We start from the raw sequence: 144,179 nt of genomic DNA, 5'->3' as shown, positions 1-144,179 counted from the left end.
TGAGTGAGTGAAAGTAAAAAAAATGATTTTTGTTAAGGAAAAGTCTAGGGGCCAGCAACTTTGTTAAATTTTGACTAGCATGTAATCAGCAAAGAAAAGTGAGCTATTGAATGAAATTTTACACCAATCTCACACAATTAAAATCATCTTAATAGCTATTTAATAGTTACAAATCACAAAAATTGCCGTCCCTAACATTCCTCTTTTGTTAATATTAGATAAAGTTAGTTAGTGAAAAAAATCTAACTGATCACTCAATCATATTCATTTTGGTGATAAATATCAAAGATAATTATATTTGATGAATTTATTTTCTATAATATAGAAACAGATATTTTTATTTCAATTAATTTAATTAATTAATTTATATTTTATAATATTATGAGTTGAAACGAATTTTTTTTCATTAAAAACCAGTCAAAGTTATGAGATAATAAAAATTGCTATATTATTTGAATAAATTCAAATTTCAGTGTTAATGAAAATTACGAATAGCTACCCCTGGCCCTAACAGCTAACAGGTACCACTACCAGTGAACAGTAGAGAAGTTTAGGGTTTTCAGAGTGGATTGGAAAGAAAGTATAATCCATTAATGCTAGCTAAGAGAAATCGTGAATGAAAGAGATAGGTACCGGAAAAGAGAGACTTGGACAAGGTTGCCGGGCCACCACATATGAGCTGGCTCCACCACATACTTCCTCAGCAACCCTGCCCACCCGTATCCTAACACCTGAGTAGTGATGATCAGCAGCCATGCAACCAAGAACGAGATCGACCTTCCGTAGAACGCCTTGATGATGTTCACGATCCCCACCGCATACGGCGACCCCGACCCGAAGGCGGTGCCGGCGTTCGCAAATATGGTAATCAGCACGTGCTCCTTCATGTTGAAAGGTCCCGGATTCAACGAGAATTTCTTTGACCCTATCCCGAACTTCGTGGTGGGGAGGACTCTGGCCATGAATCGCCCTATCGGCAGTGTGGCCACCTGCACCGTGATCTGCGTAATGACGAGAGGCTCCGCCCTGTAGGCGAAGAACTGGTTCAGGAAGGAGAGGAGGCAGCAAGAGATAAGCCCCAGGAACCACATACGGAAGGTCCAAACTGGCTGGGTTGGGTCGTCCATGTTGGATACAGTGAGTCTCACTTCCTCAATTGGAGATACTTCTTCTTCATCTTGTTTCAGTTCCTCGTCTGATTTCGCCATCTCTGGGTCTGCGTTGACGTTCTTCATGGTCTCCGCTGCCATAATGTGCGTTCACTCCTTCTGATTTGAACTGCGTTGAAGGAGTGTATACTAGAGATAAGATGTATACTCAGTCAGTTACATATATTTATTGGAACAATCCCGAAAGATGAGAGATGCCAGTAATGTTCTACTAAGTAGGATGATATTTAATTAATTCAAAATTTGAATTTTAAAATTATAATTAAAAATTTATTTGATTTTGATCTCGCTGAGATAAAAACAGTTCAATCAAATTGCTATGATTCTTTTACCAACAAAAGAAAAGATAGCTGGTCACTTAAATATTTTACCTATTTGGATCTATCATAATTATCTATTATCTATATATAGTTATATACCATTCAATTATGTTATGTGTATATAAATAATTAATTATATATTGAAATATAAAATATATATTAAAAATAAATTAAATAATATATATTTATAATTAAATAATAATTAATTTTTTTGTGTATATAATATTTTTTGTATAATTAATATTATTCTCACAACAAACATGTTTGGATTAAACTATTTCTAAAACCAATTAATAAAAGGAAGTTAACTTTTTTAAATAGTATAAAAAATAAAAGATATGAAAATAAATCTAGATCATTAGATTAAGGGAGTGGATACCAGCTAAGAATTCGACCATTCTCAAAATAAATTCAAGACCATATACTTGGGTGGATCAATAACTCATATGAGAGTGAGGTATTAAAAGCATTCATAAGTGATGAATTTGAGGAGTTATTATGTCTAGGTTTAAAAAATTATTCGCGTGACATAAAAAATGATCAGAAACAAATTATACGGACTATTTTTTAAAAAACATGAAGAATTCGACGGTTTTTTTTATAAAGTCTAGGACAGTAACTTTATTTTGGCCAGTATATAATTAGTAAAATAAAAGTGAATAATTTCATATCAGTTGAATATAGGAGGAATAGGAGGCTTTCAACTGGGAACCAATGACAAAAGTTTAGAAAGGTGCAAGAAGAAACAGAAAATCAAACAGTTAGCAAGAAGGACAGAGGTGAGGGATTCTATTGAACCAATCATTGGAATAAAAATGAGCTCTGAGCAAAGAGAAAATGAGACAGACCATGAAGGAACTGGTTATGCAATTGAGGTTTCTGAAGGGTTACAGGGTGCCATCCCAAAAGCGGCACTCCAAGGGCCATGAAGATGCTCATGTGGAATTGTCGGAGTTTGGAGAAACCCCTGACAATTCACAACATCAAAGGGATTAAGAATTTCCATTCTCCAAAGGTGTTGTTTTTGTGTGAAACTAAACAACAACCCTCTTATGTTGAAAGGCAGTTGAGAAATTGTGGTTATCAGGAAATCTTCACTGTGAATCCTAATGGAACGGCTAGTGGACTAGCGCTTGCATGGAAAGAGGGTGTAAAGGTGGAAGTGGTAAAAGCTGAGGAGTTTTTCATCCTTTTTTCCATAGAGGATCAAGAAAGACAGCTGATTTGGGAAGTCTTTACAGTACATTTACACAGCTCTGATCACATTCACAATAACCAATATGAGGTGCTGCTAAATCTTATGGAGAATAGGGGAGAATGGCACTTAATAATTGGTGATTTCAATGCAATTTTGTCTAATCAAGAAAAACAGGGAGGAAGGAAGAAATCAGCTCAATCAATCCAATCTTTTCAAGACTTTATCAACAGAGGACAATTGATAGATATGAGTTTTAATGGTGATAAGTTTACCTGGTGGAATCGAAGTTGTCAAGATAGTGCTATTCGAGAAAGACTAGACCGAGGACTCCTATCTCCTAAACTAAGAGAGGAGTATCCTTGGCCAATGTTACTCACTTAGAAGACACAGGATCAGACCACAGACCGCTCCTGATGTGCACTAATCAGACAACACATAAGGGCAAGAGGCGCTTCAGATTTCAAGAGAGATGGTGTGGAATGGCAGAGGTTGATAAAATTGTATCTGAGGCATGGCTGACTTCTTTTCCAGGTTCATCAATGTATCAACTGTTTCAGAAATTAAAGAAGTGTAGACATGAACTGGTTAAATGGCAATCAGCTGGAACAAGTAACTCTAAAAAGAAGATAGACGAGCTGAAAGCACTATTATCAGTGGCCAAGACAGACCCAACAGCAGCAGACAAAGAACAGATTCTATTATTAGAAGATGAACTAGCTGCCGCCCACATTAGTGAGGAACGCTACTGGAAAGAAAAATCAAGAGTGAGCTGGCTAAAATGGGGAGATCAAAATACCAAGTTTTTTCATGCAAAAAATCAGTCCAGAAATAGAAGAAACAAGATATGAAAATTAGAGGATAAAGAGGGAAATTGGTGTACCACACCCGAGGCAATTGGCTACAGGGCACAGAGGTTTTTTGTTGATCTATTTGAAAGCAATAATCCAGAAGATCCCTCTCAATTTTTCACCAAACTTAGACTCAAAGTTTCTTTTGAAATGAATAGGAGTCTAACTAAACCAGTCTCAGATGATGAAATTAAAAGGGCTACATTTTCCATTAATGTAGAAGCCGCCCCAGGAGACGACGGATTCACCGCAAAATTTTATCAGTTCTATTAGGGCAGGATTAGAGGGGATGTATGAAAGGCTGTGAGAAGTTTTTTTAGTGGCAGCAATATTCTAAAGGGATTTAACTACACCCAAATTTGTTTGATACCTAAAGTGACTCAAGCTACTTCTATGAATCAAATTCGACCAATCAGTCTCAGCACAGTCTTCTACAAAATTATCTCGAAAGTTCTAGTTCATCGACTTCAACCTTTTATGAGTATGTTAATAAGCGACAATCAAAGTGCTTTTATTCGGGGAAGACTCATTAGCGACAACATTCTTGTGGCTCATGAATGCATGCATTTTCTAAAGAATAAAACCCATGGGGGAAACGACATGGCGATAAAGGTTGATATGAGTAAGGCATATGATAGGGTGGAATGGAGTTTTGTGTGGTTTATTACGAAGAAGTTGGATTTTTGCTCAAAGTGGATTGAATGGATGAAGGCTTGTGTCTCTACTATATCATATTCTGTTATTGTAGATGGTACACCAACTGTTTTTTTCAAATCAAGTAGGGGTCTCAGACAAGGAGACCCCCTCTCACCATATCTATTTCTTTTCTGCGCAGAGGGTCTATCATATCTGCTCCACAAAGGAGAACAGAATAACCTCTTTCAAGGACTGGGATTGAACAGTAGATGTTCGACTATTCATCATCTCCTATTTGCCGGCGATTCACTCTTATTTTGTAAAGCTACCCAATACAACTGCTCTAATCTATCACGAATTCTCCAACTATATGGTAGACTAAGTGGACAACAAATTAATTTCTCCAAGTCTGCTGTGTTTTTCAGCAAAAACACCCCTTTACCCATCAGAACTGAACTAGCGGCATCTTTGGAAGTCCCAAATATTGGGACGCAGGATAAATATTTGGGGCTATCCTCCATAGTACACAGATCCAAAAAAGAAACATTTACTTTTATAAAAGAAAAGGTGGCGAAGAAGCTCTCGCATTGGAAGAAATCATTTCTATCTGCTAGTGGAAGGGAGGTGTTGATCAAAGCAGTGAGTTCAGCTATACCAATTATACTCTGGGCTGTTTCAAACTCCCAGATACCCTCTTGGATGAACTGCACCGAATGATGATGCAATTTTGGTGGGGACAGAAACAGAATGACAAGAAGATGCAATGGATCAGTTGGGACACTATGACCAGAGAAAAGAATTTCGGGGCTATGGAGTTTAAGGACCTAAAGGCATTCAATCTAGCTATGTTAGCTAAACAAGGATGGAGGCTGATGACTAAACCACATTCTTTTTTCTACAAAATCTTCAGGAATAAGTACTTCAGATACAGTTCTTATCTAGAAGCCAAACCAGAAAATCGACCATCCTGGACTTGGCAGAGTCTTTTGGAAGGAAGGAAAATTCTGGAGAAAGGAGTTAAGTGCAAAGTTTCAATTCAGGGATCTGTCAGAATAGAGAAGACCCATGGTTTGGGGACCAACCACCATTTCGCATTGCAGTTAATGAATGCAGAGATGAATCGCTTACTTGGGTTAGACAGCTAATCACACCCGAGGGAGAATGGAATCAACAACTCCTTATGGAAGCCTTCCCACTAGACACAGCTCAGCAAATTCAACAAATTCCTATTACAGAAGAGGAAGACTCGATTATATGGTGCAATAACAACTCAGGGGAGTACTCGGTAAAATCTGGGTATAGTATAACATACCAATTCTTTCACCCTCCAGTGAATTCACTCCATCCCCGATATGCAGACTCAGAAATGTGGAAGACCTTATGGAAAATGAGAGTAACACCAAAGGTCAAATTATTTGCTTGGAGATTAGTTCATGAAGGCATTGCAGTTAAAGCAAAATTGAACGAGAAATTACCACATGTTAGCAGCCTTTGTCCCCGCTGTCAATCGGCGCCGGAGACACCGATGCATGACATTATCTTCTGTCCAGAAGTTTTTCAAATTTGGAACCGCTCCCCAGTAGCTAGCACTATTTCCCGCGATCCTAACAAATATTTCATCGTAACAATGTTTAATTTAATAATTGTTATTAAAATTTTAGTTGTACTTGTTACAAAATAAATAATTACAATATATAAATATAAAATGAATTGACCGATTTAAAAATAAGACAATCTAATAACATTGAAAGCCATTTAATTTAAAAACGTAATTTAAAAAATAAATCCTTCGCATACTTACATAATTATGAATTTATAACATGATAAATACTTCCCAAAAAGTTATTCTAATACTTGACTTTTAAAACTGAATTATTTATTTAAATAGTTTAATTTTTATCTAACCTAATATAATAAAGTATGTTTAAACCTTATTATTATTATTATTATTATTATTATTATTATTATTATTATTATTATTATTATTATTATTATTATTATTATTCGAATTGGTTTAATTCAAATTACATACACATAATTCGAATCAGATAGATTCGAACTCCCCATCAATAATTCGAATCGTTTTGATTCGAACTTCACCTTACATGATTCGAATAAGTGTGATTCGAACTATTCACACTGTAAACTCCCTCGCTAATTTGAACAGGTTGATTTGAATTATTCACACTGCAAACTCCCTCACTAATTCAAACAGGGTTGATTCGAATTACTAAGCTTTTTAGTTCGAATTCCTTTGATTCGAATTATATAGAGACATGCTTTTGGTTGATCCATGTCTCATTTTTTCGTTTGACTTAATCACGTAAATTCTGATGCAAACTGGTTTAATACTGCTATTTATCCTAAATCGAAGCTACCCATTTCGATTTGTCTTTATTCCTATAAATTCGAATCAAACTAATTCGATATAGTACTAGAGAAGCTAAATTGAATTTGCATAGATTTATGTTTAAAGACATATACATAACGTTTTTTGATTTGGGATTATTGTGTAATATTAGTGACTCCTTGGTTTATTAAAATTTTTTACCCTAAAAATTATTATATCGAAATCATCAATTTTTATATACTATTAAAAATTTGTATCCAACGTTCTCAGTTTCTTTCAAACTAAATTCTTACATATTTATCAATGAGAGTTTTTTTTTTTTAATTTTAGCCAAAAACTCCACACGATAAACGTACATAGTACGTAAAAATGTAGGATACGCATTTAAACGAAACCGTCCTTATTATCTCTTATACTTGTATTTAGATAAATACTATAGCAAAGATATATTTACTACTAATCATTGAATTTATAAGAAGAATAAGAGAATAAAAAAAAGAAATTGGTGTGTTGTTTAAGTGAATGATCTACTTATGTAGCATCAATTTTTTTACCGTCACAATTCCATTTACCTAATAAAAGAAATTATCCATAACACATCTTATTATAATACACATATTTTATTTATATTACAAATAAGATAAATAATAAAAATAATATGAAAGTAGCATATCATAATAAATACATTGTATTATTATATAAAAATGTATTATACATAAATATATTAAAATTAAACTCATCGAAATACATATTGAACAAGTGAGCAGTCATATATTTTGAGATGGTGTTACTTATTAAAAAAAAAGCAAAAGTTTTTCTTTATAAACCCTATATTTATTTAGAATTTGTAGTCCATATTTATATTTGTACATTAAAAATTAAAAATAACTACTAAAATCAGTTATTACTATATATATATATATTGTTTAATTTATTTTTAATGTATATTTATATTCTAACATATATTTTATATCAATGACTAATTTTAATAGTTAATTTTAGTATATACCTAACATGGTTAATTTTAATAGTTTATATTCTAAGCGTTGATTCACCACTTAGCTAGAATTTCTGTTAGAAAATTATAATTTCCTAATCTATTTACGGGCAATACATATAATTGATCATAATCATATTAGCAATTTTATATTATAAGACTTATATAAGTGATCTCATTTATTGTTATAAATACTAATAAAATAAGTCATTATTACTTTTGATTTGAAATTAAATGAGAATAAAATTATAGATACTATTTTATTTAGATTTTAGGGTTTAATGGGTGTCACACTCAAATATAAATAGTGATTTCAGAATTTTGGTCCCCAACACATCAACGCTGCCTTCGTACTTATTTTCTCATCAAAGGAGTTGTGATTTAGTCCTATTAGGGATACAGAAGGCTTTGGTTGAGGAAGAACAAAGAACCAAACTCTTTCAATCATGCTCACGAATTAAGGTACGCTTCTGCTACAACTAAAAAATTACTTATTACAAACGATTTATAGATAGATTTGGTCTTTAATTTATTACAGACAGATTTTTGGTTATTGACGAATTTTGTCCCTCTATAGAAGTCTCGTCAGAAATTATTTACCGACAGAATTTTTCGTCGGTAATTTACCAACAGATTTTTTCCGTTACCGACAAATTTTTTCTCTGTAATCGTCCCCTCCATTTCACTAAAAATGTCAGATTTTCCGTTGGTAATTTATCGACAATTTTTTTTCTCGGTAATCATCCCCTCCATTTCGCTTAAAACGTCAGATTTTCTAGCAAATTTTTCGTATGTAACTAGCGTCAAATTTTCTGTTGGTAATTGGTGCCTGGAAAAGCATTCACAACTTTTAATACATATGGATTTTTCATCTGTAAATCCATCAATAAGGTAAAACATAATTTTTTTAGATTTTTCATTGCAAAATGAATATTTTTAAGTTTGTTTTCTAAATGTACTCTATCAAACACACTGCGAATTGAAAAAAAGAAAGTCAAAAATCACATAAATAAACATAATATTTATTACATCATACCTATAAAATTGGGTGTTATTTTTCAACATCATTGGCCAATATCTCATTCTGTCTCAATAAAAAAATACCATAAAAAAAGATGACCATCCCAATGTTACATGGATCTCCTTCATTAACTAATGTAACAAATTACACTTAGCACTTAAAGATGGGATAATCTAGAATATTAATGGATAACCATTAAAATTTTCCAAATATGGGTGAGAATTCATAACTCCAAGGATAGCATGACGATTAGGTTGACTTTCAACATCCCAAATGAGGATCTGAAATTCGGCCAATTAAAAACATACCATGAACCAAGAAATAAAACCAGCTCTGAAGAATATGCACAAAAGCAAAAGGTAAAGTTCTCACGTCAGGGTTGTCTGTATGAGTAGCCACTATCTCAAAGTTCTGCGACAATTCCGTAATTCTATTCATCTATAAAATGCATCATAGATCAGATCAACCCCCACTATCTCATCATTATCAACATAATCAAGTTCAAGTCAAAATATAACAATGACCATAACTAAAGAAAATCAAGGCAAAAAGAAAAGCCGGACAAAATTGCATAAGCTTGTAACTTCTTGTAGAAAATAAAGGATCCACTTTTGAATTTCTATCGATATGAAAGGTGAATATGTACCTCTCATGGATGTATAATGGTCTTGTACTTCTTGACGAATTGAGAGCATACCTCTTCATTAAACTAGTACCAAAAGGCATTCCCAAATGCTTAATTGAATTTCAAACGCCAAAGTAAAACCATTCAAAGATAATAAGCTAGATATCACATTCACATAAGATTAATAAACTTGTGAAATGTGCTCTGCAGTTGCAACCTAGGCTTAATAAAGCTCACAATTTGCAATGACCAGTGTATTTGTAACACTTCCATCAATCTACCAACATACAAAAAAAAACACTGAGTCGTTTCTTCTTTTCTTTCAGCACAGAAGAACATAGACACATTACAGTTATTATGAAATACACATCAAGATCGTCAAATGCCCATTACTTAGAAAAGGTATAATTTCTCTTACAACATTAATTTCCTTTCAGCAGCACACAACAACATGCACAAGAAGCACATTAAACAAACACTGAATAGGGGGACTTACCTTGGCTTCTTTGATAATCTTGGTGTGTTGTTCATCCTTGGGCTTGGGCTTGGGCTTTTGGCCCCTTGATGGTCTTTGGTGTGTTATTTTTCAACATTTGAAAGTAGGTGTCTATTGAAGTATCGATATCTAATAAGCGGTAAGAGCAAACAAAACTATAAAATTGGGTTTTAAAATTCATTGAGGAAAGAGTCATTACAGTGAAGTGAGCATTGAGGAACTTGGAAATGAGGGGATATAGCCATTGAAGTTGTTGTGGCTAAGGTTCCTGCACATACACCAATGGAATGAGTCCCAAAATACAAACATATGCTAGCAACTTAACAAAGGCTTATTATAAGGAAGCAATACATTATTTGCAAGTTAGTCAACTCTATGACACTGGATGGAAGTGGTCCTTTCAGATTACTTAAGGAAAGATCCTTGCAAAACTAACAATAATATACATCTCATACGGTTATCAAATCATTAAAAAGTCACAGTTCAGTGCATGTAATTCTTGCTCTCAGTTTGATGAACTTAGCAACATATTTTCAAGAAGAATAAAAGGACTTACAACTTAGTGATAACAGGTGCACCATTAGAAAAATCACATGATATTCCTTGCCATACATGGTAAAAAAAATTCTAATTTTATGAAAGAAATTAGACACCACCATTTAGTTCTAGTACAGGGATATATAAATCAGTTTTGAATGCATCACTTCAACTCAGGACTTCAAACAGTTGGAGAGAAGCAATTGAATCACTGCTGATCCAAAAGCTCATCTTAATTCTTAATAGATTAAATCAGAGAGCAAAAACAAAGGTATAATAAACAATTTATCTCCAAACTTAAATCAGAGAGCAAAATTGAAGATATAATAAGGAACCACCTTGGTGAGACCCCTGTTTATAGAGCTGCTGCAGCTGCACTCAGCAAGACCAAGTTGCTTCAACACTTTGTTCCTTGAACACTTTGCTAGCAACAATGCCTTCCAAATTTGTAAGAAAAGTACTGGATTAGATACGTGAGCATTAGTTATATATGGAATTTGTTATCAAAATAGTAGTGTGTTAATAACTAAAGCTTTTGATGTTTTAAACTTAATAATCCAAGATGTATATTGTACTGGATGTCTCCGATACGGGTGGAGAGATAGATCGGGAACTTGCGAGTCGAGGCGGATGCCGGATTATTTGACTGGAGCAATGGGGGTGGTACCTATAAAGACACTCCGACGCTCAAGTCAGAATGGATCTGAGAGGTATAAGGTGTGTAGAGTGAATGACATACCTGAGGGGGCCTAGGCTCCCCTTTATATAGGTGATGGTAATTATCTTATCTTATCTTATCTGGTTAAGATAAGGGAGATATTTGAATTTGATTGTTGGTTAGAAGCTCTAGTGGGCTGGTTCCGGGCCTTCTAGAAGGGTGAAGCAGTTTGGATCCGGGTAAACGGGTTTGGAGACTGTTCCAGGTGTGGAAGTCGTGGGCCAAATCCATAACAGTTGCTCCCGGAGCGAGAGAGTGAGGGTGCTCAGTCTCATCGCTAGAGGAACCTTTTCCTCGCCGTTGTGGTTTGGCAAGGAGATCGTTGTTTGGTTTTTCCGATCGCGGTCGGGGATTCAGGGAGTTCCTGGCCATTTCATGGTCAGGCGACGAGCGCGTTGTTTGGGCATCTCATCACATGCCGGGTTTGATGACCGTTTCGAGGAAGGGCCTGGAGATCGGGTCTGGAACAGTTGCCCCCAGAGCATGAGAGCATGCTTGCTTGGTCTCAATGCTAAGTTGTTTGGAGAGTCCGATTCTCTGTAGTTCGGGAGACTGTGAAGGGCCTGGAAAGGGCGTGACGTCATCCTGCACCGATTGGCAGGATGTTGGTCAGTCCGGCTTTCCGCGAGTTGGAAGACCATCAGCTCATGCTTGTTGTTTTGGGCCGTTATTGTGAACTTATTTTAGGCCTCTTGATGGGCCAATTTCAATACTTTATTTATTTAGCTTATTTAGATTTCCGTTTTGTTTGCCTCGCGGTGATCGATCCCCGAGCCGTCATTTTTTGTTGTTTGGATATTCATTTTGCTGGCCTCTGGGTGATCGATTTCCGGGTAGCCGTTTACCTATTTGGATATCTATTTTATTATTTGGATATCCGTTTTGTTGGCCTCGGGGTAATCGATTTCCATGTAGCCGTTTACTTATTTGAATATCCGTTTTGTTATTTGGATATCCGTTTTATTGGCTTCGAGTTGATCGATTCCCGGGTAGCCGTTTACTTATTTGGATATCTGTTTTATTATTTGGATATCCGTTTTGTGGGCCTCGGGGTGATCGATTCCCAGGTAGCTGTTTACCTATTTGGATATCCGTTTTATTGGCTTCGGGGTGATTGATTCCCGGATAGCTGCTTATTTATTTGGATATCCGTTTTATTATTTGGATATCCATTTTGTTATTTGGATATCCGTTTTATTGGCTTCAAGGTGATCGATTCCCAGATAGCCGTTTACTTATTTGGATATCTGTTTTATTATTTGGATATTCATTTTGTTGGCTTCGGGGTGATCGATTCCCGGGTAGCCGTTTACTTATTTGGATATCCGTTTTATTATTTGGATATCCATTTTGTTATTTGGATATCCGTTTTATTGGCTTCGAGGTGATTGATTCCCGGGTATCCGTTTACTTATTTGGATATCCATTTTATTATTTAGATATCCATTTTGTGGGTCTCGGAGTGATCGATTCTCGGGTAGCAGTTTACCTATTTGGATATCAGTTTTATTATTTAGATATCCGTTTTGTTGGCTTCGGGGTGATCAATTTCCGGGTATCCGTTTACTTATTTGGATGTGGAGAGATAGATCGGGAACTTGCGAGTCGAGGCGGATGCCGGATTATTTGACTGGAGCAATGGGGGTGGTACCTACAAAGACACTCCGACGCTCAAGTCAGAATGGATCTGAGAGGTATAAGGTGTGTAGAGTGAATGACATACTTGAGGGGGCCTAGGCTCCCCTTTATATAGGTGATGGTAATTATCTTATCTTATCTTATCTGGTTAAGATAAGGGAGATATTTGAATTTGATTGTTGGTTAGAAGCTCCAGTTGTAACACCCTACCATACAACGTCTTATGCTTAAGTCATAATTCAGAGATGGCAAGGTATTACGACCTCTAAAACAAAAATTTAGTACGTATAGTAGTATGAATAATTGATTATAACTAGGAGCCTTGTAGAAAGAGGGGTAAACAAAAACCGTAACTCGAAAACGCAACACTCCGATCGATAACGTAACGAACAGGGATAAGCTAACGCGAGATTATATATATACAAAAGAGTGTCAAAAACAGGAATATCAAGACTCAAAACCCGGATGCGAAGATAACCGGTCCGAGCATAGCAATATATACATATAATAAAATAAGAAAACCCCAAAGGAAACCCAAAGGGACACAAATACAGAAACCTAATCTCCAAAAACCTCCTATAAGAGGAGTCATCACAGTTTGTATTATTTAATGGAGATAAAAGTATCTAATCAAGATATATAAACCAAAACAGAGTCCCGAGAACAAGGATCTTCGCTAATCCAGAAGTCTCCAGCATGCCTCAACGAGAAGCCTCGCGTCCTGCATCTGAAAACCACAAAATCCGCATGGGTGAGAACCAGAGGTCCCCAGCATGGTAACAGCTTCCACATATATAATACATAATAATAGAGGAAAGCCGAAGGCAATCCTAGAACTTCCTCCAGATAATATCAAAGCTTATAAACAAGCTAAACCATAAGTGGCAACTGACTAAAGATCCTTCAGTCTAACTAATACTTCCCTTTCCAATTCCTTCAGACCTCCCAACCACCAGCAGGAGTATAATATAGCAAACACAGTTATATCAGACAAGAGATTTACAAATAGAAACAGATAAGGCATTTAGACAATTAGCAAGTAATATGCAGTCAAATAGGCAATCTCAAACAATTCATGTAGTATGCTTATGATGCATGCCTGTCCCTAGTGGCTGATGATATCATCTGTCGGTTATAGAGCCAACCCGACAAGTCCTGGTAGCTAACCTTGGACTGTCCCTCTGTCGCGCATCCCCAACTCGAGTTATACTCATCATAAACTTGATCATAATCATGATCCATATCCATCACCCTCACTGGTGAATATTTACGGGGGCGAGCTCATCCGGGCCTTTCACAGTGCCCGGCCACACTTACGACATTGGGTTAACAGAGCTTCGAGTCTCAACCTGGAGCACGTGGTGGCTAGCCACTGCTACTACCCAGGGAAACCCTCATCTCCGATGGTGGAAGTGAAAACATTCACAATTCATTCAACAGTATATATGCATTTATACTTGGCCATAATCATGGCTCCGCCGTAACACGGCAATAATCTAGCCATCCGGCTCACGGTTAAATCCATAACCAGCTATTTCATTAACAATTACGGCCTTTTGGCCCATGGCACAACAAGCACATCCACCGCCATTCTCCGCATCTCACATAATCATCTTTGATCCTCATTGATCATCCATTTTCCCTTGCTTCACTCGCAAGTTACCACATTCACTAGCCCTTTTCCTCATGCTAGGCATGTTATAATGATTCAAGACATAAGTGGTGAGATCGGAGGCTTAGAAGTATGAAATTTGGCTTTTAGAACTCAAACATCAACTTTGGGATGAAAACAGGGCCATGCGTACGCGCACTCCACGCGCACGCGTGGATGGCCTTAAAAACTTCTCGACGCGCAAGCGTCATACGCGCGAACGCGCGGATTAAAAATTAGCCAAACGACGCGCAAGCGTCAGCCACGCGTACGCGTGGGTACTCTTGCGCCCCAGGCACAAAACTGGCACAACTCTGGCATAACTCTCTGGAAAATGGCTGGGCATTGGGTGCAGCACATTCGGCGCGTCCGCGCACATCGCGCACACGCGTGGATGGCGCTTTCTAGAAGAACGGCGCGTACGCGCCAAGTGCGCCTACGCGCGAGGGGTCATTCTGCTAAAAAATTTTCTAAGTTAAAAGCTGCAGAATTCACAAATTCAAACCCCAATCTTCTGACGGTCATAACTCTCTCATTTTAAATCATTTTTCACCCGTTCTTCGAACGACATGGACATCCCGGATCCAATTTTATTTCTAAACTGATTTGGCACAAATCAGAGATCCGTAGTCCAAGTTATCTCCCATCAAAGTATGCCCAAAAACTATGTTTTCATACAAAACCACAAAGTGCCATTTTCAAAACAAGCCACTTTCAACTCTTTTCAAAATCAATCAAAACATGCCAATTTCAACCCTTCTCTTTGAAAGCATTCAAAATGTACCAAAATCAACAACAAACCATCCTCAACTCACACATTGACATTTTACCAAAATTCCCAAAATCACATCCAACCATTTTAACACTTCTCAATCAAATGGCTAAAGGATAAACACAATATCATGTCATACATCCTTCCTCATCCCAATTTCCAATAATTCCATTTCCAATCAACCATCATTATACATAATCATCATCATACTCACCATCAACATAGTACCACCCATCAATTCAACCTCAATCGTTCATCAAGCATATATCACAACATGCATTTTCTCATATATCACACAATCAAGGCATCAATATTCATAATCACATATATGATCACATCATATATCTCAATCATTCAACAACATCATCAATTCAATGCCTATCTTAGGGTCTCTAGCCTAAGTATTTCCTACCACATTACATATTAGATACGGGAAACCGAAACCATACCTTAGCCGATTTCCCAAGCTCAACCGGAGCACTTCCAAACCACTTTTTCTCAAGCTCTCAAGGTCTCAACACCTCCAAGAACAGATTTTTATCACACAAAGCCCTCTCCCAAGCTTTCCAAAATCACCAATCAAGCTCCAATATCACATATACACAACCTAAGCCACAATCATCATACCAAAACACAAGAGCTCAACACCCACAACCACAAGTTCAACATTCTCACTAGGGTTTGAGATATCTTACCTTACTCAAGGTCCAAGGAGACAAGATTAATCTTCTCCTTCAAGAGAGTTGGGTCCTATAACATCAAAGAGCCCAAAATCTCAACATTTTTGCTCATGAAACACGAAATCAAGGCTGGAATTTCGAAGAGCAAAACGTGGCTTACCTCAAGATTGATGGTATGTGTTTTGTAGAGCTCTTCGCAATGAACGCGTGGCCACAAACGAAGCGGCAATCGGAGCTCTAGATCAAAAGTTATGGTGGTTTGAAGATCAAGTGAGAGAAAGAAGTTGAGAGAGTGTTCTTCCCTTCCTCTCCACCATTTCAGCGTGTTTGAGTGTGTTGTGAGGAGAGAGAGTGCTGAAAACTAGGGTTTTGGTTTAGTTTAGTTGGGCCAAGGGCCCACTTTGGATCCGGTTGGACCGGTTTGGCCCGTTCGGTCCAATCTTGGTCCGTTTTCTATAAAATTGGTACCAAAATTCTCGTCCCAGTCTCCTCTATCATATTAAGCCATAAAAATAACATTTTTGGCTTTTCTAGAATAAATTCTCATTTTATGGGTTAATTAGCCGTTAATTAACCGGGTCTTACATTCTACCCACCTAATTGGGAATTTTGCCCACAAAATTCAAATTCAATTACCTGAGAATAAGTGCGGATAATCCGTTTGCATCTCCGACTCAAGTTCCCAAGTGTGTTCCTCAACACCGCCTCGACTCCAAGCCACTTTGACTAATGAAACCTCTTTTCCATGCAACCGTTTGATACTAGTATCATCAATTCTGACTGGAGCCACTGGAAGCGTCAAATCTTCCCTTAACTGAACCGATTCAGGTTCTAATACATGGCTAGCATCAGGAGTGTACTTCCGAAGCTGCGACACGTGAAACACGTCGTGCAGGTTCGAAAGATGAGGTGGTAGAGCCATCCGATACGCCACCGGTCCAATCCTCTCCAGGATCTGAAATGGACCAATGTATCGAGGATTCAACTTCTTTGCTTTAATCGCTCTACCTATTCCTATGGTCGGAGTAACCTTAAGGAAAACATGATCTCCTTCCTCAAATTCCAAGGGCTTCCGCCTCTGATCGGCGTAACTCTTCTGGTGACTCTGCGCCGTAAGCATCCTATCTCGGATTTTCTTAACTTGTTCAGTGGTCTCAGCTATCATTTCCGGTCCCAACAAGCCTTTCTCTCTAGCTTCATACCAACATAGCGGAGATTGACATTTCCTCCCATACAATGCCTCATACGGAGCCATTCCGATGCTTGCATGGTAACTATTATTGTATGCAAACTCTACTAACGGCATATACCGATCCCAACTCACCGGTTAGTCCAAAACACAAGCTCTCAACATATCCTCTAGGGTTTGGATCGTCCTCTCGGATTGACCATCTGTTTGAGGATGGTAAGCTGTACCCAAGCTTAATCGGGTTCCAAAAGCTTTCTGAAATGCACCCCAGAACCTCGAAGTGAAACGAGGATCTCTATCAGAGATTATAGTAGCAGGTACACCATGAAGTCTCACAATCTCCTTTATGTATAACCGTGCTAGCTCCTCAAGGGTGTAAGTCATCCGAATGGGCAAAAAGTGAGCTGACTTCGTCAGTCGGTCCACAATCACCCAGATAGCATCAAAACCAGTCCTAGTCCTTGGCAATCTCGACACAAAGTCCATTGCAATACTTTCCCACTTCCATTGCGGAACCTCTAAAGGTTGCAACATCCCAGAAGGTCTTTGATGTTCAATCTTTACCTTTTGACAAGTTAAGCACTTTGAAACATATTCTGCCACATCATTCTTCATACCCGGCCACCAAAACATCGCCTTTAAATCATGGTACATCTTAGTACTCCCCGAGTGAATGGAGAATCCGCTTTTGTGTGCCTCCTTTAAGATATCTTGCCTCAAAGTGCCAACATCTGGCACAATGATCCTACCCTTGAATCTCCATAACCCATCTTTTTCTTCCGACACTCTCCACTGTTTTCCTTGCTCGATAGCCGGTAACACCTTCCATAACGCTTCATCATTTTCATGAGCCTTTAGGAGTTCGGACTTAAAGTCACTCGAGATTTCTAATCGGCTCAAACACAAGGTTCCAGATACTTCTCGAACACCAATTTTTAGACTCTCGAATCCCTTGAGCAACTTCTCCTCTTGAAGCATCATCCAAGCCGTATATAACGACTTCTGACTTAACGCATCCGCCACTACATTTGCCTTTCCCAGATGGTAATTCAACTCAAAGTCGTAGTCCTTCAATAATTCCATCCACCTCCTTTGCCTCATATTAAGCTCTTTCTGATCAAAGAGATATTTCAAGCTCTTATGATCGGAGAAGACTTGGAACTTAACCCCATAGAGATAATGCCTCCACACCTTCAAGGCAAACACAACCGCACCGAGTTCCAAATCGTGCGTAGGGTAACTAACTTCGTGAGGTCTCAACTGTTGTGAGGCATACGCCACCACATTATGATGCTGCATTAGCACGCATCCTAGACCCTTTAATGAGGCATCACATTACACCTCAAAAGGCTCGTTCGGCTCAGGTAACACTAACACAGGTGCAGTGGTCAACTTTTTCTTCAATGCCTGAAAGCTCTCCTTGCACTCAGGAGTCTAAACAAATGGAGTGTCTTTGCGGGTTAACTTTGTCAACGGTAAAGCTAATTGCGAAAAGCCTTTGATGAACCTTCGGTAATAGCCAGCTAAACCCAGAAAACTCCTTATCTCAGTTACTATGGTTGGTTGCTTCCAATCCATCACAGCTTCTACCTTAGTTGGATCTACGGCTATTCCCTTCTTACTCACCACGTGACCCAAAAACTTCACCTCACTCTTCCAAAACTCACACTTAGACAGTTTTGCATAGAGTTTCTTCTCCTTTAGAATTTGCAACACGGTCCTCAAGTGTTCTGCATGCTCTTCTTCAGTCTTGGAGTAAATCAGTATGTCGTCAATAAAGACAACAACGAATTTATCCAGAAACAGACGGAATACTCTATTCATGTAATCCATAAACACTGCAGGAGCGTTCGTCAACCCAAAAGACATTACAGTGTACTCGTAATGACCATAACGAGTCCTAAAAGTGGTCTTAGGGATGTCCTCACCCCTCACCCTTATCTGGTGATAACCGGATCGCAAATCGATCTTAGAGAAAACCCCAGCTCCTTGTAACTGATCCATGAGATCATCAATTCTCGGCAATGGGTACTTATTCTTTATGGTGACCTTGTTCAGCTGCCTGTAATCCACACAGAGCCGCATACTTCCATCTTTCTTCTTTACCAGTAACACTGGAGCACCCCACGGGGAAACACTCGGTCGGATAAAATTCTTACCCAACAATTCCTCTAACTGAGACTTTAGCTCGGCCATCTCTAATGGTGACATTCTATAAGGAGCACTTGAGATTGGTCCCGCCCCAGGCACCAACTCAATAGCAAACTTGACCTCTCGGTTAGGTTAAAATTCCTCAATATCATCGGGAAACACTTCCGGAAACTCACACACTACCGGGATCTGATCCAACCTCTGATCATCACCCGAAACACCAGCGGTTAACAACAGGATACCCTGACATTCGATTCCCGAATAGTTCACCATCATCGAATTCAAGTAATAATTATTCACCACTACCGGCCCTTCTGTATCTTCCGGCATAAAGTACACCGACTTTGTAGAGTAATCAAGCAGGACATGATTCTCAGATAACCAGTCCAATCCCAAGATAAGATCAAGACTAATCATCGGTAAGCAGATTAAATTATGGACAAAATCACGCTGCTTGAACCTAAACAAAACTTTCGGGCATCCTAGCCTAGTTACCATGGCTTCATGGGTAGCATTATACACTTTTAAGTCATAACCTAAGGTTACGATCTTCAATCCTAACTCATGGGCTTTCTCAAATGCAATGAATGAATGCGATGCTCCCGAATCAAATAAAGCATTTAAAGTTTGACCAGCCATTTCACAGTTACCTCGAATGAGTGTCTCGGATCCCTCTGCACCCTCAGCTGAGGTGGTGAACACCCGACCAGTTTGTTGTGCTTTCCTAGCACCTTGCTTCTGCCGCTCCGGACAACTTGCGGCTTTATGCCCCGCCTTTCCACAATTGTAGCACAAACCCCATCCGGCCTTGCATGGTACACCCGGATGGTGACTTCCACACCTAGTACAAGCTTGATCATTTTGAGGCTGCTTCCCAAACCTTTTCCCTTGGGAGTTGTTATTGTTGGGCCTCCTAAAAGAACCTCCCCTCTTGAAAGGCAGACCTCTAGGTGCAAAACTCTTCCCTCGGTTCTGTGGAAACGATCCTTTGTGACTTCCCTTCTTAGCGGCTGCCCTCTTCACACACTCTTCGGCAACCCCACACTTGTTCACCAACACAACGAAAGTTCTGATCTCCATTGGTCTCTGAGCTCCATTTCTATCGTTGCCATGGTTGTTCATCTGTTGACCAAGAGCCTCAGCAGTGGCTTGCATAGCAGCAGCCATGTTCTCCAACGCAGTCATAAAGTTCACCGGGTCATTAGTGTTAGTATCCGGCACACGAGTATTAGTACGACCTCTCTCACGGCCTCTACCGCATCCACAAGGCGCCATCTGGTTCCTATACACACCAAACAATCGATATTAAGTTGATCAGTCTCAATATCGGAAGTTTAGTGCTTCAAAGTCCCAAATGCATGCTCATGAACGTTCATGCCAACTATATCAAGTAGATATACTAACAGCACATAACACACATACAGAGAATGCACAGAAGCATAGTCAGTCCATTCCTCAGGCTCTACAGGAACGAACTGCTCTGATACCATAATGTAACACCCTACCATACAACGTCTTATGCTTAAGTCATAATTCAGAGATGACAAGGTATTACGACCTCTAAAACAAAAATTTAGTACGTATAGTAGTATGAATAATTGATTATAACTAGGAGCCTTGTAGAAAGAGGGGTAAACAAAAACCGTAACTCAAAAACGCAACACTCCGATCGATAACGTAACGAACAGGGATAAGCTAACGCCCGCGCACATCACGCGCACGCATGGATGGCGCTTTCTGGAAGAACCGCGCGTACGTGCCAAGTGTGCCTACGCGCGAGGGGTCATTCTGCTAAAAAATTTTCTAAGTTAAAAGCTGCAGAATTCACAGATTCAAACCCCAATCTTTCGACGGTCATAACTCTCTCATTTTAAATCATTTTTCACCCGTTCTTCGAACGGCATGGACATCCCGGATCCAATTTCATTTCTAAACCGACTTGGCACAAATCAGAGATCCGTAGTCCAAGTTATGTCCCGTCAAAGTATGCCCAAAAACCATATTTTCATACAAAACCACAAAGTGCCATTTTCAAAACAAGCCACTTTCAACTCTTTTCAAAATCAATCAAAACATGCCAATTTCAACCCTTCTCTTTGAAAGCATTCAAAATGTACCAAAATCAACAACAAGCCATCCTCAACTCACACATTGACATTTTACCAAAATTTCCAAAATCACATCCAACCATTTTAACACTTCTCAATCAAATGGCTAAAGGACAAACACAATATCATGTCATACATCCTTCCTCATCCCAATTTCCAATAATTCCATTTCCAATCAACCATCATTATACATAATCATCATCATACTCACCATCAACATAGTACCACCCATCAATTCAACCTCAATCGTTCATCAAGCATATATCACAACATGCATTTTCTCATATATCACACAATCAAGGCATCAATATTCATAATCACATATATGATCACATCATATATCTCAATCATTCAACAACATCATCAATTCAATGCCTATCTTAGGGCCTCTAGCCTAAGTATTTCCTACCACATTACATATTAGATACGGGAAACCGAAACCATACCTTAGCCGATTTCCCAAGCTCAACCGGAGCACTTCCAAACCACTTTTCCTCGAGCTCTCAAGGTCTCAACACCTCCAAGAACAGATTTTTATCACACAAAGCCCTCTCCCAAGCTTTCCAAAATCACCAATCAAGCTCCAATATCACATATACACAACCTAAGCCACAATCATCATACCAAAACACAAGAGCTCAACACCCACAACCATAAGTTCAACATTCTCACTAGGGTTTGAGATATCTTACCTTACTCAAGGTCCAAGGAGACAAGATTAATCTTCTCCTTCAAGAGAGTTGGGTCCTATAACATCAAAGAGCCCAAAATCTCAACATTTTTGCTCATAAAACACGAAATCAAGGCTGGAATTTCGAAGAGCAAAACCTGGCTTACCTCAAGATTGATGGTATGGGTTTTGTAGAGCTCTTCGCGGTGAACGCGTGACATGTTTTTGGAGCTTCTACTGGCCTACCCTCTATAGAGATTCCCGAGAGTTTGTACGTAACTGTGATAGTTTCCAGAGAGCTGGTAATCTGCTCATGGTTATGCCATACCTCAACAAGGAATCTTAGAGATAGAGTTGTTTGATGTATGGGGTATTGACTTCATGGGGCCTTTCCCACCATCATACTCAAACACTTATATTCTGGTTGCAGTCGACTATGTATCTAAATGGGTAGAAGCCATTGCCACACCCACTAATGATACTAAGACAGTGCTGAAGTTCCTCCAGAAACATATCTTCAGCAGGTTTGGTGTCCCTAGAGTACTAATCAGTGATGGGGGCACTCACTTCTGCAACAAACAGCTTTACTCTGCCATAGTCCGGTATGGAATTAGCCACAAAGTGGCAACCCCATATCATCCACAAAAAAATGGGCAAGCTGAAGTCTCTAACAGAGAACTAAAAAAATCCTGGAACGGACTGTAAGAACCCGTAGAAAGGATTGGGCAAGAAGCTTGGATGATGCTCTGTGAGCTTACAGAACAGCATTCAATACTCCTATAGGGACCTCTCCATACCAGCTTGTGTATGGTAAGGCCTGTCATCTGTCTATGGAACTGGAATACAAAGCCTACTGGGCAACCAGATTCCTAAACTTTGATGCCAAATTAGCTGGAGAAAAAAGATTGCTCCAGCTGAATGAGCTAGAGGAATCCAGACTCACTGCTTTCGAAAATGCCAAGCTTTACAAAGAGAAAGCAAAAAGGTGGCATGACAGAAAGCTGTCATCTAGAGTCTTTGAACCAGGACAGAAGGTTCTACTGTTTAACTCTAGGCTCAGGCTATTCCCCGGAAAACTGAAATCCCGGTGGAGGAGACCATATGTGATTACAAGTGTATCACCATATGGCTATGTGGAGCTTCAAGACATTGATTCTAATAAGAAGTTCATTGTTAATGGACAGAGAATCAATCATTATCTTGAAGGCAATGTTGAGCAAGAATGCTCAAGGCTGAGGCTAGAATAAAAAGCTCAGCAAGGTCCAGCTAAAGACAATAAAGAAGCGCTTGCTAGGAGGCAACCCAGCCATTAGCAAAACTCTTTCTGTTATTTTATTTTATTATATTCTTTATTTTATTTATTTTTAAAGCATTTAAGTTCAATATTAACAAGGTAAAGAATCAATTGCATAAATTCACATGGCTACAAAAGGATTCCGAGCACACAACAGGAAAAAGGAGCTCACTGGCAAGAAAACGCCAGTAAGAGGCACAATTGGGCGTTAAACGCCCAAAAGGAGCATCTACTGGGCGTTTAACGCCAGTAGAGATAGCCATCTGGGCGAAACGCCAGAAAGAAGCAGCTTCTGGGCGTTTAACGCCAGATTTACATCATCCTGGGCGTTCAGAAAAACGCCCAGTGACAAAGGAGTTTCTGGCGTTAAACGCCCAGACCAAGCACCAATTGGGCACTAAACGCCCAAAACATGCAGCAGTTGGGTGTTTAACGCCAGGATTGTGGGGAGTAGGCAATTTCGTTTTCAATTCAAATTTTTTCCATTTTTTATGTTTCAATTCATGATTTCTTGCACAAACATGTTACAAATCCTAATTTTTCAAATCCTTTTTCAAAAGATATCAAATGTATCTTAATTCATAAACCCTTTTTTTTATCATCTTCAAATTATTTTCAAATCCTTTTCAAACCAAATCTATCTCTTTTCCTTCTACAATCTTTTCAACTCATCAATATCTTTTTCAAATCTTCACAACATCTTTTTCAAAACAAAGCTATCTTTTTCAAATATCTTCCATATTATTCATATCTTTTAAATTTTAAAGTGCATCCTTTTCCTATCATACTTTTCTTTTACAAATCATATCATTTATCATATCTTCTTCAAAATTTTCGAAAACTCACCCCCTTCCCTTTAAATCCTAGTTCGGCCTCCCCCCTACCTCCACAATTCGGACTTGGCTCTCCTCATATCCCTCTCCTTTCTTTTCTTTTGCTTGAGGATAAGCAAACCTCTAAGTTTTGTGTGTTTATCCGTGATCACTAAGCCAATACCCACGAAGATCATGGCTCCTAAGGGAAAATAAACCAACTCAAGAGGCAAGAAAGAGAATATTCCAAAACCACTTTGGAATCAAGGGAAGTTCTTAACCAAAGAACATTCAGACCATTACTACAAAATAATGGGTCTAAGGTCAGTGATCCCGGAAGCTAAATTCGATATGAAAGAAGACGAATATCTGGAGATCCAAGAGCAAATTCGAAACAGGAGCTGGGAAGTCCTAGCTAATCCTGAAACAAAGGTGGAAAGAAACATGGTTCAGGAATTCTATGTAAATATGTGGCAGATGGACAGGCAGAGAATAGCGGGAACCGCATTCTATTACTATAGAACTCTGGTCAGAGGGAAGATTGTTCACACCCACCTTGACAAAATAAGGGAGATCTTCAAGCTGCCTCAACTGCAAGATGACCCAGACTCCTTTAATAGGAGAATGATGAGATCAAACCTGAACTTGGACAAGATCCTAGAGGACATATGTCTTCCTGGAGCTAAATGGACAACCAACACAAAGGGTGCCCCGAACCAACTCAAAAGAGGAGATCTCAAAGCAGTCGCCAGAGGCTGGCTGGACCTTATTGGGTGCTCTATATTGCCCACTAGCAACTGCTCTGAGGTCACCATCAGAAGAGCAGTGATGATTCATTGCATTATGCTGGAAAAAGAAGTGGAAGTTCATCAGCTGATTGCTTGTGAGCTTTACAAGATTGCAAACAAGAACTCCAAAGATGCTAGATTGGCTTATCCAAGCTTGGTCTCTGTGTCATGTAAAGATGCTGGGATAAAAATGGGAGTAGATGAGTACATCCCAGTTGAGCTACCAATCACCAAAAAGTCTATGAAAGGACAACAAGTGCAGGACGAACTGATCAAGAGGAGAGCACAGGAGTTCCTCCCGGAAATCCCTCAAATTGAATGAATTTTATAAATGTTAAAATTGTTTTGAATGAATGCCTAAACAGTGCATGTTTTTTATATTGAATTTTATGAACGTTAAAATTGTTGGCTCCTGAAAGAATGATGAACAAGAGAAATGTTATTGATGATCTGAAAAATCATGAAATTGATTCTTGAAGCAAGAAAAAGCAGCAAAAAAAAAAGAAGAAGAAGGAGCAGTAGAAAAAGCCAGTAGCCCTTAAAACCAAAAGGCAAGGGTAAAAAGGATCCAAGGCTTTGAGCATTAATGGATAGGAAATCCTGGCCTAAGCGGCTAAACTAAACTGTAACTAACCATGTGCTTGTGGCGTGAAGGTAGGGCTGTCAAATGGGCCAACCCAGCCCATTTAAGCCCAGACCGATTAGCCCACGGGTTAAACGGGCTAGCCCATTTAAACCCACTTTGTTTGCGGGCCTAAATTTTATAGCCCGGACCGTTTATGGCCAGCCCAACGGGTTAAATGGGCTGGCCCGTTTATCTGTTGAAATTTTTTTTTTGAAATTTTTTTGAAAAAAAAGCTAAAAAAATCCAATTTTGAGGAGAAAAATTGGTGTACATATTTGGACAAAAAAAAATCCTGTTTGGCACAAATAAAATTAAAGTTCTAGTAAACAATTAAATACATTTAATTTTAGTAACTATTATATTCTAAATTTGTTGTTTTAACTCAAAACAGAACCACATTCACATCCAATTAGTGATTCTATATTTCTAATTCTAATATTTCTAATTAAAGGGGTATTTGTAATTCCCCTCATATAGTTAATAGACTATTATAAACCAACATAGCAACATCATAATTCTACCAAAAAGCCACACAAAGGTAAAAAGAAAGTATTTAACAGATTACATGGCATGCAAATATTTTACAAAAGCAGCAAGCAATGTAATCCCCAAAATCTTTTATCCCATCCACCAATTTAGTCAACACCTGCAATAGAAAGAAAAATAAATTATCAAATAAAAGTTAGTGACTTAGTGGCAGAAAAAGAATTTTCATAGAATTGAATTAAAAAATGCATGGTTTGAAACAATTAGACAATACTAATAAAATACCAGGCATCATATTAATTGAATCCACTTTATCTTTATAATGTTCTTTGTCACTTTCATTTTGACACTCAAATTCAGCATCTACAATTTAAAGTTAGTTAGTAGAAAACTAAATAAATACAATATGCAAGTCATTCATTATTTATTGCCAATAGAAGTTAACAAAATAAATTTAAAAAGTGAATTACCATCATCTTCAAATCCATGTATCCAATTACGAGCACAAATAAGAGCTTGCACATTCTTATCCAAAATAGAATTTCTATATTTATTTAGGACATGTGCACCAATAGAAAAGGCTGACTCTGAAGCTACCGTAGTTATTGGAATACTAAGCACATCACAAGCCATGGAAGCTAAATCAGAAAAGCGATGGGCTTGAGACCTCCAATATTGCAAGACATCTATTTTAGAGTTCATATCAAGAGTTGACTCTTCCAAATAGATATCTAACGAAGACTTTCTTTGTGAAGCATTAGTTTGAAAATTTATATTTCTCAACTCCTACAATATTCAAAAAAAATAATAAAACAATTAAAAAAAGTAACATATTGACATAAACATATAAAAGAAAATTATATTAACATAATGCACAACAGAGATAAAACTTACATCAGGCACATCAAATGAAAGTGAATCATCTTCTCTAGAAGTTGGAATTCTTATTTGACCACCAGAAGCATTAGAAGAGGCATTATGTGACAAAGTTTCTGAATATGCTTCAAACAACAAATACAGCTTTTTCTTGATGATGGTCAATTTCTCATTAGCAGTACATGGATCCACTTTATTCAAACAATATTCCAAAACATGAAATTTCATTCGAGGATCAAGAATAGCCCCTAGAGAGAGAATTATGGAATAATCGCTCCAATACTTATCAAATTTGGCTTTCATTGGTTGCACCATTTTTCTTATGACCTCATCCTCACTAATGGAGAATTCTTTCAGCAAACATTCAATCCTCCAAATTTGCATAAAATATAAATTTGAAGTAGGATAAGATTGACCAGACATCAAGGTAGTAATTTTATAAAATGGATTTAGAAATTTACAGATTTCTCTTCCTCTTTTCCACTCTTCTTCCGACGGACAATCTCTGAAATTGTTATCCTTCAAAGAGAGTCTAACAAAACCACGCTCACATCTCAAAGCACTCTCCAACATCAAGAAAGTAGAATTCCATCTAGTAGGCACATCTAAGTTCACTCTAATGTCAGAAATTTCAAGTGACTTAAGAACATCTCTAAATTGGATAGCCCGTGCCTCCGATGCTCTCACATACTTGATACTCTCTCTGATATTATGAAAAGTAGAACTAGCAACCTTCAACCCATCTTGAACTATCAAGTTTAAGATATGAGCACAACACCTCACATGAAAAAAGTCCCCATTACACAATAACCCATCACTTAAAAGGAGGTTTCGCTTGAGTAAAGTTTGCATGCTATCATTAGATGAAGCATTGTCTAAGGTTATTGAAAATATTTTCTTCTCTATTCCCCATTCAGATAACAACTCAAGTACTTTATTTGCTAATTGATGTCCCGTATGTGGAGGGGGCAAGTGAGAAAATGAGAGTATCTTAGAATTTAATTTCCATCGTGAATCAACATAATGGGCAGTCAAAGTCATATAACCCTCTGTTGTGCATGAAGTCCAAAGATCAGTAGTTAAACATATCCTACTTCGAAGTTTCCCTAACTGACATTTTAATTTTTCTTTTTCAGCAATATAAAATTTAAAAATATCAGCTACAGCAGTGTTTCGAGAAAACATCTTAGCATCAGGATTCAAGTACTTAAAAACATCCCTAATTCTTCTATACTCAAAAAATGAGAAAGGCAAATCATGTTCTATGATTGCTATTGCAATTTTTTCATGAAAAACCATAGGATCAACTTGTCTAGCCCTTAACCTCCCAGCTTCATCAAGCATCATTTTTCCCAAATCATGAAATTTGGGAAGTTCACGACACACAGGAATATGCCGTCTCAATGTAGAGGTACCATGAGTACTATCCCCACCTTTGTATTCTTTTCCACACCCTTTACATTTGCACCTTGTTTTTCCATCTTCCCCAACTATTTTTATAAAGCTATCCCAGACATTAGATGTAGTTAACCGTTTTCTCTTTTTAGCATTTGACTCATCAATAGCAGCAGGTGGAATACTTACAAGAGGTGTCGCTTGAGTTACTTCGGGCGAGACTTTGTCGTCAACAAGATCATCAAAGTCATCATCAGAGTCTGAGTCTGAGTCCAAAAAAATTTGTTCTACCTCAGCATTTGGATCAACAATATCTCTTGCATAGTCATCCATAACTCCAAATTAAATCACTAACAAAAAATAAAAACACAGAATCAGATTAATCATTATTATAACCCAAAATAACCCAGAACAAAACAGAATACATAAATAAATAAATAATTGATGTTAGTGTCGTACTATTCATCTAAATGTTGAGAACCTAAGATTTGTGAGAAAAGAAATAACATGCATATTTTATTATTAAGACAAGAACTGAAGAAAGTAATCTTACAATAGTTGGTTGAAAATTGATGAGTGTGATGACTGAAGGCTATGAAAACTAACGAAGAGTAGAAGCTGACTGAAGAATGGATGAGGTAATGAAAACTGAAGGGCTAACGGTGATGAGAGCCTCGCAAGGCTTTAATGGTGGGGATGCTCATCGATGACACCGACAAAGAAGTTACTGCCGCCGAAGAAGGATGAACACATGCATAAAAAATAAATTTGTGAAGCTGTGGTGCTGTGCAGAAGAATTAGGGATTTATGCTACTTTAGTGTGCTTTCTCTTTTTCCTTTGAACGTTTGCTCACTTGCTGTGTACAAGAAACGGAGATTGAAGAATTAGGGATTTACTGATTTAGTATTAGGGCATATGGTGATATGGATTATTGGATTATGGGCTGATGGGTATATAGGCATGGGCTATGGTTACTCTTGGGTGATTTTTCTTTTTCCTTTCATCCTTTGTACGTTACAATTTCTAGTGAGTGTTGAGAGTTTTTTTTATTTTGTACTCTTAGTCTTATATTGTATATGGGTTGGGTTATATTTTGGGTTGGGTTCAAGGGTTTTTTTATCTTCATAATATTGGACTATTGGTCTTTTTGTTATTTTTGTACGGGTCGGGTAATTTTTTTTTTTCAATGATGCTTGGCCAAAATCTGAAATTTTGGTTAAAAAAAAAACTAAATTTTATGCGGGCCCCCATTTAGCCCGCGGGCTAGCCCATTTAACCCGCAATTTTTTTCGGGTTAATCGGGCTCAAACCGTTTACCCGAAATTTAAATGGGCCTAAATTAGAGGCAAAAGCCCGCCCATTTAAACGGGTAAACGGGCCAGCCCGTTTGACGGCCCTACGTGAAGGTGTCAAGTGAAAACTTGAGACTGAGCGGTTAAAGTCGAGGTCCAAAGCAAAAACAGAGTGTGCTTAAGAACTCTGGATACCTCTAATTGGGGACTTTAGCAAAGCTAAGTCACAATCTAAAAAGGTTCACCCAGTTATATGTCTGTGGCATTTATGTATCCGGTGGTAATACCGGAAAACAAAGTGCTTAGGGCCACGATCAAGACTCATAAAGTAGCTGTGTTCAAGAATCAACATACTAAACTAGGAGAATTAATAATACTATCTGAATTCTGAGTTCCTATGGACGCCAATCATTCCGAATTTCAAAGGATAAAGTGAGATGCCAAAACTGTTTGGAAACAAAAAGCTACTAGTCCCGCTCATCTAATTAGAATCTGAGCTTCACTTAAAACTCTGAGATATTATTGCTTCTCGATTTATTTTTATCCTATTTTATTTGTCTAGTTGCTTGGGGATAAGCAACAGTTTAAGTTTGGTGTTGTGATGAGCGGATATTTTATACGCTTTTTGGGGGTAATTTCATGTAGTTTTTAGCATGTTTTTAGTTAGTTTTTAGTATATTTTTATTAGTTTCTAGGCAAAATTCATATTTCTGTACTTTATTATGAGTTTGTGTACTTTTCTATGATTTCAGGTATTTTCTGGCTGAAATTGAGGGAGCTGAGCAAAAATCTGATTCAGGCTAAAAAATGACTGCAGATGCTGTTGGATTCTAATCTCCCTGCACTCGAAATGGATTTTCTGGAGCTACAGGAGTCCAAATGGCGCGATCTCAATTGCGTTGAAACGTAGACATCCAGGGCTTTCCAGCAATATATAATAGTCCATACTTTGCTCAAAGATAAATGACGTAAACTGGCGTTCAACGCCAGTTCCATGTTGCATTCTGGCGTTAAACGCCAGAAACAGGTTACAAGTTGGAGTTAAACGCCAGAAACAGGTTACAACCTGGCGTTTAACTCTAGAAACAACCTAGGCACGTGTAAAGCTCAAGTCTCAGCCCCAGCACACACCAACTGGGCCCCAGAAGTAGATTTCTGCACTATCTATCTTAGTTTACTCATTTTCTGTAAACCTAGGTTACTAGTTTAGTATTTAAACAACTTTTAGAGATTTATTTTGTATCTCATGACAATTTTAGATCTGAACTTTGTACTCTTTGACGGCATGAGTCTCTAAACTCCATTGTTGGGGGTGAGGAGCTCTGCTGTGTCTTGATGAATTAATGCAATTATTTCTGTTTTCTATTCAAACACGCTTATTTCTATCTAAGATGTTCATTCGCACTTCAATATGATGAATGTGATGATCCATGACACTCATCACCATTCTCAACCTATGAACGTGTGCCTGACAACCACCTCCGTTCTACCTTCGATTGAATGAGTATCTCTTGGATTCCTTAATCAGAATCTTCGTGGTATAAGCTAGAATCCATTGGCAGCATTCTTGAGAATCCAGAAAGTCTAAACCTTGTCTGTGGTATTCCGAGTAGGATTCAGGGATTGAATGACTATGATGAGCTTCAAACTCACAAGGGTTGGGCGTAGTGACAGACGCAAAAGGATCAATAGATCCTATTCCAGCATGAGTGAGAACCGACAGATGATTAGCCATGCGGTGACAGCGCACCTGGACCATTTTCACTGAGAGGACAGATGGTAGCCATTGACAACGGTGATCCACCAACACACAGCTTGCCATAGGAGGAACCTTGCATGCGTGAAGAAGAAGACAGGGGAAAGCAGAGATTCAGAAGACAAAGCATCTCCAAAACTCCAACATATTCTCCATTACTACATAACAAGTATTTAATTCATGCTCTTTTATTTTTCGCAATCCAAACTGATAATTATAATTGATATCCTGACTAAGAATTACAAGATAACCATAGATTGCTTCAAGCCAACAATCTCCGTGGGATTCGACCCTTACTCACGTAAGGTATTACTTGGACGACCCAGTGCACTTGCTGGTTAGTGGTACGAGTTGTGAAAAGTGTGATTTACAATTCGTACACCAGTGATTAAGTCCTTAGGGGTGTTTCAACACCTAGCACCTTAAACCAACTGGTTCAAGAGTGTTGGCTGAAAGCCTACCCTAAAGAGTTGTCTCAACACAGAGCACTTAGCCTAAGAAAGCAATAAGCTCTAAAGAAAAAGAAAAAGCAAAAACAAAGCCAAAATAAGGATCAATGAACAAAGGTCTCATAGAAGGCAATAGAGTGAGTGTTCAAGAGTATGTTATAGCATAGAAACTAGCAAGAACATGAACCTAAGTTGCTATGCATGAAACCCCATGAACCAAGGATTTGAATTCTCTGAATAAGGACTTGCATCTCTTGTATTTGCATTCATTCTTATTATATTCTATTACTTGCTTGAGGACAAACAAGATCTAAGTTTCAAGTTATGATGTCAGGGCATCTTGGCTAGTTTTACTAGCCATTTTTTGTATGTTTTAGGTAGTTTCATGCATTTTCTTAGGCAATAAGCAAGTAATTGGTTGAATATGTGATAACAAGTCATCTTAGCTAGTTTCACAAGCTTTTTTCATTGGTTTTTACTTGGTTTTCATGCATTTTTAGGCAATAAGTAAGTGTTTGAGTGAGAATTTCATGCTTGTCTTGATTCAATCAAACATTGTTAATTTTTTTCATTTTCATTAGATTTCTTGCAAGATTTAGTTGATAATATGAATGATGCAAGATTTGATGATTATGCCAAGGCTTTGATGTATTTGTTTGGTTGATGACAGGTGAAAAGATGAAGGAAAAGAAGCAGAAAGCACAAAATAAGCTCAAAAGAAGAATTCTGGACATAATTTGAAGTTTGAACACGCTTTGGAACCTTAGGCCATGCTTTTAAAAGCGTGGCCCATGATTTAAACAAAGAGAGTGCTCTTGGTGCGAGAACGCTACGTTCTCTTGCGATGTGCACGCGTCCAAGATGCTTACACGTCGGGCAAGGATTTTTGAAGACCCACGCGTACGCGTGCATGAGGCGTACGCGTGGATGTGATTAGTGCTCATTTGCAAAGAGAGCGCTATGTTGTCTGAGTAAGCGCCTTCGAGCAAGTTTCGAATTTGGGATTGAAGATTTGGTATCGACGCGCACACGTACATGATGCCCACGCATCGATGGAGCATCTCTGAAGAACCACGCATACGCATGGTTGACGCGTACGCATGGAAGTGGCATGTTTGAAGGGCCACGCAGGTAGCGTTGTTTGCAAGAGCACTACGCTCATTTGGAGAGCGCTACGAGGGACACGCAAGCGTATAGCACGCGTACGCGTGGATGGGCCAAAAAGCAAAATGACGCGCGAGCATATGGGACGCGTACGCGTGGGTGTAAAAACGCTCCGTTCTCCAAATGAATGCTACTCTCTCCTAGAAGTGCATTTCTGCTCAATTAATTTCATTTTGAGCCCATTTGAACTACAGCAAGCAACGCCCACTCAGATCACTCAAGCAAATGCACAAGGAGCTTCTAGAATAGGATTTTCATTTAATTGTAATTTGTTTTGAATTTCATTTCAATTTGTAATTTCGGCAAGCCTATATAAAGGCATCAGTTTCATTTCATTTGAAGGCTTCCACGGACAGTAGGCTGCATTAGTAGTAGGCAGCAGTAGGAGTAGGAGTAGGAGTAGAATATTAGAAGGCTCTCTGATACACTTTTTCCTTTTCTGCATTTTCATATTTCAGCTATATTGAATTCAGTTCACTTTTATTGCAATTTTAATTTCCTGCATCTCTACTCTTCTGCAATTTTCATTTCTGCCAATTTTACCTTTTTGTTCCTATTTCTTTCAAATTACTTTCATGCAATTTTAATCTTCTGCAATTGTTCTGAGTTCTGATTTACTACTTCATTTAATTTTTCAGCACACAATTCCCTTTACTTTTGCTACAATTTATGTTTATTGCTCTTTAAGTTTCTGCCAATTTACCTTCTGCACTTTATACCTTCTGCAATTTACATTCTGTCAATACAATTTCATCCAATTCACCACTGTTAGCTTAATTAGACTAATCACCCCACTAAAGTTGCTTGATCCATCAATCCCTGTGGGATCAACCTCACTTCTGTGAGTTTTACTACTTGATGCAACCCAGTACACTTGCCGGTGAGTTTGTGTGGAATCGATTTTCCCTCATCAAGTTTTTGGCGCTGCTGCCGGGGATTGATTTAAATTGACAATGATTAAGTAGGTAATAAGTCTAGATTAAGCATTTTCCTTATTTTTGTTCTTTTAATTTTCTGTTTTAGGCTGATACCAAGGTGTTTGAGTTATTGCCTCACTAAGAAATTCTCATCTGTGACATGAATTTCAATTTTCATTGGTTATTGTTACAATCACACTTTTGCAACTCCGTACAACTAACCAGCAAGTGCACTGGGTCGTCCAAGTAATACCTTACGTGAGTAAGGGTCGATCCCACGGAGATTTTCGGCTTGAAGCAAGCTATGGTTATCTTGTAACTCTTAGTCAGGATATCAATAATTCTCAGATTTAATTGTAAAAAGTAAAAGAACATGAATAAATACTTGTTATGCAGTAATGAAGAATAGGTTGAGGTTTTGGAGATGCTCTGTCCCCTGAATCTCTGCTTTCCTACTATCTTCTTCTTCACACACGCAAGGCTCCTTCCATGGTAAGCTTTATGTTGGGCATCACCGTTGTCAATGGCTACTTCCCGTCCTCTCAGTGAAAATGTTCTACGCATGCTGTCACCGCACGGCTAATCATCTGTCGGTTCTCGATCATGTTGGAATAGGATCCATTGATCCTTTTGCGTCTGTCACACGCCCAACACTCGCGAGTTTGAAGCTCGTCACAGTCATCCCTTCCCAGATCCTACTCAGAATACCACAGACAAGGTTTAGACGTTTCGGATCTCAGGAATGGCCGCCAATAATTCTAGCCTATACCACGAAGGTTCTAATCTTAGATTAGAAACCCAAGAGATACACATTCAAGCTTGATTGCATGTAGAACGGAAGTGGTTATCAGGCACGCGTTCATAGGTGAGAATGATGATGATTGTCATGAATCATCACATTCATCAGGTTGAAGTGCGAATGAATATCTTAGAATAGAAGCAAGCGTGATAGAATGGAAAACAGTAGTAATTGCATTAATTCATCGAAACACAGCAGAGCTCCTCACCCCCAACAATGGGGTTTAGAGACTCATGCCATAGAAGATACAATATGAAACGTGTAGAATGTCATGAGGTACAAGATGAATTACTAAAAGTAGTTTTTATAGTAAACTAGTGACCTAGGGTTACAGAAAATGAGTAAGCTAGGGTGTTTAGTGTAAAAATCCACTTCCGGGACCCACTTGGTGTGTGATTGAGCTGAGCATTGAAGCTTTCATGTGTAGAGACTTTTCTTGGAGTTAAATGCCAGTTTTTGTGCCAGTTTGGGCGTTTAACTCCAGCTTTTATGCCAGTTCTGGCGTTAAACGCCAGAATTCTTAAGCTGACTTGGAACGCCGGTTTGGGCCATCAAATCTTGGGCAAAGTATGGACTATTATATATTTCTGGAAAGCCCAGGATGTCTACTTTTCAACACAATTGAGATCGTGCCAATTGGGCTTTTGTAGCTCCAGAAAATCTACTTCGAGTGAAGAGAGGTCAGAATCCAACAGCATCTGCAATCCTTTTTCAGCCTCTGAATCAGATTTTTGCTCAGGTCCCTCAATTTAAGCCAGAAAAAACCTGAAATCACAGAAAAATACAAACTCATAGTAAAGTCCAGAAAAGTAAATTTTAAATAAAATAGAGGTACCATATGAAAGAAAGGAGAGTGCTTTCTCACCTTCTCCTGGAGGTATAGGTCGTGCCAAATATAACAACAGAGAGTGCCACCTCACTCAAAGGAGGGTGCCTTCTCACCTTGCAACCAGAGAGAACGTGGACGGGACAAAACCACCATCCTCACATCACACCGCAACTATGAACAAGTGGAATAAAGCCACCATCCTTGTCCGGTGCATGTGCCTCATCAATACGCAAGCAGAACGAAACCAACGTCCTTACCAATTCAGTTATCACATCATAGTTATAATCACATTCAATCATTATTCACAATTTTAACCGATTTAGTAATTTATAGTTTATCAATCTATGAAAGGGACCAAGCCATCATCCTCATCGTGGGCGGGACGAACCACCATTCCCATAACATTTATACCCCGTTTAACAAGTTTTCATCCAAAAATTACTAAATTCAAATCTTTATATTCACCCACAATACATTCAAAGCTTTAAAAATGGTTATCAGACTCCATACGGAGGTTACAGGGAGTTATGAGCTCACTGGAAAAGCTAAATAGTTCAAAATAGAATTTTTAGCAAAATTAGGGAATGGTGTGTATGCATGGCTTGTGCGTACGCACGGAACCTAGCACGATTCTCGCAAAACTTTGGTATCATGCATACAAATGCATCGTGCGTATGCACAAAAGTCCCATGATGCATATGCACGCAAGGTGCATACATGGAGAACTTGGTTCGATCCCAGTATGATGCGTATGCATGCCTTGTGCGTACACAGGGAACCTGACGGTTCTACCACCCATTCTGCAAAATCTGCATAATTCAGTTTTAAACCCTAATTTTCAAAAACTCATAACTTTTTCTACTAAAATTGTTTTCCTTCCATTCTTTGACGGTATTAAAGTAGACATTTTCAGTTTTAATTCAAAATAAATTTCATTGATTTTCAAATTTCTGGGAACAAGTTATGGCCCTCCAAAGTTGACCAAAAATCACCAATTTATACAAATTTTCTGCATCATTAAAATTTACCATTTCTTCAATCTTCCTCTTTTAAAAACAATGTCAATCAAATGTCATCAATCATTTACATTTCCAACAACCCATCAAACACTAAATTTTTATCCAAATCATCAATTAACTTTCCTTCACCCCAAACTTGTACACATTTTTCCAACAAACACCCATTAACCATCTAAAGTCCATTTTTACATATCATTTTCAAGAATTTCAATCTCACCCAATATGTCACAACATACAATGCCTAACTCAACTCATATACTCAATCCATCTTTACAACACAACAATTTCACCAAATTTACTAAGGGATGTAACTCATCCAATCACGGCCTCTGGCCTAAAATGCATTCAACCAATCATTCAATTTCACAGCTTCAAGCTAAACCTTTATCATCAACAACACCAATCCTACAATATCTTAAAGTCAACTAGCCTAAGATTTCACATAGCATTACATAGTGATTACTTGAAAGCAAAATCCATACCTTAATTGACGGCAGTTCCAACCTCTTGAACCTTCTTTTCCGGCCAAGTCAAGCCTCAATTAACACCAACCAAGCTAAGCATCCAAGCAACTCTACTCAATCTAGTTTCATTCAAATTTTCACATTGTTCAAACTAGATTTTCATAAAAATTAGGGAGAAATAAAGGAAAAGAGTTTCCTTACCTTACTCTACATGATCATGGGCCAAAACTCTGCTAGAAATTGAGCTTGAACTTCCCCTAAAGTATCAAAATCACCAATTTCAACAACCACACTACCTAAAATGCAAAAACAGAGGAAAATAGAGAAATAGAATAAGGTTCTTGTGATTACTCACCGCAAAAGTGGTATAAAAACGTAGACGGAGTTAAGAGCAATGCATAGTCGCAAACAGGTTGTCGATCGGAGCTCTGGTTTGTGAGAAAATTGGATTAGAAGGTGGAAGGCGAATAGTATTTTTGGGGTTATGGCTCTTCTCTTTTCAATGTCTCAAACCCTCACTCTCTTAATTTGCAAATTGAATGTGATTTTGGGGAGAGAGTCACGTTTTGACTCTTTTAAACGAAGGACATTTTTGTCCTTTCGTCCGTTGGCCCTGCCTACGGCTAAATTTTTTTAAAAATAAGTGTTCTGATTTGTATTCTCAATATTTTTCTAGTTATTTCTACATTTTTATAACGCCGATATGCTTTTTTCTATAATTGATTACATTTTTACACACCAAATAATTTTTTGAGCTAACCTTTTATCGATAAATTTTCAAATTATGAAATTTTAATTTTTAACCTAGACCGGACGGTTTAAACCCCCCCCATTTTAACTAAATTTTAATTACATAATTAACTAGTTAATATTTTTTGGGTTTAACATCCTACCTACCTTAAAAGAAATTTTGTCCTCAAAATTCAGTTACCTGTAATGACATGGGATAGTCCTTCCTCATGTCTGATTCAAGTTCCCACGTATGTTCTTCTACTCTAGCTCGACTCCAAGCTACTTTTACCAACGGGACTTCTTTTCTACGAAGCCTCTTGACACTAACATCAAAAATTTTGACCGGAGCAACTTGAAATATCAATTTTCTTTTAGTTGAACTTATTCCTGTTCTAACACGTAAGTCATATTGGGGATATACTTTCGAAGCTGAACAATGTGAAACACATCGTGCAAATTCGAAAGATGTGGCGGTAAAGCTATCTGGTATGCCACTGGCACAATCCTCTTCAAGATTTGGAATGGACCGATATAATAGAGATTCAGCTTCTTAGTCTTTATAGCTCTTCCAATACCCATAGTCAGAGTAACTCTAAAAAACACATTATCACCCTCTTTAAATTCCAAAGGCTTATGCCTCTTATTCGCATAACTCTTATAATGACTCTGAGCAGTAAGGATTCTAGCTCAGATTTTCTTGATCTGTTCTGTTGTCTCTGCCAGTAGTTCGGGACCTAAGATGCTTGATTCTCCAGCCTCATACCAACACAACAAAGATTGACACTTCTTCCCGTACAGAGCTATTCCGATGCTTGCATGGTAACTATTATTATGCGCAAATTCCACTAAAGGCATATAACGATCCCAACTGGTTGGTTGATCTAACAAAAATGCCCTCAGCATATCCTCTAAAGTTTGAATCGTCTTCTCTAATTGGCTATCAATTTGTGGATGGCATGCTGTGCTCAAACACATTGTGTCCCAAACGCCTCTGAAAGTCTCCCCAAAATCTTGAAGTAAACTGGGAATCCTCTGTCTGATACTATGGTCATGGGCACTGCATGTAACCTCATAATCTGCTTGATATATAGTCTCGTCAGTTCCTCTGAGGAATAGTTCATACAAATAGGCAAGAAATGAGTATACTTCATCAGTCGATCTATAATTACCTATACCGTATCAAATCATGCTCTAGTTCTTGGCAAGCTTGACACAAAATCCATGGCAATATCTTCCCACTTCCACTATGGAATCTCAAGGGGTTACAGCATTTCAAATGACCTTTGATGCTCTATTTTCATTTTCTGGCACCTTAGGTACTTGGATACATGTACTGCTATGTCATTTTTCATTCTTGGCTACCAGAACATCTCTTTCAAGTAATTGTACCTCTTGGTAGTTCCAGGGTAAATTGAGAATCTGCTCTTATGAGCTTTTGTCATATCTCCTACGTTTGGCACACAGATCCTCCCCTTGTATCTCCAGATTCCCTCTTTGTCTTGGGTGACTTATCCTTATTTTTTTTGTCCAATTGCTTGCAGCATCTTTTGCTTCATGCCAATTTTAAAGTAATTTTATTAATCATGATAATATACTATGGAAAATTAATATGTAATAAATTTTAAGGTTCAAAAAAAAAGATTGACGCATATCAAGGATAAGAAGAAAAAAAAATCCTACCCTAAACCCTAAAGTCTAAATAATAAACCTTAAATAATTAATAAAATATTAATTTTTTATAACATCTTAATTAATAAAAATATTATTTTTTTTACAACATCTTACTATGATTAATACTCTAAACAATTAATAATTTTTCATGACATATTAATATAATTAATAAAAATAATCTAACATAATTATTAATTTCTCATTAATAAAATTACTCAAAACAATAATTAATTTCTTAAATTATGTTACTATAACTTATAAAATTATTCTAAAAAATTATTAATTTCACATGACATTTTACTATAATTAATAAAATTATTCTCTATATCATTTAACTATCATAAATATAATTAGTCTAAAAAACCTAATTTTCCAAAGTATATTACTATAGTTAATAAAATGAATATAATAAATGAAATCTGCCCATTTGCTACAGCAAGGGTGGGAGGCATTTTGGTTGGTTTCTATTGTGATGACCCACCACATTCTCCCCTGTTTGGTGATGTTCGTCGAAGAGTTGAATCGCACAACGCATTTTATGGTTATCACTGGAATTGTTTCAGAATTTTGAACTTTGGAGTTAGTAGTGATTTGAAATTGAAATCGTATCTGTATATATTTTGGTCGTTGTGGTGCTGGAACAGTAATCTGAATCTGAAATCTTGTTTGATTTCGGGTATTGAAATTTTTAGGAATTTTAAAAAATTGGAGTAATATGAATTGTATTGAGCATTCTTCTGAAGCAGATTCTGGTGAATATATAGTGGTCAATTAGTAGAAAATAGAGATTTTTATGGAGACGGGAGATGCTATAAGCAAGCTTCCCCTCCAAGGTGTGGTGGTGGATCAAGGAATACTAGTCCTATCGATTGCGCCAGCTCGATGAACACTAGCCCTTCGCGGCAGAAGGTTGTTAAGACGAAACCAAGGAGTGTGGGCAATGAACTTTGGGCGTGCCGGAGAAGACGATGCCGAAGCCACCATGTCTGAATGGGGAGGAGAAGAGTTGGTAGTGCAACGAGGGAGCCAGTAGGAGAGGCAGTGGAAAGGTTTGAGTCGTTGTTGGCGGTGGAGATAATAAAAAGGGTGGCTTGTGACGGCGGAGGAAGAAGAGAAAGAAAACCAAGAGGAGGAGGAGGCAGGCGACAGTAATAATTACTTAATGGTCCAACTAATTTTAACAACTAAACTAAATATATTTATTTAAAAAATTAATAAATAACCCCTCTATTTTCTAAGTAATTGCAAACAAAACTTCACTAAAATGAACATTTTTATTTTAGGCCTGCTTGGTTGACCGGTGCACTACACAATTTTTTGGCATTTCGGTGCGTAAATATACTAAGCGTATCGAATCCGTGCCCGCCAAAGATAGAGAGAAATAAGAGAATAAAGTGATACTAAGGTGAAAAAGGAGCGTGAATTGAAAAATTAGGATTTAGCTGTCAAAAGTAAAAAGGTAGAGAGATAGAATAATATCATAATATTAGTATGATTTCTAAAGGCTTTTTAGATAGAGTAAAATAATAAGTTTAGATTTTATTTGTTATTTATTGTTACTATCAAATTAAATTTAATAAAATAATTTTTACTATTACAGAAATTAAATTAATAAAATAATTTTAATAATAAAATAAAATTTAAAATATATTTTTAAGAGTAATTACTCAAATTTATGAGAATTTTAGAATTGAACATTTAATCTTTTAACTTTTGAAATATATATATATATAAAATCCCTCAACTCTTAATTTCGATAGATAAATCAGTTCTTAATCTTGTTTTTTTTCAATAACAAACAAAAAATACTGACATGAAGGCTTAAACTAGTACACATGGCGGTCAGAGTGGAAAAACAAAATAAATTAGTCCTTGAACCCTGTTATAAAACTACGTTATTTTGGAGGGTCTAATTCTCTTCTTTCTTCTTCGAATTCTCGTTCTCATTCTTTTCTTTTTTGTTTTTCTTCTGAATTCTTTACAACACCTAAAGAAATTGAAAAACTGGCTCTTTTAAGCAATTAGTAGAAATACGGTGGCAAAGATCTATTGTTGTGGACAAGGAAACTCACAAAATACTCGTGCGACATGTATTCTTTTGCAGTTATTACCACTTGATACATAAGCACCACAAGCATTTAATTAGAGAACTTTATTAAGCTCATTTGTTTCTTTTCTTAACTCTCTAATCATTGATGCTCAGAACCTTGAGCTTTGAGGGAGTGCTTTTGCACTTGAGCCTAGCCTTGACTTCTAAGTGTTTTGTTTTCAAGCATTTGGCTTGATACATAAACACCACAAGTACTTAACAATGAAATTGTCATTGGTACTCAGAGCCTTCAGCTTTCTCATTCTTTCCCTTTTTCTTTCTTGCTTTAATTGTATTTGCTTCTTCAAGGTTTTCATGATTTCAAAAGATTTCACAAAATGTCCTAGATGAAAACTTCAATTAAATAAAATCTAATGCAATTGAGCAACAATTAACCATACTAGCCTTCCAATACTTGTATGCACATGCTAAATTCTTCTTAAATTCCTTGTTTGTTTATGATCGTGATATTTTACTGCTTTGAACTCACAAAACTCAAGTTGGTAGTCATAATGGCACAGCACCATGTTACAATCAAAATTCAGGCTATGCTTATTCATACCACACATGCATACAGAGAAGATAAAGATAATCATACAATTTAAAGTGCTGGAAACAAATGAGAGGAAAAGAAACTTTACAACCTTGTAATTCATCTTCTCTCTTGTTGTCATTTTCCTCCCATTCTTCCTCTTTCCTTGCCAAACTCAAAGTGCTTGCTCATCCTCAAGCAACAATTAAAACAATGGCTATGGGGCTAAAATGGATCATGAATGTCTTACACAATGAAATGTTAGTAGTACATGTGTTTTAAGCAAGAAAAATTAAGGATAACAATCAAGGCACGAGAGACAGAGACATTGTGATTGCAAACATAGAAGGTGTGCATGATACATTGCATAAAGAAAATAAGTGGCACACCAAACTTAGTGTGACACTTTCACTTGGAGTTGATGCAAGTATCCAGTATGGATTGGAAACAAATTTTGTTGCATAGAAACACCAAACTTAGAATGCAATCATATGTCAATTTATTTAAACTAAAACTAAGCAAATGAAACTGTTATATGTTAAGTACAATCACCAAGCCAAGAATCTGTCATGAATAAGGATCTCTTGGTGATGTATTAACAAAAACTGTTAATGAAAGAAAGCATTAAAAACAAGTAAATAACTAAAACAAAGAGAAAACTAAAATTTTCTAACTAAGAAAAAAAATAACACTGCAAAGGGCATTATGATTATGTAGACAAGTGGTGTTGCTGAATAAATTGCATAAAAAATTAAGTGGCACACCAAACTTAGAATCTTAGTGTGATATTTTCATTTTTGATGCAATCATCCAGAAAGATTTGAAAACAAATTATTGCAGGGCAACACCAAAATTAGGATGTAATCATATGCCAATTTAATGAAATCTAAACAAAGCAGAGAAAGGAAATAAACAAAGCAAAGAAAAGAAATGTTACCTACGGTTGACATGTTCTTCACTTTCTTCCTCTTCTTCCAGTTTGTTAAGAGGAATGACCTTAAAGGGGAGAAGACTCAGCTATTGTCCCTTGTCTTAGCCTCTCCTCAGCAAGTTTCCTTTTGTAAATGGCTTGATTGAGCTTGCTTGCTGGATCAGGGACAAGATTGGGGCTCTTGTTAGTTGCCTTCACTTCTTTGGATTCAAGACTTGGTTGCTGTGTGATTATTGGAGTTTTATCTTCATCCAGAGCCTTTTGAATTGCTGGCTCCATAAGCTCATCCTCTATGTACTTCTCTGCTTCACTTGATTGTGAATTCTCTTGATTGACTTCCTCACTTTCTTGTTCTTCCACTTCCTCTTTTGTACTCAACATTTGACTTAGTAGCACTTTCATGGAGGAGGTTTGTTGTTCTTCCCAAGATTTCTTCATCTCCTCTTCATATTTTTCAATCACAAATCCAAGTGTTGAGAGTCTTTGGTTCAGGAAAATTTGTGAGGGTTCATGTTCTCTTGTCATCTCAAGTGCAGTTTCAGTTTCAACCACCTTATTCTTCACTGAAAATTTGCTTGACACCAGGGCCTCTTCTTCTTGCTCTTCCACTTCCTTCTTCACACTTAACAATTGGTTTACCATCACTTCCATGCTTTTGAAGGAGTTCTCTTAGTCATTCCAGGATCTCTATACTTTCCTTTCATATCTTTCAAGCATGGTTTCAAGCCTTAAGAGGCTTTGGTTCATGGAAGTTTGTGTGGACTGTGAGTTTTGGAAGGGATTTTGTGTCAAGAGATAGTTAAGTGATAAAGAATTTTCAGATGAAAAACTGGGAGGTGAGGTTTGACAGCTTTCCATGAATGAATCGAAGGTTTACTCAAGTGATGATAGCTCTTGATAAGTAGAGTATGAATTGTCAAATGCTCTCTGATTTTGATTCTCCCAAGCACAACTTAAATCATTGCCGAATTCATCACAGTATGAATCATTTTGTTGCCTTGGGGGACAATCTTGCATGAACTCATTGAAAGCATACTCCAGTGATTATGTTTCTTGATGAGTGGAAGATGAACTGTTGAATGCTGTTTGGTTTTGATCCTCCCACCCACAATTTGAGTGATTATTGAACTCATCACAGTGTGGATTATTTTGTGGCATGGGGGAACAATCTTCCATGTATGTACTGACAGCATAATCAAGTGATAATGTCTTTGAATAATTAGAATGTGAATCATTGCATTTTCCTTCCCAGCCATCATTTGTGTATGTGTCATAATAGTATGAGTCACTTTGTGGCTCTGAGAAATAGTTCATTTCACTTGATTGTTCATACTCCCTCATTCCTTGTTGATACTCCCATACACCATGAGGATAATGATATGAATCATTTTGTGGTGGTGGTTGGTATCCCATATGATTCTCTTGCTCATCTTGTGGTTCTGAGACATATCTCCATGAATTAGAGTGCTCATGATCTGTAATTTGTTGGTGACATTCCCAGCCACCATTAGAAATTGGTGATGGTAGGTAATATCCCATAAAAGTTGTTTGATCACAAGATGAGTTGAACTCCATTTAAATTTTGTAAAACACAACACTATTGAAAATTGAAATTCATGTCACAGAGAAGAATTTCTTAGTGAGGCAATAACTCAAACACCTTGGTGTCACTTTAAAACAGAGAACAAAAACAAAGAAAATGCTTAATCTAGACTTCTCACCCACTAAATCATTGTTGATCTAAATCAATCCCAGACAACGGCGCCAAAAACTTGATGGGTGGAAATCAGATTCCACACCAAAACTCACTGGCAAGTGTACTGGGTCGTATTAAGTAGTAAAACTCACTTAGAGTGAGGTCGATCCCACAGGGATTGATGGATCAAGCAACTTTAGTGGGTGATTAATTTAGTTAAGCTAACATTGGTGAATTGAGTGAAAATTTGATAACAGAATGTAAAGTGCAGGGAATTTAAAGTTGCAGAATATAAATTGCAGTGAAAGTAAAGAACAGAATGTAAATTAGCTGAAGCTTAAATGACAATAAATGTAAAATTTCAGCAGATCTCACTTGCAGGAGTTAAATTGACAGAAGCTTAAAGAACAAGAAATATAAATTGCATCAAATGTAAATAAGCAGAATGTAGATTGGACAAAAGCTTAAAGAGCAAGAAAAAATAAATTGCAGCAAAATGTAAAGGGGGCTGGGTGCTGAAAAGTAAAAGAAGCAGTAGATCAAAGCTTAGAGCAATTGCAGAGGAATTAAATTGTGCAGGAAATGTAAATCAAGCTCAGTGTGAATGGAAAAGTGAAATTGTAGAAGAACAAAATTTCAGGAAAGGAAATTTGCATAAAGCTGAATTGATTTTTGAAATGTAAAGAGTGCAGAAAATTAAAAGTGTTTCAAAGAAAGCTTTCTATTCTAACCTACTCCTAATGCTCTCTAGCAGAGCCAGCCTTTCCAATGAAATGGAATTGATGCCTTTATATAGGCTTTACAAAAATGAAGATAAAATTGAAATTAAAAATAAATTACAATTAAATGAAATTCCTAATCTAACTGATCCTTGTGCCTTTGAGTGATGTCCATGGATTTTGCTTGCTTTGGGTTTGAAGAAGAGTGGATCCGGATTGGTTTAGTTCAATTGAGTCAGGGTGCATTTGGTTTAAAATGGGTTGGAGCCATGCTCCAGTGGAGCGCTCCGTTGAGTTAGTAAGCATTGCACTCACTTGCCTTGTATGCTTCCTTCCCGGGCCTAGCAATTCTTGGTGTAGCGCTCAGTTTGGTCTTTGAATGTAGCGCTCCTTTGATGCCTTGGTTTCCCTCTTCGAGCCTTGGCTACTCCACTTTGTGCCAATTTTCTTTTGCCCATAGCGCTCAGTTGGAAGTTGCAACGTAGCACTCCCTTGATGTGAGGTTCCCTCTTCGAACCTTGGCTGTTTCACTTTGGGGGTGCCGCGCCTTGTTTTTCCTTGCATGAGGGCCCGAAAACATTGCTTGTGTGAACGCTAGCGTTTAAATAAATGAACACTCTTCCTTACTTAATATTCCCATGCTTGTAGCGTTCCGTTGCTTTAATGAACGCTAGTGTTCTGCTTTAAGCTCTTATTCCATTCATTTCTAAATAATGCTAATGCATGGTGGTATTAATTAAATGCATTCTTTACTTTAATTAATATAATTAATAAAGTCAATGCATTAGCGTTTTTGTAATTTACATGCATTCTTCCATTGGCTTTAATTAATAATGCATGCATTTCATTCATTCATTTAGTGTTCATTTCATTGGCATTATTGATTGAATGTTTCATGCATGCATGCTTTTAGTTGTTTAATAATGCTAATGCGTTCATGCATTGCATAATTAAATGCATGCATACATAAGCATTAATGCATGAAATAGCTTGGTTATTAATTATTAATGCATGCATAAGTATTAATGCATATGCCAAAGTTTCATGGTCATGGGCCACGCTTTTAAAAGTGTGGCTTAAGGTTCTAAAGTGTTCTCAATTTTCAAAGCGTGCTCTAAAATTCTTCTTTTTTTATTTTGAGCTGATTTTGTGCTATTTTGCTTCTTTTTTCATTTATTTCCTACAAAATTTATAAAATTAAAAGATCAAAGAAATATACCATTTAAGCACAAAAGCATTCAATATTTAAGCACTAATCATCAATTTCTTGTATGAAAAAAGCATAGAAAAACATGACATGATGACATGTCATCACTTTCCCCCTTCACTCCTCTTGAATTCTGCATGTAATAGGCTCAAAAAATGAGTTGGATTTGGGCCTGCGAAGCTCAGAAATCGCCCTCAGCATTTTCACTTTAATAAGGTCATGTGCAAGCTGCGACGCGTACGCATGGGTCACGCGTACGCGTCGCTTGGCATTTTTGCTTCCCCCGCGTACGCGTCATGTCACGCGTACGCGTCGCCATGCGACTTCATATTCACGTGTGTGCGTAGTTCCACCCGTGCGCATCGATGAATGCACTCCAAATCCTTGATTTTCCATGAGTTATCCACTTTGCATGCTTTTCTCTTCGCTCCTTTGATCCATTCCTAGCCTTTTCAACATGAATTCACTAACAAACACATCAAGGCATCTAGTGGAATCAAAGGTGAACTAAAACTAGCAAATTAAAGGCCTAAAAAGTATGTTTTCACTCTTAAGCACAAATTAGGAGAAAGTCATGAAACCATGCCATTTCATTGAATAAATGTGAGAAAAGTTGATAAAATCCACTCAATTCAGCATAAAATGCACCACTAAATAGTGGTGCATCAGCTACAAATCAAGTTTTATGGCTGCAAAATTTTATTTCAGGACTTGGCATTGTTGACTCAATTGCTAGGCTATTTAAAATTTATTGTGATAACTCTACAGTAGTATTTTTCTCTAAAAATGATAGATACTCTAAAAGTGCCAAACATATGAAAATAAAGTACTTTGGCATTAAGAAGAAAGTTCCAAAACAAAAAATGTCCATAGAACATGTTAGAACAGAACTTATGATTGCTAATCTATTAACTAAAGGATTGTGATCAAAGATATTTAAAGAACATGTACATAGAATGAGTCTTAGTTCTTTTGAATGATCTTAACACTTTGAGCTTATTATGTTTATTTATATATTTTTTGAACATTAATAACTTGTTATTTTTAATTAAAATAATATTATCTTATGAGTTATAACATAATGATCTATAAATTTTATTGGACCGATATAAAATTTTATTTTTTATTTATGTAATTTGTGTAGTAAAATGCTAGTGGTTATAGTATATGGAAGAAAATGCATTTCATATTTAATTACATGACCGCTATAACTCACATAAAGTATTTTACTATATTAAAACAAGTATGTAATATGTGAAAATGTGAATACACTTAGGCCAAGGCCAAATGGGAGCTAGAATGTTGGAAGTTTATTATATATAAATTTTAATTGTGATCTAATTGTAATTATTCATAAATTATTAATGACTTAATCCCATCCTTAAATATTAATATTTGATAGATGCATTAGATTAAAACTAATGATACATATATAGATAGTTCTCTTTCTATTCGTATGTCACGATATTTGTAGTTTTTATTTTACTAACAAAATACTAAAAAAATTGTCGTGATCATAATGAACATTTGAAAAAAGGAAAAAAAAATCCAATTTTAAAATTTTATTCTGTCACAATAAAATTCATTATGGCAACTAATCCAAATATAAAAGTCATAACTTTTAAAATCTGAATTGATGCTTTCGTTTAAATTAATTCTTAAAAAAAAAGCACTTGTAATACTAAATTTTTTAAGCAAGATAACTTTTGAATGTGTAATAAATAAAAAATTATGACAACCAAGAAATTACTTGCAAATTTATGGTACCAGTAACAAGTTTATAATTTTATTTTTAAAACATTAAACACAACTTCAATAATCTCGTACTTGAAAATTTATGGCCCCACTTAGTTATTTTTCTAGTTCGGCCCCTGGTGCTAGCGTCCTGTGTTGGTTAGTATTTATTCTACTTAATCTTTCATGATTTTCTCCACTAAGGATTATATATTGATTGATTATTCTTAAAAAAGAAAAGGAAAAAAATAGAGAGCGCGAGAGAGAGAAAAATAAATAAATAAATAAAAGAAGATCAAGTCATTGATCAACCAAGAGCAATGTTTTACTTTTCTAATTCATGGTGACATACTGAGTGATGAAATCAACGCCAATGCTGACACACACAATGTCGTTATCAAAGTCACATACGTCAGATAAGAAATTGAAGTAACAAAATTAAAGCATATATATGAAGTGCATGCATCCCAAACTAATAACAAGTATTACATAAATACATACATATACAAGTTCATATTTCAAACATAATCGTCAAGACTCCATTTGGATTCTGTTTTGTGTAACGTAAATACAGAGACAATGGCCGAAGTTCAGAGCATCCATATTCCTCGTGTGAAACTTGGTAACCAAGGCTTTGAGGTATTAAACTCTATATTCTAATTCAAACTCTAAAAGTTTAAAAGATAAGAATAACCTATCAATCTACTGAGTTAGTTATTATTATTTATTAGATGCTCTCAAAGTAAAATAAAAAAAAAAATTATTCTTTTCAATCAATTTATGAATATAAACTAAAGTGATTTTGTTATAAATATTCGTTAATCATTTGTCACTTAATTAATATATCAGTACAAAAGTGATTAATTTACACCGATCGAAAATACCTAACAATTTTTCTAATCTACTGGGGCTTATATTCAAATCAAAGTATATCTTGAAAGTGGAAATTTTAATAATAATAAATTAATAATTTTATTGGTATTGTGCAGCAAGCATTATGTATCTTATACAAATTAATATAAGGATTTGCAGTCAAAGATAACTGTTGTAGTTTTGTCTTTTTAAATATTTTAACTTGGATATTATGAAACATTTATATATTAATTTATGATTCAATTATTTACTCTCATATATTTGCAAGGTTTCAAAGTTGGGATTTGGATGCGCGAACCTTACTGGAGCCTATGCTGCTGGTGTTTCTGAAGAGGAAGGCATTTCTATTATTAAGCATGCTTTTAATAAAGGAATCACCTTCTTTGATACTTCTGATATTTATGGACTCAATGCTAATGAAATTTTGGTCGGAAAGGTAAATTAATACTTCTTCATAAATTTATTTAGGTTTCGCTTGCAATTACAATTTTTAAGGATATAAATTTGTTTTTTTCTAAAAAAATTACGCATTCGGCATCATTGAGATTATTATATATATAATCTCTTACATTTTTAATAAAAGAAATTTGGATATTTAGCTATATTTGGTATGTATTTTTATTTTTTATTTTTGTTTTTTAATTTTTTTGTTTTTATCTTTTTTTTCCCACAAAATTTTAAAAACAGAAAACAATAAAAATAAAACAAAAACTAAAAACATATACCAAATACATTCTTACCTTTTCTATATTGTATTGCATCAATTGCACATGGAGTTTCTATTGCCACATTAAGTTAAAATAAGTTATCCAAAGTTATTTTTAACCCCTCAAGCTCTTCACTCATTAAAATAGAACAATAATAATGAAATTCTCTTTGGATTATAGTTATCAAAATCAAATCGATAATTGATTTGACTAAATTATTAGGTTATTAGTTTAATCCATAAATCACAGGTTGAACTATTAATCCAATAATAATTAAATGAATATATAAAATTATAATATATTAAAATTAAATAATAAAATAAATATAATATTTATTATTAAATATTTGAGTGATAAAAATAATATTTCACATTTCTCAAATCTAATAATATCTAAATAAATTCAGTTTTTTATAAATTATATATAGATAATAATATAATGAATTTAAAATTTTTTAATGTAGTAAGTATCTTTCACTTAAATTAAAAGATTATAAAATCAATTTTTAAAATTAATAAAACATATTATATGCAATAAAAAAATTTTAGAAAAGAAAAGTTATTCCAATATATATAACAAGAGCCACGCTCTATATGAACTACACAACTACAATTTGGACAGAGCTTTTGAAATATATAAAATTATTATTGCACTATATAATGAGAAGAGACAGGGGCTTAGTGGAAAAGGTGGAGTGCTTAAATAATTTCCAGAACAACAATTGTGCGTGATCCACACAGTGCACATGCGCAGTTCTTGCGTCTGAATCCCACGGGGGTTTGACGCTTTGTGCGACTGCTTAAAGATTAGGCATTAAGACTATGTTTGTTGGAAGGGAAAATAAAAAAAAAAAAGAGAAAAAAAATAAAAAAAATTATTTTTTATTTTTTGGTTGAAGAAAAAAGTTAAAGAAAAAAAAAAGAATAGAAAAAAATTGGTGGGACTTATTAATTGTTTTTTAAATATTAAAAAGAAAATGAGGAAAAAACTATTTTTTTTTATTTTTAATATTATTCCTTCATTTTTTTTAATATATTTTATAATATAAAAATAAAATTATCTTTTTATAACATTTCTCTCCTTCATATTTTTCTTCTATCCAAATACTTCTAAGAAAAATAAAAATTCATTCAATTTTTTTCTTTTTTTTTTCTTTCTATTTCCTTTCTCTTTATTTCTTTTTTTTTTCAACCAAACATAGAAAGGATCCCATATTCGATTCCCATAGTGCTATTTTTGGAATTAATTTCCAAAACAATAGCTATTTTATGTCATCCACCAGCACTGCTGGTGTACAGTGGACATGCATGGTTCTTACACTTGAACCGCACTGGGTTTGTGCCAATCATTGATTTTTAGTGAGGTTGACCGCTGTTGACCGGATTAATAGTAAGTTCGGTTTGTAAAATGAACTAAACTGACTTGATTATCGATTTTTCGGTCGAATTGGATGGTTTAGTTGGTTGTGAGAATAGATACTTTGCATGATCCACCAACAGTACTAGTGTACAGTGGAGTATAATGTCCAATTCTTGCGCCTGAACCCCATCAAGTTTGTGCGAACCGCTCGATTTTTAGCAAATTTAACTACTGTTGACCGAATTAATAGTATGTCCAATTCTCAGAGTGTACCAAATTGACTTGATTATTAGTTTTTGGGTCGAATCGATTGGTCTAGTCTGATTGTGACGACAATACTTTGCATTTTGACTTTATTATGGAGAGTAATTTAGCCATTTTAATTGAACAAAGAAAAATGTAAAAGAATAAAAGAAACATTAGAACACATGTGATATGAGAGATACATGTATAAAGATTTAAAAAAAAATCTAAATATTTTAGTATAAAAATATATAGTGTAATGTTTATTCAAAGAACTAAAAACTGAAAGTATGGTATGTGATCTTGTAGTGGCAGACTGGCAGTAAGCCGGTAACTGCTACTGTTTTACAAAATGGAGGTGAGGTGAGATGAGCTCTTAGCTCTATGATTTGCCATTTGAGAGTGAGAGTGAGAGTGAGAGAAAGCTTGGGGTTGGTTCGATCATTATAATGTTTTTTTTCTTTTTAAATGAAAGCAACGTCGGCCTTTCGGGGTGGAGAGTTTTTAAAAAAAATAAAATCCGATCCAGTATAGGTTTTTCAAATTCGCCAATTCATAAGCTTTTGTAAAGATAGGCTGAGTCAAACTGATTTTCATCGGTTTTGTTTTTTACTTGATCCAATATCCAATTTGGATTGGTCGTGAAGTGGGATCGCCTGTTTTTCGTCTCGATCGTTCAGGTCGGTCCGGTTTTTTAAACTATAGCGCATAGTTATCAAAACCGAACCGGTGATCGAACTGGTCAGGTTACTAATTTACTAGTTTATTAGTTTAACCGATGGGTTACTGGTCCAACCGGTAAAACCAGTCTCACGTAAATAAAAAATATAAAATAGTCAAAAACCTAAAATTAAATTTTGAAATACGTATTTTTACTAACATTTTAAAAATAATTAAGTCTCGAATTCTATAAATAACTAATACAAAGATAGATATAAAATTAATCTGTACTACTATAATAGTATCTTAGTTAGACACGATAAGAATAACAATTTATGAATTATATTCAAAGAGTAATTTTAAAGTCTGAATATCTTTATATAATTAAATAATTATATAAATTTATTTTTCTTCTCAGAATAAGTAATTTTTATTTTATTTTTATATTCATTATTATATTTTTTTATTTTAAAATTAATTAATTTGTACTTCAATTAAAAAATAATTAATTTAAACAATGTTGAATATAAAAAATATTGAGTTAAGGATTTCCATGTATATATATGTGTATTAGTTAAGATATTATATAAAATAAAATTTATACTATAAAAAGCATTAATGATACCAAAAAAATATATTAGTGCAATAGTTATCAATTTGGTCTTTATATGAGAAGAGCTAAGATTGACTTCCACCTCTTACAATACAATTTTTAAAATTTCTCAACCCTGCACGCTGCTGACGCACATTAACGTGCAAGTTGACCGTTGACTGTGTTATTGACTAGACCGATTCGGTTCTAATTCATGTCGATTTTGACTAGTTTATGTTGGTTTGATCGACTCATATCGATTTTAACTGGTTTATTTCTTTAAGCGGTCAGTATACTAAATCGGACCAATACAAAATCCAGTTCAAAATCTAGTTCATCGATTTTTTAATCGAACTAATCGGTTTGATCCAATTTTAACAACTATGCTATAGCGTAAAATTCAAGAAGTATGGCTGGAACTTACCCAAAGAATTTTTACATTTTTTTATTGCTCTTGTTAGCAAAGTTTTTACTAATTAAAAATTGATTGTTTCTGTAGGTTTTCTTATGTAAAATATTGAAATTTTTTTTCCAGGCTTTAAAGCAACTCCCTAGGAAAAAGATCCAGATAGCTACAAAGTTTGGTGTTGAAAAGTTAGATATGAATACTTTTGATATGAAGATCAATGGTACACCAAGCTATGTACGCTCATGTTGCGAAGCTAGTTTGAAACGTCTTGGAGTTGAATACATTGATCTCTATTATCAGCATAGAGTGGACACAACAGTCTCTATAGAAGACACAGTTAAGAACTTCTTTTGATAGTTTTACAAATTAAATGAATTGGAACATAGGACAAATTATTCTATACTTGTGAAATCTTTTTAATACCTTTTTTTTGTGTTTTATAATATCTTTACTTTTAAAATTTGTTAAAATTATATATTATGAAATAGAAAAGGATGACATTCTAAAACTTTTTGACTTATTTTATCTTATTAGGTGCATTATTAATAACTAGTTTGTTGTATTATAATAGATGGGTGAACTTAAGAAATTGGTGAAAGAGGGAAAAGTTAAATACATTGGATTATCTGAAGCTAGCTCGGATACAATAAAGAGAGCACATGCAGTTCATCCAATTACTGCTGTACAAATGGAATGGTCACTTTGGACTCGTGATATTGAAGAAGAGATAATTCCTCTTTGCAGATTAATTTTAGTTACTTAATTTCATAGAAGTAGGTAGGTATGGGACTTTTATGACTTCTTATAATTTAAGATAGAGAGGGAAAACATGGACCTGTTGTTTTTAAATGTGTATTTCATTTATTTGTGATGATGTGAGATTGAGTTTTTCTAATATTTTTATTTTTTTCAGAGAGCTTGGTATTGGAATTGTACCATACAGTCCTCTTGGTCGTGGCTTTTTTGGTGGCAAAGGAGTTGTGGAAAACCTTCCAGCTGATAGTCTTTTGGTATGTATATTTATGAAACAAATTAATTAAAGTTTTATCTGATCCTTATCTTTTTACTCCATGACTAGTAAATTATGAATGTCTAATAGATGGTTACTTTTTTATTTACTAGAATACTCATCCTCGCTACCAAGCACAGAACTTGGAGAAGAACAAGAAGATATATGAGCGAATAGAAAACCTTGCTAAGAAGCACCAATGCAGTCCTGTCCAACTGGCATTAGCATGGATTTTCCAACAAGGCAATGATGTTGCGCCTATCCCTGGTCAGTAACATAACAAAATATTACTATACATGTCTTTTTATTTTTCTTCATTTTCAAGTATATATATAAGATGTAATATCAAATTTGGTTTTTGAAAATTCTAAGCACTCATTCAAATAGTCTTTAATTTTTTAAAATAACCAAATTGATCTTTAAATTTTATAAATTGTATTCATCTTTAATTTAACTAGTGTTAATATACAATTGACTTGGAGCGTTATAATATTCATGTGGCATTTTTAACAGAAGATAACATGATTAAAATTTTAATATGGTCAAATATGTATCTCAAATTTATTAATTAGGTTCATTTTAATATCTATACCAATATAAAATCAATTAATCAAAATGAGTTTAATTAACTAATTTAATACACCTATTTAATTATATTAAAGTCTTAACCACGTCTCCTTACAGTCAGAGATGCCACACTTCCATATCAGTGTTAACGACGCTTAAATTAAAGACAAACAAAATTCATAATTTATAAATTTAGAAACCAATTCGATCCTTTCTAAAAGTCAAAGATTATTTTGATAGACGTTAAAATTTTAGAGTACAAATTAGACATTACCTAATATATAATGTATGAAAAATATTATACATAATATTCTTAGTTATTTGCTGAAATTTGTGTTCACCTTTACAGGAACAACCAAGATTAAGAATCTGGATCAAAACGTTGGTGCCTTAGCATTGAGACTTGAAGAAAGGGTCTTAAAAGAAATTTCTGATGCAGTTCCAATTGAGGATGTAGCAGGTACTCATCACTTTAATGAAACTTATGGAAAAGTTACATGGAAGTTTTCTAACACTCCACCAAAAGATAGATTCAAGTATCTCAGCTTGAAGAACTAGAAGTCCACTATATTTGAACAATAGTGCACAAATTTATGAATTGAAGACAATTATGTGGAAGCATATGTGCTGCATACTCTATAAAAATACACTGGAATACTCGTAAACCTATATGAATAGTGATACAGATTGGTTCTTGGCTCGGTTGATTATTATTTATTTTGTTTTAAAATAAAATAAAATGAGTCAAGTTTAATTTTAGCATGTTTGGAATTTAAATTATACTCTAAATTTATGGTTTAGACTAATGTCTTTTTTTCTCCTTTCTTTTCTTTTTGTGTTTTTAATAAAAGAAAAATTATGATGAAAATACACAGTAATAAAAAAAATTATGAAATAAAATTCTTTCTAATGTCTTTTACATATAGTACGTAATTATATATAGAGTAATAGAATAAGTAACTTATGAAACATTTCTTGATGAATTTATAAGTCCTAATTAAAGAAAAAAAGTATTAAATATTTTTTTTTAAATTGTGATGAGTTTATAGATATCCATGAGGAAAAAAAATATTAAATAAAGTGAAAATTTATATGCAATTATCTTTATAAATTTTATAGATAAAAATTATTATATGATTTGAAGTAAATAGTTGAGAACCATTAAATTATTTGATAAATTTAAATAAATTAACATCTAATAATTTAATTTTTAACTATTAATATCACATCAAAATAATTAATTATCTAAAAATTTTTAATTATCAACTTTATATACGCAAATTTTGACATTAAATAAGTTTCTCAAAAATTACAATACTACTAAAAATTAAAGATTAGATACGTTTTATCCCTTCAATTCTTTTATACAATCTAATAAAGGATTTATAAATTATATTATAAATCCAATTTTACGATTCTTTGGATTTACTTGGTAATTGCTTAAAAAAAAGTTGCATAATGAACTAGTAATATCTATCTTTCTATTAATTTATCTATTTATCTATCTATCAATCTATCATATTATATTATATTATATTATACTCTATTAAAATTAGATTATTGCAGTTAATAATAAAATTAACATGGCATTCTGGTAAAAATATTTTTTAATTTATTTCATTTAATTTATTAAATCAAATAAATTATTCTAATTATTTATATCAATTAATTAGTATATGTATTTATGCAGTGTATGAAAAATATTTATTTTCTTGTATATATTTATATCTAAAATATGTTTTAAAAAAATTATTATGAATATATTTTACTGATATAAAATAATTTATATTTTTTTTTTGTAATTTATATAAATATCAAACAATGGTATAAAATAAAAAATTAACAACAACAATAATAATATATTGATTGTACTTTGAATGTCTTATATGTGTTATAAAATTTTATCCGGATTGTAACAATTCAATTAATACACGTTCTATTCAATGATTCTTTTATTATATTTTTTTCATTATTTGTGTTATTCTATTTAGGATTTTATATAAAATAAATTTTAAAAATATTTAATATTATTAAAAATATTCTTTTTTTTAATAGTTGTACGCTCTCAAAACACTCATGCATAAAAAAAATAGTATCAAAATAAAATTATACACAATATTTCAAAAAAAAATTTAAAATACTACCTAAAATAAACTAAGTGGAATTTCTAACAAAGATATAGAAAATATTATTTTATTATCAAAATTTAATTTAAAAATTCTGTTTAAAAGATTAATATATTTATTCCTTAAAATGAGTCTATGTGTAACACCCTACCATACAGAGCCTTATGCTTAAGTCATAAGATAGAGGTGGCGAGGTATTACGACCTTTAAAAAGAAAATTATATATATATATATAATCTACCCAAAATGAACCCAAAAGACAGAATTACAGAACCTGTTTTTTCAAAATAACCTCTAAGAGGAGTTAATATAGTATATATATAAATAGTGGAGATAATAAATATCTATGCAAGTACATATAACCAAAATAAAGCCCAAAAGATAAAGATCTTTGCCAAATCAGAAGCTTTCAGCATGCCTCAGCGAGGAGCTCACATCCTGCATCTGAAAACCACAAAATTCGCATGGGTGAGAACCGAAGATTCTCAGTATGGTAACAGTACCCACATATCTAACATATAATATCCAGGGAAAGGCGAAGGCAATCCTAGAACTTCTGATATATAATTAATGCTTATAAACATAACTAAACCATGAGAAATGAAAATAGGCAACTAACTAAGGACCTTCAGTCTAACTAAAACTCCCCTTTCTAACTCCTCCGAACCTCCCAACCGCCACCGATAATTTGATATTGCAAACACAATTATGTCAAGCAAGGAAATCACAAATAGGAAGCAGATACAACAGATAAACAAGTAGCAAGTAATTATGCAGTCAATTAGGAATTCCAAAAAAATCACACCAAACAAACATATAAATGCATGCGTGCCTGTCCTAATAGCTGATGAGTCTTATCTGTTAGTTATTAAGCCAACCCGACGTGTCGGTAGCTAACCCGGGCACAGTCTCTCTGTTGCGCCTTATTACCATTAGAAGGAATCCGTGCCTTGTCACCATTAGAGGGTATCTGTGTCCTGTCACCATTAGAGAGTATCTGTGCCCTGTCACCATTAGAGGGTATCTGTGCCCTGTCACCATTAGAGGGTATCGGTGCCCTGTCACCCTTACAACCAGAGAAAAAACACAAGCATACTAACATCCAACACTTTCTATCATAATTCATTCACCACATTCATTCGTTAATCATATAGGCAACCCCCGCATACTCGCCACATGTTCAAGCTTCCTCAATCAATTATAATCATTTAATCATTAATCGTATGCATATACATACCCAATCATAATTCAATGTTTATCACAGCCATCTGGCTCATAACACACACAACAATTCCACCATCATACTATGCAACTCATACAATCATCATTACTCATCATTCATTGATAATTCTCTCCTTACTTCATCCACAAGCTAAGTTATCACATTTCCTAGTTTCTTCTCACTACTAGGTATACTATTAAGATTTAGGACTTAATGATGCAAATGGAGGCTCAGAAGTTTAAAATTCGGTTTTAAAAACAAAAAAGTCATATTTTCTGAAAATAGGGTCACGCGTACGTGTAGATCACGCGTATGCATGAGCGTGCATCTGGACCATGTCACGTACGCATTGCCATGCATGCGTATGCATTTGCACCAACCCGAAACGACTGGCCGCGCATGAGGATTTTCGCATACGCAAAATTCCTGGGCCATGCGAACGCGTGAGCGTGCATGTTGGCCCATTTCGCGTATGCATTGCTTCTTTTCGCGTACGCATATGGGCCAGCCCGAAGCGCATGTATGCGTATGGGAGTGTACGCATACGCATACAATGCAGCAACCTCAAAAGCTGCTAAGTCCAGAATTTTCAGCTTGTACACCAAACTTTGATCGAGCATAACTTCCTCATTTTAAAGTATTTTTCCTCCGTTCTTTGAACGACATAAACATCTCGGACCCAATTTTATTTCTAAATAAGTTTGGCACAAATCGAAACTCTGGAGACCAATTTATGCTCCGTCAAAGTTAGGCCAAAATCACAATTTTTACCAAAAACCAACAAGTCTCAATTTTCAAACATACACTTGCAAACCCCTTTAAACCTAACCAAAACCTTACCAATTTAGCATCAACCATATTCCAACTTCCTAATCCAATCCACAAGGAGAACTGACCCTAAGGGTACATGATGAAATGGTACGCGAAATCGTGATTATTCGTTCCCTGGCTATAGTGCCAAAAACTTGGTGTGGGAGAACGTGATTTCAAGACTTCTTCACAATTCCGTGTAACTGACCAGCAAGTGCATTGGATCGTCCAAGTAATAAACCTTACGTGAGTAAGGGTCGATCCCACGGAGATTGTTGGCTTGAAGCAAGCTATGGTCATCCTTGTAAATCTCAGTCAGGCGGACTCAAATGGTTGTGGGGTTTTGATTATTAAAATATAAATAAAACAGAAAATAAAATAGAGATACTTATGTAATTCATTGGTGGGAATTTCAGATAAGCATCTGGAGATGCTTTGTTGCTTCTGAACTTCTGCTTTCCTATTGCTTTCTTCCAACCATGCATTACCTCCTTCCATGGCAAGCTGTATGATCCTCTCAGATGAAAACAAATCCATATGCGCTGTCACCGCATGGCTAATCATCTGTCGGTTCCCGCTAGCGTCAGAATAGGACCATTGTCCTTTTGCACACTGTCATTGTGCCCAATATTCGCAAGTTTGAAGCTCGTCACAGTCACCCCTTCCCAGATCCTACTCGGAATACCACAGACAAGGTTTAGACTTTCCGGATCTCAGGAATGCTGCCAATGGATCTAGCCTATACCATGAAGATACTAATCTCACGGACTCGGTCCGTGTATTAGATATCCAAGAGAGTATACTTCAGCTGTCGTCCAATGACTACGTTGAACATCGTGTAGATTGCTTTGTGGTTGTCAGGCACGCGATCTTGGCTAAGCGAGTAACGAAGATTGGGTGATTGTCACGGGTCACCCCTTCATACTAACTTAACTAAATTAAGTACGAGAGTATATCTTAGAGAAGAAGTAGGCTTGAATTGAATAGAAAACAGTAGTAATTGCATTAATTCATGAAGAACAGCAGAGCTCCAAACCTTAATCTATGGGGTGTAGAAACTCCACCGTTGAAAATATATAAATGAAAAAGTTCTAGGCATGGCCGTGAGGCCAGCATCCATTGTCTCAGGACTAAACGTTCTAAAAATCAAAAAGATCCTTAAAAGTAGTTTTTATACTATACTAGTAGCCTAGGGTTACAGAAAATGAGTAACTAAGTACAGATAGTGCAGAAATCCACTTCTGGGGCCCACTTGGTGTGTGCTTGGGCTGAGCATTGAAGCTTTTTCATGCTTAGGCTATTTCTGGAGTTAAACTCCAGCTTTGGTGCCAGTTTGGGCGTTTAACTCCAATTCTGGTGCCAGTTTAGGCATTTTACGCCAAGATATTTTAGGCTGACTTTAAAGGCCATTTTGGGCCATCAAATCTCGGACAAAGTATGAACTATTATATATTTCTGGAACGCCCAAGATGTCTACTTTCCAACGCAATTCAAAGCACGCCAATTGGGCTTCTGTAACTCCAAAAAATCTACTTCGAGTGCAGGAGGGTCAGAATCCAACAGCATCTGCAGTCCTTTTTCAACCTCTAAATCAGATTTTTGCTCAGGTCCCTCAATTTCAGCCAGAAAATACCTGAAATAAGAGAAAAACACACAAACTCATAGTAAAGTCCAGAAATGTTATTTTTGAATAAAAACTAATAAAAATATAATAAAAAGTAATTAAAATATACTAAAAACTATGTAAAAACAATGCCAAAAAGGGTATAAATTATCCGCTCATCACAACACCAAACTTAAATTGTTGCTTGTCCCCAAGCAACTAAAAACAAAATAGGATAAAAAGAAGAGAATATACAATGAATTCCAAACTTATCAATGAAGATTAGCTTCAATTAGATGAGCGGGACTTGTAGCCTTTTTGCTTCTGAATAATTTTGGCATCTCACTTTATCCTTTGAAGTTCAGAATGATTGGCTTCTATAGGAACTCAGAATTCAGATAGTGTTATTGATTCTCCTAGTTCAGTATGTTGATTCTTGAACACAGCTACTTTATGAGTCTTGGCCGTGACCCTAAGCATTTTGTTTTCCAATATTACCACCGGATACAGAAATGTCACAGACACATTACTGGGTGAACCTTTTCAGATTGTGACTCAACTTTGCTAGAGTCCCCAGTTAGAGGTGTCCAGAGCTCTTAAGCACACTCTTTTTGCTTTGGACCATGACTTTAACCGCTCAATCTCAGGCTTTCACTTGACACCATCACGCCACAAGCACATGGTTAGGGACAGCTTGGTTTAACCGCTTAGGCCAGGATTTTATTCCTTTGGGCCCTCCTATCCATTAATGCTCAAAGTCTTGGATCCTTTTTCTACCCTTGCCTTTTGGATTAAAGGGTTACTGGCTTTTTCTACTTGCTTTTTTTTTTCGCTATTTCCCTTTTTTCATATTTTTTTCGCAAGGTTTTCCTATTCACTTCTTTTTCTTGCTTCAAGAATCAATTTTATGATTTTTCAGATTATCAATAACATTTGTCTTTTTTTCTTTATTCTTTCAAGAGCCAACAATTTTAACATTCATAAACAACAAATTCAAAAATATGCACTATTTAAGCATTCATTCAGAAAACAAAAAGTATTGCCACCACATCAAAATAATTAAATTAATTTCAAGATATAATTCGAAATCATGTACTTCTTGTTCTTTTGCAATTAAAAACATTTTTCATTTTAAGAAAGGTGAAGGATTTATAGGACATTCATAGCTTTAAGACATAGACACTAGACACTAATGATCATGTAATAAAGACACAAACATAGACAAAACATAAAGCATAATTCGAAAAACAGAAAAAATAAGAACAAGGAAATTAAAGAACGGGTCCACCTTAGTGATGGCGGCTAGTTCTTCCTCTTGAAGATCTCATGAAGTGCTTGAGCTCCTCTATGTCTCTTCCTTGCCTTTGTTGCTCCTCCCTCATGGCTCTTTGGTCTTCTCTAATTTCATGGAGGAGGATGGAGTGCTCTTGGTGCTCCATCCTTAGTTGTCCCATGTTAGAACTCAATTCTCCTAGGGAGGTATTGATTTGCTCCTAATAGTTTTGTGGAGGAAAGTGCATCCTTGAGGCATTTCAGGGATTTCATGATGAGGAACTTCCTCATGCTCTTGTTGAGGTCCATGAGTGGGCTCTCTTGTTTGCTCCATCCTCTTTTTAGTGATGGGCTTGTCCTCTTCAATGAGGATATCTTCTAGGTCAGAGACCCTAACAATTATTTGGAACCTGGGAAAATTCTGTCTCAGGCGATATTGTTGGAGGAGGAATACTGGCGACATCATTTTCTCAGACCACCTTCTCTATGAACAGTAATAACTAGCACTTTGGAACTTCTTCCTTTCTTAATTATTTTCTTTCTCTCCTTTACCCATTAGATAATTTTTATTTAACATCTCGATTGGAAAATTCATTTGTCTTGACATAATGTACTGCAGGAGAACATAATGTACTCCAGGTATAAAGTTCTTTTATGCGATAAAAAATATATCTTTGAAAAAAAATCCTATATCATTGAATGAAATCTCACACCATTAAAAATATCATTAATAACTATTTGATGGCTACAAATCACAAAAATTACTGATCTCATAGTACTTCTCTTTTTTATATGATAAAAAGATAAATAAAAATAAGAATTAAAAATAATTTAGAAAAAGATATGAACGTATAATTAAGAGAAAGTGAAATTATTAATCTAAAATACAAACCTTTTTATTTGGTTATCTGAAATTGAACAAATCAATTTTGTATTTGAATACTGTTTAAGATAAAATCTCTCTCTCTCTATTGGATTTTGATAATTTATTTTCGAGAAATGTTATATTGTGTACCTTTATATACATTTTTTTTACTTTTGATATTAAAATTGTTGATAAGAAATGAGAAAATAAAAAATTATTATTTTTTACTATAAAAAGAGATGTATATATCTATAGTTATATACCAAAAAATTGTGCGAATTTAATTTCTTTGCTTTTATGGTTTATAGAATATTTTTTATTTGTTCACAAATAGAACGTCTTTTATTTATGCCTAATTTGGGTAAACAACTTAATTAAGTTATTTTTGAAGAAATAGTTTAAACAATAAATATTTGTATTAAAAGTAATTTATAAATAAGTTATTTTGTATTTGATTTTTTAGTTCTAAAAGTATTTAATTTAAGAGAAAAGTAATAAAAAGCATGAGATAAATCATTTTTTTTTAACTTCTCCTTAAACACCAAAATAATTTTTTAGAAAGTTGTAATTTTATTTTAAAAATTGTATCAGATGTTAATATTACACATTTTCATAAGTTAAAAAAAAAAAAAGTCACTTATAAACCTATCCAAATTGGCCTTTAAAAGTAGAAGTTTCAATTTCATTTAATTTGTATTATAAAGTAGTGTTATTAGGAGATAGTTACATTTTTTCTTTTATAGTCGTTAGAGTCTGCTTCTATTAGTTAGAGTCTTGTTTTTGAATTTTAAAATAAAAATAAAAAAATTAACTCAGAGTGCGTTCAAAAAATAGCAGAACCTTTTTTTTTTTTTTTGAATTATGGAAAGTTCACCGCATATATTTTTTTCAGTATTTTTTTTTATTTTATCATTCTGTTTTTATTATTAAATTTGTATTTAACATTTTGTGATATGAAATCTCAATTTTAATTTTATATTTATATAGTTTACTATTATTTTTATAGTTAGTTATAGCAAGTTCTTGACCCAATAAAAAATAAAAAAATTCTAATATATAGGAGTAAAAAAAAAACAACAAAATATACATTGATACACATTTTATATTTATTTTTTATTTTTACCTATTATATCATACATAATAAAACAACACAACTACATAATAATTTTTTTGGCATTGTTATTAGGATTATTGTGAATTAGAATTTAATTACTATTCACCACATACAATAACACCGTTATTCACTTGTAACAATTATAGAGTCATTGCCAAGAGTAATAGCTCAAATGGCATAGTCTCCCCATACTCAATTAAGAGGTTGCGGGTTCGAGTCTCCTATCTTTGGTAAAAAAAAAAAAAAAACAATTATAGAGTCATTCCCTTATATGTACAATTGAACGCTCATTTGGATGTTGCAAAGTAAGATGGAAAATCTTGGGTGCCATGCCATTAGGGGTGGCAACGGGGCGGGTAGGGGCAGGTTTTTGCTCTATCCGACCCCGCCCCGCAGTACAAAAACTCGCATAGAACCCGCTCCGCTTCTACCCGCGAGTAGTAAAACGTTGAACCCTAACCCCACCCTGCGGGTATCCGCCCCACCCCTACCCGCCCCTATAATTATTAAAATCCAATTTCAAAATTTGTATAATTATCATCACATACATAACATAAATTAAAGTAAAAATTTAAATATGATATAATATTATTAATCATTTATTAATTATTTTACATATATTATACATATTATATATTAAAATTATATATATTATATATATATAGCGGGGCAAGTAGGGGCAGGTATTACCTAAACCCGACCCCGCCCCGCCCCTCCCAAGAACCCGCCCCGCTAAAAACCCGCTTCGAGTGGGTAGGGACGGGGTGGGTACCCGCGAGTTCGGATGGTGTTGCCATCCCTACATGCCATCGTTTTTCTTGGACACACAAGTTAGAATCATTGGTACTTGTATGACTTTACACAATTTTATTCCACGGAATGACACAAACGATGAACAGTTTAAAAATTTTCATGAAAATTTTGATCTTATGGGTGAAGGTGAAGTAGAAGAACTAGTTTCTAATGATATTACATAGGAAGAACTGAATGCTGAAAACGCTAGAAAAATGTAACTAATAAAAGAGAAAATAAAGAATCAATTGACTAATCGATTGTAATTTTAGTGATTAGATTATGTAAAATCAACATTTAATATTAAAAAATATCTGTTATCATCGTTATTTTAATATCCATTCTCTTGTGTAAAAAAATAGTATTTTGTGAGTTATTTATCCAAATACTACAACTTTACAATAAGTATTTGTTAAGCAAAAAATTATTATCATTTAAGAAAAAAAAGAGTTGTTTTAAGTAAATAAATATAAGATAATATTATTATTAATTTATGAAACCAAATTCAGTATATTAGGAGAAGCTTCTAATTCATTAGCAGTTTTTATTCAAAATTTGAATAGGACGTGCTATGTGCGGGAGCAATTTATCAACATAGAGCGTTAAAGTAGAGTGCAGAATGGTCGTCAAGAAAATAAGTGCATACGGTTATTCAAATTTAAAAACTGACGCAGATCATTATAGGAGTAACTGTCAGTCGACATTAGATTAGTCTATACATAGAGTTTTGGGCAAACATTGTAATGAGTTCAATTCTTTTTGGAAAATACTTGAAAACTCAAAAACGCTCCCAGCCTCATTGGCATCACAGAGTAAAACTGAGAATCTTAAATAATTTATTTGTAGTCTGAACTCAAACTTGTACTTTATTTTCTATTTTTAATCAAAGTTCTTTATTTTTATTTGTTCGTCTTCATCTTCTTCTTCCATTCTCTTTTAATTTCTGATTTTCTGCATTTTACTTTGCCTGCAGCACCTTGTATGTTTTCTTTTTATCTTTAATTTTACTTTCGAAACTACACTTGAGACCTTGAGACATCTACAAAAGGAGTCGTTTCTACTCTTTGAATTAAGATTGCGAAACAAAACTCGAAAATTGTTGATTTATATGTTGTTAACAATGGAACAAAAATTTGAGTAAAATGGTGTTTCTACTTTCTATAACTAAAAATCTAAATACAAAATAATTTATTTATAAGTTACAATTAATAAAAGTTCTTATACTTTAAACTCTTTTTTCAAAAAAGCTTATTTAACTTGTTTACACAAACTCAACTTTAATTGATTTTATATTGTAGTTGATTTTAAAACTTTTTTTACTCTTTCTCTATACGTATACGTGACTATATGTGTGTGTCATGCGTCGTAACAAAATAGAGTTTTAAATATTATGCAAGAATATTTCATAGTAGCCACTATCATTGGCTACCGTTGAATCTTCACGGTGAAACAAAATCTAGATGGCTCGATAAAAAAATATAAGGCACGTCGAGTTGTAAAAGGCTTCCACCAAAAGGAGGGCCTAGATTTTAACTAAGTTTTCAGTTTTGTCGTGAAATCCGCAACTATTTTGTCCTTCTCACTTTAATTTAGTTCTCTCACTCAAAAGGTTGGCAAGTTTGCTAATATAACTTTAATAATGCCTTTCTTAATGACATTTTAGATAGACATTTACATGATTCAACCACTCGAATTCTCATCTTCATCTACTTTTTCTGTGTGTAAGTTTTATAAGGCGTTGTATGGCTTTAAACAGACACCTTATGCCTGATTTATTACTCTAACACAATCTTTAAATAAATTTGGATTCCATCACACTAAGTCTGATCACTCACTCTTTATCCGTACTAATTCATTTTCTACTACTTATATATTAGTTTATATTGATGATATCCTTTTGACTTGCACTGATTTAGTTACAATTTTTTTATTAATTTCACAACTCAATGATGTTTTTTCACTCAAGAATTTAAGAATTTTGAATTATTTTTTGGTATTAAATTTACATTTTTAACTAATCATCATGTTGTCTTATCTAAAACTAAGTACACTAGGGAGCTTCTTAATTGGACAAAGATGATACATACAAAATCCATACCCACACTTATGGCCATCAACCTAAAATTATTAAATCAAGGTGATGATCTCTTCGAAGATCCAACTCTATATCGTTCCATCGTTAGGGGTCTTCAATATGCTACGGTTACTCAACTCGAAGTTGCATACTTCAAAAACAAAATAAGCCAATATAAGCCTTGCCCTCTTCAATCTCACTTGTCTATCGTGAAAAGGGTCTTGCGATATCTTGCGGGTTTATTAAAACAAGACAAACATAAATATTTTAACATACATTATAAATAAGAATTTCATACATTAAATAAAAATTTAACATAATAAAAAAATAATTACCTAAATTCCTAAATCCCCCATATACATCTTATAGTCCAAAGGAATTGAAATTTTCGACCCTAATTTATCTATATTATATCAATCAACAAGATACGAGAGTTAAATTTAACATGAGATTGAACTTTAATACCAGATAAAAATTTGAATTATTAGTATTTTTACCTAAAGAGTGTATTTAATGCTGAGTGCAAATTAACGCCTCAACAAGTTCATAATGCAATTTATTGCAATGTGAATGTAAAACTCGACCACCGGTACTAAAAGCGGACTCTGAGGCAACAGTAGAAATGGGAATGGTAAAAAAATCTCTTGCAATCTTTTGTAAGGTTGGATATTTCACTCCAATATTTTTCAATAGCCCAAAATATCAAATTTTTTTAAATTTGTTTTATCTACCATAACACTCTCTTCCAAATAAAAATCCAACTCAGTTTTTGCAACACATTTTTCAGATGTATCTTCCATAAATTGCAAGTAAATAGAACTAAATTTTCTCTTTGAAGATCCATCATCATCACCAACATTCAAAGTAGAAGCTGAACTATTATCATTTGGAGCTCTTCTTTTAATCCTAGTCTTGAGTTGATATTCACATACTAATTCTTTCATCATTTTCTTGACCTTGCTCAATCGAAACTCACTTTGAGATCCATATATTTTAGGAAAAAAAAAAAACCTTTAACAACTTCATCTTATATCTAAGGTCTAAGATAGCTCCCACAGCCATGACTTCATTAATTTGATCCCAATACTTTTCAAACTTACTAATCATATTTGTTGACATTTTATGAATCATGTCATTGAAACTAACCAGCCATTCATTCAATGTCAATCTCATTTCATACACCTTAGGGAAGTATAAATTTGTGGTTGGATATAAAGTGCTAGAGAACAATTCAGTCACGCTATAAAAGACTTCTAATTTATCAACAAGTTCATTTGCTATTTTTCACTCATCATCAGATTGTACATATTTATACAGAGATTCACAGTGTCTTAAACGCTCAAAAACTTCTCTATATGGCAATATAGAAGCAAGCATTAGATAAGTTGAATTCTATCTAGTTCTACAATCAAATGCAAGCTTTTTTCTATAATTAATATTCAATTGCCTACAAGTTTCTTCAAAATTTTCTTCCCTCTTCTGTGTTGCAACCCAAAATGAAACACTCTCTCTAATTTTTTCAATGAAAACATATATTATATTCATGCCATCTTTCACAATCAAATTAACAATATGAGCACAACAACGCATGTGAACAAATTTTCCTCTCTTAATAAAGTTAGATGGTGAAATCTTATCAAGCACAAGATGAACTATGGCATCATTTGTACTACAATTATCAACCGTTAAAATTGACAACTTTCTATCTATGTTCCAATCATACAAGAAATTCACCAAAACATCACTAAAAACCTCAGCAGTATGGGGTGCAAACACATATGCAAACCTAAAGTAATGTAAATATAATAAATACTCATGACATTAAAATTTAAATATATAAAAGATACTAAAAGCACAAATGAATTAGAATAATACCTCACAAGCCGACATTGCAAGTTCCAATCATCATCAATAAAGTGAGCTGTAATTGACATGTAACCTTTGTTTTGACAATCAGCACTCCACATGTCAGTAGTTATGGCAATGCGGCTTGGATTTTTTTCCAACAATTTCAATAGCTTTGCTTTTTCAGCTTCATACATATTCTCAACATCACTTCTCAGTATATTTTTTGTATAAAATTTGAACAAAGGTTGAGTCTCAGCCATAAACTCATGAAAACCCTCTTGCTCAACAAATGATATAGGGTGCCTTCTCCTAATAACTCATCTTGTAAGTGCTCGTCGTGCTGTCTCTTGACTAAATGTGAAATTTCCAACCAAAAGTGAATTCGTTGGTCTTCTCGTTCCTGTCGAACCTGATGATTGTTGCACTGTTTTCAATATTAATTGCTTTGGCCCCCTAACGATACGAATCAGGCAAATTCTAATGTGATCATACAAATGCTTAGTTCCTTGCTTCGTGTCACCTCCAATCTTTCTTTCGCAGTATTTACATATTGCCTTTCACTTTTCATCTATTTGCTCCCTCCTAAAAGAAAATCATCACTTACATTATATTGCCAATATTATGTAGCAGGCACAAACTTTACACCTCATTAGGCTTTCTTTAATGTTTAGTCATCAATTGGTTCCAATTTAATTTCATAATGGATCACATAAGCCAAATTGGAGAATAGAGTCTTACGTTTAAAAATTTAAAAAATATATTTATAAACAGAACACAGTATAACATAAAATCATAAACAGAACAGCCAATATCATAAATAAAACACAGCATAGCATAATGTCATAAACAACTTACAACCAACAAAATTAGAATTCAGAATTAATGAAAAATCAAAAAATTAAAGTATGAAAAAATAAAAAAAAACAGCCACCAATTATCAGAAAATTCATGGAACAAAGCATTCATTAACAAAAACAACAGCCACCAACATAAAAAAATCAAAATCAACATCAAATTCATGAAACTAATTATTAAATAGTATGCATTCAAATTAATGAAGTAAAATACCAAAATCCAAGAAAAAAAAAAGAAATAGCAGTGAATCTTACCAGGGATAAAGGAGAAATGGCCGAAGAGGTCAAAGACGCTGGTGAAGAGAAGAGCAAAGACACAGAGTAGCAATGCAAGACGGTGGCGGCGCAGGAGTTGAACAGACTCAACAGAGCAGCGACGTTGGCGAAGGAAGAGGCCGCGACGGAGGTGGTCGGAGGTGGCTGGCTGGGACGCTGGGTGCAAAGACGAGGGAGAGAACGCAGAAGGGGAGGGGTTTCGCGAGGAGGGTGAGGGTGACTAGGGATTGGAATGCAGCGCTAGTGTGTGGGAAAAGGAATTAGGATTTCTAACTTTTCTCTCTCTCTCTCTATATATATATATATATATATATATAAGGTGAAATGACTAAAAAACCAAAGAAAAAATAAATTATTAAGCGTGTTTAAGTAATTTAATATATCCAGAGATTATGAAAAATTGTGAAAAATACGGAGACGGGGACGGAAATCCTCGCTCGGGTCTCCGCATTTGCTTCGGAGAAATTTTGTCCCCCATCTCCATCCCTGCAGGGAAAATTTTCCGCCATCGAAACCCCATTCAGGGCGCTCCCTACGGGAATTCCCACTTCTTAGAAATTTTGACACCCCTATGTCGGAGTCCTTTTTGTAGGTACCACGCTTGAGTTCGAGTTTACAAGAGTACTTCATTACCGAACTGAGCCGCTGGAGTTTCGAGTAGCGCGAAGCCGATCTATAGCACAAAAAGAAATATTTTTGCCAGAACATAACTCATCAGTATTGTCTGCTGTTGTTTTATTAGGGTTTGGTCTCTCAAAGGTAACGAAGAATTTAACATATATAATTCAGTGTTGCAGCAGTATAAGATTTCATAAGAATTCTGAACTCAAACAAAAATAGTGTCTTCTGCAATGCCTAATTTTAACTACATGATACAAATATAAAAAGTGGGATTTCTCTTTTCTCTTCTCACTTTTTTAAGCAAATTAAGCACAAATTTATTAGACATTATAAAATTTATGAGAAAGTGATAATTTTTCTCTTTTGTTAAATATTTAGTGGAGCAAAGATGTTATTAATTTATCATTTTATTGTTAAGAAGAAGAGAATGAAATATTTGAATCACACGGCGGACAGAAGAAAAATATAAGAATAGAAATAGAAAAATTCTAGTGTGTGAATTTTGAATTTTGCTTTTTTTTTTTGTTAAACGTTAGAATTAGCATTAAATTTGTTTTGTTATATTTTGAATGGTAGTTTTTATTTCTCTCTCATCTTTATGCAAATTTCTCTTCTTTTTTAGTTTATTTTTATTGCTACTTTACTCACTTGCTTTGAGCGTGGGAGGCCCTTTTTTTGTTTTTGCTAATAGTCCTATCTATGAACACTCATAATTTTATTCACATCTAATAAAATTATCTTTTTTTGGAAAAAAAAAGGACTATATTGTGGTAGTTATTATATATAGTATATATTGCACAAATAACTAAAATAAGAAAATTGATAATAAATAGATATGTAAAAAATTGAATTTAATTTTATATTTTAAAAATTTCATATGTTTATATATTTTTTTTAATTTATAAGTTACATCTATGTTTTGTTTTATAATCTCACGAATTACGATTTTATAACAATCTTTTGAATTAAGGTATATAAACTACAAGTTCACTATCTTAAAGAAGAATATACATTTTTCAAATAGAATATTTTTTTTATTTAAGTATATCGTAAAAGAAAAAAGTGTCATTTTTTCTAAAAATAAAAAGTACTAGAAAGATAATAATACAAAATTAGTTTATTTAATTTAATATTTATAATTTTATATACTTACATCTATAATTATATGTCTATTATATTTGAAATTATTTATTTATTTTAGTAATAATTAATAAATACAAAATAAAAAATTAAACTATTTTACAATGATTTTTATTATTTTTCAAATATTTTAAAAAAATGAAGAGTAATATTAACAACAATCCTTGCTTCATTCATAATAATGAAGTATTTATTCTTCTTTTCTTTTTTGCTTTTTCTTTCAGTTCACTACAATATTTCAGGACATAATTGCTTCATTTCCATTGTGGTTCAGCTTCTGCAAATTTTTTGTTCTCCTAATTTTCCACCTTATCTCGTAACTACAAAAAGAAATTTAAATTAGAGGCATATGAAATTTGATATTTTACTGCAGTTTATTTCAATGTTCACTTCTTGTTGCCCTGATTTTTTATGTTGAAATTCTTATTGTTCTTGTTTTATGGTGCTTGGGTAGGTGAGAACTAAAACATTAGTGCAGTCTTCTTAGTTTGAAAAGTGCTGCTGCTTGGTTTGAGGTGAGGTCATTCAAAGGCTAAGTAAGCAGTGTTGAAGTTTTGAAAGGATAATATAATGAAATAAGTTTTCAAGTTAGTTCAATAATAGAGTCCCACATCGTTAGGTCAACCAAGCAGTGTTGCGCAAACTGAGTATAAAAGGCTAAGTAAGCAACGTAATGAAGCATACCTTTCTCGGCCTTTTGGCTAAGATCAAGTGTAGTATCTGTTCTTATCAGTTTAATATCTGATATGTGGGCCATTGGTCCACACGATATTAAATTTATTTTTTGAGGGGGATGGGCCAATGCAGTAGCTTGCTACTGGGCCTGTCGAGCGTCGCCCAAGCCTTACACTGCTGCATGGGCCTGGCGCACCCCACCAAATAAAGTCTAAAATATTTTTGTCATTTTCAATTAATTAAATGATTTAGCACTTTCTTTTACGTTATCTTTTAAGGGCCTTGCGCACTAGAGCAAGCAGCCCCAAGTAACACCCTATTAGGGGTTCTTTATGTAAATTAAAGTTTTTTAATGGTTTAATTACTCGGTTCCTATACTTTTCTCAGAAAGTTTTTGGGCCAAAATACATAAATAAAATTTTAATTAATTAAAGGGCAAAAAATCATTATAAGCGCCATTTAGAATTTTAGTATATAAGTCATATAAATCGAACCAATGTGGTTCTGTATTTGTTAGTAATTCGAACCAGTGCAGTTGACAAAGTAATTCGAACCATCCTGGTTCGAATTAAACCAACTATAATTCGAGAAAAAATTAATAATTTAAAAATTAAAAAATATATATTTTTATTTCATACGTTAAAAAAAAGCTAACAAAATATTTAATTAAAGCTAACAAAATATTTAATTACGAGACTTCTTTAAAATATTAATGAGCTATCAATTTGAATTCCATACAATACTTTTCTCTGTCCATTTTTAATAGTTCATGAATATTTTTTAATAAATTTTTTTAAATTATACTACAAAAAATATTTTATCCTATGCAAAACAATTTAAAAAAAATGGCTTAAAAATGTTAGGAGTACTATACAAATTTGTAATGTTATAATAACTTAGGTAAATACATGCATGTACTCAAATTTTAAATAAAATACTCTACATAGTCAATAATAATTTAAAAATGAAAGAAAATATTTTATTCTATACAAAATAATTAAAAAATATATTTTATTCTATACAAAATAATTTTAAAAAATGGCTTAAAAGATGTTATGAGTACTATAAAAGTTTGTAATATTCTAGTGATTTAGGTAAATACATGATAAAAATATTTTTTCTTTAATTTCTAAATTATTAGTGACTATGTGGAGTATTTCTTTAATGTCCTAAGTCATTAGGACATTACAAATTTTTATATTACTTCTAACATCCTTTAAGCCATTTTTTAAATTATTTTGCATAGAATAAAATATTTTTTTGTGGTATAATTTAAATAAATTTATTAAAAAATATTCATGAACTATCAAGAATGGGCAGAAGAGTATTGTATAGAATTCGAATTGCTCACCATATAATTTGAATCAGAGTAATTCGAACTTCCCTATGCGTAATTCGAATCATGTAATATCTCACCATATAATTTAAATAATTTTATTAAAAAATTATCATGAATATTTTTTAATAAATTTATTTAAATTATACCACAAAAAAATATTTTATTCTATGCAAAATAATTTAAAAAATGGCTTAAAAGCTGTTAGAAGTACTATAAAAATTTGTAATGTCCTAATGACTTAGGACATTAAAGAAATACTCCACATAGTCACTAATAATTTAGAAATTAAAGAAAAAATATTTTTATCATGTATTTACCTAAATCACTAGAATATTACAAACTTTTATAGTACTCATAACATCTTTTAAGCCATTTTTTAAAATTATTTTGTATAGAATAAAATATATTTTTAATTATTTTGTATGGAATAAAATATTTTCTTTCATTTCTAAATTATTATTGACTATGTAGAGTATTTTATTTAAAATTTGAGTACATGCATGTATTTACCTAAGTTATTATAACATTACAAATTTTTATAGTACTCCTAACATTTTTTAAGCTATTTTTTTAAATTATTTTGCATAGGATAAAATATTTTTTGTAGTATAATTTAAAAAAATTTATTAAAAAAATTTATTAAAAAATATTCATGAACTATTAAAAATGGACAGAAAAGTATTGTATGGAATTCGAATTGATAGCTCATTAATATTTTAAAGAAGTCTCGTAATTAAATATTTTGTTAACTTTTTTTTAACGTATGAAATAAAAATATATATTTTTTTAATTTTTAAATTATTAATTTTTTCTCGAATTATGGTTGGTTTAATTTGAACCAGGATGGTTCGAATTACTTTGTCAACTTTCTCTCTCTATAATTCGAACCACCCTGGTTCGAATTATATGCACTTGAAGTTCGAACCATCTTGGTTACATGTAATTCGAACTACACTGGTACGAATTACTAACAAATGCAGTTCGAACCACGTTGGTTCGATTTATATTAATATACGTTCTGGCGCATTACTCGGTTCCTATACTTTTTTCAGACATTTTTTCCCCGCAAGTTACATAAATAAAGAAAAATGCTATGTGTCTTCAGATTTTTATATTTTTTTTCGGGCAAGTTACATAAATAAAAATGGTATCTTTTAATTTTTAGATTTTAAGTATCCTTTAATTTTCAGCCTCACTCAATTATTAAAGAAAATTAAGGGGAAAATTATGGGGTGTCTTGTCTTTGTATTTTTAAATTTTAAGTATCCTTTAATTTTCAGCTTTTACTCACTCAATTGTTAAATAAAATTAAGGGGCGTATTTGTTGTGTTGTGGTATATTCCGTGAAGTCATAGCTGAGATTGGCTTGTCTTGCTCTAGTAACGTTTCATCTGCATTAGTCTCCATTTCAGCTTCGCTGCAGTTATGATCTTAATCATTTGGTCTTCTTTTTTGTATGGAATAGTTATACATTCAAGTCTTTTTGTTAATTAAATCTAATCAAATTGGTCTAATATAATAAAAATTAATTATAATTAATATTATTCTAAATTTTATTATTTAACTTGGTTGAATTTGATACATAAAAAGAATTAGATATGTAATAATTACTCGACCATATAATACTCGCAATTAGTTGTCATTTGGCTTTGGGATTTGGCATTAGATAGTGTTACGATAAGCCGATAAATTTATTGCAAATTGCAAAAAAACTACACACAAAACATTCGTCCAAGCCCAAATCCTTGACGACCCTAAGGTCCTTAATTTTTTTACTTTTTGGTACTCGAGAGGGGCCTAAGCCCAATGTCCTTATGTTATTCCAGAATCTTAGTGGAGCAGTTTGTGCTTGTTATTTCTGTTGGACTTCAGCCCCTTTAATTTACCAAAAAGGCCAACACTGATCCTCTTCCTCTTTCTTGTAATCCAGATCCTCTCTCCGAATCAATCGGAACTTGGAAATGATCTTTTTTTTTTTTTATTACTAAATCTAGGGTTTTGCTAGATAAGGTTAGCACTCCCGTTTCAATACCCAAAAAAAAAAGGGTTTTACTACAATAAAGATTTTATAATTGTCTTTATATGAATATATATATTTTTTTTATCCTTAAATGATAGATTGTATGGTTAGATTTTAATATTTATAAAAGTGTTATTTTTGTTTAAAGTGTAGCTAAATAAATAAACCACACTTTTAACCAAAGCATCTTCATGAGAAGATATTTTTACCATCTTCATTGTAGATTTTTTTTTTTTTTTAAAATGTTAGAATTAGCATTAAAATTTTTTTTGTTATATTTTGAATGATAGTTTTTATTTCTCTCTCTTTTTTATGCAATATTCTCTTCTTCTTTAGTTTATTTTTTATTTTTTAGTTTATTTTTGTTGCTACTTTACTCACTTGCTTAGAGTGTGAGAGGCCCTTTTTTTTGTTTTTGCTAATAGTCGTATCTATGAACACTTATAATTTTATTCACATCTAATAAAATTATCTTTTTTCGAAAAAAAAATATATTGTGGTAGTTATTAATATATATTAATATATTGCACAAATAACTAAAATAAGAATTTTTGGTGACATAACTAAAATAAGAATATTGATAATAAATAGATATGTAAAAAATTTAATTTAATTTTATATTTTAAAAATTTTATGTTTATATTTTTTTAACTTATGAGTCACATCTATTTTTTGTTTTACATCTTACGAATTACGGTGTTGCAATAATCTTTCGAGTTAATGTATAAACTATGAGTTCACTACTTTGGACAAGAGTGTACATTTTTTAATAAAATTATGCAAGAATAAGAAAAGAAAAGATGAAAAATATTATATTTTGTATTTTTTGATTGATTGAATTGTAAATTATGAAGGTAAAACTAAATATATATAAAGCATTGGCCTAAGAAAGATGAGAATAAATAAAGATAAGATAAGATAAAATAATAAAAGTTAAAATTGTAACTGAATTTATGTATTCTGTTGGGTTGAATTTGTGGGTCGCAAGACTCTTTTATTATTGTCATGGGGTAAGTCTTACGATGGTATCGAGGGTTTAAGGAAAAAAAAAAGAATAATTAGGAGGTAGAAAGAATAAGAGGAGATTGGAAAATGTTATTTTCTTTCTAATTCATTTTTGATTTACAACAATTATTCTAATTTATAGATAGCTAGGGATCTATTTATGGAAATATTCTAAATTGATAACATTGATTTTTTTTAATATTTCTTGTGATCCTAAAATATCTCCCTGATTTGATTCAGTCTTCTAACACTCCCCCTCAAGATGAGTAGTGGGGTCACCAATGCTAAATTTGCTGAGAATTTCGGCCAAAATTCTGCCTGAGACTGCTTTCGTAAGGACATCTGCCAATTGGTCTTCTGATCTAACAAAAGGGAGTTCCACAGTACTTTCTTCAATTTTTTCTTTGATAAAGTGCCGATCTACCTCAACATGTTTAGTTCTGTCATGTTGTACAGGATTCTCTGAGATGCTTATTGCTACTTTATTGTCACATTTTAATTTGCTTGGCAATTGAGGTGAAAACCCAATTTTAGATATGAGTTTCTTAATCCAAAGGATTTCAGTTATGTCCGTAGCAATTTCTCAGAATTCTGCTTCAGCAATTGAGAGGGCAACAACCTTCTGTTTCTTACTTCTCCAGGTGACTAAGTTACCTCCCACCAATGTAAAGTAGCCTGATGTAGATCTTCTATCATTTGGGTTATCGGCCCAATCAGCATCTATGTGTGCTTCAATGTTAAGGTGCCCATTTCTTTTGAACCAGATCCCACTTCCTGGAGTTCCTTTCAAGTACCTGACTATTCTCATGACAGCTTCCATACTATTCTCCTGTGGTTGGTGCATAAATTGGCTAACTACCCTACTGCATAGGCTATATATCTGGTCGGGTGTGTGACAAGTAGATTAGTTTGTCAACCAAGCGTTGGTATCGCTCCTTATCTGTCAGTTTAGAGTCTTCCTCTAGTCTCAAGCTATGATTAACTTGCATAGGAGTGTCTGCAGGTTTACAGTCAACCATTTCTGTCTCTGCAAGGAGGTCTAGGATGTATTTCCTCTGAGAGATAAATATTTTTTTATTGGAGCGTAGAACCTCTATTCCCAAGAAGTACTTTAATCCACCCAAGTCCTTCATTTCAAATTCTGTGAAGAAATTCCTCCTTAGCCTTGCAATTTCTTCATTGTCACTCCCTGTTATGATCATATCATCCACATAAATTATTAGGCATGTTATTAAATTCCCTCTCCTTTTCAGGAATAAGGTGTGATCTGAGTTACTCTGCTTGTACCCGTATTCTTTCATGGCAACCGTGAACCTTCCAAACCAAGCCCGCGGTGATTGTTTCAAGCTATAGAGAGCCTTCTTCAATCTACACACTTCATTCTTCTCAAATCCTTCAGAGAATCCTGGTGGAGCTTTCATATATACCTCTTCTTTCAACTCTCCATGAAGGAAAGCATTTTTTACATCAAATTGGTGGAGAGGCCAAATTTTCATTTGCGGCTACTGAGAAGAGGACTCTGATGGTATCAATTTTTGCTACTGGTGAGAAGGTTTCTGAATAATCAATGCCATAAGTTTGTGTGTACCTTTTGGCGACCAGCCTTGTCTTGTAACGTTCTACAGTGCCATCTATCTTGTATTTAATGATGAATACCCATCGACACCAAATTGGTTTCTTCCCGGCCGGTAGAATACATTTTTCCCAGGTTTTGTTCTTCTCCAGGACTTCCATTTCTGTCTTCATAGCTTCTTGCCATTCAGTCCTTTTACTTGCTTCTTGGACCGTTCTGGGGATGTCTTCAGTTAGGAGGGTGCTAGAAAAGGCCTTTGCAACCTCTGTCACTCCTTCTCTGGTTGTCTTTATCGAGTACTTTGAGTTGCGGGAGACATGTTCTGGAGAGTATCGGTTGGGTGGAACACCTATGTTTCTTCTTGGAGGAAGTGTAAAGGGTTCTCGTTCTGATTCTTCAAGTTCCAGAGCTATACTGTCATTGTTAGCAGCTTCATTAAAAGTATGGAGTAAATTATCAGAGTGGGATTCACTTACCTCTTGTATAACATTCTCAGAAGGAGTTTCACTGGTTGTGTGTATTGAGTGGTTTTCTTCATTGAGTAAGGTATGCTCGGTGGCTCCATCTACTCGCTCTGTTTGAACAGTTTCAAGGCAACAAAGGTTATCTGGCCAACTTGGCGATCCACTAAATTCTTCCCCCTGAACACCATGTTGGCGATGGTAGTAAAATTCAGACTCTAAGAAATCACAATCTATTATTACATGAATGCGACGAGTGACAGGATTATAGCATCGATACCCCTTTTGGTGTGTAGCATACCCAACAAAGACACACTTTTTTGCACAAGGTTCGAGTTTATTTCTATTTGTTTTCGGGATATGGACAAACACAGAGCACCCAAAAACTCAAGGTGGCAAGGTAAGAATGGGGAGAATCTTAGTCTGAGTGGCCAAGATTTGGAGGGGTGTTTTGTTGCCGAGGGCTTGAGTGGGTAGGCGATTGAGAAGGTAGGCTGAGGTTGCAACAGCTTCAGACCAAAAAGAACTTGACATATGTGCATCAAAAAGCATGGCTCGAGTCATCTCAAGAATTTTACGATTTTTTCTCTCAGCGATACCATTTTGTTAGGGGGTGTTTAGACAGAATGTTTGGTGGATAAGCCCATTCTTTTGGAAGAAGTCTTTCATTGATTGATATATGAATTCCCCATCATTATCTGACCGGAGTATTTGAATTTTTTCATTGAATTGGGTATGAATTATTTGGTAAAAATCAAAGAACCGATCAGGAACTTTAGATTTATGTTTCACACAATATATCTAAGTCATGCGAGAAAAATCATTCACAAATAACACAAAATATTGAAAGGAATTATTTTGGGACTTCGGTGCGGGACTCCACACATCAGAATAGATAAGAAAAAAAAAATTGACTCTTGTATTGCTTGGAGAAAAAGTAACTCTATGATTTTTTGCACGAATACAAGTCTCACATTTAATGATTTCAGTGTTTTTCAAAAAAAGACTAGGAAATAAAATCTTAAGGTACCCAAATGAGGGGTGTCCCAAACGTCTGTGCTATAACCAAAGTTGCCTGATAACTGTTCCATGAGCAAGTATGGCATGTCCCTGGTGTGCTACCTCATCAACGTAGTAAAGCCCATCTCGCTCAGTACCATGCCCAATTATCACCTTCATAAGAATGTCATGCAAAAGGCAAAAATTGAAATACATGAGTACCACACAATTTAACTCCTTGGTTACTTGGCTAACAGATAACAGTTTAGAAGACAAATCAGGAACATAGAGACATTTTTCCAATTTTAAATTTTTTGAAAAAACAATAGAGCCTCCCCCTTTAACTTCAATTAAATCACCACTAGCAGTCTCAATGTGGGCCTTTGAGGGCTTGGTCAAGCTATCAAAATCCTCGAGTTCATAGGTCATGGTGTCAGTGACCCCACAATCGAAGATCTACTCTTTTGATTTTTTTATAGGACCTTGGTTATGGGCCCATTCCCAGCAATTAAACCAAGGCCATTATATGACCCATCTTGGTAGAGCCTGTTACCGCCCTCTTTTTCTCTCTTACCTTGTTGCGTTGCGGCCACCGAAGCCTTACCGTGTTGTGTCCTACGGTTTTCTCCTTCTTCTTCTCCGGTGCCACTGCTGCTGGTAACCTCCAGGATGCCTACGGCGGTGGCGCCTCTCTCTTGACCGGACTTGTTCTTTGATTTCTTGTGATTATCCTCCCACCATTCTAGATATCCTATGATTCTGAAGCATGTTTCCTTGGTGTGTTTGTTCATTCCGCAGTGAGTACAGTAAAGATGGCTTTTGTCTTCTCTCTCTTTCCCCCGCGATGATGACCACCGTCCAATAGTGTCTGAGCGACCACGCCCTTGACTGCCTTGATTGGTTCTATTTTTCGCAGCGAGGCCTGTCCCGATCTCTCCTTGTGATGCTTCTCCTACGTCATCGGTGGTAAGCTTCAGAATTTGAAGTCAGGCCGCCTCCCTCCGGATAGTGGCGTAGGCAGATTTTACTGAAGGAGTAGGTTCTTGTTTTAATAGATCTCTTCTAACAGTGTCAAATTTGTCATCTACACCAGTTAGAAATTGGTATAGTCTCTGTTCCTGTTTTAACCGATTGAAAGTCGTAATATCTTCTGGACATTTCATGGGATTTGGTTGTTTTCTTTCTATTGCCATCTAAATGGCTTGTAGTTTGTTCCAGAAATCCTCTAGGGTACCTTGTCCTTGTTTTCGCGTGTTTGCTTGTCGATGCAGGTCGTATATTTGTATTGGATCCGTCCCGCTTCCGTATGTGGTTGCCAAGCCATCCCACAAAGCTTTTGCCGTTGGAAATTGAGAGACATTATTCATTAGGCTTGCTTCGATGTTCAGGATGATCCAAGTAAAAATGGTTTGGTCTCCTTGCTCCGATTGTTCATATGTCGGTTCTGTTTCTGCTGGTGCTGGGGGTATCCCTGTCAGGTGAGCCTTCTTTCCTCTCCCACCGATTGCTTTTCTCATTAGGGTTACCCACAGAAAATAATTATCCCCATTCAATTGGAAACCAATTGATAGACTGTCAGAGTTGGTTTGTGAAGATTGCATTCCAAGATTGCTCCACAGCAGCTTTGCGATCTGCAGCGTCAGCTCATCGGGTTTGTTTGAATTATTACCCGTATTAACACTGGTACCTTCGTCAGATGTTGACATTTTTTTTTGACTAATTTGACTGAGAGAGTATAGAAACGATAATCCAATTCTGAGTTTCCAGCACCTAACATCGCTCTGATACCATCTTACGATGGTATCGAGGGTTTAAGGGAAAAAGAAAGAATAATTAAGAGGTAGGAAGAATAAGAGGAGATTGAAAAATGTTATTTTCTTTCTAATTCATTTTTGATTTACAACAATTCTTCTAATTTATAGATAGCTAGGGATCTATTTATGAAAATATTCTAAATTGATAACACTGATTTCTTAATATTTTTTGTGATCCTAAAATATCTCCCTGATTTGATTCAATCTTCTAACTGTAAGGTGGAAGAGTGGTTTAATATTTTTTAAATAGAATAAAAAAATTTATTTAAATATCTCTTAAAAAAAAGTGTCATTTTCTCTAAACATAAAAAAATGCTAGAAAGATAATAATATAAAATTAGTTTATTTAATTTAATATTTATAATTTTATATATGTTACATCTATAATTATATGTCTATTATATTTGAAATTATTTATTTATTTTAGTAATAATTAATAAATACAAAATAAAAAATTAAACTATTTTACAATGATTTTTATTAATTTTCAATTTTTTTTTTAAAATGAAGAGTAATATTAACAACAATCCTTGCTTCATTCGTAATGGTGAAGTATTTGCCAATAAGTTATAGCTCAAATGACATAATCTTCCTACACTCATCTAAGAGGACGTGGGTTCGAGTTTTTCTATCTTTGGTTAAAAAAAAATAATGACAAAGTATTTATTCTTCTTTTCTTTTTGCTTTTTCTTTCGGTTCAAGAAATTTAAATTAGAAGCATATGAAATTTGATATCTTACTGCAGTTTATTTCAATGTTCACTGTAAAGAATTTCTTGTTGCCACTGAGTTTTTATGTTAAAATTCTTATTGTTTTTGTTTTATGGTGTTTGGGTAGGTGAGAACTCAAACATAAGTGATGAAATTGGCGGTCTCCTTAGTTTGAAATGTGCTGCTGATGGTTTGAGGTGAGGTCATTCATCAAGAAAAGTGTTGCTGCTGATTGAAGGACAGAAGGTGTTAAAGAAGTTTAAGATTCAGGTTTTGAAAAGATAACCATATCTATTGAGTTTGATATTTGGTGTTTGCTATGTTGCCTAAAAAATATTGCCTAATTACTAAAATAGGTAAAATAATCAATTCTAAATTTAAAAGTATAAAAATTAAAAATTTTTAAATATTTTAAAGTTACTATAAAAAGTAATTTAGGCAAAAGTTAAGTACCAAACAAAAGACACCGTAAAAATGGCCTTGATATTTATAGTGCATCTACTATTGTTTCTTCCATCACCAGTTGTTGCTACCTCTACAACTTTTATTTTAAGTTTTTGGCTTTACTGCAGCCAAGTCTGTGATTAAAAGTATTTAGAGAAGTATGTAATCTTATCTTTTCTCCTTTAAGTTCTGCCAATCTTTTCTCCCTTCCATGTGTACTAATTTTTGTTTCAAGAATATTGGATTCTTTGCTCAATTCCTCCACTTATTAGTTATTAGTATATGGTTGTTTTCTGGCCAAATTAAACTTCCCTGGCATTACTTTCTGTGGTTTCTGTCTCTTGTGTTATGTTTGATTACCAATATCATATTCTTTTAATTTTATAAATTCATATTTTGTAAAATATAAAGAAACACTTATTGGTAAACCTTGCAGTAAAAGTTTTACCATATGCAAATCATCACTTAATTTTTATTGAAACTTATATTTTTATTTGAAAGTTTACATGAAAATGAAGTTGCCGACCACACAAAAATTTAACATTTCCAGTATCTGACAGGATTGAACCAGCCCACATAGCAGTACAGAATTTACTTGGAATTTGAATTGAGCATCACCTTTTCTCTTTTGTAGAAAATTAAATGCTATACTTACAATGCTAATCAGTGTACAGGGCAACCCTCCACCACTATGCCCTTAGCTGTTGGGCAAGTTGCCAGTGGACAATGCTCACCCTGTGTTCCCCACCATGAAATACTCTTGTTCTCCAGGCCTAATGCAAAGTAAAGAAGCACAGCCATGAAGGCAACTCCAGCATCAAGTGCTGCTGACAGGACATAGTTGTATCTCTGCCACCATTTCTTTCTATAGCGGAAGATGAAGTAGTTGAAGATTGTTCCAATAACAATCCAGGAATTGAAGTTCACTGCTGTTGCGGGTGGCATCACCGCAGTTGATCCCAAGAGGACTGGAAGGTTAATCAAGGGAATCCATGAATACTTGGGGAACACCTTATACAATAGCCAAAGAATTATAGGGCCCATTGCACCTCCAAAGAAAAACCAATTCAGTGCATGGTAGTCTGATTTGGAACCAAAGATCTTCTTAGGTCCAACTAAACCCCAGATAACCGATGCATCGAAGAAAACACGGTCACCAGGACATGTCCATGGACTGCCGAGGGGAAGCTTTTCAGGATGACATATACCGTCCACTGAAGTCAGTAACCACCATGCTACACCAATGTTGATGGTTCCAGCAAGAATTGTACCAATGAACTATGTACATACACATGTTTTGACAAGTGAATTGCATTAGTTACTATAGAACAAAATGCTGAGGAACTAACCGAATTGAAGGTGAAGGAATACCTGAACTAAGAACATTGATCTTGGAGGGATTTTCATGTAGTGGCCAAGCTTGAAATCAGCAAGGAAAGAGACAGCCTGAGCCATGCTAATATAACCGTAGGTTTTGAAACACACATTTGCTATTGGTCTTCCAGTGTAAATAAGTCCAAATATATACTCAGTAATAATATTCAACCCTGGTGTCTGTGTAGAGAGAGAAAGAGCATGTAAGAATAATTTAAGAGAAAAAATTTAGGACATCAGCATTTTTATTAATATTCAGTGTGCTTAACTAGTAAAAGAAAAGTGAGTAATTTTACATCATTAAATATAATTTTATACTATTTAAAATATTAATGATAGTTATAAATCACAAAATCTACTGATTCTTAACACTTCTTTAATTAAGATCTTTAACAAGTTTTGGATAAAGTAAAGAAGTAGAATTTATTTATGATATCTAAATAGGCCAAATTACATATAAAGGAATATAAAGGGAGGTGCATCTTCTTTTCTATCCACATTGTATTTGGATTAGTAAGAGCTATTTGAACTAATTCATGAGCTATTCTATTATCATTTCTTTTTATATGAGAGTACTTTACTAATCTAAGACTATTAGCTAAACTTAAACAATTACTAATAAATGAACCAAAATAAATTTTATGAACTTTTTTTTTAAGGCTTAGAAACGACTTTAACATTCTCACTCTCAATTATTACATCAAAAAAGCAACATTCACAGACTTTTTCTAAATTCATAAGGCATGCAAGTGCTTCAGATTCATGAAATTGAATGGATAAAAAAGCTTTGCATGTGGATGCCATCAAAGATCTTTAACAAGTTTGTCCTTGCATAAAAAGCATGAAAATAGATTACCTGGTTTGTGGTGGCAGTTATGATGCTGATTGGGAGAGTAAAAATAAAGGCCAAGGCAGAAGCAAATACAAGTCCCCACCAGGGCATCTGAACCTGTTCTTTCCCTAAGATGCATAGTAAGAGAGAAGCCAGAAGCGTCACAGCCAGCAACACATAGAACCACCATGAAGGTATGTCTTTGTATCTTTTCATCAGTCTTGTGTGGATATCTTCTTTACCCTTGGAAGAAGCACGATATTGCTCCATAATCTCACTAACGGAAAGAGCAGTGCAACATATATAATATATATGATGTGAAATTTATAACACATGATAGATAATTAGCAACTAAGACACATATGTGTATGTATGTACCTTCCATAGAAGCAAACGACATGAGTAAGGGTGGCGGCTATAGTAGCAAATCCAAATCCATAAGTAAGAGAAAAAAAGACACTTAATTGAATAGGACCTTGCTTGTAATACTTTTCATAATCGATCTGAAACTTGTCATTGACAATGGCACGTATGTCATATTCTTGGCCTTGAGTGGTGAACAAGTCAGAGGAGAAGATGGGGAAGTTGTGTGCATTGTAGACATTGAAGGCCCAGTAAGCAATAGGGATGACACCGTAGACAATGAGCGAATAGCCGATGAAGACGTTGACAATGGCGAAGAAGGGAGAGATGAGAGGACTGTACAAGAAGGAGGCGATGACAGTCCAGTCAAGAGTAAAGACTCCAAGTCCTAAGCCATTCATCCCTGAGCCAATCTGCTGGGCGGTGATCGACTTGGGAAATGCCCAGCACATCCATGAAATGCTTGAGAGTGTGGAGAACAGGTAGCCGGGGACAATGTACCATGCAAAGCTGCACACCATTGCTATAAAGAAGAACTTTGCCCGTGAAACTCTGCGATCGTCTTTCTCATGCAAAGCTCTGCACATGCATGCGTTACATCAATTACATTATGTATGCATAGCAATCAATTAGAGAAGCTATAGATATAGAAAAATTAGTTTTTTTCATTTTAAAAATTTTTAATAAATAAAAAATAAAAAAATTTATGTATTTTTATTTTAATTAATTATTATTAATATTAAATTAATAAAAAAATAATTTAGATAACAATACCGGAAAAGAGAAACCTGGACGAGGGTACTAGGCCACCACATTTGAGCGGGCTCTACCACGTATTTCCTTAGCAACCCTGCCCAGCCATATCCTAACACCTGCACCATTGGAGACTTATTTTAATTTGTTATCTCTCTTAAATTTATTATCACAATTCACAAAAAACTAATTTTTCTATAAGAAAACATATAAATATATCCGGATTGAACTAGGAAACAAATTTGTATTTATGTGCTGATCGCGAAGCATGCCAGTAAGCGTCTTCCTTGTCTAGTGCATTGTTAAGTTTATACTAAAAATATATAAAATAATAGAAATGATTACATATATTATTTTGTGTATTTTTTTTAGTATTTAAAGTGCTTATAAGAAGTAAGAATAAATTAAAAATTTATTTTTATACCATATAAAATATGTACAAAAATATATAAATATTATATCGTGGACACCAAATTATCTATCCATTTATTTAATAAAAACTCAAATGCAATTATTTTATATAAAATTAAGACACCTACTTAAATGAAGATATTAAAAATATTTTTTTATAAAGAGTTTTGTATTAAAAATATATTTTATTTGTTTAGTTACACTTAAAAAAATAATATTTTTAATTTTTTATAGTATATCACATTCAATTCTACAATTCATTATCTAATAGTAAAAAAGATATATTTTTATATGAAGAGAATTATAAAATCTTTATAACAGTATGCACCTAAAATTAATAGGTGAAACCTGTTAAATGATATATAGCACTTTGAGTCTCCACTATTATATTTACCTTAGCTTGAACGCCAAATTGCAAAAACCCATGCTTTGGTATCTCAAATCAATTATTTTTTATTTTTTTTGTTTTGTTTCTGTGAGATAATGACAATAACTAATCTACTGTAAATGTGAACTTCATTTATAGATTTATTGTTATTGGTTAATAAATTATTGCATGCGCAGAATTTAAATCTCAACGCTTAAATAATTAACTATTAAACAACCTAAATTAGTTTGGAATACTCGAAATTAAAAAGGCCATGCATGCAAAAAGAAAGCTGCAAACATTACATTTCGAGTTCTAACAACTATGTCATTAACATAAATAAAAAATAAATGAAAGATTGTTGTAACTTGTCAGAAACCAAAAAGCAAATGAAAAGTGTAATAGAATAATATAGAGTAGTAAGATGGTGGTGGTGGTGCCTGAGTGGAGATGATGAGAAGCCATGAAGCAAAGAAGGAGATCTTCCTTTCATAAAATACTTTGATGATGGTGACAATTGCGACGGCATAGGGTGAGCCGGAGCCGAAGGCGCTACCAGCGTTGGCAAAGATGGTAATGAGGACATGCTCCTTCATGTTGAACGGTCCAGGGTTGAAGGAGAACTTCCAGGAGCCAATGCCGAACTCGGTGGTGGGGAGAACCGCGGCCATGAATTGACCGATGGGGAGGGTGGCTACCTGGATGGTGATCTGCGATATGATGAGTGGCTCCGTCCGGTAAGAAAAGAACTGGTTGAGGAATGATAGGAGGCAGCAAGAAAAGAGGCCAAGGAACCACATTCGGAATGTCCAAACTGGTTGGCTTGGGTCATCACTGTTGCTAACTGTCAGTCTCACTTGCTCAATTGGTGACACCTCTTCTCCTCCTTCTTCCTCCTTTCCATTCTCTTTCTCCATAACTGTTGACATTTCTTCCTCTGCATTCTCCATATTCTCTTATGCTATTTATATTTTAAAAATTATTCTTATTCCAGATTTTTTTATTTGACGGCAATAAAACTTGAAGCGTTGTTCAAAGATTCCTGATGACGATGAGTTTGAGACTGATACTTAGCTTTTGCTATTGTTTCCTCCGCCCCCTCATATGTTGCCAATTTCCAGCTTTCTAACCATTAACATTAGGCTACTCTTTCTAATCAAATAAGCCATATCATCCAATCGCTCTCAGTTATCAACTTTAATTTCACGTGAAGTCGACCATAAGTCCGTACCTGAGTTTTCACTTTATTTAATATATATATTTTTAGTTGTGGCCGCAATAATATTATTCCATCTTTTTTGTGAGCTAGATGAAACGAAAACACGGGATGATGAACCGTTTTCCAACTAGGATTTGCATCAAAAGTGAAAACTATAGCTCCAGGAGGTCTCAGCGTAAAACAACCCATAACAAACTTATACTTTTCATGTACGGTATCATAGCCAAAGCCATAATATACTCCACGTTTTACTATGAAATCGTTGAAAAGGCCATTTGAATGGAACGGATGGCGATACCGAACGGGTACTGGGATTGAACAATGTCAGAGTTTCAAAGGGAAAACCTTCAGTTTGATGATGCGACTTCGGTCAATCGAAAAGGGCGTGAATAGTGTAATTGGCTGAAGCTGGTGATAAAGAACAGAAGGTTGTGAACGCATGATGGCGTCCCTTCCCCGATTCCAGCACACCAGTGCGGTGGCTGAGTTAGGGTTGAGCTTCGAAGGTGGTGCATGGCGAATTCATGGCTAAAGATAGATGAGGGAGTTCCATGAACAGCACATGCTCCTCAGTTGTAGGAGGACCACCCTCACTGAAAGCCTCTACAAGATTTCTCTAATCACCTCTTCTGGAGGTTCATCTTCGTACTCATGACGTTTCATTCTCGTCATTGGAGAATTAGGGTTTCTGTTTTCCATTCTCATGATTTGCATAGGGGTTTCTGTTTCTTCGAGAACCTAATTTGGCCTGCATATATACACCAAAATCAGCCACTAATATATTAAGGGAAAGTTTACGGGACCAGCAGATTTATTAAAATTTGGCCAGCATTTAGCCAACAAAAGGAAAATGAGTGATTCTCCACCATTAGATGAAATCTCACACCATTAAATATACTATTGATGGCTAAGTGATGGCTATAACTCACAAAATCTGCTGCCCCTAGCACTTCTCATATATTAAATATGGAAAAAGTTTAGTAACAAAAATTTTTCAGCCATAATTAGTCAAAACTTTCCATAATTCACTTCATTTATATCATTTAATATCAGTTTTATTTTTTATTCCACTCTCTTATCATTCTACCTATCACCGTTCTTATCAAATCTACTTATTAATGATATTAATTATAAAATCATATCCCTTGTTATTAGGCATTATTATAATCAATACTTAATATTCCTTTTCATAATTTGATTTTTATATATAAAAATACAATAAAAATTAATAATAATTATATTTAAGAACGGTAATTATAATATCAATTACATTAAATAATTGCAATTAATTCTTTGTCCGTTATGGTATTTATCATCAATTATTGGAGATATGAAACATGAAACCTATCCTAATATATACTTTATGATAATTCAATCATATTCATTCAAAAATTACAAGAATAACACCATTGTAAGTACAATAGTGTATAAGCCAAGAAATTTTACAAGAAATTATTTTTAACTAGTTTTGATGAGGTATGGTAATAAACCGATTTTTTTTTTTTATGTGTATTTATAATTATATTGTACTGCTATATTCATACACATAACATTCATACGTTTGTATACATAACATCCATAATTACATACAACTAACATCTAAAAATTAAATTCATGTTTATTAGATATTACAACCATACACGCATCATTTTTTAGTTATTGCATAAGTAACTATTAAGTTAACACAAATATTTTTAAATTTTATCATAATTGAATTTAAAAAAATGTCAAATTCTTAAATTAATTTATTCAATTGATAAATTTACTCATAACATCCATAAATTTATCCACATAACATCTATAATTTCATATTAATAACATCCATAATTTATACTCATAATATTCATAATCTCATACTTATGATGTCTATAATTAATAAATTTTTATAATTAATATTATCAAATTTTAAACTATACGTCTTATTATATTCTTCAAATTATCTCATATGTGTACTAGTAGGTCGTGATTTTAATTATTTTAATATTTTTTTAATATTCATATGTATGCTTATTATTTATTGATTTTAATATGACGAGTTAATAATTATTTTTAAAAAAATATTTTTAAATTTTTGTTTATATTTTATATTTTATTTTTTATTTTTTAATAGTCTATATGTAAAATATAAGTTGTATAGTAGAAGTTGTTAAAATTTTTTAATTATTTAACTTTCATAATTTTTGCAGAGAATTATTGCATTTAACGGATAATAATGTGATTGAGAGATGTTAGAGATTTGATTTGAGAAAAACTGAAATTGATTTTGGAGTTCATTAATGACTCCAAATATGCAGCAAAATGATAGGTGATAAGGAGGATAAGTGATAAGGAAGTGTATCTCACTTGCTTATCAAGAGAATGGAAATTTTTACATGATATTTCTATATTGTAATTATTTTTTGGCTACCTAGCATTAAATATATGTTAAAATATAAATATACATTGAAAATAAATTAAACTACACATGTATTTATACATAAATATATTAATGGCTGATTTTAGCGGTTGATTTTAATGTACTAATAACATTTTTGATATATATATAATTCTCATGATACTTCATTTCAAGAGTGTATGTATATAGAAAAAAATATAAAAAGTAATTTTTAGTTGGTCAATATTAGTCAACTTAAAAAATTTAGATTATATAATTTAGAAAGTAGAGTTTAGAATTTATGATTTAAAATCTAAAATTTAAAATAAATAAAATAATTTAAAATAAATAACTAATACTTGCTAAAAAAACTAATCAATGTTGCTCACCCAAATCATTTAAATATATGACCGTTGATTAATTCATTTTTTTTATGGATAAAAACTTAGGTGAAGTCGACTTCACGTGAAGTTGATACCTGAGAGCCGTTAATTAAATTAGTCAAATCATTTAACCTGAGAGCCGTTAATTAAATTAGTCAAATCATTTAACGGCTTTCAGTATAACTTCAGGTGAAACTGTACCTGAATTTTCACCTTTTTTATGTATAAATATATATACCATAAAATGAATATTGCAATTTATTTGTTTAGTTATTCCAGCAAGATTATTAGAATATCAAAGAAATTTCCAAAAATAGTAAATTACAATTCAACCATAACTAATATAAGAGAATATTAGAATAGACTTTTGCATTAATTTATAAAAAAATATTAAAAGATTAAATATTAATTAAAAATAATATATTTTGTTCATCATCTAATATTATTCTAATCAATAGTTTTAAGACCACAATAATGTGAAGGTGAGACCAAGCTCTCATGGCAAAGGAAGAAAGACATCCGATAAGGAAAATAGCCGTAAAGATAAAGTAGTGTGTTTTGACGTAAATTATACACAAATAAACTGTCATTAGATTTATCCAGTGCCAAAAGATTATGATCTTCTGAGACATACAGGGGTGCTACCGAAACATATGGTGAGATTAAAGTAGTAAATGGGATTGCCAACCATTTAATCCAAGACTCTTTAACTCCATGCTCCTTCATTATCCAGAATGTGCAAAACAGTGTACACGTTGTGTAAACAGAATAACAAAGACAGTTATTGTGGAGTGACAACTGAGGCACTTGGGTGTAGTCAGAGCACCTTGAAACAATAGGCAGACACATTCGACCAAACGACTCTGTTTTCAAGTCGAAAGTAAGAACGAACCACTCAGTTTTATAATTTCTAGTACTAGTAGAATCATACACAAGCCAATTCAGAGTGCCGCTCACAAATATTCCATATCCGTTGTCAGCTACGTGATACGGAAACACGGGATGATCAACAGTTTTCCAACAAGGATTTGCACCAAAAGTGAAAACTACAGCTCCAGATCTCACTTTGGAATCAGTTATAAGAGACGAGGCACCACAACCCATAACAAACTTGTACTGGTCATGTAGAATATCATAGCCAAAGCCACCATAAACAAAATTTCCGCACTCGTGGGAGCACCCGAATGGAACGGATGGGGATACCGAACGGATACTGGGATTGAAAAGAGTAAGAGTTTTATAGGGAAAACCTTGAGACAGACAGAGCAATCCGTTGCAAGATCCCCTGATGAATTTTCCGGGAGCTGGATACGACACGAATGTTGTCTGCTGGCGATAAAGAATAAGAGATTGTGAAGAGCAATGCATGATGTCATCTTTCCGTCCTGATCCCTCCTCCCAACACAGCAATGGCGGCCGCTGAGTTAGGGTTGAGTGTTGAACGTGGATCATGGCGAATTCATGGCTGCAGATTAGGGAGTTCCATGAACGGCACACGCTCCTCAGTCGTAGGAGGACCCTCACTGAAAGCCTCAACAAGATTTCCCTGATCACCTCTTCTGGAAGTTCATCTTCGTACTCATGACGTTTCATTCTCATCATTGGAGAATTAGGGTGTCTGTTTCCCATTCTCATCAGTGGACATAGGGTTTCTGTTTCTTCGAGAAACTAATTTTGCGTGCATATATATATATGGTTCTCTGGGCTCTGGGCTCTTTGATGGCCCGTTAGTGAAGCGAACTAAGAAAGTCTCAACTAAAAAGGGAATGAATTATAGAAAAAAATAATAATTTGACTGAGAAGGTTAGGTAGAGGCAATTTGCATGAATTGCTGCTATTTCCTTCAAATTCTAATATGGATTAATGGTTTTAGGTTCCGCCATGGCATAGTTAACTCAAAGAATTGTATGTATTGGGATACATTCCGGTGTTGGAGAGGGTGCATCCCTTCCCTAAAGCCAAACTTATGAGCAGCTAAACTAATAATTTCTCTCTTATATTTAGATTCAGCATTCCTACATATTCAAATTTTTTTAACAATAAAATTCTATTAAATTAGTTTAAATTCAACAAAAATTAATTCTATTAATAAAACTATGTCTGCTTAAAATTTTATTAAATTAGTCTAAACTTAACAAAAATTTGTTTTATTAAAGAAAACGACTTAGACATACTTAAAATTAATTTCATTAATGAGAGAGAGCATATTAGATATACTTTAACTCTCCAGTCTCCACTAATACGCTTTAATATAAATACCTATTTTTTTGCGGTGTTTCGTCTTCATCCTCGTTTGTTCGCGTTTTTTATAAACATGATTTGGAGACTTAAAATATCTAGAGTTGTTATGAGACTTAAACTAATCATGAGTTATGAGTCACCTTTAGAGTTTGTTAACCTTGGCTTTCTGCCCTTCTATTTCAATTAGTAGTTACTGTAAAAATCCCATTCTTAATCTTAAATATGTATGCTTATTTTTCCTTTCAGTACAAGGGTGTTTCTTATTGGGGCTAATTTTTTTTATATTGATTAAATATATATATAATATATTATTATTGGAAGATTAGGTATTTTTTTTTATATAGTGTTTTTTTTATTGGTATTTGTTTAAATCGGAGGGTCCGATTTGTTTAAAAAAAAAATAAACTTTGAAGAAAAAAATAAACTACAAATCAGAGAGTTCGAGTTATATTTTTTATTTTTTTTTTATTTTTAAAAATAAAAATCGAACTATCAGATTTCAACTTTAAAAATTTTTTATTTTCGAAAACACAAATCAGACCGTCTGATTTGTGATTGTTTGTTTGAAAAATAAAACAAATCAGAGACACCAATTTATCTTAATCATAGTAAGGTAAAGCACCTCTCTTCTCACACCATTTTGAGATACACTCTTCTCTCACACACGAAAAAGAATTCGGGCCCTTCTTAGACTTTCTCATCACTATTACACTCCTAAATGTGCTCTGTCAACTGCAACGGTCTATAAGACACCCTTATGATCTACCTATTGATTTAGAAGGTATATTTAGTATTTTAAATATTAATTAAATCAAAAATATTATTTGTATACTAAAATCAACTACTACAATTAGTTATTATGTATTCATATATAAATATATGTATTATTTAACTCTTTTAATATGTATCTTATATTACAATATACATTTTATATTAGTACTTAATTTTAGTATACATCTAATATGATTATAACTAAATATTGACTAAGTGTTCATTTAAGTACTATTAAGTTGATAGAATTTTTTTATTTTTTAATATATTTAACAAATTTTTAATAATAAAAATAGATATACTAGTAAAATAAAAAATATTATTTGAAAACTATAATTTATATTTTTTTAAAAAAAATTTTAAAATATATTTTTCACTTAATAAATAAAAAATATTCAAACATAAAATTAATTTTATTTTATAAAAAAATAAAAAAAGCCCTTAAAAATTCATTTAAACATACCCTAAAAATAATAAATTTTAGCAAAAGTATAGAGTATTAATATACTATTTGTCAATTTGTTACCAATAATAATTAATTATTATATTTTAAACACATGTATAAAAAGATACATCCAGGAGATATATCTATAAAGATACTTTCATTAAATACAGTCATAAAAAAGACACTTTTATTAGACACATTTATAAAGATATTTTCATTAAACATAACTTATAAATAAAAGTTGGCAGAAATTGGTAGAATCTTGTTGACATTGTTGGTAACATAGCGGAATTGTTTTATTTTATTCATCATGTAATATTGCTCTGATCAATAGTTCTAAGACTACAATAATGTGACGGCGAGACCAAGCTCTCATGGCAAAGGAATGAAGATGTCCAATAATACCCGTCAGGCACATGATAAACTAGTTGGTTTTGACGTAAATTGTCCACAAACAATCTGCCATCCGATCCATTTAGCGCTAAAAGATTATGATCTTCTGGGATATACATATACAAGGGTGCTATCAAAACATCTGGGAAGATTCCAACATCGAATGCTGGGATTGGGATTGCGAACAATTTAGTCCAAGACTCTTCAGCTCCATACTCCTTCATTATCCAGACACTGTAAATAATTGGCGTATCCGGAGTGTGAAAACAATAAGAAAGACAGTTATTGTGGACTTGCAATTGAGGCGCTTGGGTGCAGTGAGAGCGCCTTCCAATAATAGGCAGACACATTCGACCAAACGACTCCGTTTCCAGATCGAAGGTAAGAACGAACCACTCAAATTCATCATTATCTATAGCACTAGTAATAGTAGGATCATACACAATCCAATTCAGAGTGCCGCTCACAAATATTCCATCTGCTGAGCTAACTAGACCGTACGGAAATACGGGATGATCAACAGTTTTCCAACAAGGATTTGCACCAAAAGTGAAAACTATAGCTCCAGATCTCACTTGGGAATCAGTTATAAGAGATGAGTAACAACAACCCATAACGAACTTGTACTGGTCATGTAGGGTATCATAGCCAAAGCCACAAAAAACACGTTCTCCGCACTCCTCGGAGCACTCGAATGGAATGGATGGGGATACCGAACGGGTAATGGGATTTAACAAAGTCAGAGTTTCAAAGGGAAAAAAACCTTCAGTCAGGCAGAGCAATCCGTTGCAAGATCCCCTGATGAATTTCCCGTCAGCTGGATACGACACGAATGTCGTTGGCTGATGCCGGCGATAAAGAATAAGAGATTGTGATGAAGAGCAATGCATGATGTCGTCCGTCAGTATCCATTCCTTCCAACATAGCAATGGCGGCGGCAGCTGAGTTAGGGTTGAGCGTTGAAGGTGGAGCATGGCGAATTCAGGGCTGGAGATTAGAGAGTTCCATGAACGGCATATGATCCTCAGTTGTAGGAGAAGCCTCACTGGAACCCTCAGCAAGATTTCGCTGATCAGATCTACTGGAAGACTATCTTCATATTCAAGGCGTTTCTTTCTCGTAGTCATAACACAATTATGGTTTACGTCTTTCAAGAAGCTGAGCTGAAGTATATATGCGCTTGTTTGGATAAATTATTAAGAAAAGATTGTTTTTTAGTTATCTTATTTTTTTAAAAGATTTTATAAAAAAATAAAAATAATTTTATATTTAAATTTTTCATACAAAGAGAATTTTTTATTTATTAATTATGTTTGGATATAATTAAATAAAAATATTATTTATTTATTTATTACATAAAAATATTTTTTTAAAAAAAATAAAAAAAATATAAATTATAATTTTTCAAAAAAATTATTTTTTTATTTTTTTAGTATTTTTATTTTTATTATTAAAAATTTACCAAATACATTAAAAAATAAAATAAAAGTTATTAAAAAAGATATTTTTTTATCAATTTAATGATGTCCTGCAATTTCTTAAATAAGTATAAAGAGACTATGTCATTTGAGGTATAACTCATTGGCATATTTTAAATGCTTTATATAATTAAAAAACGTTAAAATAGTTAAAAATTTATTTATATTTTAATATCAATAAAATATTAAAATATCATCACAATTTATTTAAAAGTATTTTATATTTTATATATAATGTGTTCCCGTGTCTTATAAGAATTTAAAATTTATGTGTCTACCATGTTTCGTGTTATGTCGATCCTTTTCCCGCTATAAATATTCGATCACATAATAAAAACCAAAGAAAAGAGGTCTTTTGGAGGAAAAAACATGGCAATTTTTTTTTTGTTGAATAGAGAATATTTTTTTTTTATTTCAAGCCTTGGACTGAAAAATCAGGTAAAATAAGAATGACATGTTCAATCTCAAATCCATTTGAATGTAGTCAATAACAGTGGAGTCACCAATTAATGTGTATTTGAATTGTTAATCGACTATATGTTTTTAAGCGATTCTAAATGTCTTTAGAAAGATCAAAAGTGATTAATGCTGTAATTATACATACTTGTAAAGAACTTAAACGTTGTAATTATACATATTTTGGGATTTATGATTTACACTTCATCTACCTCCTTTCAACATTTATAATATTAACTAAATATTTTATAATTTTTTATTGTTGGAATATTGGATTGTATTAGATTTAGAAATCCATACGATAGATTATGATTGTTGGAAGTCAAACGTATTAAGTTGTTTGAAATTATGGACAAAATAAATTGGAACAAACCAAAATTAATTAAATTGTTTTTAAGTTGAAAGAAGTTTATCCTTAAAAAGTTCGTCATCACCAATTTGGTCCAAAACAAAACTTCATCAATATGGTGACATAAAAGTAACCAATTTGTAATTCACATTTGTAATGCCTTACAAAAAATTCAAGCAAAGAATGAAAGGTCGCTTGTACCCATAATGAACAGTATTAACAGTAAAACACTGGTCCTAAATAATTCAATACACCAAAATCTTGCTCTCCATTTTCTTGTCTTTGGAGATGTAAGCATATCCTTTTTTGACACCACACCAGTTCCTTATGGTGCATTGTTTTGTTGCTCTTGTAGATGAAGAGGAATGGTAGGCCTCCAAGTTGTGCCATTAGGACTGTCCATGAGAGTAATCCCAACAACAGCCAAATCCTTTCTTATTGCGTCCGATTTGGCGTACTCCTTTTGTATTCTGGCAGCGGCCCGTTCTTCGATTTTCTGCAAGATTTCATCTTCTGTCAAGTTCGCACGTTTCAAAGCTTTTTCTCTAAGCTGCTGCAGAACCTGTAGATATTGATACAAGTTGTAACTCAGAAACACAAACTCCACCCTTCAGCACCAGTACGTTCACCATTTGATATGGAGAGGGAAATGTTATTTGAATTGCTAGTTCTTGTTCACCATTAGATTCTGATGCAGATATGGGAATTTATGGAAATTGGGAGGGTGAAAAATGACTGAGCGAACTAAGATGTGGAGAAAATTTAAATACACATAAACTAAGGATTCGTACCCCCAACAAAACATGGTCAGGCATGATATCTCAAATGTAAAACATTATTAGACGACAATGACAGAAACCAACCACTTCAAGTGCATTCATACCTTAGAATAACTTGTAGGCAAAAGTCCTAAAATAGTCAGGACATTCCTGATGCTCTTCTCCAAAGCTGCAAGTGATTCTATTCGGAACTGTCGTTTTTTACCCTGCACCAAGGATTATGAAAATGGATAATCATAAGCAGCATTTATGTGATATCTTGTAGTATTTATTTTCATAAGCATTCATATGAAATCATCCACAAGCTTTAATAAAGTGGCATTCTTTAGCACTGATTTTCTCTAACAAAAGACCTGAGACAACCACTTCAGAATATTTGCATCAAAACCAGTAAGAGGTCAACATAAAGCCCTTTTCAACCTTTTTCTAGGATTAGGTCATTGTGATTATATAACGAGTTCCAAAATTAAAATATAAATCAGATTGAATCCAGATGCATTATTATATAATAACCAAAGATGAAGTTCAATACATCAAACATTTAAAAAAGACATCTATTGCAGCAAAAAATAAATAAATAAATAAATAATCATAATTTCTAAGACACACGCAAGAAAATACCATACCTGACGAGTATGCAGCAAATCATTGATTGATTTTAATGGATCAGCCAGTCCAGACAATACAACCGGGGTGTGTAGATCATCAGACATTGAGGTTACAAAAACATTATGGAAGTTATCAATAATGTTTGCAGTATCTGGTGGGATGGAATCCTTCCTAACTGTCTGATCATGTTGATTCAGAAAGCTTTCACATTCATGCAATGTCTGCAAATACATCGACGTTTCAAGATAGCAACACAACAAATACAATGAAACAATAAAAGAAGCAAGCCCAATTAAGATCCTTCAGAGGCAAATGCATAGAAGATGAACCATGCAAGATACGCGGATTCACAAATTTAGACACTGAGTGGAGAGAAGAGGTAATTTTTAGCCTAAGAAAGTGGTACCTCGTATATATAAAAAATACGGTCTGAAGCACTTTCAAGCTGTATGATAGAGTAGTTAATTGGAGATCGATAATGCGCACCCATCAAAAAATATCTCAAAGCCAGAGGATGATAAATGTCTACAACCTGATAACCAAGAATGTTTATGGTATATAAGGGTTTAAACATTAGACTGGTAATTTGGTACTAGAAAATGGTAAGTCCTTGGTAAAAGATATTAGACGTTAGTCTGTTTAAAGATTACATCATACTTAAGCAGGTTCAGTATGAACCATAGTAAGGTGTCACCTGCCGTATTGTGAAAAAGTTTCCCAGAGATTTAGACATCTTCTCAGAGTCAACAGTGACAAATCCATTGTGTACCCATAGGCTTATATCGCTTTTATTACATGCAGCACAACTCTGAGCTATTTCATTTTCATGGTGGGGAAACACAAGGTCAACCCCTCCACCATGGATGTCAAAAGAGTAACCAAGATAAGTTGCACTCATAGCACTACATTCAATGTGCCAACCAGGTCTTCCAGGACCCCAGGGACTCTCCCAAAATGGCTCTCCTGACTTTGCAGACTGCAGAATGGTATTGAATATCCACAATAAAAAAGTTTCAAGGTATAGATCCATCAGATTTCGATAAATAATGATGAAAACTATTTAATCAATCAGCATTATTATTATTATTTGTCACCAATATATACCTTCCAGAGAGCAAAATCAGCAGGATGTTTCTTCCTTGAATCAACGGCTACCCTCTCACCAGCTCGATTGTCTTCTAGATCTCGACCAGATAATTTTCCATATTCAGGAAACTTTTCTACACTATAGTAAACATCCCCATCAACAATGTAGGCATAACCATTATTAAGTATCTGTCCACAAGCATATTAACTGATCAACAATTTTCGAACAACTGACAGCATCATATTTCATATTTCTTAAACAGACTAAGAAACAAGAAACTGGTATTAATATACTACAAAGAGAAGCATTTCATATACAAATAGCCTTAGAAGCATTTCATATACAAATAGCCTATCAATATAAGCCTTTTCATAAACACAACATGAAACAATAGCCCAGAATTTGACAATCTTCCCATGTTTCATTTGAATGACAGAGAAAAATGGAAAGCAACGATACCTTCTCAATCATATCAATGATTTGGGGCATGTGCTCTGAGACTTTTGGTTCCACAGAAGGAGTCAGACAATTAAGCGTTATCATGTCTTGGCAGAACTCTTCACAGTAGCGTTGACTTAAACTGATTGGATCTTCGCCTAATTCATTTGCTCTAGCAATGATCTACAGAATTTGAAAATTCCAGACTCAGATCCTGTCATACCAATTAAAAGCAGTGGGTACTTTGCATAACAAAAGAATATAATCAAAATCCAATCACTACTATTTCTTAAGGTCTAAATGATAAAAACAGAATACTACTTGAATGGCCAACATTACAGACAAGCAAGGTCATCGAACCTAATCATAAATTAGAATCTTAAACATAAAATGATTGCAGAAAGAATAAAGCTGTTCACACAGACAGAACTTACATCACATATTCCATCAGAACCTCATTTCTCTCCTCTACTTATCGCAAAGTGACACCAAATGCCTAGTTCAAAAAACAGAATCTTGAAAATAATTTTCTTACTTAAATGATTTTGCTATTATTAATGTTGTTTCCAACAAGTGATAAATCTAAGTACTCAAAGCACAGTCATAGTGAGGTAGTTAAAATTAAAAACAGGAGTAGAGTCATAATCTGAAATTTAATATTTAATATTTACTAAGCATCTGTTTGTTTGGGGAATAAAAGACAGCATTTTTAGAAGCAAACACAAGTAAGAAAAGAAATCAAAAGAATTGGATAAAATTGTGTAGAATAGCAAACACAACCAAACGAGTTTTTCTTATCTGCTGTCTGTGTTCCTTTCTCAGTATCTAAACAGAATCAAAGAAAACTATTATATATACCAAATTTTATACAACCAACTATGGCAATTCAAATAAAAGAGAAAAAGGAACTAGTTTCTCTCACCTTGTCATCTACGTCAGTGAAATTGCGAACATAAGACACTTCGTATCCCAAATGCTTAAGGTACCTGCCTAATTGCAAAACCAACCACACAAATTCAAACCAATTACTATCAAAACAAGGATTATCATGTTAGGGATTTAGTGATTGAGAGAAAGAAAGAGAGAAGAACCTGAAAAGAAGGTCGAAGTTGACGTAGACGCGAGCATGGCCAATATGGCTGAGATCATAAGCGGTTACACCGCATACGTACATTCCAACCTTGGATTCCACTTTCGGTCTCAAAAGCTCTCTCTTCTTGCTCATCGTGTTGTGCAGCCACACCTCGGGAGATGGACCCTTCAGATTCTGGCCCTCCGATTTGGATGCGAAAGTGCTGTTCGCCGTCAACGGCTGAGATTGTCCCACAGAGCTGCTGAAGCAGGAGAAAGAAGAAGAGGAAGGAAGCTGCTTCTTGTTGTTAATGCTGCGGAAGAGAATGGGTCGAGTGGAGTGTGGAATCGAAGAGAAGAAGAAGAAGGGTTTGTAGAATTTGAGAAGAGATAGTGTTCCCATTTTTTTGGCCCTCACAAGTTCACTTCACGCAATGATTAATGAGGATTGAGAAACACTGAGTCAGCGAGTTCACTCGGTTTATTCATCAGAGAAAGTGTGAACTGAAAACTGATAAGTGATAAACTGAAATTCTAGTTCTGAGTCCACTTAAGAGTAATGGTTAAATCAGTGAATGGCATACTCCTTTTCGGATTAACACATTATCCTTTGTTTCAGTTTTTCTTTTTTACAGCAAAAAAATATTTTAGGTTTTTATTTAAAGATATTTAAATAGATTTGATAAAATAATTAAATTTTTTAAAAGTTAGTTCTCAATTTTTTTCAAAAAATTTAAATAAAAAGCTTTTTGGGAAAATATCAATTCCTAACTTTAAAATTCTATCAAAAAATAGAATTGTTGAATCATTTTTTAAAAATAGAAATACATAACTCAACTCTAAAATTTGACGATTTTACATCAAATAACTTTTTCAGTTTTTTCCCTCTTTGTTGTGAATGAAAAACCTTTTTTAAAAAATAGTAAAATAGATCTAAAAATTTGTTTCAATTTTTGTTTTGATTTTTTACATAGACCTTTTAAATAGTTATTAAACATTTCCACAAAAATTTGAATCAAATGCCAAGATGTTTTCCAAATACAAAATTATTTACTACTTATTAAATATATATATATATATATATATATATATATTGTTATTTTTATCCCATTTAAATTTTTTAAAATTATTTTTCTCAATTATATAAACAAGTTTTCCAGTATCATTTTAATAATTTAGCCTAAATACTAAGTATGAAGCACCAGAAGTTTAAGAACACTCCAAATTCCGAAATTTAAGGGCAAAGCATACCAATCTAGAACTCGATAACATGCGAGTATGTATAACATTAACAATTTAACATCATGCTTTGCATAGCAAAAATGCTCGAGTGTCATCATGTTATGTGGTCCAAAGTTTTAACAAAACTGAACTTAGTAGAATTTGTTTCTCCTACCTATAGTAATCAATAAGCCAATAAGGTGCTAAGCTTGAAGAGCAAGACAACTAACTCCACTCATCCACTATGCAGCAAAAAGAGATCACAATTCAATTCTTTTCTCGTGCAAAAGAATGACTAGAAGAATATTATACAAGTTTCTACTTTCAAACCAAAAAGTTCCTATCCATATGAGTGCATGTTTGTAAGGTGAGCATTATAATTGATGTCCTACACTGAGTGTTTAAATTAAATCAAACATTCTAACATCTTATCAGGAATTTTTCCAAATTCAACTATTCCAGAATATAAATACCAAAGATATTTTTCTTAGCATCCATAACAAACTTTGGCAATCATAGTATGCCACAAATCTTGAGCTCCTGTTCAGTTCAATCACCTTGCTCACTTGTTCCTTATTGCTGATACACCTAATTGCTTCTTGCAGCACCAGGTAACATGCTTGCCAAAGATGGAACTCCTTGATTTCTCATTTCTTCTTGTGCACGTCTCATTTCTTCTGGATCTGTTCCCATCACAACATAATGGAGCCATCAGCATAAATTATGCAAAGTGTGGCGTAATATACTAATATGCTGCTTTATAGTCTATACACTGAGAAACAACTACCATTTGGCAGAGATAAACAACGATAATTCGAAAAAAAAGATAAACCAAGGAAATGCAAAAAAGATAAACCACCACAGAAATGAAAAAAGTTCAGAGAAAAACTTAAGAGGCATACCCATGTTCTCCATTAATTTGGGCATGAGGAAGACAACAATGAGCATAAATCCCACCATCAGACCCATTGGACTTTTCACAATGGACATAATAGAGAATGGTTCCCTAATCTGTAACAAAACAAGATAACAATACGAAGACATTCATATGACTATTTGAAAGGAATGAAGAAGGAAAGATGGGAACATGTCTAAATAGTTTGTAGACTTAAACAACCTCATAATATTGTTCCTCCTTCAATGGCTCTAATACAAACTCAGTGAGCCCCCTCCTACTTTCCGTCAATGCTGCCTGTATTTTGCCGGGGTTTCTGGCGCTGACATCAACTCGTACCTTTACAAATAAACAACAATTATTGATAACTAAGCATATCTAGAATAAAATGTGGGAAAAAAATTTAACATGAAATTTTCAGATTGAGTATCCACCGGCGAGAAGAAATAGCCCATTGCAGCCACTTCAATTAGATGAGTCCCTGCAGGGACGTTGTGGCTTAAAGCAAACATGTTAAGGAACTAGTTTGTTGCTCAACAACGAAATACTATCATTAACTATAACCTTGCGAAAGCAATATCAGGACAGCAAAGAGAGATCAAATTAAACATAACATGAAGTATTGCAATAGCAGTTATCATGCAAATTGAAATGAGTTTAAAATGAAGATGTAAATTAAAGGATACAATGAGAAATATCCATCAGGCCTCAAAAAAGTAACTCTCTGACCACCATTGAGTATGACTTTGACATTCGACACTTTTCCGGGAATTATATAGTCTTTTGTTCCTAAATCTGCAAACAAATTTATGCACACCATTAACAAGAAATGGATGCAAGGAATGGATGCACACAAAGGATTATAAATAAGCCACAATGAAGTCTTGGCATTTCAACCTCTTAGTAACTACAATGAACTCTCACTCGTCAAAGAAACAGCTTTCAAAATCTATTAAACCGATGCTAATCTAATAACAGCAAGCCATTAACTCTAGCAAAACCTTGCTGAATTCCACTCAATTAACATTATCAGATACATCTAAGTAAATGAAATAACACCGGAGATGCTAACAGGCTCTGACAGCCATCTTCCTAAATATTTCAAATTAAAATTGATACTATAAACCAACCGAAGCTTCAAATTAGATGAATTCTGAATGACTAAATCAAACTTGATTCTGGTGTGAACTCCAAAACAATATGAACAGCTTGAACTGACATATGACCCCAAGCACCATTACCAATCCCATCAACAATTCAAAGTCAATCTCACATATTAAAGTGCTTTAGTGCATCTACATATTAAAGTTGAAAACTTTAGTTCATCTAAAGTTTATTGAACAAAATTAAAAAATCTGCCAATTCGAATGCAATTGTTATTCGCATCAGTTACCATCCAACAATTAGATTTTGAATTAACTAAAAAGTAAGAAAATAAAAATCAGAGTGACAAAAAGGAAAAACAAAACATACTGCTGGGGATCTTCACTCGACCATAAATGGTGTAACCTTCGGCGGACCTGGAAAAAAAATTAGGATTAAAATCGATCCACATAACATAATTCTAAATCGGAGAGAACAATCGGAAAATTAGGGTTAAGGGGAAAAAATGAGAATTGATACCCGGTGGTAGATTGAGCAAATGCGAAGCAGATGAATAATTGAAGAGAGAGAAGAAGCAGCAGCAAAGGCGATTTGGGTTGCATCGTGAATCTAGAAAGCTTTGTTTTTGTCAGCTGAAACCAAAAACAGGGTTTTGATTTCAACTGTTAGAGGGAGAAGATGCCACTCTACTGGGGTGTGTGGGATCTGGTGTTGCAGAATAAGTATAGAAACTTATTAATTTTTAATTAGTTTTAATGTTAGTTAATTTTTTATTAAAAAATTATTAGTTAATTTTTTTATAGTTAAGATATAGGATTTATAGTTAAAATTTGTGATTTATAATTTAAAAAATTAATTGATATTAGTTTTGTAATTAAAGTCAGGATCATTTATATAAATAAATAATTTGGGATTAAAAATTATACAGATATCTTAAATCAATTTTATTTAATTTACATAAAAATATTTAAGATAGAGGTATAACAAGAATTAATTTAAGATATTTATATAATTTTTAATTTTAAATTATTTATTCGTGTAAATTATCTCTTATTTTATATTGTTCTTTGACACAGTTATTTATCTTAAGAGAAGAAAAGTAGAAAACATTATAATGTTCAAATTTTTAAGATATATTATTAATAAATAAACGGTAGATATATATCATTAATATCTCAAATCAAGTAAAGTTTGTACCTTCCAAAATCTATCCATATTCAAAACTGTTTTAAATCTTAATTCAATAAGTATTTTTATTGTTCTATAATACAAATCTATCTTTAAGTATTTTAAAATAAAATTTGAATGAGATTTATCTATATCTATATATAAATATAGATAATATTTAATTAGATTTAAATAAAATAAAAGAATACAAGTCGTGCTATCTAATAAATTAAAATTTAATTTTAAAATAAGATAAAAGATTATTAAATGTGTTTTATTCTATTAAAAATTCTGAGCCATTACTCTATATATAGAGTAGTGAAAATCAAAAGAACCCACGGTTGAATTGACTAGTAGTGAAAAAAAAAAAGAAGTAAAACTTTGAATTGACTAGAAAGAAGAAAGATGCTGTGTGATCCAACATCCATGAACGAAATTTGCAACAAGAACTTAGAGAAAGACAAAAAAGCCATGCAGAGAGAAGATGATTACAAGAAGTCTTGTAAAGAGGTGAAGTTAATGGCAGCATTCTTAAAGAACTTAATTAACGTGGATTCAAAGAAAGAGCGCGGTGGTCGGAACAAAAGATGGGTTGATCCTTTCTATGCTCTTCCGAGCGAACTTGAGGCTCTAGCTATATCGAAGGTCACTTATGGGGATGGCGGTTACCACTTTTATAAGCAAAAGTATCTTGCAGTATACAATCCTATGAAAAATTTCAACCGTGATCAAGACAAATCTATTAAGAATAGAATACGCAACTGGTTTCGAATAAAAAATTCAAAGAAACAATATAGAAGTAAGTCCAAAAATATTACTGCTAAGCTTAACAATAATGATAAATTATCTCCTTCTACATCTATGGATTGGATACTACTAGTTCTTTAAAAGTGTTTTCTGTTATCTGGCAACAATATAAACGACTTTAGAAACAAGTTTTTCAATCTCTTAGTCACTTTCATCTTTTGTAATCCATTCCTCAATAGTCATATATATATCATGGCCAACTTATATATATCTTGTTTGCATATTCAACCAGAAAGTTTATCCTTTATTTATATTTATTGCATTATGAATAATTTTTTTATTATAATAATATAGACAAATTTAATTATTCGTCCAATGCAAGATTGATGATGTTTATTATTTAACTGAAAAAATATTTAAATTCATAGGTATAAATACACACAAATATATTATCACTGATTTAGTGATTTGTTTTTATTCTATTATAATATTTTTATAAATATTAAGAGTTAATCATCATATATTTATAAATACTTGTATGCATTACACATGTAATTTAACCTCCAAAATAATAATTTTCACAACATAATAATTAATTTTTTTATAATTGAGTAATCAAACTTTGCTATAATAAAATAATCAATTTTTTATGAATATAAAATGATTCACCAATAAGTTTTGAAATTTTATTCGTATCTTTACTTTTTTTTACTGAGTTTTGTTAGAGAGCCAATGATTTATTTGTACAATATGTACAATGAGTTATATGAGTTACAAAATGAACATCACCCATTATAAAATAAACATCACCTATAATATTCAGAATAACCATCCGGGTATTAAGGATAATAAACATCTCATGTCATAAAACCACTTATCTCAAAAGCTTAAGCTGGTTTTGGGGTTCACCAAGGATCAAACTCTTAACTTTTCGGATCTAGAACTCTAATATCATGTCATAATACCACTCATCCCAAAGGCTTACGCTGATGAAAAAAAGTAACACTAATAGTTATATATCTAATATTCCCTAAATTACAAGTATTCTATTGACTCTCCATACTTTCTTTACTGTAAATGTGAATCAATTGGCCAAAATCACCCTAAATTTAACATCATATTATCCCACTTTAAATCTAACAATAAATTAATATATTTTTAAAAAATAATGACAACTACAATGAAATAATTCACGATAAAATTTTGACACAGGCTGCACAATAGCCTAAACTCTAAACGAGTAAAATAAGATGCGTATTCTCTCCTCAACTTCATACAAATGCTATAGCGTTGGTCATGCAAATTTTGTACTCATTTTAGTTGAATTTGTTTTTTTAATTGCACTCGTTATTTTAATTTTATTCTTTGTTTTAGTTGGACTCTTTGTCTTTATTTGACTCAATATTTCAGTTGCTTTCATTGCAAAATATAACAATTTATTACTTATATATCCTACTAAATCATGTAGCATGCTACAATTTTTATCATTGTAGTTTTTATCACATTGTTCAACTATTTTTATCACATTATAATATGTACTTAGATGATTATTGTCCGTGTTCGGTGCTCCCAACTATTTATTATTCTATGTATATGATGTACACTAGTATGTATTAGGATTAAGTATTGTTTTCGTCCCTAACATCTTGGGTCAAAATCAAAATCGTCTCCGACCATTTTTCGTTATTAAAATCATCTTCAACGTTCAAAAACGCTTTAAAATCATCATTTTCCGAATTTTTTAACCAAAATACCCTCATCATCATCATTCTCCTCTTCACCTTCCTCACCCCACCACCTCCACTGTCACCAACATTACCACCACAACTACCACCAGCAGCACCACTACCAACACCAACACCAACACAAACACCACCACCAACACCAAAAAACCAAACAATAGCAACAACACCAAACCAAGAAGAAGAAACAGAAAGCTAGAAAGCTGAAACAAAAAAGCAGGAAAGCAAAAAAGCAGAAGCAAGATGCAGAAGCAGAAAGCAATGCAGATAAGGCGATGAGGCGGCAAGGCGGCGAGGCGGCGAGGCGGCGGCAATGGCTCGCGTCTCCTCTCTCCCTCGCGATCCCCAACGGCGAGGCCCCTCCCCCCTTTCCCCTTCCCCCTCCTCCTCCTCCACACCCCTTCCCCCCACCCCACCCCGCGTCCTTTCCCCTTTTCCCCTTCGCCGGTGCCGTCCCCTCTCCCCCCTTCCCTTCCCCCTTCCCCCTTCCCCTCTCCCTTTTCCCTTCTCCCCTGCCCCCTCGCCCTTCCCCTTTTCCCTTCTCTCCTCTCCCCTGCCCCCTCCCGTGTTTTCTTTTTTTTTTTTTATGATGATGAGGGTATTTTGGTCCAAAAATTCGAGAAAAAATGATTTTAAAGCGTTTTTGAACGTTGAGGATGATTTTAATAACGAAAAAAAGTCGGAGACGATTTTGATTTTGACTCAAGACGTTAGGGACGAAAACAATACTTAACCCTATGTATTACTAGTTAGTAAATTGATTTAATACTTAATATGCTAAATCAAATTTAAACGGATTTAATTTATATAAAAATATTTAGAATAGACGTGTAATTAAAATTGGTTTAGAACATCTGTAGAATTTCTAATCCCAAATTATTTATTTATGTAAATTACCCTAAATTTAATATTACACACATTATATAACTTAAAAGTTAAATTATTTCACTCATAGTATTTTCTTAACGAGCAATGTTGTGGATTTTTTTATTTAAATAAAACAAATTCTTATTTACCGATAATAATAGAAAAAATTATATTTTTGTGTATTATATTTTAGTTTCAGAAGTAGCATATTTTCATATATATGCGAAATTAAGGTAAAATATAATTTCGTCGGTCAAAATTACTCAAATATAATTCCGTACTCGAAGCATACCAAATTGAAAAAATTCACTCTCATATGAACAAATTAACTTACATCTTTCAACAGGTTATTTAAATTTTTTATTTTCAATTTTAAAACAAATATGTCAATAAAATAAAGCTCTATTTGAATTTAAATTAAATATTAAAAAAATAAAAATGAATAAATAAAAATTCAGATATTTTTACAAATTCATAATTTTAAAATAGAATGATTAACAATCTTTTAAAAACGATTAAAACTCATCTTTTACTCGTTGATATCTAAAGAGTGATGTTCCAAATCTTAATGTTGAATAAGTGAATAAATCTCATATTCTTGCAGTTCTAACTGCTTCTCCTTTAATTTTTTTTTCTTTTTCATATTTAAATAAAAAACAAATGCAAGTTATTTGACCAATAGTAAATTTTATTTAAATAATTTACAAAATCATAATTAAATAGATGGCTACATCACTAATTAGGCAAGGAGCCAGTGCACTAACTAGCCTGTACAGTGTACACTAACTATACCTGAGGTAAATATATATGAACATAATAATCAGATAATTACAAGAATACTGTTTTTGGTTACAGGTGATGTGAAAAAGGATCTTAACATATTACAAATAGAAAATGCTAGGAGTAATTATTTTTGGTGAAAAAAAGGGACGGTTGGTTACTATTAGCTCAAATATAATAAAAAAAATATTGGTCATCTAACATTTGTAATTACAAAATGAGTACTGGTAATTGATTTTCACCAGTAGTCATTACAAGAACAACTCCCATTGCTAAAATGGTGGAAACGATTCCTGTCCCTTAGAATTATATCACACTCATAAACTTTTGAGATCAATTTACATGCTTGGTGGCAGTCTTTACAAACCCTCAGATTCTTGGTGATTCTCAAGGTTTCTCCTGGTTTAGTTTTCAACAACCCATAAGCAATTGCAAGCTTTTCGCTATGATAGAACAGGGGACTCTCCTCTTCTTCCTCAGCAAGATCATGCAACACACCTTCATTTTTCGGAACATAACCAACCATCTTGATTGATTCCAATATCTCACCAACTTTGGCATACACTTCTTGAGCCAGAGGATGAGTCCTTTCTCCTGCAACAAATTCGTTAACAGTACCCTCCATTTCGATCATCGAAAAGCCAGGCACCTTCTTCACTCCTCTATCATTCATCACTTTCCTCACATTAGCAACTTCTTGCCATTTACCACAATCAGCATATATGTTAGCTAGTAGTACATAACGGCCACTATTTCCAGGCTCTAGCTCAATCACCCTCTTGCCTATTTCCTCTCCTAACTCGAGGTTTCCATGGATTTTACAAGCTCCGAGAAGTGCACCTAATGCACCAGCATCAGGGTTCATTGGCATCTCATCTATGACCTTTCTTGCTTCCTCCAGCCTTCCAGCCCTGGCAAGCAAATCAACCATGCAGCCATAATGCTCCTTTGCAGGCTCAATGCCATGAACTTCTGTCATGTAACGAAAGTAATAGCGGCCTTCCTCAACTAACCCTGAATGAGCACAAGCACTCAGGACATTGACAAAGGTAACACTGTCAGGGGAAACCATCTCTTTCTCCATCTCCCTAAAAAGCCTAATAGCATCTTTTCCTTTTCCATGCATTGCAAACCCTCCAATCATGCAGTTCCATGAAGAAAGGCCTTTCAGCTGCAACCCACTGAACACCTCAAAAGCCTTGTCCAGACAACCACACTTGCAATACATGTCAATAATGGTCGTAGCGAGCTTCGAGTCCAAATCAATCCCACTCCTCACAACATACCGATGTATCCACTCTCCCATCTCCAAAGCACCAACTCCAGTACAAGCAGAAAGCATGGTAGCAGCTACATACATATCCAGCTCCACCTCCTGCTCCTTCCTCATCCTATGAAACAAACCAAAAGCCTCTCGAAACCGATTGCTGCCTACGAAAGCCGCAATGACAGCATTCCAAGCAACAGAATTCTTCTGTGGCAAGAGCTCGAATACAGCGAGAGCCTCGTCCACAAGCCCCCATTGAGAATACCCAGAAATCATAATAGTCCAAGACACAACACTCCTCACAGTCATTCTATCAAACACCTTCCTTGCATCACCCAACAAACCAAAACCAACATACATGTGAGCTAAGGCATTGAGAGCATAAACATCCGACCCAAACCCAAACTTGAGAACATGGGCATGGACCTGTCTGCCATGGTGAATTGTAGCGGAGAGTGATGATGATTTGATGAGAGAGGGGAAGGTGAAGTTGTTGGGTGAGAGAGAGCGATGGAGCATGTCAGAGTAGAAGAGGAGGGAAGTGGAGGGGGTTTGGGAGAGGGAGAAGGCTCTGATAAGAGTGTTGAAGAGAAAGGTGTCAGGGTTTGAGAGGGTGGAAAAGAGGGTGACAGCGTAGCGGAGATCGCCGTATGGAGAGAGGGAGGAGAAGGTGATAAGTGGGGAGATGGCGTGGTTGTCGGAGGAGAGGCCGAGGCGGATGAGAAGGGAGTGGTGCTGCTTGAGTTCCGCCATGGATGAACATGATGATGGTGATGGTGTATTGATCTTCGGGTGAAGGACACAGCAACTAATCATCCCCGTTTTGATGGAGAAAATGAAAACAAAATTTAAGATAAATATAAGGAGATTTTTTCAGAAATAAAATAAAAAAATAATTTCTGATTTTTTAACTTTAATTTTTTAAATACGATTTTTCTTTTTGGATTTAGGGCTGAGTCTCCCGAACTCTATCGTTTTTATAGAATTTGGGCCTATGTTAGTGTTATTCACTGAAATGGCCAAAAATACGTATTTAACGCCGTTGTGGGAATACAGGAAAACGTCGTTGCCATTTTCTCAGCGACGTCAGTTTCATTCTTCAACACGTTTTGTACAAAACGTCGCCGCATGGTTAACACGTGGGAGAAAATATCTCCTTCACACCGGCGTGAAGATTTTTAACTCCTTCTCTTTTTCATTTCTTCATCTTCTCTTCAATTCTACCACAAAACGTCTCCTTCCATCCTTATCAATCTTACCCCACCAAAAATAAAGAAACCCACAGAGTAAAACGGCAGCTTTTATACTGGGGACCATTCACCACAACTAAACCAAATTCTTCCATTCAGGTAAATGATTTAGTGATTGCTTTTTTTTTTTTTTTGAACTGAAACTATGAACAAAATTTTTTTGAACTATAGACTAAGACTTTGTAATTTTTTTAGATTATTTTACTATTAATTAATAGTAAGTTAATTAATTATTAGTACTTAGTAGTAGTATTATCGGCGTTAGTATAGCATTATAGGTGTTAGTTAGTGTTAGGATTAGTTTTAGTAAATTAATTATTGTTAGTTAGTGACTTAGTTACTGTTAGGCTGTTAGCTTTAATTTAGGTTATTGTTATTTAAAATTTGAAATAGCTGTTTTGAAAAACAGAATTATCTAAGAAATTTTTTTACTTTATAATTGATTTATAACTTTGTTAATTTAAAAAACAGAATTAAAAAAGAATTAGTTAATAATTTTCAGAATTTTTTTTAACTTACGTAAAATATTAGTTTCAGTAATTATTAATTTATATTTTAGTTTTGGTTGAAATATTTAATTAATTCTGAATTATTATAAAAAAGTATTTAAAGTAGAATAATTTAAAAATTATTTTAATTTTTTTAATTTACATAAAACATTAGTTTCAGTTATTATTAATTCATGCTTTTAGTGATGTTAGTTTAGTTTAGTTTTGGTTGAAATATTCTTTAGTTAAATTTGAATTATTATTAAAAAATAAAATTAATTATATAGTTATGTTACTTTTATTACTATTAATTTTGGAATGTGTTTTTAATAAAAAAATAGAATTATTAAAGATATATTAATAATAAATTTTCATATATTTCAAATATATTTTAAAAAAATATTTTAATTATTTAAATATGTCCTTTCTAATCCAGAGTTTAAAAAAGAGGAAAATGGGAAAACGTGACATCATACGTGCTGAAGATCATATTGTAAAATATCTTCGACATCCTGTATATGTAAGTAATTTTTATGTTTACTGTAGTAGTTAATAATTAGTAGTTTATTTAGTAATAATCAATTATTAGAATATGTAGTGATTTAGTAAGTGTTGAATATAATAGTAGTCATGAACTGGTTATAGTAATTTACTATTAATGATTAAATTTTGTTTTCAGGGTTCAAGAAATTTGCACATGAGACACTTACACCAAATAGACTCATGATAATAGAGTGGAAGAACAACTGAAGGCAAGCGGGTTCTATTATGTTTCTCAAATTGGGAGGATCGTGTCTCATAGGCCGACTGTAGACGCACTAGTTGAAAGGTGGCGTCCGGAAACGCACACGTTTCATCTTCCGTATGGTGAGTGCACGATCACTTTGGAGGACGTCGCAATGATTCTTGGACTCCGAACTGATGGTTTGCCAGTGACTGGATCAACTGATCATAGTACAAGTGGATTAGAAAACGAGTGCTTGGCCTAATTTGGTGTTGCTCTTGGGCCGAACGACCACAAAGGAAGTGGAATCAAGCTGGCATGGTTCCGCACCCTAAAGCGGCGCCAACATTTGACTGATCAAGTAAGTAAGGAAATTTATGTGAAATGTCACATAATGTGTCTATTTGGTACGACGTTATTTAGTGACAAGTCTGGAATCTCTGTGCACTGGAAGTATTTGCCGTTGCTTCGTGACTTTTCTCAAATTCATAAGTTTAGTTGGGGTTCTGCTTGCCTTGCGCACATGTATCGATCATTATGTCGGGCATTGAGATATGATTGCAAGGACATGGATGGTCCTTTGGCGTTACTCCTTGTGTGGGCTTGGATACGAATGCCGACAATAGGGCCTCTGCCGGTGGATACCAGCTTTCCACTCGCTCGCAGGTAATATTTAACTAAGTTGTCGATTTTGGTTTTTTTTTTTCTGTATTAATTAGGGTCTAATATGAACATGATATGGCAGGTGGAATGATTATCAACCCACCACTGAGCATTATAAAAATTGGACAACCTCTGACGTCAGGAGAAGGTTGGATGATCTTCCTCTGGATGGGGTAAGTGTTTTGTTGCAAAGACCTTTCATTATGTTGAATTAAATTGATTATTGGTGCACTTATACCTCTGCTATTTGATCTGTTTTTTCAGTTTGTGTGGGACGCATACAGTCCTAATCGGGTTGCGCTTCAAGTTATTCCATTTGACATTAACAACGGTGCAAATTTTTGGAGTGCAATTGTACCTTTGATATGTTTTGAGGCTGTGGAGTGGCATCCGACTGACAGGATTAGAAGACAGTTTGGCTTTCATCAAGACCCCCCAGTCGAAGCTATGAAACTTGGAGCGTCCCATAACATAGTTCTAACATGTCCAAAGAATAAGAACTGGGGCATAGAACATGCAGTATGGATCTCACAATGGTTAAATAGTTCTATGTGTGTCTTAACAGGTGAACATGTGGACAACTATCAACCATCTGACCAGTACATAGACTGGTATATTGGTAAATTTGGTGATCACTTGCGGGTATCCGAGCTTGCTGAGCATGAGGAAGAAGGTCAACAAGAGCAACCACATCAGCAAGAACAACAAACTCAGCAAGAACAACCACCTCAACAACAAGGACCACCTCAACAATAAGGACCACCATACCCATACCTACCATATCAACAGCCATATCCATACCCACCACAACATCCACACCCACAGTATTTACAGGAATATGCAAACCCTTTCACCCAACCTTTCATACAACCACCATACTCACAACCATATCCACATTATCCACCCCCACCATACACACAAGAATATACACAACCTTTCACCCATCCACCATATGGTCAGCCATCTACCATTTGTGAGGCATACATGCCGACACAGGTACCGCAAGGTTCATTGACACAGTTACTAGGCGCAGTGGCACAGGATGAGGATCAATATAGACACATTATTGATTGGGTACAGGGTCCTGAGTCATCTCAGTGGGTTAATGATTTATACTCTATCCAAGACCCTATACAGGTGCCAGTGGCTGACGTTGAGCATGACTATATTTGTGTTATCCTACAGATGTCCAAGGTCAAAGTAAAGGTTACAACCTTAGGATTGATCCGGCCCGTAAGAGTCGATCTAGATGGAGCCCGTCATTGATCAAGAAGAGGGTAAAAAAGGGATGCTCTAAGGTGGCCAAAACCGTTAAGAAAAGTATATTTAAATGAGTTAGCTCGGTTGTTTATGGTTTAGGGTCAGGGAATGTAATTTTATGTTATTTTTTTAATTATGTACCCATTGTGTTGTTTTATTTAATTCTCTAGTCAAAGCAAACTTGTAAATTAACTTACGCAAAGTAAGTGTCACATGACTCAATACAAACATAAGGCTAGATAAAGTGTTGGATGCACCGCCAAATGACAAACTATAATTGAACATAATACTACAAATAATGACAGAAATCACTAAGATCCCAAACTACAACTGAATATCATACTAAGATGTTGGAAACAACTAAGGTCACAGACTACGAGTTTGGAGCCGATCCACTAGCACTGGTTTCACCACGGCGCGGGCATCTGCTTCGACTATGACCCTCACCGCCACAAAGCCTACAACGCCTAGGACCACGTAGATCACGAATATCCATCTCATTCAAGAAGCGAGTTTTCTTAGGACGACCTTTGGCCACTCGCTTGAGGTGGGGATTGGGTACGAGTCTTGGTCCTTGATGCACAGGCCATGTTGTTGGGTTTCCTAGTGGCCTGAATCGGGTCTTGTATACCTTTCGGATCTCACCCATCGTATAAACCTCGTGCACATACTGTTTCCAATCCAGGCGCTGGTTTGCACAGCAGGCAAATACATGGCGACATGGAATTCGATCCACCTGAAACTCACCACAATCACAATGTTGAAGGCGCAAGTTTACTGCAAACTCCAACCCACTTGGCATCTCGCGCACTTCAAATACCTCGTTCTGCCTATCAAATAGGTTAACTTGAATGTTCCCCGCTGAGCGCTGATTTGACAGAATTTTCTGAGTTGCATATTCAGAGAATAGTTGTCCTACACTTATACGAGCCTCAGCCTCAGCTCTCTTCCTTGTGAACAATGCATTTAGCCTGTAAAAAGTTGCCTTAACAAGGGCTGTGACCGGAAGATTGCGTGCCCCTTTCAATACTCCATTAATGCACTCCACTAGGTTAGTTGTCATATGGCCCCAACGATGTCCACCATCATACGCCAAGGCATACTGCTGTCGAGGGATCCGGTCTAACCACTGCTTGTAAGCCTCCCCCCGCTCACATAATCTCTGGTAACGCGTATCAAATTCACGCATTGTTCTAGAATAGCCAATGTTGACAATTAGCCTCTGCAGGTGTGGTGCCTTGAAACTCCTCAAAAAGTTGGATGCTATATGTCGGATGCAAAACATATGAATAGCTCTCGGATATTCTCATGCTCCATTACTACGACCCACAGCTGAGATGATTGACTCGTGTCGATCAGAGATAAGGGCAACACCATCCCGATTAACTACATGTGTTCGCAAATGGCTAAGAAAAAAGTGCCAGGCATCAGCAATCTCACCTTCGACTATGGAAAATGCAAGCGGCACGATATTTCCATTGCCATCTTGTGATACTGCAACTAAAAGAGCTCCTTTATACTTTCCATACAAATGTGTGCCGTCAATCTGAACCACTGGCTTGCAACTTCTGAATGCTTTAATGCATGGGTAGAAAGCCCAGAAGACTTGTGTCAGAATCCGGAGATCTTCAACTAACTCATCCCCTCGATAGCCATATGCAGTTTCATACTCAACAGCTGCTGATGGTTCTTTTGCAACCATTGCTTCAAACCATGTGGGCAAAGCTTCATATGAAGATTCCCACCCACCAAATAATTTTTCCACTGCATTTTGCTTGGCCAACCATGCTTTGCGATAACTTATTGTGTAGTTGAACTTCGATTGTACTTCAGCAATGACAGATTTTACCTTTATGGACGGGTCAGCCTCAACTAATGGCTTTATTGCTTCTGCAATTGTTTCAGAGTCCAGTTTAGCATGATCCTGAGATATGGTACTTCTGGTGCACGTGTGACTACCATTGTACCTCCTTATCACCCAACAATACTGTCTTTTCATAAGACTAACTCTGATAAGTCAATCACAACTTATTCCATACTGTACACATTTAGCATAGAATGTTGTTGGTTCTGATTCATATACCCTATAATCAACTCCTCTTCGAATGGTATACTCTTTAACTAATGTAGTAACAGCCTCTCTAGAGTTAAATTCCATTCCAACAGCAAATTCACCGGTAGCTACAACAGCTGGAGCTGTACCAATAATAAAACAAAAATAAATCTAAATAATATTCTATTATTATTAATAATAATGAGAACAATAAATAGTAATAACAATCTAAAAATTAAAAATAATACTAACATAAAAGCAAAACAAATAATAATATTACTAATATTAAAAAAGTAAATAACAACAACAACAACAAAATTACCTGTATTGACGTACTCAGGAAATTCTGGTGCATGCATGGCATCCAGATTCAAAGCATGCATAAAAGATGGCTCTCCATATGGATGTTGTCCGGTTAGTGCATTTGCAACATCAGCCACATCTCTTTCAACCATTACCTCATCTTCCTCTACATCTTCAGTTGGACCAACAACTTCATAATTACCTTCAAACTCTTCATCGCTTTCAGTATTATAACCCACCCAGTCTATGTTGGGTTCTGGAAAGTCAACATCATCGATTTCTTCGAACTCAACATACAACTCGATAAGTGAGGTCTGTGCTCTAGTTTGATGATGGGTAAAAAACATTCTTTGCATACTATCTTCATCAGTCACATGCATTATTTGAAATTGGCCAAAACCACCAAATACTAGCACAGGCTGCCTATATAGAATATTTATGACTCTTTTTTGCACTTGATGATCTACACTTTGAGAAAGTATACTCTTAAGTCCTTCATATGTTATTGACAGAGGAACAACAATAACACATGGATTCTCACATAAAAAACTCACACCTTCATGTGTATGAGATAAAATCTGACTATTATAATATATTTTTAAACTAATATAACCCTCCATTTCATACACTCATCACACTCACTCACAAATTTTTTTCATTCTCAAACTGACCACATTTTGTAGAACAAAGCTCTCATTACTTCACTTAAACTTTACTCTCATACTCTATTTTTGCGTTTTAACACAATCCAGAACTTCTTTTATAGTTATTTTTATATTTTTTTATTTCCTCCAGCACAAAACGTCACTGACGTTTTCACAAAACGTTACTAACGTTTTTACTTTTTTGCAATACGTCAACGACGTTTTCACCAAAAAATAATTTAAAAATATATATTCTAATAAAACGTCACTGACGTTTTCATTTAAAAAAAAAATTAATATACAACACATCGTTGACGTTTTGCTTAAAATAAAATTAAAAAAAAAAAGTTTACACATTACGTCGCTGACGTTTTCTTCCTACAAAATTTTAAAAGAAATTTAATCAACTCGTCGATGCCGTTTTGCCTAGTTTATTATAAAAGAAAAATCACTCTGCCACAAAACGTCTTCAACGTTTTGTTTCTTTCAAAAATTTAAAGCAGGCCCATAGTAGAGTAATACACAATGCTCTCCAAATATCATTGAATAACACACGTTGGTTTCTAATATACAAATAACTGAGCCTTTAATTCTCAATGAAATTCACTTCAATTTTTTTTTAAATTCTATTAAACTCAAATTTTTAAGTCATTGTCATTGTATCCAAGAGTATATAGGAGTACACAAAATACACGGACAACAAGCATGAGTTTTTCAACATTACTGATGGCAATGACAACTATTATCATCGTCTCCAGAAATACATATACATAGTCATATTTAACAAGGATTTTTTCATTATAAATAAAAAAAAACATTATTTCCCCAATAAAAATATGACTTATTTCTATGTACTCTTATGTATTTCATGTACTCTGGAGACGATGATAATAGTTGCTGGTGAAGGTTAAGAATTTGAGTTAGTAATTTTTTTTAGAATTTGAAGTGGAGTTTGCCGGGATTAGGCGAACCCTATAAAATTTATACAACTCTATAAAAAATTATAGAGTTCGCCAAGGATGCGGCGAACTTGCTTTGAATAAAAAAAAATCATATTTAAAAAATTAAGGTTGAAAAATAGGGTTTTAGAAAATAATAATTTTTTAATTTTATTTTTAAAAAAAATCTTAAATATAAGTGAAGTAACAAATAACACTAATACTAAAACAGTAATATTATTACCATTAATTTCAGTCAATATTATAATAAATTATTAAATTAAATAAGTATAAAATTCATTAAAAATATGTTTTTATTGAGTTTAAATTTTAAATATTTTTATTTTTTTAAATATTTAATATTTTTATGTGTTAATAATTTTTAATAAAATATTTTTTTTATAATATTTTTAAAATGTACCTTTAATATACATGTAGCGATATCCTTTATATAAACAAATGTTGGTATAAATGATAAATAGTATTAGGTGAAGTAAAAATTAATGGTCCAATACAAGAAAAAAATTAGATGTTTAAATGAAAGAACACAAAAAATATAGTTTAGTAAGAAAATAAAGGGAAAAAAAAAAATCAAACACACAGTTATTTAAAGGGAGGAGGAGAAAAATAATAGTTAATAGTGGAGTGAGAACCTAATCATTACAAAAACGAATTTACTGGGAAAAAATAACTAGAATTACAATTGCAAGAAAATTAAAACAAATTGAAGAATGTGTAAAGAGGCTTTATTATTCTCATGGTGCAATATGGCTAGCTAATTGCTCAACCTGATATATATAAAGATTACAAAACCTATATACAAAAGAATACATTTTTATGTTCTTTGTGCCTTCATTAACAAAACACCCAAAACTTGGATACTTGCCTTGGCTAAATAGAACTTTTTATTGTGCCATGGTATACACAAGAAAATGGCTAACATGAAAAGAATACTTTGCCAAAAAAATTAATCTAGAAAACTATATCCTAAAATTTGAATGATTTCCACTTCTTTGACAACCAATCTGAAAGGTTAGCTAATACAAAGCCAGCAAATACCTGCAACACAAAAACAATACCAATACCAAACACCAATTCCAACAATTAGTATATGTCAACAAAATTTAAAAATGATTTGGCAATTGTGATTTGTGGTATCCATGGTGTGTGTTTGGATTTTAGTAAGTTGGATCATAATTTATTGTGCCTATTTTTATGTAGTTTAGTTTCCATTCTATCAAAAGGAGTGTGAAGAGAAGAAGCAAGATTCTTCTTTTGGTTTTTGAAGTAAAAAATTGTGGCTATAGGTAGTAACAAGTGCAAGAAAATAAGATTGCCAAACACACAATTTGATAAGCACAAAGAAGATTTTCTAATAAAAAAAATTTAAGCGTTGTAGAGGTGATTTGGATAAGCTAGCTGGTTGTAATTTTTGACTTGGTCAAAATTAGATAACTTATCTAGTTGCAATCTATGAGTTAGTCAAAGAAGAAATTGCAACAAATCACCTGATGTAAACAAATTGTGATATTTTGTCCCGTCAATTCCAGTAACCCAACAAGGGGAAGTGAAACACTTCATCAAAATCACTCTTAAGAACTACTAGACACACATGACCATAATCTAAAATCAATTTTTACAAACTCTGATAAAATTCATTTTATCTAGAATTTATTCTACTAAAGCAAGAACGATGCACACTAGATTTATGAACTCCCTAAGACCAAGTTGCAAAAAGGAATTTTTATGTAAAATTTCTGCTTAGCCAAATTTGAGCAAGAATTAAACTGAAGCAGTTACCAGAGGTAACAATTAAACAATACCTGAACTGAGCCAAGAATGTACACTACAGAATATTGCCGACCATGGATCATCATGTCAGCCACCATAGCAAGCGGAATGGTGAGCGACATGCCTAAAGTGGCCACAAGGGGAGTTGTCCATACAACACAAAGTGCCCTGGATACATGAAACAAAAACAACTCACACCAGATATTGAGTGATTGTGCAAGTGTGAATAGTCTTAAGAGTTTAGCTATTTGGTACCCTGGTAAGGAATCAGGATTAGGAAGTTCTTTAAATTTCACTCCATTCAATAAAAATTTCCTGTTTCTAATTCCTTTACCAATGTACTAATAGTATATGATACTAATAAGGTTACTGTCACATACCAGAAGTAATCTGAAACCACACTTCCGATGAATCCATTGGCAAGAACCATTTCATCCATTTTAGCAGATTGAGGAACAGCAAACTTGGGCTCAAGTCCCATGGCCATCAATGGCCAGACTGAGACCAATATAAATCATAATTAGCAATGATTTTATTACATAAATGTTTAAATTTTTCATCCTTGACTTACTATCATTCTAGAAATATATCCCAAAAAGAACATATTCTCAAATGTAATAGAAAGATAAGAAGCTTGATGCGAGTAAAAACTTACTAAGCCACCAAAGCGCGACTAATGTAAAGAGTCCGATATACCCAAACAGCTTCTGCACATCAACTCTTTCTCCCTCTTCGCCACAAAACTTTTTAAGAAGAACTGCAGCAGTAGCAACAGTTGTGGTTAAGATTCATTTTTTTTATCTGATTAAAAGTAGAACAAACGGCTAAGGTGTTGCTTAACCTGTAAATAGGCCATACGACACGGCCGAGAGAATGCTGAAAAGATCTCCAACGAAAGAGCGCTCTTCATTGCTGGACACAGACATCAATTGTCAATATCCATCAACATTGACTTGAATTTAAATGGCATATATATGGATGTAGTCTACAATATAATAATGGCATGATGTAACCAACAAACTCCACCTATGGCATGTTTGGATGGGGAAAAAGTCGCGTGAAAATTTTCATGGACAAGTTTGTTGTGTAAAATTACACATGCAGTTCATCCATGAAAATTTCCATCACATTTTCACCTTCAAATCAGACATACCTCCTACTACATTTAGCATAAATTCTATGATTCTATCCGGTGTTGGTTAGTCAAAACCAGAATACACGGATTCGACCAAAAAAGATAAAAGCCTTACATTGATATTAAATCATCATCTGCAGCCCAAGTTTTCCCCAGAGTTGTCATAAGAACCCCAGCCATGCTGACAAAAACAGCAACCACTTTTGGTACATTTAGAGAGTCTTGACCCAAAATTGCACCAATAAAAAGAGTGAAAAGCCCGGATGTGGATGATAATACTGTCGAACTTGCGACACTTGTTCGTGCAAGAGCAGCATTTGAGAAGTACTGAAACCAACACAAGAGAATTACATAAGAACCACACTAAGCGTCAACGTTAAGCGCCACAATTCAAGAAACAGAGAATATAAGAATGCAGAAATGATCTTATAGTATCAATCACAAGTTCAAGTATGAGAAGCTTGGAAACATAACATAGTGGTATGAGTATGCCATGTTTATAAAATGAAACTACAGCCACAATGAATGGCATGTTTAAGTGTTTAACCACTTAAGGAAACACAATTAATCATTACAGCTAAGAACATTCAATAAGAAACTAGTTCTCATGGCAATTATCAATTAACAATTTTAACTGATGTATATTCTTCACAAGAATATAAAAAAATTGATCTGAAATTTAAGGTACATATTTGTAAAACTTTAGAACACAAATGTCATATTTTATAAAATGGATTTAACAACATATATCTCTTGTAAGGCATGCTTTTGTCCTTAACAATAAAAATCAAATGATGATCACATTCTGTAGTTGCTTACCTCAGTCAGAAACCAGATAGGTGCAATGTAAAATCCATAAGTAGCAATTTGCTTGCCGGTAAGTTGCTTCTCTGATTTTATCACATGAGTATTATCATTATACTTGGCCATCAATGGCTTGACTTCGGCAAGAGTCGAAACGCCTAATTTGCTATCTTTCCGAATCACACTTCCGAATTCCAGTTCAAAGTTTTTCTCCATTCCACTGCCTTTGACTGGAGGGCCAATCCTGATAAAAAATTTATCTACACTTTCTGCATTTTTACCACTTTTAGAAGACCGTCGTTTAAGATATTCACAAAACCAGTCCTTAAAGTATGATACTGGGAGGTAAACTACCATAAGAGAAGCTCCAAGATATGTCACTGCAAACGGTTGCTTATAATCTTCAAAAATATCCTGTTTAAAAAAATTTAATCAGAAAAGCTCCAGGTGTAATGCATGGAGACTAATATGCTGACGATAACATTAAAAATTTCTCCCTTAATCAAGATTTAAAAAACATAATCAGGGTTTTCAAGAAAATATTGGCTCCCAGTATGCAGATAAGGATTCAGTAGTTTTATTACTACAAAATCAAAATGAAATGCCATATTTCAAGGGAACCTAATAGATTATGAACAAATGGATGCAAAATTGTAATGTAAGCCGCCTAACATGATAATTGCATCAGTGAATGATACATCAGCTTGAACCATAACCTTAAAATCACACAAAGACAACTCAACCATTGCTCCAAGGTTCTCCTTCACTCAACTTCATTTGTAAACAGAAAAGTAAAAAAAAAATGTTACTTCCTACTTCCTGAGATATAGGAAGCTTTGGCATCAATCAACTCATATTTTTTTTTTTAAATTAAAAATAATAGCTTTATTAGCTTCCTCTGTCATTAACAGCATCCTATTTTGGATTACACATGATTAATAACATGAGTTCCTATGGTAAAAACAAAAAAAATTGAACCCCATGCAACAAGTACTAAGCAAATTAACAAACACAAGGAAGGCACATACAACAATTGAAAGAAAAAAGCCATTGAGATTTAACAAACACATTGATTGCGTGAAAGAGAAGCAACAAGAGGAAGATGCATGTTACCTGGGTAACTTCTGCGGAGGTAACCCATATAATAACAACAGTGCCAATGAGGAACAACCCAGCCCTGTATCTCCAACCCGTCACCATCACCATCGCAAGAGAAAAAAAAAATTAAAATGACAAACCTTGCGAGGGTTGCACGGTGGAGGGAGGGTGGATTTTTCTTATTGCAAAGGAAAATTGAAAGAAGGAGGAAGAGATTGGTTGGTTGGTTTGTTTCTTTCTGTTAATTTTAGTACTACATATTTATATATATGCAATTGGGATAGTGAAATATAGTGTGGATTTTAATTTTTTCTTTCTCACCTGTCACAAACACAGGTTCTATTGTGGTAATAACTATAAATTAAATAAATAGATAGATAAATAATGATAATGCCACCGTCCACTTGTTCATCCTTGATAAATTCTCGAAAATGTTTTATAGAAAAGAAGGGAACAATTCATTGCCAGCAAGTGGGTGCAGACGTGCAGTAATACCTTATGATCTAGACACCAAGTTATGTAGGTATATTTTTGTTTAGGAAAAGTACGAGGAGCCAATGGAATAGTTGTACAATATATATAATGGAGGTTTAGGAAGTATTAGAGATATAATCATTAGTGTTACATTTTTTCATTAGTATGAAGGATATTTATTTTGTAACTCAATAGCTCATTATATACATTGTACAAATAGTTAATTGTCTCTCTAGCAAAATTTGTTTGTTTATTAGCTAAACTAAATATTTTGGGTTTAAATATTGGGAAAAAAAAAGGTTACAAAACCTAAAAGGCTAAAACCTCCTGTGAACTTCTAAGGGTATAGTGAATTTTTTTATACACAGCCAATTAGTACTTTAATTTGTGAAATTTATCTTTTAAATTTTGGAACATAGCCTTCTAGATGATATATGATGCACATTTCAATTCTTATGTAAGTGATATAATTTTTCTTGGGAGTTTTTTTTTTTTAATTTGGTTATTATTTCTTAAGAGAGTTATTATAAATAATTGATGGTGATGATAAAGACTATAATAAGACCAAGATTAAAAGGAGGAACAACAATGTCAAATGTCAACAGTGTTTACCTCAGCTTTTAATAGCTAATGCACCCTGTTGTAAATTATGATAATTAAAGAAATTGCTATATTTTTTAATACAAATAAATGAATAATAATGATTTCGTATAGGAATAATAAATTGGAGTTATAGATAGATGGGGATGGTAAGTTAACGTAAATATCTGCTAAAATTATTTGCAACGAAGGTACAAGAATAAAGAACTAGATTGTTTCTAATAGGTTGAATATATGCTTCATATCCACACAAGAGAAAGGAGGAGGGAATGAACAGAAAGAAGAGGGGGAGGGGGGATGAACAATGCTTGTTATTAGTTACTCATTAGATACTACTATCGAATTAACTCTATACTAAAATTAGTTATTAATATAAAATATATATTAAAAAATAAAATATACATTAAAAATAAATTAAATTATATATATATTATAAATTATAAATAATAACTAATTTTAATTTATAAATAATATTTTTATTTTTCTAATATTATCTTAAAGACTTAAAAAATTCTTTAATTCAATTACTTCAGTTAAGATTTAGGTTATTTAAAAAAAGATTTATTTATTTTGTATTCTAAAGACACAAGTTAAAAGTATATATTAAAAAAAAATTTATTAAAAATATAAAAAATTTAAGCTTTTAAAATATTTATTTTGTATTTATTAAATAAATTTTTTTTTTATTAATAGTAAGTTTATTATGTGCTTTAGGATTAGGAGTGAAAATAAATCTGGTGAATTTGCCAAGAACTTGCAATTTGGCCTACATTCCACCTAGCCTATCATAAAATAATTTCAGTTTAGATCAATTTAAAAGTCTAATTCTAGTAAAATAGTCTAATAGATCTGTCCTATTAAAATATAAATAAATACAAAAATAATATTTTTTATAATTAAAATATTTATTAAAAATTTTAAATTTATTATACTTTATTATAATATTTTTTATATTTTAAATACTTTAAAAATTTAAATATTATTATAAAAATTAAATTTAATATATTGTATATAAATATTTTTTTAAATTAATTTTTTAAATATTTTTTATTTTAATAAAAATAATATATACCAAGACTTTTATCAAATTTTAAATCAGGTCAAGTTCAATAACACACCAAGTTTAATACTTAAAGATAAAGTTTACACTATAAATCAAATGTAGACCAATTAGATATATTACAAATCTAATATGTCAAGAGTGAAATGCTGACCGAACCTATTTTTATCTCTCTTTGAGATAGATGTTAGTTAATTCCTTTAAAAAATTATGAGGTTAATTAAGAATATTTAATATAAAAATAAAAAAAATTCATACCGTTTATTAGATTGCAATTTAGATAGGTTGACTTGTATCCGAAATCTCTAATCAGATTCTAGAATCCATGGATCCAAAAAAAAAAAAAAAGGCAATTTACGCATCTAAATTATTTGACCCCAATATTACATAAATACATTGTTTTCAAATTTAATACGCAAATGCATTGTTTCACTATTTTATGTAAATCGCTACAACCAGCCGCGGTTTATGTGTATGAGTATGTGAGTGTAAACCGCTGCTGCCAGCATCGATTTACGTGCGTGTGTATGTGAGTGTAAATCGCTACTGGCAGTAGCGGTTTACGTGTATGTGTGTATACTATTTAAATAATATTATAAATAAAAAATTTAATTTATCATTTCACAATATAATTTAAAAAATATAAATATGCATGTAATAAATTTTTTATTTGTATTTATTATTAGAAGTGAGACCAAATTACAAATAAAAAAATACAGTCTTCAAAGTATTGAATTATATAAAGCAAGACTAATTTTTTTTATTCTCATCTCTTTCAAAATTTATAAATAATAAAATAATTTATTTTTAGCCAAAAGTTTACTAAATTATATATTTTACTCTTTAAAAATCACTTCATTCTCTTTTATTTATATCAACCATACAAAGGAGATTGGAGAGTTTGAAAAATGGGTTGTGTTCTTTGCTGCTGATTTGCATTTGAGGTTCTAGCTAAATGATTTTTTTTATTTGTGCAACTTTGTTGTCTTAGCATAAATAAACATTTTTTCTAATCAACGTAAACCGCTAGAGGAACACAGAAACCGCTAAATTAAGTTACAAAAAAATTGAGAGAAAGAAAACGGAGTATATATTTTTTGCAATCATATGATTTATATGGATAAAAAATGAAGTAATTTTTAAAGAAAAAGTGTATGCTTTAGTGAATTTTTTACTAAAAATAAATTATTTTATCATTCATGAGTTTTAGAAGGGATGAAGATAAAAAAAATTTAGTCTTAGTTTATATATTTTAGTACTCTGTGAGTACTCACTCTTTGATTTGTTATTTAATCTCATTTTAATAATAAATACAAATAAAAAATTTATTACATGCATATTTATATTTTTTAAATTATATTGTGAAATGATAAATTAAATTTTTTATTTATAATATTGTTTAAATAGTATACACACATACACGTAAACCGCTACTGGCAGTAGCGGTTTACACTCACACACACATGCACGTAAACCGTTACTGCCAGTAGCGGTTTACACACGCACGTAAACTGCTGCTGCCAGCAGCGGTTTACACTCACACACTCACACACATAAACCGCGGCTGGTTGTAGCGGTTTATACACCTGTAAACCGCTACTGCCAGTAGCGATTTACATAAAATAGTGAAACAATGCATTTGCGTATTAAATTTGAAAAAATGTATTTGCGTAATATTAAGGATCAAACAATTTAGATACGTAAATTGCCCAAAAAAAATATATATATTACAGAACCTCCGAATCCGACTTTTTTGTCTAGCTTTCTTATCTTGTTTATCCAGTATCCAGTATTATATATATACACGTATCAAATTAATTAAATCAAGTTTAAACTTTATCGTCAGCATCACTAAACACTAACTAGCTTGGTCTAAGAACCCTAAACCAAAAAGAAAAAGCGTTGACTTTTGGTCAACAAAACAGCAAAGAAAGCCTCCCAAAAAGGTAACAAAATAAACAAATTTTCTTTCTTTTTTTCGCGATCAAGGAGAAGAACCCCACAGTATCTCAGCAGAAACCGACGCAGCTTCAGCATCAGAAACCGAAGCTTCCTTCACCAAACGTAAAATCTCCATTTTAACCTCCCTCTTCTCCTCAAAGCTCAACCCTTCTCCGACCTCAACGTGAACGCTAAACCTCCAAACACACCCCTCAAAACTCGCCACGTCATCACTCTTTCTCTGCAACTCCATCAACAACTTCACCAAACCTTCCTCCAACATAGTCTCCACCACTTCTCTCCTCCCAATATACGCTATCTCCAACACGCACTCCAACGCCGCCGTACAAACCGCCACGTCATCTTCACACCACGGCGTCGTTCTTCTCAAGAATCCGATTACTCTCTTTATTTCGCCGCCGCAGAGGATCTCGTCCACCAACGGACTTCTGATGAACCTCACCAGTGACGTAACGACGCGGATCGAAGAGCTAGATGCGATATCTAACAGTGATTTCACGGTAGGGCCCATAAGGACTAACCCTACGAACACGTTCTTGTTGAACTTGACGAGAGCTTCAATTGCGAACGCGGATTGTTCGCGAACGCGCTTTGATGGCTCCAGGAGCAGTGTTTGTTCGAGGATTTGGAAGATTTTCGCTCTCAGTACCAAATCCTGGAACCCTAGATCGAAACCCTGGGAGAGCCTCTCTTCGAAGAAGATGAGAGTGTTGATCTTCTCGTCCTCTTTTGCGTCTTCGCGGAGCAAGGTTTTGACGAGGTTGATGACGGTTACGCGGTCCACGTAGGCTTGGATTTCAGACTCGAGGGAGCGAGCGAGCTTCGAGATCTTGAACGCAGCGATCTGGCGGCGGAGGAAGGTGCCGCCATCGCCGCCGTGGTTTTTTATGAGAGTTTTGAGGTTGGAGAGAGTGTGGGAGATTGTTCGGAGGCTAGGGTCTGTGGAGAAGAGCGCTTGTGCCTTTGGTTCGAGCTCGAGGAGAGCTTCCATGGCGGCATTGGATTGATCGGGTTTGAAGAGGAAGAAGGAGAGAGGGTTGGTGGTGGTGTGGAGATGCATGGAGGCTTGTTTGAGAGTGTTAAGGAGCGTTAGAAGGCGGTGGTTGTGGCTGTAAGGGTCATCGTCCATGGTGGCGGATTTTCGGTTGTGTTTGGAAAGTGAGAAAATGGGAGAGAAAGAACTAGAAAGTGTGGGAAAATAAGTAAGAAAGGGAAGAGATAGAAGAAGACAAAAGGACATGAGGAGGGTAAAGGGGGAATCCAAAATGCAACTACCAGTCGTTCATAGGCACGTAGTTGTTGTTCAGACTTTGGTGGACCAGCCATTCCCCTCTTCCATGTAAATTTTGTTTTGTTTTGTTTTCCTCAAATTTGTTTGTTTTCTAACGAGAAATTACAGGCCTATTCTAGAGATATGTCTCACTTTGGTTGTAAGACTGTCGAGCTACATTGATGTAGGAGGAATGCTAGGGCATCAATTTTTGTGATTTGTAGTCATTAAATAGTTATTAATGATGGTTTTAATGGTATGAGATTGGTGTGAGATTTCATCTAATGGTTTTAATGGCTCATTTGTAGTTACATACTGGACAGAATTTAACAAAATTGCTGCCCCCTAGACTTTTTCTTGATGTAGTGTGTGTTTATAAATGGCAGGTGATATAAAATTGATTTTACAAACTTGATTTTGATGAAAAGTAAGTTTGTATTGAAGTAATTTATATTTGACTATTTTTATATCAAAATAAATTATAGTAAAATTTAGTCTTTAATTTTTTAATTATTATATTTTAGTATCTTAAATTAAAAAAAAATTACTAATTTAATTTTTTTGTGTATTTTTTATTACTGAGGCTAGTGTTATTAGTGATGTAACTCAAACATTACTATATTAGACATATTAAAATGATATCGTACGTATTTTGATATTAAAGAAGGCATTAAACAATATTATTTGAGGGTTTTAACAATCTTGTCATAAATTATAACTAAGTTTCTTGTTATAATTCTCAAACGACGTCGTTTAATATCTTTTTTAGCGTTAAAACATGTACAACGTCATTTTAATATGTACGACGTTGAACTCCAGTGACAAAAAATACAAGAGAGACTACATTAATACATTTTTAGAATCTGGAGACCAAATTGTAACTATTGAAAAGTCAAAGACTAAATCAATACAACTCGTTAATCTAAAAGACTAAAGTGAGGCTTAACTCGCCTATTCTACTGCCTAACCTGAACAATTTTTTAAAATTAAAATTTTTAAATTTGTTAAAAATAAGATTATGACGTAACCTTTATTTTTACTGTGTAATACACGTATAGCTTCGTAATGTAATGCTCTCATCACATCATTTGCTTGTGGAGATCAATCGCCTGTCGCATAGAATTGCAACCTTCGCCGCACATCATCTGTATGCCAGGCCGGATTGACCAGCATCAAGTTCTCATTGTCGCAAGGTGCGCTGGTTGGGACGGCTGTCTTCCATCGGTTAGAGTTATTCTTGTTGTGTCGCCCTTCTTCGTGCTCGCACCGTTGTTGATGCCAGAGGCTGTCGGAGGGAGCGACCACGATGTTAATTCTGCAACTATTTTGAATCAGGTTTTGTGTTAATTTATTTAATTTAATTTTTGGAACTTTTTTTCCATATCGCTGGAATGAAGAATGTTTGATTATGAAAAATGGTTTTGCAGGCCAAATATATCCATCATTTGGTGATGGAGGCTCGAATGTATTAGTGTTCTTTGTGAATTATCATTCTACTGAAGGCAACATTGTGTGTGTGAGTAGTGTTCTAAGTGAAGACTGAAGATAATGATCAGGTATGTTGTTCAAGCTATATAAATGTGTAAGTTATATCATATAGAATCTGATGATTTTTTGGTTTTTTAAGTTAGAAGTTACTTTTGTGTTTGATACGGTATTTTTCTTAGTATGAGGGTGAAAATTTGATATGGTGTTTTTTTATGTATAATAAAAAGAAATATCCACCAATCATATACTAAGGAACATTTATCTAAGAGCAAAGAAATATCTACCAATTCTATACTAAGAAATATCCATGTATAGTAAAAAAAAATATTTAATCACTTCAAAATATTAGTTTGAACGATTTGGTACGAAAGCAAACCCAATCATTATTTAGCAGATTCTAAGAATATTTTTTTCTTTGTAAGTATATATATAGTTAGAAGATGTCATTTCAATCGAAATTCATTCACATAAATGTGGCACACATATTTTCATATCGTCACCGATGATCATCTCATATATCACAAGGAGATTGATTGTTGATTTAATATTTCCAAAGGTTAGTATATTTTTTCATAAATAAATTTTATATAATTTTTTGAGATTTGAAGTGTAAGCGTAAACGTGTATGTTATATTATATGAAATCTGAATGGTCTTTGGACATATAAGTTACAAGTTTGTTTTGTGGTTCATATGCTATTTTTTTTAGCGGGAGGGTGAAAAGTTTTTTGGGTATTAAGTTGTGGATGTTTTTGCCATAATCTGGTGACATTTTTTGTTAGTTCGCTTAGCTGTATGTGTTTGCTTTCGATTATAGGTGGAAGTAGTTCCAGATGTTATTGAGTTGGGAAACGATGATACAAAATTGAGTCATGAGGTGCGAGTTATAATTTACTATTGTGATAACACTAAGGAATTATTGAAAACCAATATTAAGTATTAGTCACATTGAATGTCATCTTTTGAATTGCTTTATAGTTGTCCAATCACATTGACATTCGTGACGAGAAAATCTCAAGTGTAAAATTGCGTTTTGATTGACTACAGCAAAGCACATAATTTTATATAAATTATGCAAAGAAAGTCGGTTTCGTAACCAAAGTTAAGAACACAAATTTTGACAACAAGAGGAAAAAATTAAAGATACGGATTAACCAAATGATTCATTGCAATCAGAATGATTATCGCGAGTTTTGAGTGAAGGCAGCATCTCAGACAAATAAGATAACAGCTACGAGATGTAAAGCAAGAATGTATGTGATGTGATGTTCAATAGGGAAAAGGGCAATTGGATATTGTCGAGGTTTGAATTGAGTTGTTTACATCCTTGTTCTACTAAAAAATCTTTTCATTACTATGAGTACAGAGAGCTAACCATGCATGCTAAGTGTGTCATTAAGGATAATGATGAAGTCGACATACGACCCAACAAGACCTACCTTGCATTGGCTAACGAGGTGGGAGATTCTTCGAATTTGAGTTACTTGGAAAAGGAGGATAGGAATTACATTTTAAGCAAACTTCGTTCTACTGACGATAATGCAGATGTTAAAGTATTTTATGCGAATGAAATATATCAACCCAATTTTTTTTATGCAATAGATGTTGACGAGGGTTACAAGTTTAGGAATGTACTATGCATAGATGCAAGGTACAGAACATCCTATGAAAATTATAGTGATGTGGTGTCGTTTGACACCACATACAGAAAAAATAAGTATGTGTGTTTATCTATCATTCGTTAAGGCATTTTGTTCTATAATTTTTGTACATTCTTACTTGTGGTTGGTGTTGTCGCAGACATGGACTACTGTTTGCACTTTTTGTCGGTGTCAACCACCATGGGAAGTTTACTCTCCTTAGTTGTGCTTTACTAGGGAATGAGGAGATCCTAAGTTTTGAATGAGTGTTTACGCAATGGGTGAAATGCATGGAAAGTGTGCCACAAGGTATCGTCACAGATCAGTGCAAGGCCATGTTTGATGCCATTAAAAAGGGTCTACCAAATACTCGCTATCGATGATGCATATAGAAGATACCGCAGAAGCTAATAAGTTACTCTTGGTACAAAGATTTGCATGCTAACATTACTGGCATTATTTGGAATGCTCGTTCTGTGGCCTCATTCGAAAGTGATTGGACGAGTTCATAAAAGCATACAATCTAGGTCACAACAAATGGCTATGAGGTGCATTACTATTAACCTAGTTCAAGTTTAGTTATTGCTTACTTCATTGATTTGTTTTATTCTTTTGGATGTTTTTTTTATTGTATATTTCGCTGTGGTTCTCTGGTTAAGTCTGATGGTGTTTCTTGTCTTTTGTTTTGTGTAAAGCTTTATGACAATCGATGGGTATGGGTTCCAATATTTTTCAAAGGCGATTTCTCGACTAGTATGAGGAGTATGCAAATGAGTGAAGGTATATATGCATTTATGGTGAATTTTTCCATAACAAGAATAGTTTGGTTCAGTTCGTCCATGAGTATAATAATGTGTTTAGGAACAAAGAGCAAAATAAACTGGAGGACGATGCTCCATACCCTAAAGGAGTTATCCCTTGTGTATTTAGCTCTACCATTGAAAAACAATTTTAACAATAGTACACCAGCCATATCTTTAGGAAAATCCAAGTATAATTCATTAAAAAAGGTGATTGCAGTTCTGTACTGTAGCACAATAGGGTGATTCGGTTGGTGTGAAAATGGATGAGCGGAAACTAGCTTATGATAAGGTATTCTACTGTACTTATGGCGCCATTTTGACCCTTTGACTCAAAATGTTCGGTGTGAGAGCAACGTGTTTGAATCAAGAGGTATACTGTATTGCCACACTCTTATCATGTTGTCATATTATAAAGTAAATAGAGTACCATAGCAAGAGTGTAGTAACACAGTATACCTCATTCAAACTTGTTGAACTCGCACCGAACATTTTAAGTCAAAGGGTCAAAAAACCGTTATAAGTATAGTAGGAAACTTTATCACAAACTAGTTTCTGGTCATCTACTTTCACACAAGTCGAATCATTATCTTGTTCCATAGTACGGATACTGCAATCACATGTTTTAATGAATTCCGCTTGGATTTTTCTAAACATATTGTTGGTGTACTCCTGTTGAAATTGTTTCTCAATGGTAGAGTTAGATACACAAGGGATAACTCTTTTAGAGTCTACAACATCATCCTTCAATTCCTTTTGCTCCTTGTTCCCAAGCACATTATGATACTAACGGACGAACTAAACTAAGCTACTCTTGTGTAAAAATCCACCATAAAATGCGTGGATACTTTCACTCTTTTGCGTAGTCCTCATACCAGCTCAGAAATCGCCTTTGAAAAATGTTAGAACCCACATCCATCGATTGTCATAAAATTCTACACAAAAAAAAGCACAAAAAACACTGTCAGAATTAACCAGAAAATCATAGCGAAATATATAGTAAAAAAACATCCAAAAAATAGAAAATGCATCATAGAAGTAAGAAATAACTAAACTTGCACTAGGTTAATAGTAATGCACCTGATAGCCATCTGTTGTGACCTAGATTGTATGTTTTTATGAACTCGGCCCAATCACTCTTGAATGAGGTCACAGAACGAGCATTTTATATAATGTCACTAATGTCAGCATGCAATTCTTTATACTGAGAGTAACTTATTAGTTTTTGCGATATCTTCTTCATAATGTGCCATATGCACCATCGATGACAAGCATTTGGTAGGGTTTTTTTAATGGCACCAAACATGGCCTTGCACTAGTCTGTGATGATATCCTGTGGTGCAATTTTCATACATTTAACCCATTGCGTAAACACCCATTCAAAGCTTGGGATCTCCTCATTCCCTAGCAAAGCACAACCAAGAAGAGTAGATTTCCAATGGTAGTTGACACCGACAAAGAATCCAAACGGTAGTCCATGGCTGCGATAACACAAACCACAAGTAAGAACACACAACAATTAAGGATAGATAAACACACATACTTATTTTTCCTATATGTGATATCAAACGATGCCACGTCACCAAAATATTCATAGGATTCCTTCACCTTGCATCTACCCACAATGCATTCCTGAACTTGTAACTCTCGTTAACATCTATTGCATAAAAGTTTGGGTTGATCTCTTTCATTCGCATGAAATACTTTAACATTTTCTTAACATCCGCATTATCGTCAGTAGAATGGAGTTTGCTTGTATTGTAATTCCTCGCATCCTTTTCCGAGTAACTTAAATTCGAAAAACTTCCCACCTTGTTAACTAGTGCAAGGTAGGTCTTGTTAGGTCATATGCCAGCCTCATCATTATCCTTAATGGCACACTTAGCATGCATGGTCAACTCTCTGTACTCATGGTAATGGACCGACTTTTTAGCAAAACAAGGATGAGAATGCCTCAATTCCAACATCAACAGCATCCAATTTCCCTTCTCCCTATCGAACATCACATATATTTTTTCTTTGCATCTCGTAGCTGTTATCTTATTTGTCTAAAATACTGCCTTCACTTGATACTCATGATAACCTTTCTAATTGCAATGAATTGATTGGTTAATCGGTATCTTTAATTCCTTCCTCGTTTTGTCAAAATTTGTGTTCCTAGCTTTGGTTACAAAACCGACTTTCTTTGCATAATTTTCATAAAATTTATGTGCCCGCTGTAGCGAATCAAAATGCAATTCTACACTTGGGATTCTCTCATCACAAATGGCAGTGTGATCGAAAAACTGTAAAGCAATTCAAAAAGATGACATTCAATGCGACTAACACTTAATACTGGTTTTCGATAACTCCTTAGTGTTATCACAATAATAAATTACAACTCGCACCACATGACTCAATTCCATGTCATCGTTTCCCGACTCAATAACATCTGTAACTACTTCCACCTGTAATGAAAAGCAAACACGTACAAATTAAGTGAACCAACAAGAAACCTCACCGGATCACGGCAAAACATCCACAATTCAATACCCAAATAACTTTTCATCCCCATGCTAAAAAAAACAGCATATAAAGCCCAAAACAAACATCTAACATACATGTCCAAAAACCATCCAAATTCATATAATATAACATACGCTTACACATCACCCTCCAAAAAATTATACAAAACTTCTTTATGAAAAAAATATACTAACCTTTGAAAATCTTGAATCAATAATTAATCTCCTTGTGATATATGAAAAGATTATCAGAGAAGGTACGAAAATATTTGTGCCACCTTTATATGAATTTCGATTGGAATCTATTTATCCATTTGCCATTGATTATATATATATTTACAAAGGAAAAAATATTTTTAAAATTTGCCAAATAATTTAGGTTTACTTTTGTACAAAATCGTTCAAATTAACTTTTTGAAGTGATTAAATATTTATGTTTTGTGACTGTATATGGATGTTTCTTAGTATAGGATTGGTGGATGTTTCTTTGCTCTTAGATGAATGTTTCTTTTTATTGTACATGAATGTTTCTTAGAATAGGATTGGTGGATGTTTCTCTTTATTATACATAAAAAATAAATTTTTAATTTTAATGAATTGACAGTGTAAAGAAGTTATACACGTACACTTAATCATGTATCGCCACGTCAATAAAATAATTGCTTTCAATAATCAACGCATGAATAGTCATCTAAACGAACGGACGTGATTGGACAAATGTGTAAAATAATTTACACTGTTAGTGCAGTAAAATTATATTAAAATAATACCATATCGAATTTTCACCTTCATGCTAAAAAAACACCATATCAAACACAAGAAACATCTAACTTATAAGACCAAAAAACCATTCAGATTCTGTATGATATAACATACATGTTTATACAGCTTGAACAACATACCTGGTCATCATCTTCACTTGAAATACCGTTCACACAGGCAGTGTAGCCTTTAGTAGATTGATCACTCACAGAGAACATTGATACATTCGAGCCTTCATCATCAAATGATGGATACATTTGGCATGCAAAACCATTTTTCATACCCAAACATCCCTCATTCCAACGACGTAGAAAAATCATTCCAAAAATTAAATTGAATAAATTAACACAAAACCTTATTCAAAATGATTGCAGAGTTGACGACGTTGCTCCTTCTGACGGCCTCCAGCGTCAACGACATTGCGAGCACGAAGAGTGGCAACGCAACAAAAGCATCTCCAACACAGACCGATGGAGGATGGCCGCCCTAGCCAGCGCACTCCGCGGCGATGAGAATTCGACACCGGTCGGCCTGGTGCGGCGCATAAATAAGGTGCGGCGAAGGGCGTAGCTCCATGCGACAGGCGGTTGATCTCCATGGACAGGCGATGCGATGAGTGCAGTGTCAGCAATGACAGTTACATTCCGAAACTGTACGTGTATTGTGCAGTAAAAATAAGGGTTATGTCAATCTTATTTTTAACAAAGTTGTCAAGTTGGCTGGTAGGGTGGTTGGTTTTTTATACTTTTTCTAAACCAATAACTTTATTTAGCATTGTTTTTGGGATTTAAGTTATTGAAATCATTATGTATTAGTATCTTTGGTTTATTTAACGGTGGGAAAAAAATCTAATATAATTACCGAGAAATAGTTAAAATTAAACAAGAACAATATTTTTTTTTAATTTATCAAGAAAAGTTACAAATAATTTATTATATTAAATATTAGTAAATAATAAGTATCTCAGTTATGAAAAAAAAAAGTGACCAAAGGCCTAACTCAATTCTCTCCTAAACATCGCGTTAAGAGTTTAGAAAAATGAATTTTCCAATTTTTTTTAAAACCAATTTTGTCTAATGTGATATTTTATCATGAATTTTTAAGTGAGACGAAAAAAAGTTATAAAAAAATTGTACATACTAAAAACATTTTAAAAGATCCAATCCAGATTTAGGAGATGACAAAAAGAAAAGGTTAACGGTTTAGTGATTGTTTTTAACTATGAAGTACGAACACTTTGCTGAGTTGCCATATTCGTGTGTCGGATACATTTTAGACACAACACTCACCGACACTCGTCCGACACACGTGTCTGCTATGTCTAACCGTGTCTTAATAAAAAATAAAAAATTCTTCTCCGGACACGCTTGAACACACCTAAATACCATCACGTGTCAGCGTATCCAATCTTATTCTTAACATATATTCTTGAAATGAATTTAGATATAGTATATATTATTATTTATTAAAATAAAAAATATTTTTAAATACTTGATATAATTAAAATAAGACATTAAAAATAATTTAAAAAATTAATTTATATTTTAATATCAATAAAATATCAAAATATGATTACGATTTATCCAAAAAATACTTTATATTTTATATGTATGCGTGTCTCCGTGTCTTATAAGATTTTAAAATTCGCGTGTTAGCGTGTCCCGTATCGTGTCATGTCTCATGTTCGTGTCAGTGTCCGTGCATCATAGTTTTTAACCTTTTCTTGTAGTTATTAGTGTTTTACCTTTTTTCTCCTCTCTTATAGTTATCGGTAGTTATTAGTGTATTAGATAATAATTTGTTGCAAATGTAGTTGTAGATGGGTTAAGCCATATTTATGCCGTCCCTTGTGCTTTATGCAAATCGAATGAACTTTGTTGAACAAAAAAGGTGATAGTGTCTACCGAAAGAGGAATGCTATACGAAAATAATATGTGGACATTTCTAAATCAATATGTATGGCCAATTTATTCTATTATATAAAAATTTAGTTTTTGTACTTAATGATAAAGCTGATGTGGTATACTTTTGAGAATGTTTCTTAATTTATTTTTTTTAACTTATTAAATACAATTCATTACGATGGCTTAATTATATCAACTAATTGAATATAATTATTAGAGTATAATTATGATCAATTAGATCAATTAGCATTATTTAACATATCTGGATATTTATTATAGGATATTACGTCCTTATTATTTCGATTATCTTATCACCTATAAATATCCTTCTATATTGTATCATTCTACACAACTTGAATACTCAACAAATATTTTTCCTATTGCTCCTTCTCCCCTTTCTAACATGATATCAGAGCCATGATATCCTCCTTGAGGAGGATAAGTTGATTTTCTTCTGGTGAAATCACCATACTTTTCATACTTTTCTTCCATGCCATTTTTTTCTCTTTTGTCAGTGCTTTGATGCTTTTCTGACCTCACTGATTAGCTCATCCATTAATTACTTATTCTCGTGGAGAAACCAGATGCTTTTCGTCACCTTTCAATAGTTTGTCATCTTTTCGCACTTTGTCACTTTTCAACAGCTTTCTAGCAGTTCGTCACCTTTTCAACAATTTTTCGGCAATTAGCCACTCTTGCAGTTGTTTCGTCTGCGTTCTCTTTTGGCAGTTCCGTCTACGTTCCCTTCCAGCAGTTTCATCTGCGTTTTCTTGTGGCAGTTCCGCCTGCGCTTCCTTCCGATAATTCTGTCTGCGTTTTTTTCAGGCAGTTTCATCTGCACCCATTCTATCAGTTTATGCATTTCCAGTAGTTGTTTCAAATAAGTTTGAAACTCAAGTTGTCACTTGAGTTTGAGGAGGGATGTTAGAGTATAATTAGGATCAATTAGATCAATTAGCATTATTTAATATATCTGAATATTTATTATATATTACGTTTTTATTATTTCGATTCTCTTAGCACATATAAATTCTCTTTTATATTGTATCATTCTACACAACTTGAATACACACAAACTTTTTCTCTACTGCTCTCTCTCTTACCCCTTCTAATAATAATAAATACAATTTAATTTAGTTTGAAGTTCACTGTTTTATAGTCTTCTATATCTATATAAACATGACAGAATAAAATTGTAAAATTAATCTTTTTATCACTTTGTATATTTTAATTCTTTTTTCTCTTAACGTGTAATTTTGTTTTGTGTTAATTTTGTTTATTTAATGATGAAATATACTCATGTTAATTCTATCATATAATAGTTTGCTTTTCTCCTATGTATTTTAATTTGTATAGTTACTATTGATCTAGTTGTTTTTGTTTTCTTGAATTGTTCTTTATTTTTTTATGACTTGATAATTTAAATAAAAAAAAAGTAAAGAAAGGAAAAAACGATGGCCAAAAACGAAGGCTAGAAGCCTAAAGCAGCAACATCATTCTTCAGCATTATTATTATTAATATGAACTTTATTATTTCTTTTCTAACATTCTTTAATATAAGCTTCATTTTTTTCTTTATTATTATTAATACTTTTATTATTTTCTTCTCTAATTATAAATCTCCTTATAATAATTCTTTGATAGAATATTTTTTTGGTCTAATAGATTTTTTTTCTTATTTTTGTCAAAAATAATTTATATTAGGAAAAAAAAGAAGATACAAATTAAATTTTAAAATTTAAATTTAAATAAAATGTGCAAAGGGTAACTATTAAATTCATTTGGTAGATTTAAACTCTTTGTATTATAGTCATTAAAAATTTCAAATACTATTATAAAATTTTAGATATTTTTTATCTTATTGTTATTAAATTATACATTATATCACGTATTTGAAGAGTTTCATCTTTTTTGAAATAAGTGTGACATTAAATACGTTTTTGGATATAAAGGGATAATGTGTAAACTCCGTTAAATTAGTAAATAATTAGTCAATAAATTAAATTTTAATAGAAAAAATTAGTAATATGAATATTATATTAAATTAGGATAAAGCTCATTAAAACAAAAATTGTGACACTAATTTCAAAAAATTTGACCCAATATTGGGTCGAACGAGACAAACCTGGCCCAAAATGGGCCTAAGGCCCAATTTAGCCCAATAACCTAAAGAGAACGCAGCTTCTCTTCTCCCTTCATTCCTCATTCACGTTCCAGCCAAGGGAGGAAGAAGGTGAGAAAAGAAAAACCCTAACCTCAATTCAAACCACCATATCTCACCACTCCGAGCTCCGATCGCTCCATCGTTTGCGGCCACGCGCTCACTGCGTCAAGCTCTACGAATTTATCGGAACAATTTCATTGGTAAGATTCACTCCCAATCCAGTATCTCTACCCTCTTTATTTTCGAAAATTATGTAAGTGGTAGTGAGATTTTGCTTCTTTGATGTTATAGGACCTGATTAGCTTGACGAAAACGTTCACTCTTGTTTGTGTGACACTTTGGTAAGGTGAGAATTCGAAGAATCCTATCTAATTCCTTGATTTTATATGTTGGGTATTGAATTTGGTATTTAGGTGTATGAATCATGTATTAGGTGTATGTGTATATATATGATATAGAGCTATTGGAAGCTTGATTGGAAACTTGGTGGGTGTTAGAGCTGAATTGTGGTGTTGAATCTTTGCCTTTTTGCCTAAGAGGATTGCTTGGGATAATACGTGGAAATTGGCCAAGGTATGGTTTAGGTTTCGCGTATTTAATATATAATGTCATGTGAAAACTTAGGCTAGAGAATCATAGGATAGGTTGAAATGATTATGTAGGTTGGAAGCTTAGCATTAATGATGTTGATTGATGATATAAGTTATGTATATGTGTTGGTAACCATAATTTTTTGGTGTGTGGATATTGTTGGCAAATTGATGATATTGGTTGTATACGTATGTATGATAAAATGTTGATGATTATGTTGATGGAGGTAAGAAACTTAGGGTGTGGATTGGTAAAGAATTGATGTTTGATGGGTTGTGATTTGGTAAGTAGATAGTAGAGTTGTATGGAGATGTTATGATATGTGTTGTGCTGAATATATGTATAGGAAGTGGATATTGAAATTGATTTTGATGAAAGTGAGGTTTGAACTTTTTGAGAAATTTGATTTTTGGCCAAACTTCAGCGAGCCATAACTTAGCTTTCGAACCCCCAAATGATTTTAAACTTTTTTTGTATGAAAATTGGGTCCATGAAGTTTATGCCGTTCGAAGAACGGATAAAAAAGTTTTAAAACAAAAAAGTTATGCGGGTCGGAAATTTGAGGTTTTAAATTGAAATTTTGTAGATTTAAGACTTAGCCAAATTTTTGGCTAAAAAGCCTTGCATGCGTACGCATACACCCTTATACGCATTAATTACATTCTGTTTATTACCTATGCGTACGCATACAGAAGTCATACGCATGTGTTCAATTCTGTCCAGCGTACATGCGTACACATACCCCTGTTTTCAGCAAATCATTATTTTGTATTTTCAAAGCCAATTTGACTTCCTAAACCTCTATTTTCATATTGGTAGTTCTAAACTTGGTTAAAAAGCTTAGTAATGAGATGGAGTTAGGAAATTAAGATAATTTGGGGATGAAGTAAAGGTTAAAAATGGTGAATCATATAAGAATGAGATGTATACTTGAATGATTTATGATGCCAATGCTTGAATGATTGATTTCTACAATTACTCTAAAATGTATTAGGCTTACACATTTAATTTATCTGAGATACGAGTTTCCTTGGGTAAAGTACCATGGCTTGCCACCACGTGTCCCAAGTTGAGACTCGATACTCTGTTGACCCTGCGACGTAAGATGTGACGAGGCACTCTAAATTTCCGGGAAGGTTGACTCCCATTGAGCAATTTATAATATGAGAAAAAGCTATGCATAGACTCTTGGGGATGCGCGTCGGGGGACAGTTCAAAGGTTTAGCAGCCGGACTTGTCAGGTTAGCTTGATAACTGACAGATGAGACTCATCAGCTATAGGACAAGCATGCATCATGTACATATTGCTTGAGTTATTTGTTTGTGCATTAACTAGGTGTGCCTAAATGTACTTGCTATGTTAATTGTATAATTGTTATCTGCAGTACTTGCACTCTACTTGTGTTTGTCTTTATCTATTTGACTATCTGTGATATGTTATTGGAGATGGAGGAACGGAGGAAAGGAGGAAAGATTTAGAGTTAAGGTTAAGTCTAAGTTAGACTTATATTTCCTTAGAAGACCACCTTTTATGGTTTCTGTTTAGTACTTTAAGCTTTGTAATCTGAGTATCGGTGTTCTAGGATTGCCTTTGGCATTCCCAGGACCTTATATATTATGTGCGTGACACCTTTACTATGCTGAGAACCTCTGGTTCTCACCCCATACTATGTTGTTATTTTTCAGATGCAGGTCGAGAGGCACCTCGCTAGGCATCTGGACTTCTGAAGTGGAGTGGTTTCTGGGTTCTTTTTTGCTGTATAGTTCATATGTATATATACTTAGCTTTCTCTCCGAATGACTTGTTTATTTTGATCCTCTTAGAGGTTTATGGAGAGTTAGGGTTTTGGCAATGTATTTTGGTTTTGGGATTCTGTATATATAAAAATACTCTCCGGCCAGCCTTGGCTTCGCAGGCGGAGTTAGGAGCTAGTTATTCTGTATCCTTGACTCTCTATTCCCACTTTTGTTTATTTATACCTATGATCATTAGGTTTCTTCGCACGCAAATAATCAACGTTTCCTGAGCGTTGCACTTTTATTTTTGCGATTTTTGTTTCACCTGTTTTTCAAGGCTCCTAGTATACTATCTCCTTTTCACTATTATTATTATATGTATTTTATTTTAGAGGTTGTAATACCACACCACCTCTGTTTTACGGCTTAAGCGTAAAGCTCTGTGTGGTAGGGTATTACATAATGAAGTTGAAGTGAGTAACAAAATTGATTATATAATAAGATACAATCTTTTTGGAATTTCTAGCACAATTGACAAATTTTTAGTTTTAAAATAAATTTTTTACTCTATATTTTATCTTTTATTTGATTTTTTAATAATTTTTTTTATTTTCTTAATTAATTATGATTGTAATAATTCATCACAAATTTGTGTTTTGTAGAGAAAATTTATCAATCATAAAATACAAAAGACTTAACCAAAAAAATTAAAAAATGTTGGTTAATCACAAAATAAAAAAGTATGAATTGTGCTTTAATTATGTTGTAAAATACAAATTTAGGCTATTTAAAATTAGATTTTTTACCATTAATGTTAACTTAAATTATAATAAGGTAAAAATAAAAATTGTATATAATAATTTAAATTAATTATTTATACTACCAAAATTATTCTTTATTATATCCCATTCATTTTTATTCATTAGTGATCTTTAATTGTCTATTTTAAATAAAATATTGAATATATTGAATTGATTTTTTCAAATTAGTAATATAATTATTGTGACATTTGCTTTGTTCAGTAATATTTTTTAATTTATTTAATCTGATTAATCATCTCTTTCTTATTTTATGCTAATTTAACTAATTAAAGTTAATAAATTTTAGTTATTTTAATTCTTGTAATTTTTTATTCTAATAATGTATTTCAATTAATGCATTAATACAGTTTTAATATTTATATGCCATTAATAATAATCTCATTTTAAAGTGACGTTTTATCCCCAATATGTGCGTCCGTGCGTGCGTGTGTGCGTGCGTGCGTAATTGTGAAAAATCTACTATTTCTTTATACGATTAGATTAGACATATTTATATTCAATTTATTAGATTACTTAATTAGAAATAATTATATTAAAAGATTAGATTAAGATTATGGTAGACTAATTATATTGTTATTAATTAATTATATTAAAAGATTAAGATTATGATAGATTATCATTATTTTATTATTTTTTATTTTGATATTAATTCAGATATTTTAGTTTCTTTTTATTATTATTTTTATTCTCTTATTCTATGTGTTTATTCTCATAAATCTTGCTAAATTAAACAAGGTACTGTATATCTTCTTTTTATTCCTCTTTTATATACACATAAAATTTATTAAATTATTTTTCTTCCGTCTAATAATTTTGTTTCTCTTCTATTTATATTTCTTTCCTTCAATATTTTATTGGTTCTTATTTTTCTAAATTTTACTTTAATTTATGTATTTATTCTTATTATACCTAATATTTTTTATTTATGTGTAATATACATTCTTATATATGTTATAGAAATATGATTTGATTCCATTAACTTGCCAAATTTTTTTGAAAAATCTAAAGCTAAAGAACAAAAATATATTTATAGATATTTTATTTTTTTAACTAAAAAATATAATATTTTTTGCCATTTTTTTTGAAATCCTAAGTTAAAAATGAAAATTGATTTTTGAAATAGAATAAATATATTTTAAATT

General features: G+C 33.7%; 12 protein-coding genes, 1 non-coding gene and 1 pseudogene across 15 annotated transcripts in view; 3 read left to right on the top strand and 11 right to left on the bottom strand.

Annotated features, from left to right (window-relative positions):
- Positions 1 to 1,284, bottom strand: part of LOC107613684 (oligopeptide transporter 4-like) — a 3,816-nt gene extending 2,532 nt beyond the window's left edge. The window contains exon 1 of the mRNA XM_016315789.3: positions 634 to 1,284. Within this exon, the coding sequence (XP_016171275.3) occupies positions 634 to 1,250 (617 nt within the window). The 5' untranslated portion in view covers positions 1,251 to 1,284. The remainder of the gene's footprint in view (positions 1 to 633) is intronic.
- A 36,875-nt stretch (positions 1,285 to 38,159) lies between these two features.
- On the bottom strand, positions 38,160 to 38,914 carry LOC148550012 (uncharacterized). The gene is made up of 2 exons (XM_088495900.1): positions 38,862 to 38,914; positions 38,160 to 38,577 (listed from the first exon to the last, which is right to left on the bottom strand). Exons 1-2 carry the CDS (start codon positions 38,912 to 38,914, stop codon positions 38,160 to 38,162), a joined length of 471 nt encoding a protein of 156 aa, XP_088352026.1.
- Positions 38,915 to 48,545: 9,631 nt separating this feature from the next.
- LOC148550011 (putative aldo-keto reductase 1) lies at positions 48,546 to 55,391 on the top strand. Its single transcript, XM_088496897.1, has 7 exons — positions 48,546 to 48,690; positions 49,193 to 49,351; positions 53,021 to 53,230; positions 53,466 to 53,635; positions 53,805 to 53,904; positions 54,017 to 54,170; positions 54,820 to 55,391. The coding sequence occupies exons 1-7, from the start codon at positions 48,631 to 48,633 to the stop codon at positions 55,026 to 55,028; spliced, it is 1,062 nt and encodes a 353-aa protein (XP_088353023.1). The 5' UTR covers positions 48,546 to 48,630; the 3' UTR covers positions 55,029 to 55,391.
- A 16,376-nt stretch (positions 55,392 to 71,767) lies between these two features.
- On the top strand, positions 71,768 to 71,963 carry LOC148550010 (U2 spliceosomal RNA). Its single transcript, XR_015897384.1, has one exon. It is a non-coding gene; the product is annotated as a U2 spliceosomal RNA (small nuclear RNA).
- Positions 71,964 to 82,790: 10,827 nt separating this feature from the next.
- On the bottom strand, positions 82,791 to 87,156 carry LOC148550009 (oligopeptide transporter 4-like). Its single transcript, XM_088497319.1, has 6 exons — positions 86,668 to 87,156; positions 85,471 to 85,568; positions 84,712 to 85,275; positions 84,358 to 84,610; positions 83,499 to 83,681; positions 82,791 to 83,405 (listed from the first exon to the last, which is right to left on the bottom strand). The coding sequence occupies exons 1-6, from the start codon at positions 87,154 to 87,156 to the stop codon at positions 82,791 to 82,793; spliced, it is 2,202 nt and encodes a 733-aa protein (XP_088353445.1).
- A 3,494-nt stretch (positions 87,157 to 90,650) lies between these two features.
- On the bottom strand, positions 90,651 to 91,832 carry LOC148550008 (F-box/kelch-repeat protein At3g23880-like). Its single transcript, XM_088495899.1, has one exon. It carries the CDS (start codon positions 91,830 to 91,832, stop codon positions 90,651 to 90,653), a length of 1,182 nt encoding a protein of 393 aa, XP_088352025.1.
- Positions 91,833 to 93,968: 2,136 nt separating this feature from the next.
- LOC148550007 (F-box/kelch-repeat protein At3g23880-like) lies at positions 93,969 to 95,180 on the bottom strand. The gene has a single exon (XM_088495898.1). The coding sequence runs from the start codon at positions 95,178 to 95,180 to the stop codon at positions 93,969 to 93,971; it is 1,212 nt and encodes a 403-aa protein (XP_088352024.1).
- A 1,244-nt stretch (positions 95,181 to 96,424) lies between these two features.
- Positions 96,425 to 100,922, bottom strand: LOC107613633 (cysteine--tRNA ligase, chloroplastic/mitochondrial). 2 transcript variants are annotated; one of them, XM_016315726.3, is made up of 9 exons: positions 100,341 to 100,922; positions 100,172 to 100,235; positions 99,271 to 99,432; positions 98,829 to 98,999; positions 98,419 to 98,700; positions 98,131 to 98,256; positions 97,742 to 97,945; positions 97,220 to 97,321; positions 96,425 to 96,898 (listed from the first exon to the last, which is right to left on the bottom strand). In XM_016315726.3, the coding sequence occupies exons 1-9, from the start codon at positions 100,721 to 100,723 to the stop codon at positions 96,662 to 96,664; spliced, it is 1,731 nt and encodes a 576-aa protein (XP_016171212.1). In that variant the 5' UTR covers positions 100,724 to 100,922; the 3' UTR covers positions 96,425 to 96,661. The 2 variants fall into 2 exon arrangements, with proteins under 2 accessions (XP_016171212.1, XP_016171213.1); XM_016315727.3 differs by having other exon boundaries at positions 100,172 to 100,239; positions 100,341 to 100,670.
- Positions 100,923 to 101,786: 864 nt separating this feature from the next.
- LOC148550006 (ER membrane protein complex subunit 7 homolog) lies at positions 101,787 to 104,274 on the bottom strand. The gene is made up of 7 exons (XM_088496546.1): positions 104,060 to 104,274; positions 103,910 to 103,956; positions 103,123 to 103,231; positions 102,871 to 102,934; positions 102,659 to 102,775; positions 102,444 to 102,552; positions 101,787 to 102,224 (listed from the first exon to the last, which is right to left on the bottom strand). Exons 1-7 carry the CDS (start codon positions 104,140 to 104,142, stop codon positions 102,130 to 102,132), a joined length of 624 nt encoding a protein of 207 aa, XP_088352672.1. The 5' UTR covers positions 104,143 to 104,274; the 3' UTR covers positions 101,787 to 102,129.
- A 4,744-nt stretch (positions 104,275 to 109,018) lies between these two features.
- Positions 109,019 to 111,052, bottom strand: LOC148550005 (pentatricopeptide repeat-containing protein At5g66520 pseudogene; annotated as a pseudogene). The gene has a single exon (XR_015896950.1). The product of XR_015896950.1 is annotated as a pentatricopeptide repeat-containing protein At5g66520 pseudogene (transcript).
- Positions 111,053 to 114,868: 3,816 nt separating this feature from the next.
- Positions 114,869 to 115,684, bottom strand: LOC148550004 (uncharacterized). The gene has a single exon (XM_088495897.1). It carries the CDS (start codon positions 115,682 to 115,684, stop codon positions 114,869 to 114,871), a length of 816 nt encoding a protein of 271 aa, XP_088352023.1.
- Positions 115,685 to 119,163: 3,479 nt separating this feature from the next.
- LOC107611916 (putative transporter C405.03c) lies at positions 119,164 to 123,671 on the bottom strand. Its single transcript, XM_016313787.3, has 8 exons — positions 123,277 to 123,671; positions 122,179 to 122,577; positions 121,475 to 121,686; positions 121,066 to 121,136; positions 120,880 to 120,981; positions 120,605 to 120,722; positions 120,257 to 120,392; positions 119,164 to 119,492 (listed from the first exon to the last, which is right to left on the bottom strand). Exons 1-8 carry the CDS (start codon positions 123,367 to 123,369, stop codon positions 119,421 to 119,423), a joined length of 1,203 nt encoding a protein of 400 aa, XP_016169273.1. The 5' UTR covers positions 123,370 to 123,671; the 3' UTR covers positions 119,164 to 119,420.
- Positions 123,672 to 127,100: 3,429 nt separating this feature from the next.
- On the bottom strand, positions 127,101 to 128,903 carry LOC148550003 (uncharacterized). Its single transcript, XM_088496068.1, has one exon. It carries the CDS (start codon positions 128,595 to 128,597, stop codon positions 127,380 to 127,382), a length of 1,218 nt encoding a protein of 405 aa, XP_088352194.1. The 5' UTR covers positions 128,598 to 128,903; the 3' UTR covers positions 127,101 to 127,379.
- Positions 128,904 to 131,490: 2,587 nt separating this feature from the next.
- Positions 131,491 to 132,020, top strand: LOC148550002 (protein FAR-RED IMPAIRED RESPONSE 1-like). The gene is made up of 2 exons (XM_088495896.1): positions 131,491 to 131,831; positions 131,915 to 132,020. Exons 1-2 carry the CDS (start codon positions 131,491 to 131,493, stop codon positions 132,018 to 132,020), a joined length of 447 nt encoding a protein of 148 aa, XP_088352022.1.
- The last annotated feature ends 12,159 nt before the right edge of the window (positions 132,021 to 144,179 follow it).

Source organism: Arachis ipaensis, chromosome B8 (assembly GCF_059453495.1).
Source record: "Arachis ipaensis isolate K30076 ecotype BB chromosome B8, ASM5945349v1, whole genome shotgun sequence".
Classification (NCBI taxonomy): domain Eukaryota; kingdom Viridiplantae; phylum Streptophyta; class Magnoliopsida; order Fabales; family Fabaceae; genus Arachis; species Arachis ipaensis.
The sequence above is the reverse complement of the archived record's forward strand: the minus strand, read 5'-3'. Positions and strand labels throughout refer to the sequence as shown.

What these genes read in the sequence shown, in the direction of transcription:
- LOC148550012 (XM_088495900.1), bottom strand. Translation starts at nt 38,914, where the DNA reads ATGACAAAAGCTCATAAGAGCAGATTCTCAATTTACCCTGGAACTACC. An exon ending in TACCCTGGAACTACCAAGAG is followed by an intron (nt 38,578 to 38,861) that starts GTACAATTACTT and finishes ACTATTCCTCAG; the next exon opens with AGGAACTGACGAGACTATAT.
- LOC148550011 (XM_088496897.1), top strand. Translation starts at nt 48,631, where the DNA reads ATGGCCGAAGTTCAGAGCATCCATATTCCTCGTGTGAAACTTGGTAAC. An exon ending in TTGGTAACCAAGGCTTTGAG is followed by an intron (nt 48,691 to 49,192) that starts GTATTAAACTCT and finishes TATATTTGCAAG; the next exon opens with GTTTCAAAGTTGGGATTTGG. An exon ending in TTCCAGCTGATAGTCTTTTG is followed by an intron (nt 53,905 to 54,016) that starts GTATGTATATTT and finishes TTTATTTACTAG; the next exon opens with AATACTCATCCTCGCTACCA.
- LOC148550009 (XM_088497319.1), bottom strand. Translation starts at nt 87,156, where the DNA reads ATGTCAACAGTTATGGAGAAAGAGAATGGAAAGGAGGAAGAAGGAGGA. An exon ending in TAACTGCCACCACAAACCAG is followed by an intron (nt 83,682 to 84,357) that starts GTAATCTATTTT and finishes CTCTCTACACAG; the next exon opens with ACACCAGGGTTGAATATTAT. An exon ending in GATCAATGTTCTTAGTTCAG is followed by an intron (nt 83,406 to 83,498) that starts GTATTCCTTCAC and finishes GTATGTACATAG; the next exon opens with TTCATTGGTACAATTCTTGC.
- LOC148550008 (XM_088495899.1), bottom strand. Translation starts at nt 91,832, where the DNA reads ATGGGAAACAGACACCCTAATTCTCCAATGATGAGAATGAAACGTCAT.
- LOC148550007 (XM_088495898.1), bottom strand. Translation starts at nt 95,180, where the DNA reads ATGACTACGAGAAAGAAACGCCTTGAATATGAAGATAGTCTTCCAGTA.
- LOC107613633 (XM_016315726.3), bottom strand. Translation starts at nt 100,723, where the DNA reads ATGGGAACACTATCTCTTCTCAAATTCTACAAACCCTTCTTCTTCTTC. An exon ending in TCACTGACGTAGATGACAAG is followed by an intron (nt 99,433 to 100,171) that starts GTGAGAGAAACT and finishes CAAATTCTGTAG; the next exon opens with ATCATTGCTAGAGCAAATGA. An exon ending in ATTTGCTGCATACTCGTCAG is followed by an intron (nt 97,322 to 97,741) that starts GTATGGTATTTT and finishes TCCTTGGTGCAG; the next exon opens with GGTAAAAAACGACAGTTCCG.
- LOC148550006 (XM_088496546.1), bottom strand. Translation starts at nt 104,142, where the DNA reads ATGCAACCCAAATCGCCTTTGCTGCTGCTTCTTCTCTCTCTTCAATTA. An exon ending in TTTGCTCAATCTACCACCGG is followed by an intron (nt 103,957 to 104,059) that starts GTATCAATTCTC and finishes TTTTTTTTCCAG; the next exon opens with GTCCGCCGAAGGTTACACCA. An exon ending in TCGAGTGAAGATCCCCAGCA is followed by an intron (nt 103,232 to 103,909) that starts GTATGTTTTGTT and finishes ATTTGTTTGCAG; the next exon opens with ATTTAGGAACAAAAGACTAT.
- LOC148550004 (XM_088495897.1), bottom strand. Translation starts at nt 115,684, where the DNA reads ATGCGTGAATTTGATACGCGTTACCAGAGATTATGTGAGCGGGGGGAG.
- LOC107611916 (XM_016313787.3), bottom strand. Translation starts at nt 123,369, where the DNA reads ATGGTGATGGTGACGGGTTGGAGATACAGGGCTGGGTTGTTCCTCATT. An exon ending in GTCGTATGGCCTATTTACAG is followed by an intron (nt 120,982 to 121,065) that starts GTTAAGCAACAC and finishes CTACTGCTGCAG; the next exon opens with TTCTTCTTAAAAAGTTTTGT. An exon ending in ACATTCTTGGCTCAGTTCAG is followed by an intron (nt 119,493 to 120,256) that starts GTATTGTTTAAT and finishes TTTGTGTTGCAG; the next exon opens with GTATTTGCTGGCTTTGTATT.
- LOC148550003 (XM_088496068.1), bottom strand. Translation starts at nt 128,597, where the DNA reads ATGTCCTTTTGTCTTCTTCTATCTCTTCCCTTTCTTACTTATTTTCCC.
- LOC148550002 (XM_088495896.1), top strand. Translation starts at nt 131,491, where the DNA reads ATGCATGCTAAGTGTGTCATTAAGGATAATGATGAAGTCGACATACGA. An exon ending in ACCACATACAGAAAAAATAA is followed by an intron (nt 131,832 to 131,914) that starts GTATGTGTGTTT and finishes GTGTTGTCGCAG; the next exon opens with ACATGGACTACTGTTTGCAC.